Source organism: Episyrphus balteatus, chromosome 3, assembly GCF_945859705.1.
Source record: "Episyrphus balteatus chromosome 3, idEpiBalt1.1, whole genome shotgun sequence".
In the NCBI taxonomy this organism is placed as follows: domain Eukaryota; kingdom Metazoa; phylum Arthropoda; class Insecta; order Diptera; family Syrphidae; genus Episyrphus; species Episyrphus balteatus.
Window position 1 is genome coordinate 34,088,124 of NC_079136.1, and position 144,179 is coordinate 34,232,302.

At 31.5% G+C, this 144,179-nt stretch overlaps 8 protein-coding genes across 11 annotated transcripts; 4 read left to right on the top strand and 4 right to left on the bottom strand.

Annotated features, from left to right (window-relative positions):
• The first annotated feature begins 8,534 nt into the window (after positions 1-8,534).
• On the top strand, positions 8,535-26,247 carry LOC129913795 (uncharacterized). Of its 3 annotated transcripts, none has more exons than XM_055992653.1 (17): positions 8,535-8,876; positions 8,939-9,114; positions 9,202-9,360; positions 13,495-13,634; positions 13,704-13,885; positions 13,944-14,335; positions 14,397-14,701; positions 14,765-15,206; positions 15,265-15,315; positions 15,385-15,426; positions 18,109-18,153; positions 18,219-18,331; positions 18,406-18,476; positions 18,540-22,440; positions 24,475-24,749; positions 24,813-25,014; positions 25,099-26,247. In XM_055992653.1, exons 1-17 carry the CDS (start codon positions 8,679-8,681, stop codon positions 25,416-25,418), a joined length of 7,014 nt encoding a protein of 2,337 aa, XP_055848628.1. In that variant the 5' UTR covers positions 8,535-8,678; the 3' UTR covers positions 25,419-26,247. The 3 variants fall into 3 exon arrangements, with proteins under 3 accessions (XP_055848628.1, XP_055848630.1, XP_055848629.1); XM_055992655.1 differs by having other exon boundaries at positions 25,150-26,247; XM_055992654.1 differs by lacking the exon at positions 15,385-15,426.
• Positions 26,248-27,881: 1,634 nt separating this feature from the next.
• LOC129914922 (uncharacterized) lies at positions 27,882-37,979 on the bottom strand. The gene is made up of 18 exons (XM_055994373.1): positions 37,829-37,979; positions 37,655-37,749; positions 37,406-37,598; positions 37,232-37,348; positions 37,050-37,160; positions 36,829-36,987; positions 31,019-31,156; positions 30,866-30,963; positions 30,573-30,810; positions 30,234-30,521; positions 29,998-30,178; positions 29,745-29,947; positions 29,188-29,683; positions 28,810-29,129; positions 28,644-28,747; positions 28,284-28,585; positions 28,088-28,218; positions 27,882-28,028 (listed from the first exon to the last, which is right to left on the bottom strand). The coding sequence occupies exons 1-18, from the start codon at positions 37,892-37,894 to the stop codon at positions 27,930-27,932; spliced, it is 3,339 nt and encodes a 1,112-aa protein (XP_055850348.1). The 5' UTR covers positions 37,895-37,979; the 3' UTR covers positions 27,882-27,929.
• A 10,807-nt stretch (positions 37,980-48,786) lies between these two features.
• LOC129914675 (gustatory and odorant receptor 22-like) lies at positions 48,787-50,905 on the top strand. The gene is made up of 7 exons (XM_055994009.1): positions 48,787-49,156; positions 49,217-49,543; positions 49,693-49,822; positions 49,883-50,013; positions 50,158-50,285; positions 50,341-50,668; positions 50,731-50,905. The coding sequence occupies exons 1-7, from the start codon at positions 48,950-48,952 to the stop codon at positions 50,812-50,814; spliced, it is 1,335 nt and encodes a 444-aa protein (XP_055849984.1). The 5' UTR covers positions 48,787-48,949; the 3' UTR covers positions 50,815-50,905.
• Positions 50,906-54,303: 3,398 nt separating this feature from the next.
• Positions 54,304-55,608, top strand: LOC129914923 (gustatory and odorant receptor 22-like). Its single transcript, XM_055994374.1, has 5 exons — positions 54,304-54,757; positions 54,818-54,948; positions 55,019-55,146; positions 55,208-55,523; positions 55,600-55,608. The coding sequence occupies exons 1-5, from the start codon at positions 54,352-54,354 to the stop codon at positions 55,606-55,608; spliced, it is 990 nt and encodes a 329-aa protein (XP_055850349.1). The 5' UTR covers positions 54,304-54,351.
• Positions 55,609-58,862: 3,254 nt separating this feature from the next.
• Positions 58,863-60,078, top strand: LOC129914401 (putative hydroxypyruvate isomerase). Its single transcript, XM_055993629.1, has 4 exons — positions 58,863-59,218; positions 59,312-59,423; positions 59,488-59,663; positions 59,725-60,078. The coding sequence occupies exons 1-4, from the start codon at positions 59,020-59,022 to the stop codon at positions 60,030-60,032; spliced, it is 795 nt and encodes a 264-aa protein (XP_055849604.1). The 5' UTR covers positions 58,863-59,019; the 3' UTR covers positions 60,033-60,078.
• Positions 60,079-62,114: 2,036 nt separating this feature from the next.
• Positions 62,115-71,918, bottom strand: LOC129913495 (probable inactive serine/threonine-protein kinase DDB_G0278909). Of its 2 annotated transcripts, XM_055992214.1 has the most exons (3): positions 71,843-71,918; positions 64,445-64,567; positions 62,115-64,362 (listed from the first exon to the last, which is right to left on the bottom strand). In XM_055992214.1, exon 3 carries the CDS (start codon positions 64,115-64,117, stop codon positions 62,321-62,323), a length of 1,797 nt encoding a protein of 598 aa, XP_055848189.1. In that variant the 5' UTR covers positions 64,118-64,362; positions 64,445-64,567; positions 71,843-71,918; the 3' UTR covers positions 62,115-62,320. The 2 variants fall into 2 exon arrangements, with proteins under 2 accessions (XP_055848189.1, XP_055848190.1); XM_055992215.1 differs by lacking the exon at positions 71,843-71,918 and having other exon boundaries at positions 62,115-64,359; positions 64,445-64,565.
• On the bottom strand, positions 71,910-91,380 carry LOC129914924 (alpha/beta hydrolase domain-containing protein 17B). Its single transcript, XM_055994375.1, has 4 exons — positions 90,944-91,380; positions 87,212-87,391; positions 72,059-72,191; positions 71,910-71,993 (listed from the first exon to the last, which is right to left on the bottom strand). Exons 1-4 carry the CDS (start codon positions 91,378-91,380, stop codon positions 71,910-71,912), a joined length of 834 nt encoding a protein of 277 aa, XP_055850350.1.
• Positions 91,381-109,120: 17,740 nt separating this feature from the next.
• On the bottom strand, positions 109,121-110,522 carry LOC129914603 (fork head domain-containing protein FD5). Its single transcript, XM_055993933.1, has one exon. It carries the CDS (start codon positions 110,325-110,327, stop codon positions 109,260-109,262), a length of 1,068 nt encoding a protein of 355 aa, XP_055849908.1. The 5' UTR covers positions 110,328-110,522; the 3' UTR covers positions 109,121-109,259.
• Positions 110,523-144,179: the final 33,657 nt, after the last annotated feature.

Consider the following 144,179-nt stretch of genomic DNA (forward strand, 5'->3'; position numbering starts at 1 on the left):
TTTCGTAAAGAAAACCATTGTTCAGAATAAAAAATATTGAAGGACTGTGGCTGACTGATAATGATCACCAAAATTCGGCCATTAAGTTCAAAGAGGTTGCATTCAAAGAGGTTGCGTGATAGGGGCACAAGAAATATTGTTATCAAATGTTTTCACTATTACACTGGCAAAAGTTGCAAACAAATATTATGCATAGCTTGTTAGATATGTAAAAATTCATACAAGCATATTTTCAAATAAATTTGAAAAGAAACTTATAAGAAACGTAAAAGACATTTAAACTTTTTATTTGAATTAAAAAAAAAAACATCTTTTCAAGATTTTTGGTTTATAAATGTTAACATTTCTGTGTAAACATTTTTTTTTTAATCTTTGAAGCCCTTAAACTTACCAAATAATAAATATAGATATTTTTCAACAAAATAAATCTAAAATGAACTCGATGGCTGTACTCCTTATGCAAAAATTTTAAGTTCAAAGTTTTGAGTTTCTTGAAAAAATATTTTTTTATACTATGATTTTTTACAATTTGACTAAAGATAGAAACATGAAACTAACAGTGTGTTAAGTTGAAACTTTTAACTTAAAGTCCTCTAAATAAAATTGTGTTATTTTCATATCTTCTTAGTGTACCGCTTGTTTGAAAATTCGCAAAAATGCTAAAAAGCCAAAAAAACCCCTACTTAAGGCTATGATTGCACTATGTTTGACATAAGATAGAAGCATGAAATTAATAGCATATTTAGTTCGTACTCTTAGCTTAACACACTGTAAGTTTCACATTTCTTCGTTTAGTCAAATCGTATAAAATGACAGTATAAAAATTAGCTTTTTTAAAATACTCAATATTTTGAACTTAAATTTTTGCATAAGGAGTACAGCCATCGAACTCATTTAAGATGTATTTTGTTGAAAAATATCTATATTTATTATTTGGTAAGTATAAGCTTCCTACATATAATATCCAAGGTTCTGGAGCCAGTCAAAAACCATGAAAAATCAGCAAAATTACAAGTTTTTAAAAAATTATTTTTAATTCAGGGTTAATTATTACGTAATTTTTTAATATATTTTCAAAAATTACTATTCTTAAGCCTTAAAATTCCGTTTCAAACAAAAAGATATCTTTAGTAGAGGCAAAGCTATAATAAGATAAGAATGACCTTCTGAAAAAGTTTGAATGCGGGTAGCGGGGAAACCACGCAACTTAAAATTAAATCATCATGGATTTGCTTCCTTACAGTCCTAGAGAACATCCCTACAAAGTTTGAGCAAAATCTAAAATGAGACAGCAATTCCGATTGAACGCTTGCATACGGACTGACAGTAAACGGTCCATACAAATTGTTGTAATCGAGAGCGGTGAAATTTTTTTTTTAACTTTCTTATTTGACCTTTTAGTAATGCAGCCCTATACTCGTTTTTCAGATGCATCGACTTTCCCTGGATTCCGAGATTTTACAAATTTTATGTCTAATTTGACTCGACTAATATATTAGAAAAAAAAAATATTAAATGTATGTATGTATGTAAGTATTTTCAATATTTTTTTTTTTTATTATTATTTTTAAATGTAAAATATGCGAGTTCATTATTGTCTGACTAACATATTTTTGCAAATAGCTTATTTTATACTTTGAGAATAACGTTAATTTTTTTGTATTACCAACTTAAAAAAAAAATTAATTAAAAACCTTAGAGGATATAATATATGGAGTGCTTGTTCCTATACCTAATACATTGTAACGCCATATGCATGGATAGGGGTCGCTGCCTTCGTTTTTCAGTGCGAGTCCGGTTCCGCAGGTGTAAATAAACACGCTTGTTGATGATAGCCATCATAAACAAAAAATACCAAGACTGGAAACTCGGCGGTCAACTGACGTTTGCCTACAAGCTGCGTGGTGTGGTGAATGTCGTGAACCTATCGTTGTGTTCGTGTCAAATGTGTGGTGAATGTCGTGAATCTATAAATGTGTGCGTGTTAACGTCATTTACCAACGTGGTGGCTTTCACATATATTCACAGACAGCACTGTACACAAAAGGGTTTTGCGGGGAAAGACGTACGAAATTTTCCAGTCTTGGTATTTTTTGTTTATGATAGCCATCAAATGAAAATAAAATGGAGGCATGCACGCATCGAAAAACTTAAAGAAACTAGAGCCCTCTATAAAAGCTTCACGGAACTATCAGCACAAGCACTCCATACATTATATCCTCTAAGTTAAAAACTAAAATCCAAGATGGAAAAAGGTGAATTTCACAAGTGCGAAAAATCAGGGTTATCATATTCAGCCAATTCTCTATAAAACAAACTGCTGGGTCACCCATATTTATGAATATAACTTTTCCTTTTGAATTATCTCGCTCACCCAACAATACAGACATGGCTGCTTCTAATGGATTCAGGCATAACATAAATCTTTTAACCAACTTGCATTGCATATATAGGTAGATACTGCATAATCGGTATTTGAGTTCAGAAAATTATTGGGATTTACCCAACTTGATAACATGGTTGATCAAACCGAATCTCGTCATGATTTTGCATTAAATTTATAAGAACTATAACATTTTCTTAATAATTACATTTCCTAATAATAGAATTCAGTTCTATATTCGTACCTTAGTGTTTTTAGTTTTTACCTACCAATAACAACTGATTAAATGGTTTTTTTAACTATTTGTTATTTTTGATTAAAGGTACCTATACGTTCATAAACCCTGAGAAGGAGCACTTGTAGATTGACGAGTTAAACGCTTGAATCAAAGTTGTTTACAATTAAACTATGTGGCATAGCATTAAGCATTCCGTTGGCTGGACTGTGTAGGTACTAGACTACCTACATAGAACTTATGTATATTTTTAATCGGCGCAACAAATTGATGACGCACCACATATTGATAGAATTAATCGACAGATATTTTGAGTGAAAGTGTTTCCAAAATAATGTTTGCAAATTCAAATGCGATTATATTATTCACATTCGAGGTCAACCTTTTTACGCTTATGAATACAGCAATGAAATCATGAACTGATATCAGGACCATTTGGATTTCCCCGATGTTGTTGCAATCTTACCGAAACGTGTCTTCTTATTTGAGTTTGAAGATAACGACGTCGATTGCCAAAAAAAATAAAAAAAAGAAGGTGCGAGTAGTGAATCTGTAGAGAAATTGAGAGTCATATTTATTTGAATCTATAGATTCTACTTTTAATTGCGGTGATACGTATAATATGTATCTCGAGTAAACAAATCCTCAATATACCAGATAACTTTAACTTTAAATAAAATGCACGACTGGGTCACACGTACTAGTTCTTGCAGTTCAAAACACTTATTTTAGTTTACTTGTAGATTTTAAGAGCTGCAAAATTTTGTTAGATGAAATTTTTTTTCTTTATTGAGAAAAACTAAAAATGCAGTTTTATTGCAATTAGTTTGAATATTACGTCTGCAAAGTTTAATCCAAATCGCTAGAGCCGTTTTCGAGCTATTTGCTATAACTTGCAAAAATTGTATGGGAGACACGCTTTCTTAGTGAGATTAAAAAAAAAAAACTTTCAGAATTCTATAAAAATCATCTGTACCAAATTTAAAGAAAATCCGTCCACGCGTTTAGGCTGTGAAAATATGTACAAATAGAGGCACAGACGCACGGATGGAACTGCAAGACCCACTTTTTCAGAATTCTCCATCATCTAAAGTTGGTTTTGATTAAAACCTCATTTTTTTTTTTCGACACGAAACCAATACTCGCCCTAATTCTAATTTACAAAAACTTTTTGGCTTAAAATTTGGTTAAAATCTTTACAATTCAAAGGGAGTGAATGTAAACGGTGCACAGTTAGTTGATTATTTTTACAATACTTTTACAATATAGAAAAAAATGAGTCTAGACTTCTTGAGATAGACTTATTGACATATTATACCCCAGTCCTGAGAAAAGACCTATTTATTTACATATGTTTTGTCATCATTGTTAAAATAATTATACATATTACTTGAGTTACAAAAAATTTGTTTTTTCATTCAAACATCAATGCGACCAAAACAGTCGAATTAGAAAAATTGAAATTTTTAAAACATCTGGCCAAAAAACTCCTCAAGTAAGTTTAAATCCATATTTTTTCCATTTTTTATTAGTTAAAATTTTAATTTACACCTTTGTAAATTTATTTTTACCAGCCAATTAGTCAATATTTACTTAATAAATATGAGAGTGATGTTGATTATTTTTAGGAATAATAACTACATAGACAAAACATATGGGAACATCTTTGTGCCATTTGTGTTCGAAAAAAATTAAAAATTGTCTTTAAAATGAAAGTCTGAATTCTGTAGTTAGATTTTGGTTTCAAAAATAATTTTTGTAGTTTTTTTCTGAAAACAAAAGGAAATGTGCAAATAAAAAAATCGACTCGATAAAAGTCGGACTTAGGGCGGGTTTGTTCACGGTCGATTATCTTTTAATCAAGGATTTTTATATGGAATAATCCTTGATTAAATGTGCCCTTAATTATGAAAGTGGACTAAGTCACTCCTAAAAATGGCATCAAATCTAGCCTAAAAATAATTATTATTTAAGGGGTAAAGTTAATTTGAAATCGAAATTGCAGCAAATAAACTTCTTTATTGCTCCTCTAGTGATTTCATAAAAGAAATATAATTAAATCGTTATAAGAAAATTATTATGTAAGTTTTTCTTCAAACAATGCAAAAAGTGACTTAGTCCACTTTCATAATCATAGGCACAAATGATAATCGACTGTGAACAAACTGGCCATTAGAGTGTAAAGGCTGATTGCACAAATATTTAATCATTGTGGTACATCAATGGGCACGTTCAAACACCTATCGGATAGGCTATCTGGGATACCCGTATCTGGAATATCTTTTTGAACAAAGAGGTATCCAGATAGCTTGCCCAAGCAGCTACTAAAAAAATATGCAAATATTGAGAAGAGTAAACTTTTTCTTTTGAAGCAAATAACATTTTTTTTATTGTTGAATAGTACTTGCACAATCGCTTTGACTTTATTTCTTGCAATTTTTTTTTATTTTGAACCTGAATAATCGCCCGAAAAGTAATCAAAATTAAAAAAAGACAAATGTATATCAGCTGATCACTCGGATACCTGAGGTATACCAGAAATTCTGGGATACCTTCAGATTATTTTTTGACAGAAAATGGTTCGTTTCCTTGCTAATTTTTAACATTGTTTACAACAACAAAAAGCTATCCGATAGCTTTATGTTAGCTCTTTGAACGTGCCCAATAAATAAATAATTAATTAAAGTAAGCCATGCTTGTACCAAAGATGAATCACAGCTTATCCGCTGAAATTGGCAAGTTAAATTTCTAAACCAAGGCTGAATCACTTTAGTACAACTGGTCTATTTATTTCTTTGCAGCTCAATAGGAATGAAAACAGGTCGCCTTTAAGATTTTTCGGAGTCTTAAGGGAACTCTAAAGGCAACTAGAACTTTCTTCTATGGATCATTTTAAGGGGTCAGTTATAGCTATCATTGAAATGCATCAATGAAATTTTTCATTCGCAATTTTAAGCCAGAGAAGCAAACGAAAATGGTTATAAGGGGTATCAGCATGAAAATAATGAGATATAAAATATTTTTACTTAAACAAATAATTGATTTTGATTAAAACCTTTCTGAAATATCTAATAATTTTATCGTTTCACTGATTAAAATGGATTTCAATGAACAGCTGATTTTGGTTTCCAAATTTGAAACACAAATCGTTTCACTGAAGATGTTCCAATCTCTAAGTGTTCTCATCTGTCAGTTATTATTTCAATGATCAATTCTAAAGGGCCCAACCCATAGAATCCGTTGCGTCCGTTCCGTCGAAGTTTTCAACTGACAGCTCGATAAAATACACACGTTCTTATGGGAAGCGACCCATAAGCGACGGATCAGACGGAGACGGACGGATTCGACGGAAGAAGTTGCCCAACTTTCTACTTTTTCATCCGTCATATGCTTTGACATTGGTTGTCAACAATAGATCTGTTCAATTTTCTGTTTTAGAGTGCACACCGGAAATTTCAGAACTAAGAACTGTGTTCTTTTCTTCTCCGATCTTATGAATTGTGAACTTTAATTGTTTATTTGTGAAGAAAATGTAATAAAAGTAACATTTAATGATATATCTAATAAATTATATCAATTAAATACTAAAATTCTGTTGTAGAGTTCAATTTTACTATGCCAAAGTCATATCTACAAATGATAATCTGTTATTAAAAATTGTTTTTAACTGAAGAGCAAGTACCTACATGAAATCTAGTCACGCATTTTATTTCATTAAAAAAAAGAACAACAATAATAGTTAAAAATTTCTTGCATCAGAACTTCCTTAGTGCACATTCAGCGATAAAATATCGAACACACCTCGGACTTTGAAGTGAGCTGTCAAAAAGCAATCCGTCGTACGACGTATTCTATGGGTCACCCCTTTCTGTCCCAAACTTCAACTTCAACGGAGGGATTGACGGAACGGACGCAACGAATTCTATGGGTTGGGGCCTTAATGCCTCAGTTATAGCTATCAGTAAAATCCATCAGTAAAAATTGAAACATCAGGAATCTGAAATCTTTTGCTGATGAGCGTTTATAGCAATCAGTAAATTTACGTCATTAAATTAAATGTTTATTTGACATTCGCGCCTCAAGCAATTTTTTACTGTTGATTTCATCAGTAATTTTTTTAATGATGCCACCGGAACAGTAAAAAAATGGAACGCCAACAGTAAAACGAAATGGAATTTTTTCTGGCATTTGCAAGTCAGCTGTTCAGTAAAATGAAATTTCATCAGTAAAATTTATAAAATGAATTTGTGTATTAAATTTAACACAAAATGCATTGATTCTTTTTAAAAAAATTAGTCGAAATATATATATGTTTTCAATTTATTTCATCAAAATTTTCCACAAAATATAAGATTAATTACGAGATATTCAAATTAGCAAAACAAAATTTTTACTGATGGATTTTACTGATAGCTATAACTTAGCCCTTACCTCAAATGTCTACCTGAAGTCGTAAATTTCACTGACAGCGGGCTTTCCAATGATGTAAATTTTTCAATGATAGCTATATAAGCTATAACTGAAGGCTTGGCCACACCGGAGGGTACGCGGTAGCGGTAAGGGTAGCGGCAACGATATTTGTATTAAAAAAATTCCACACCCGAACGTTGATGTGTCAGTTTGGAATTTTTTCCATACCGTTACCTGTACCTCTACCGCGTACCCTCCGGTGTGGCCAAGCCTTAAGGCTTGGCCACACCGGAGGGTACGCGGTAGCGGTACGGGTAGCGGCAACGATATTTGTATTAAACAAATTCCACACCCGAACGTTGATGTGTCAGTTTGGAATTTTTTCCATACAAATACCCGTACCGTTACCTGTACCTCTACCGCGTACCCTCCGGTGTGGCCAAGCCTTTAACTTGTCAAAAACCGCTCCACTGATTTGTTTCAATGCTGAATTTCAATATTGAAATTGTTAAAATTTTTCAAACCAAATCGGTGGAATTTCGGTTTTTTTTCCAGAAAAGAAATAGGTACTCAATTTGATTCAACCTAAACAATTCCCAATTTTCATATTTTGTTTCACTTCAAAACAAACAATTACTACCCTATAAATTTTCTCCAAAATTCCATTTTGTTCCAATCTAACCCATTCAACACCAATTAAAAATATTCTTCTAACTCTGAATCCATCCATCCGCACTGTCCCATGCAGCTACAAAAAAAGAGTAGGCAGATGTAGTAGTTTCTCTTACAAATCTCAAATCAGTGGTGTATATTTCTAGGCGCAAATTCGTCTATTTTTTCAACCCTTTATTTAATACCAATATTGTGAAATAACATAAACAAATTATTATTAACTAAACAAAGATTAATAAACTCTCTATAGTCAGTGCTAAAACAAAAACACTTTCCATCAATCTAAAAAAATATCATCAAAGAAAAAAATTAAACCATTCTGACATATAAACACAAAAAAAAACTTCCCCCTCAAGAAATGGATGAAACAGGTTCATCGTAAATGTCAAAAAATTGAATGCAATTTTTTTTTGATACAAAGAAAAAAAAAAACCGAACAAAATGCTTCCAACTTCACTCTTAATAACTTTTTATTTGCTGAATGTGTCCGAATTGTTTGGATTGCGAAACGACGTTCACACATAAATTAAAAAAAAAAATTCTATCTACAAAAAAAAATAATTATAATTACGAGTGAAAGTGTTTGAAGTTACATTAATACAAACTATATTAAATAAATAATAAATTGTTTTTCTATACGTTCAAAGTGGAGTGGAATAAAACACTCGCTCTGCTCCACGACGACGTAGTGAAAACCACCAAACCACACTTCATCGTGTTGTGTGTGTCCCAGAGAAGAACACAAATTTTTTTTTTGCTCGCAAAATGGACGAAGCTAAAGCCGATACAAATTGCTCTTCTAACAGCAGCATGAGCTGTTCTTTAACAGCAGCGGCAGAAGCTACAATTGCATCAGAATCTTTAGCAAACGTTGACGTCGTCGGAGTTGAAGATGCTGCTATTTCTTCAGCATCTTCAACAACAACGACATCTTCATCCGCATCATCAGCATCTTCATCAAATGCTGATGATATTGAAATGGAAGCTGCTGCCGCCGTTGACGCCGATGGCGGCGGCAGTCCAATGAAAAAACCAACAAAATTCGGAAAGCGAATTCAGTTACCAATTCCAATTAAACAAATTGTTTCACTCGATCAATTGAGGCAGCGTTTTGCCGATACGGCAATGCCACCGAAAGAAATTGAAGTGATTGTCAATAGTCCTGATTCGAAGAGGGTTTGTTATTTTATTGTTTTGATATTAATTTTTGTTTTTAAAATGATTTAATTTTCATTTAGAAAACTATTAAAAAACTCAAACATAGTCCAAATGAGTTTTATACATTTTGCACATGCCAACAATGTTTGGAATATCGAGAAGTTATATTGCAATTGATGGATGATCAAATGAAGACGCGCAGTACGTGGGAAATATTGCAGGCAACGTTGAGGAAGGCTTATCAGCCGATACTTAAGTGGGTTTTTTGCTTAATTTGAATGCCAATGTTTTATTTGTGTTTTTTGGAATGTTTTTAATGTATCCTTGCATTTCTTTTATTTAGAAATACTTTATCACAAAAGAAATATGAAGAACTTTTGGAAAGAGATAAATCTCCTTGGCGGACAACTGGAGACATGAATCACGCCAAGGCTCAGCATTTGAATTTTATTTGTGATTTGTCGTTGACGGAGAATATGGTTTCAGTACTTTTGAGTGCGCTGTAAGTATATCTAAAAAAGCTTGGATTTAGCTTGAATTTTGTTTGTTAATATGTTTTGTTTTCTTCTTGAAGCATATTAGTCATAGGATACATGGTTTTGGATTTCTTTTGTTTATTATTTTTTTAATTAGTTCTGAAGACGAACAAAGAACATTCCAATACCTACATTATTTTTGTTTATTTTTATAAGGTTTGCGAATGTAGATTGAAAAAGGAACTTTAAAGTTTTTTTAAAACGTTTTTTCTTTTGTCTTCGATCTTCTTCGGTTTGTTGAAAATGAAAGCTTTTAATAGACCCAGGTTATTGATTACAAGGTATCTTTGGAAATATCTTACATTCCTGCAAACAATTTTCCTTAAACCTTTGAAATGCGTTATTTCTTGATCTAGGGTTGGGGTCAAAATTCTATATGTGCCAAAATTCGGACTCCAATATTCTGTATTTTAAAATTCTGTTTTGTAATTTTTTTTTTGTTTTCTTGAAGCGCATTAGTCATAGTAGAATACACGCTTTTGGATTGTTTTTATTTATTTTTTTAAATTACTTCTGAAGACGAACAAAGAACATTCCAATTCATTATTTTTTGTTTATTTTCATAACCGAAAACAGAAGCTTTAAAGCTTGTTTTAGTGTTTTCTTTTGTTTTTGATCTTCGATTTATTGCAAATGGAAGTTTATATGAAATTTTTTACATGTATTTTTCTTACATTCACTTCAAAGCTCTAAAATGGAACTTGCATTCTTTATATGAAACAAACTTCCTTAAATTTACTTTATAGGGTCCCATGAACGGGACCGCCGCACTATGGAGTAAAATGATGAAAAAGCGAGACAAAATTATTTTTTGTATTTAATGGTTAGAAATCCATCTAAAATGATGTTTAAAGCATTAAAATTGTATTTGATTATTGTTTCAAGCAAAACTATATATTAAATCACATTCTAACCTTAAACGCCATATTTTTAATTTAAATTCTTCTAGTTGACTCTCCTCACAATAAAGCCTTATCGATCAAATATTTTCTAAATAATCCAACCGAGCTTAAAATGCACTTGCTGGGCACATTTTCATAACTTCAAATAAACGTCTTTGAGACTAAATTAGGGAAACACGTTAACATCTAAACATGCAAAAATCTGCAGCCAATTTTTCTTTTAATCGAAGCTATACGAAGCTTGACGGAAAACCTAAACAAAACGATTAACGAATAATGCACGAAAAACAAATAAAAATTTGTAATCATTTTTTTTAACAAAAAAATGTATGAGTTTAAATAAACACACCTGCAACTAAAGTATTCATTTAAAAAATTTTAAATAATAATGCAATTTATAGTATTAGTAATTACTTTAAATCAAGACTGATTTTTTTATGATAAACAAAAATTAATAATCTATAACATCCTAAATCCAGTAACTGACAGAAAGACTTGGAATACGTTTTTTCTTGATCTCTTGGAGAGCATTTTATTTGTTATTTGACCTGTTTATTTGCGCAATCAGACAAGTGAAAGTACCAACTCTTAATTTTTATTTGATCATTTTAAAAGTGTTGCAATTAAGATGGCATTATATTGTTGTTGCTGTTCCTCGCTGTTAAACATTTTATGGGCTTAAGGTCAACCTCACTAACATTTAATCAAATATAAAGGTATCTTTAAGTAAATACGTCATTCTCATTACAAACTTGTTTAGTTTTGTACTAATTTCCTTCAAATAAGTCTCCTAGTTTCCAATCGGGGTGAAAGACTCAAATAGAAATCTTTAGGAACGTCCAATGGCTTTCCCGGCTTAGTAGGTAGACGGATCTTTTTTGTAAACTGATTTTGTATGGAACACCTAAAACCTTGGGTCGTATGCAATAAAAATGAGCTTAAGCTGTTATCTTACTTTTCAGTATATTTTCTTGAGATCTACATTTGTCAAGAAAATAAAATAGAAAACTGAGATAGAGCTTAAGCTCATTCTGTGCATATGACCCCTTGACTATCATGAACTTCTTTCCACTTATCTCGTTGTATGAACAACGAAAAAAACGAATAAACAACAACAAACATGTCGCCACTCTTGTTCTCAATGTGCGATGTGTCGGTTCAAGTTAAGTAGATAAATTAGGAAACTTGTTAGGTGTTAGAACTTTACAAGTGGCAGCGATGCCGTGATTCGTAGTGCGTTGGCCTTTCAATCGCTAGGTTGCTTGTTTAATCCTAGCTTGAAAATAAAGCGACATAGATGCACTAAAAAGGGTCTAATGATCAAGTTGGTCCCCTTGAATTAGATATAACTCAAATGCCCATGTTCTGTTATTTTTATCACTGTCGATACATTATTTGAATGACTTTAAAATCCATTTTATTTCATCAAAATAAAATAAATTTGAATCAAAATCATAATTATTTCTTAATTCATCAATTCTGAAATTGAAAGAAATTTTGCTTTATTTATGCAAGAAAATGGATATTAGAGACGTTGAAAAATGTTAATCGCCAGTTAACAGAACAGGGGCCCAGCCTTTAAAGTTGATAGATAAAAAAAATATAAATCGACTTAAGGTCTTTTAAATGCATCTTACATGAAATAATTATAAGAAACAAACTGAAGTTATTCCCCTGACATAGAACATATATAGATTTTCTCATAAAATCACACCCTTTATATCAGTCAAATAATGGTTGATATAGAAAAGAATATTAAATATTACGAACCAGTAAGGTAAGGTTGAAATGGAAAAGGTTCTGAAAGTTATCCTTTAAGATTTTGAATAAAACCAATTTTTGCGAAAAATTGCAATACCATGTTTTTGCTCTCTAAATATTTTGAGTAAAACCAGACCATTAAAATAAATTTGAGTGTTAAAACATCAATGTAGTCATTTTCGAGAAAGTAAGTATCATTTGAAATGATTAAAAAAAAAGTTAAAAAATTTATAAATTTTCATAAAAAATAACGTATAACAGAGCTTTTCTATGGAATTCATGCCCGGTGAATCGCCAGACCGGCCCAATACTTATATTGGTTCATACTGTTTCGACTTAAAATTTAATTTCTTAAATTCGAAGCGGGCTTAAGGTCGGTATTGAATGTTGTTAAGCACAAGCTTTATCGTACATCAGAATAAACCACCAATTCTTGTGCATCAAGTGTCTTTGGGCATTCAACGCGGGATATAAGATAATAATATTTTTTTTGCTCTTAGATAAATAGAGTGTGCATTAATTTTAGGCATGTGTGTATATGGAAATTGGTTGTTTTACTTTACAAGTTTTCACATATCGACATGTAGATGGCGCACGGGATTTGATTAAAATATTTTTTTTCTCTAGCATGTAGTTTCCTTGACATTTTGTAACCTAAATTAAAAAGCTCTAGTTGTCTTTCCTTCTCCTTACTATCAATGTACATAATTTGAAATGCCAATTTTGTGAAAATTAGGTCCAGCACAAAATGGGCCAGTTTGCTTTGCTATGTTTTTGCTTCTAATTTGGATCTTGGAGATAAAAACTTAAATTACTAAGTTTTTCCAGTTCACAATAATTAAAAAAAAAGATAGGTAGATACCAAAATAAAATTTCAGTTAAAAAATATATGTTTACAGTTTAATGACATCTATTTTCGAGAAGTTTTTCTATATTTTTTTTTGGCAACACAAAGGGACTACGGAAAAAGCTTTTTTCGGTTTCTTTTACCTCTTTCTTTCAATTTGACACCATGCGCAATGTACTTTTTTAATTCATATGATGAACTTAATAGCAGAACAAAATTTAATCAGTATACCATTATTTTAAAGAGAACTTCACTGCATTTTTGCCTGACTGAAAATTCATTCATAAAACCATTAAAATCCCTCTTACTTTTCTTCAACAAGTGTTGCTTTTGATTTCAACCGATCCAACAATTAAAAATACGCTTAAATCATTTTTCAATTTATCAGTATTAAATTTTCTCTTTCATTAAATATAACTTCTGTTCATAATGCACAAAAAACAAATGTTCAAAATACTTTTGCAACATTTTGAGAGTATTCCTAATAGCAGGTGAAATTTTGAAAATCGAGAATTAATTTTTCAAACTATTTGGAAAACATTTTACCTATCAAACTTTATCTAATTTTTTTTTCTTTTACTTTGTTTCAGTCTTCTGGTGGATGATCCTCATCAACTTTTTGAATTAATGAATTTCCAAATTGAATGCGTTGTCAAAGCTTATTGGGAAGGTTTTGCTGAAATAGCAAAAATTCAAGACAAAAAGATACCAGCCGAAGATATGCTCTCCTGTTAGTTTGTCTTTATCATCTTCATAAATGTATAATTTTTTTAATTACAATTTCTTTTTCTGTTAATAGATGTCCTTGATGGTTACGAAGAACTCTGTTCGGTTTCGGAAAGCATATCAAGGTTTCTCTTTGCCTTTGAAAATCATCATCTTAACAAGTTTTGTTTAACATGGACAATGTTAAATAAACGAATGTATCAACAGTATGTTTATTTAAATGTAACTGATACTATGTTGGCATGTATTATAACAGTAAGATCATTTCTCTTAAATATTTAAAAATTTAATTTTAATAATTGCTTAATAATAGCTTAAAGAAGATGAATTAACAAAAAAGCGTTCAACCCTAATCAAAAAGTACATTCAATTCGATGATGAAATGATTCAAATCGATCGAACTTGGAAAGAAACATGGGTAGCTTTGAATTTATATAATTTATCTGATGAAGAACGAAATCGTCGAATACGTTTGAAAACAATACACAATTTATTCGATGTAATTCGAAATGATGTCACAGGGACGTGCACTCAATGTATTGATATTTCCGAATGGGCAACGAATGAAAATCGTCAGCTAGTTTGGCAAAGTATGCTGGCATTTGTTGCGAAATCTAGCGTAGAGTCGTTTAGCGGTCATATAAACACACTGGTGTGCGATGACAAATGCAAAGAATGTAATGAAATGCTAGAATATCATATTGGGTAAGTTATCAATACTTACAAAAACAACTTGATCATGTTTAAAATCAATTTGTCTTTAAAGATCTTGCAAGTGTGTTACATGTGCAATTGCTGGAGGACCTCTACCGCCAAAGAGATCACCGAATTCAACATGCGTCAAGTGTCTTACCCTTTCGCGTGCAGAGAAGGATGGAACACTATACGAGTCGAAAATTCTAAATGTCTGTGCCAGCGACGATCTGTTCGCATACAAGACTAAAGATAAACGACGAACGAATAGCATAGAAGATTTAAGTGATGCTTCATCGCTTAAAGACGAAGTCTTCAACGAGCCTGACGAATTGTACGAGTACCACTTGTCTTGGGCGGTTTTCAAGCATCTAAGAGGTTTATAGAATGATTTTCCTTCTTTTAGATTTTATTAAAAATAATTTTTTATTTTTTTTTAAGATCGAAAACCGTTTCATTATTCAAAGATAGAGGAGAAGTACTTTTGTGTCAATTGTAAATTACCCTCGTGTCTGCTGGCCAGAAAGATATTAAATAATGAACTTGCGCTAGCATTATCCTGGCATCTAATTGATCATTATCAACCTCTTTTAATGACACACGAAGATCTTAATATTATGCTTAAAAACATTATGGTTTATAATCAAAAAGTGGTCACAGCAAAAGTTGGTTTAGATCCGAAATTGGATGACGAAGTATTTAAAATCTATTGGTCTTTTGCTGTTTCGGTTATTGCGTGCTATTTTATAGACTATGATGATGATAGTTATTTAAATTTAGATTATTTTGAGTTAGCAAATAATGATATACAATTGCTGACGTCACGTATTAAAGGTGCCGAACAAGATGGGAAATTTTTTCAGTTTCTTGATAAAATCTCTGTGTAAGATAAAAGTTTTTTTTTTTTGTTTTGAATCTTCATTTTGATTTTTTCTTTATAGATTGGCTTTAGCTGAAATGGACTTGAAGGACAGAAACAATAGAACTTTTGAGTAAGTATTGTGTGTTTCTATACATATGTAGAGTAGGTGGTTAATATTTATATGTCTTTGTTTCTATAGTTCGTCATCGGAAGCATCAAGCGTGACGGACAGTCCAGATAGGTGAGCTTTTTTCTAATGTTTAGGTTTCCTTCCTTGGCATCTTAAGTTGTTATTTTTTTTTTTTTATTTTAAATTTCAAATCATTATTTTTCAAAACTTGCGAACTCTGTGAAGTGGCTCAGAAAATGGATTTGAAGCATGTTTAAACTGGTTAACTGACTTCATATTATATACATAGGTTTCTAATTTAATACTTGAATGAAGCTCTTTTTGTAAAGGTGTTTTGGGATATGACAAAACTAACTTCCTAAAATGTTGCCACATCCCTGATTTCTTTGAGACTGCACTCAATGGCATCTCCTAGTCAATCGTTTCCTATTTATTATACCACAAGTCGTTGCAAATTACCCGCAAACCTGATCCGTGAATTCGATGTGAGATCTTTCTCTGTTTCTTGTACCCTCTGGTGTCGATTAATACACTTAGATGTTCTTGTATCTTCTCCAAAAGATATCTTGCCTATTTTGATAAAAACCGCATCTTAAACATCAAACAACTTATCGATTCTATTAACCCAGATACTGTGTCGATTTTTGGAAGTTAGTGAGTTTTGTTGGCTACCTTTTAAAAAACAATTCTGTTACAGATAAAAGATAGCATATTACTAGGCAGTTATTTTACTTAAATTCTTACATTTACAAGTGTAGGTATTGCGAATGAAAACTCCCGAGGAATTGTGTTGGAGGAAAAGCTCCCAATCAAAAAGTTTCAAACAAATTTGGTCCATTTTGGTTTTTTCATCATTATAAACGAAAAGAGAACAAAACTAGAGCAAAAATGGAACTATATTCTGAGAAGAATGTTTTCATTACTTTGAATAGAATTCCCCGAGAGTTTTCACATCGAATAGGGTTGATTATATATTTCCGCTCTCTCCAATTCTTTCCCAATTGTGTAGATTCTTTTTCGACTGTTCTGCGCAATGTGATTCTCTGCATATGTGGGTGGATACAATGCTTGGTTTTCAATATAATCGGTACCTTTTAGAAGTGTATGCAACTAACGTCTTTAGATAATAATGTCTATGGATTTCTGATACTTTTTTCAATGAAGTTCATCAATTGATTACGATTGGACCATATGCTTTTTAAACTATGAGGCCTTATAGAATGTCGATTTCAGTAGGAGGATGAATTTGCGAAGAATGCTAAACTATAGTCCAAAACTCGCATTAGTTCAGAAAGTCAAGTCCGGAAAGACCATTATCCGAATTAAAGAATAGTAGAAAAACTTGCCGTCACTAGGTGCCTCCAAGTTGATTTTTGCGAATTTATGGTGGATGTCAAAAATACAAAGTCTAACTATTTCAAAATTATATCTGGAGGGACGGTCTTGTCCCTCTTTTCTCGATGACAGTACATATACCTCGTTGTCGTCTCATTCACAATCAAACCCATTTTCGCCACTTCCCTTTAAATACCAGCAAACGCTCCACTGACAGTTCGCCTCATTCTTCCGATAATATCAATGTCATTCGCATAAGGCAGGAATTGAACGGACTTTTAAATATTGTGCTACTGGTGTTGACTCTTCATATGCGCACAATTGTTTCAATCATTTGGTTTATGTTCTGACCGGTTTTGATGGAACAGCGAGAATTCTCCATGCTTATCCTGGACAGTAAAATGAGTTTAGCAGGAATGCCGAGACGTGACAAGGTTCTTTAACGCTATCATAGGCTTCTTTAAAATCGACAAAGAGATGATGTGTATCGATTTGGTATTCATGTGTTTTTTCTAAGATCTGTGGGAGTGTGAAGGAGAACATACAATATGGCCGACAGATCATCTCCATCTGCTTTTAATAGTTCGGTCATTAAGCTATCCGCACCGACAGATTTATGCGATTTGAGTTTTCTTGTAGGTCGTTTAGAAAGATATTTTGGCTGTCATCTACCAATGAAAATGGGTTTTTCTGCCCTAAAGCGGATTTTTGGACATCTTCGCTGTTTAGCAGTTTGGAAAAGTGGTCTTTCCATATCCTCAGAACCGTCTGCGTATCTCATACTATAGTGCAGTTTTCATCATGGCAGGCTTCTATTTTGGACTGAACCAGGTGTCTCAGCACATTTTTGCGGTATTTATGATGGCTCCCTGACTGTATTTCCATTGTTCTTCTACCTTTGGTCCTGGTAGTGCGTTTTCTGAGAGATAACAAGAGACGCGATCAGCAAGAGTTCTGGTGGTATACTGCGCTTGAAATTTTTTGAGGTCAAACTTTACTCAATATTCGTTCTTGCCAAAGATATCCGTATACGAAGTTTAGCAACAACGAAATGGAGATCCGAGTCCATTTTGACTCCCCGGAACGTTCGGACTTCCAGTATAGTCTATTCTGCTGGATGAATGCCTGGCGTCATTCGCGACGTGATTAATTTGGTTGATGACTTGATGGTCATGTAAAAAATATTACCTATTTTCTACATTATCTTGTTAGTTCTTCGTGCTGGGGTCTAATTCCTCAAATGGTATTTCAACCTTATAAAAAATCGAAAGGCAGGGTTATCCTAGGTCTAATTTCTGCACTGATGGCAAGGTTACAGTTGGGCCAAGCTAGAAAAATTTCTATTTAAATTTTCGTTATACTCTATTTTGTGCAACAGTGTACACTGAATCTACTCATCGACCATAATATGCAAATTACTTATCATTTACTAATTTTAAACATTTGATTTAATTTTAGAATAAAACATAACGTAGCACAATACTTAAGAAGAGACAGTAGCAAGTAAGTACCTTAAAATTTACTTATGCCAATCGTTCCTGGAATAATATTGAGAATATTTTTTTCAGATTAGCCCATAACACCGAAGAAGTTCGAACTCCTGAATCAGAACCACCGGAACCTGTTACTCCAACTGAATCGCTTCCTCCTAAAAAATGTGGCAAAGATAAAACGAAAAAATGTAAAATATTAAAAATAATTGCTTTTGCTCTTATTCAGAATTAAAACAAGAGCTCTCCCTTCCTTTTTGTATAGGCTGCTTCGATCATGCTGACATGTCTGACCATTGCAAGGAGAATCATTCGAATAAAAAACGCATCAAAAAGGTTTGTTAACGTTGAAAAATCTCACCTCCACTTGTTTTTACTTTCTTTAATTCTTTCCAAAAGGAATGCAATCATGCCCGTATGAATGAAACTCGGGATAGACTGCGCAAAAAACTTTCTCAATTAGTAAATGCACGTAAGAATGTAAAAGCACCAATTTTAAGGCCGCCACATCAGCAGCCTCATTGCTCAAAAACACTTACCCCACCCGAACTGGAGGAACCCAGTTTAGCTGACTCCAAAATCGACGAAGACGACGATAGCTTGGAGTGTCTCAGTACTTTATGCAAGCGAATTACCCACCAACCCCATAAACAAATACCACAACAAACTGTGACGAAAAAGGTGCCCCCTACACCTCAGGTTCAATCACAATTAGCAGAAGCTCAACAATTATCTGTTGAATCACAAGCGGCACCACCGCCACCTCCACCACCGGCAGCAGTAGCTGCTGCTGCTGCTAAAAAACGATCAAGTCCATCAGCATCGGGTAGACAACGTGCAAATGATATTTTTGCTCTTCTTGAAAATCTTCCCGAAGTTAGTGTCAAAAAGTGGGTCAATGAGACACTCAGCTTCATCGAAGGCTCGAATGAAACTAAAGGTCCAGTCAATGAGAAGAAAGCTGCCAAGAAGGCAAAACAAAAACAACGCCGTGAGGAAATGAAACGCATAGCCGAATTGCAAGACCTCCGAGCTCAATTCCATAATATTTATCTAAGAGAGTTTACATCCAAGAATGAACTGCGATTCATGAAAGCATGCAAAAAGAAAGACAAAAAGAAAATCTCAGAATATGAAGCAAATGTGAAGAAACTAAACCGAGCAAAGGCAAATGTGGAAACTAACATTCTCGAGTTAATAGCCACTGTTAAGCAGACAAATTCTGAGTTTAAATTTTCCTATCTGCCAACCAAAGAGCAACAAATCGAAAAACTCCAAATGATCGCTAAGGAAATTATAACTGCCAATAATTCACCCCAGCAGAAACCATTGAATGGTGCACAGCCCACAAGCAACTCCTCTATTTCGGCATCTGGATCATTGCCACCTGCAGCACCATCAGCTGCTGCTACTGTTATATCACAGCAAGAGAATAATCTAAATGGGGGTGCCTTCTACAGTATTCCCTATGCGAATGCCAATAACTTTCCGCCCTTTGTCATGCCGAATATGGTTGCCTCACAAAATGTTCAAATGTGCTATGCCCCTAATCAGCCAACCGATATGTCAGATCCCTCCAAGCGGATCGTCACTATACGTCGGGTCAATTTGCCCAATGTACCCGAACCTCAGGTTACGGTCACAGCCAAAGGTTCCTCACCCGACAAGGACAAGTTGTTGTACACTTTTGTCAATGGACAAATTGTTCAAACTAGTCAGCAACAGCCGCAAACATCATCGTCGTCGTCAGTACCCCGAAGGGCTCCATCACCTCCAATCACTCCGGTGTCGAATGTTGAAAAAACAAAGACCCAACTTAAAAAGGAGAGAAAACGAGCGAAAAAACAAGCCGAACTAGATGAAGAACAAGCTCGTCTAGCTCGTGAAGAAGAACTGAGACGTGAAGAGGAATTGAAACGCGAAGAAGAGCTCAAACGGCAAGAGGAAGAATTAAAACGGCTCGAAGAGGAAATTAAAAAATCCTCCGAGTCTTCAAAAATGAATTTGAAAAAAGCAAACAAAAAGAAACAAAATAAAGTCGACAAAGTTGCAGCCAGCAAACCAAAGAAGACAACACCAGCTCCTTCAGTTACAACCAGCAGTAGCCAGGCAACTACTCGTGAGAATTCTGTATGCAGTCAAAAAGTTAAACCCAAGCCAATTGTTCAACTTCGTGAAAAACCACCGGAAGTTGTCGAAGTCAATTCTTCCGTCGAACGCAGGGACAAAGAAAAACGTCAAAAATTCATTGACAATGGCCAATTTGATAACAATCAATTTAAAATGTTGCATTTAGATGATTTCGTATCATCTGATTCAGCAGATTCAGATGCTGAAGTGGAGGAAGAAATTGAAGTTAAAAAAGAAACAACACCAATTCCTGTTCCAACACCACCAAAAGTTAAAACTACTTCTGAGCCAGTAACCACTGCCAATGCAACTAACATTCCAAAAAAATCAACCATTGAATCAAAGGCAAAATCTGTCAAGCAACAACAACAACAACCTGTTCCACAACAGATTGTATCAGTGGAAAAGCCAGCCAAGAATCAAAAACAAGTTTCCTCCTCATCCTCGTCCTCCAATAACAACAATAACACGAATTCAAGACGAGGTGAGAATAGGGATAGAAATAATCGCATGAATAAGTCAATTCCAGTAGCTTCCTCCTCCTCAGGGCAAGAACGCTCCTCCAATATTAACAACAACGATAGGAATCGTAACTCAAAGCCCAATAATGCTCCATTAACAGTTACATCAAATCGAAGACTGTCCACTCAATCACAACAATATTCGTCAGCTCCTCCCCAACCATCATCAACATCAGCACAACAACAACAACAAAAACCATCACAACGTGAACAAATGCCGACTACAGAAAAGCCCAAACGATCTCGAAAATCGAAAAATAAATCTCAGCCTGGTAACAACAACTATGCCTCCTCATCTGCTGTACCACAACCCCCAACATCAGTTGCTGGACATAATAACCAAGTTGGCTCATCCAAATCAAGACGAAATCAATCTGTGATACATTCTGCTGGGCCAAGTGCTGGTGGTAGAATGATGGAATCAGGCAATTCGCTCAATCAAGCAATGCAGAATCTTCGTTTGACCTCGAATAATTATCCACAATTGCCGCCACAAGAACAGCAACAACAGCAGCAGCAGCAACACCATGACAGGCAGCAGCAGCATCATTTGTTCTCACAGCAACAACTTGCCTCAAATGTCAGTATCATGGACCAATTGAATCGTGGTGTTCAAGTGGAGAATTTATCTCTGCCGCCTGGTATAACCCTTACCAAGGTTGATCCGAGTAAGAGTGAGCAGCTACGTGCCAAATCAGAGTCGATAAAGAGACTTTCAAAGCCTTTATCATCTCAAGCTCCAGTTTCCAATATGCATGCATCACAGCCTACAATTATTACTCCGGGATTCTTCCCGAATATATCGAATTTTGGAGCCTCTGATCAAAGTGGGGTTATTATGGTTGAAGCAATGGGAGCTAAGCAACAGAAGCCCCATCAACAACAGCATCAACAAGGTATGCCTCTGAATGATGCATCTAAAGTATCCAAAAATCGAAAACGTCGAAATAAGAAAAAATCATCAGACACTTTTAAAGCATCAGCCAGTGGACAACAGTCCAGAACTGATGGTTCATCATCATCATCTTCTGCTCAACCAAAAATGGTTACATTACGTAATCCTATGTTTGGCAATATGATGCCGCAGAGTAGTCCTTCAGTAATGCCGATTCCCAGCCGTGTACCAATTGCTCCATTGCCAATGGATCAACCGGCTTCCATAATCAAAAATGAAAATGGAATGTTTACGATTCGTAATCCAGCTTTGCAAGCTGCCGTTGCTAATGGCATGCCAGTGGCAAATTATCGTCAGTTTACTGGAAACTACTATACACCGCCACAGGAGAATGTAGCTCCTGCACCTCCTGCAACCAGTAGTTTAGGTAATCCGAACTTGGCAAGTTCTTTCTCGTATTTTTCGAACAATAACAATAGTAACACTACTGGTGGAAGTGTTCGATCAAGCAGTCAGCCAATTCCTGACGATCCATTTGCCATTCAAAGCAATGGATATGGATGTGATCTCAACAATGATGGGTCATTGAGAGGCAATGCTAGTGGTGGTGGTGGTGGTGGTAAGTGTATTTCGGCCATTGGCAGTGAAATAAAAACTGCCCAACAATTGAAGCAGCGATCAAAGGACTCACAGTGGCAAAATTATGCTGCTGCAGCTCAAGATAGTGCACCATCAGTTGGAAGTCAGGATAATGGTGAGTCTTAAAAAATAGATAAATTGATAGTCATACTTATATTTTGATAAGAACAAAAATTAAACTAAATTAAAAACATGGTATTAAAAAAAATTAATTAATTAATTGAAAAAGGCAAATTAATTAAAATGAGACTGCGATAAAGAATTAACTTAAACTTTTATGATGATAAAAATTACATAACTTTTTAAAGGGTTCAGAAAAATACCTCAAAAAAAAAAAAATGTTTGTAAAATAATACATTTCCTAAAACTTTCATCTCACAACTTTTATGCTTAAACTTCTAATTTTGAAGATAAGGAAAACTTATTCAGGTTTTTTTTTTTTCAAATTGATGGCGATGGTTTCACGAAAACCAGAACTTAAGCTTTTCCTACGTTCTTTTTTCAGATCTGAAAAAATCAGCCTTTCTGTATCACTTTCCACGAAAAAATCTATCTTTCCTGTTATATTTACTTAATTATAAATCCTTTGACCTATTTCGTCCGTATGTAATTCCTTAGAAGACATAGGGCCTCAACTACACCTGTGCCTTATGGGGTACATTTTCAGCTCTTCTATGACTCTCCTGTTTTCTTGTCATTTCTTGGGTGTGTCCAATTAACTGCCATATAATAAACTCAATGTATTCCTGACCGGTTCTTCTTTTGCTATTATTTTTCGCACTTCGTCAGGTATTGCTTTTTTGGAAGCTTGACGATAATTCCCTTTTTCCACTCTTCGCGGAAAGATTCCGTGACGAACTATTCTTTGAGCACCCGATATTAAAACATTTTTAACAGCACTGCAATGGTTCTCGATGCAGTCGAGCTCTAAGCTGATGAGAAAGGTGTTCCTCATTTGTTTGCGGGTAGCGAGATCCTTTAGTCTATAAGTTTTGAACGTGGGCACTTGAGTGGTTCCATTGAATTTCGAAACAGCAGCTCAGCCGTATGCAATCTTGAGGTTCCAATTCTTGTATGTTCATCCGTTTTTCAATTAACCGCAATGTCTTTATGTATGGCAACTAGCAAAAGTGAATATAAAACTTTTTGGACATCTGCAATAGAGATCATCGACAGTTTTGGGCTGTTATGGAGTTAAACATGATTTATTTAGTGGACCTTAGGACTGTCTTGGGAAGCATTCATTCTCCCGAATTGGTCTTGACCAAGGCGTCGCACACTGGGGCAGAATGCCTTAAAACTTGGTAAAAAATTAACCACTAAATCTAGAAAGTTCAAATTTTCAACGATGACTTCAAAGCCAAAGATGTTTTAAAGCTGACCCCCTTACCACGCCCACAAACAAAATAAAAATCTATTTTTTCTTAAGATACATTTTATGTCAACTGCACTTATCTTTTTCATCTTTGGAACCTTCAGTTTTAAATGCCTACAGAAATTAGTGGAATTTGCCACTTGCGCACCACTTATAAATTGAATGTGGATTGAATCAGTTATAGAAACAAAAGAATCGTCTGCTTATAGATAGTAAAAGCTTGTTTATAATGTCCCGAGCTGCCATCGAAGCCCCACTTTTATATGAAGTGTTTCAAGAACACATTCCAACATTGAAATTAGTCTTTTTGAGATTGAAAATTGACTTCTGCAAATGTGGCTGTGAACTGTGATTTTCTATGCAATTTTGTATTACAAAAATTTTTTTGGGGCACTCATTCCAATAATATAATATTTATGTCGTGATAGTTTCTCTGCAGTTAAGGCAGCCAAGGCATCTTCTCCCGTCATAAAACTTTTCTCCTGCGACTGCGAATTGGATCTTACAGTTATTTTTTTAGGAGTTTTGAAGCTTAGGTAATTAATTTCTCTAGCCTTGGGTTTTGACCTTTTTGTTCGTTCGGAAGAATTCTTAAAACTTACTTTTGGACAACCACGTTTCTTATCTGAATTGTGTGATCTATAGAACGCAACGAATGTGTTAAGGTGGTCATGGCCATTCTGCTATGATTTTTAAAGTAAATAATTGAACATTTTAGTTTTTAAAAATAGTTTCACCTACTTATTTTTTGTTTAACTCTTCTATTCTCAATAGCATGCGGATATATTGGATCTTCCCTGCAATCCAACTATTACAATGGTTACGATGTCTTCTCATCGAGTTCAGGTGGAAGCCAGCAGCTATCTAGTAGCGGAAGTTTGTTTGAAAATAGTGACTGTCCTTTGCATCATAATTGCGAGGACTCACCGCCGCCAACGATAACTGGATTTAATCACTATTTGGATGGAATTCCCAATACTGGAATCATTCGATACGATGATGCTTCATTCCTTAAGACCTTGATGCCGGGACAGAATTTAAACAATGAAGTAACTATTCTTTGTTTATTTCGTAAATTTTTGTTGGTTTTAACGTTTTTTTTTTCTTCAAAGGTTTCTATTCATAATGTGAATGATTCAAATTTCGCTAGAAACGCAACATCACCGGTAGCCCATCGCGTCGAGATAACTCCAGTCTATGGTGGCAATCGTTCGTCGTCGAATCTCTTCAATAGCAGCTGTTCAAATGCCAGCCAATACTCACCAACCAAAGGTTTTGCACCACCAACTCATCTCGGAAATGCCGAGTTTACTGGTAAGTTTGTAGTTCTTTGCTAGAGGCGAGACCTAGTGATCTCCAACAAAGGTCTCTTCTTCTCCCTCATTTTTTTTTATATAGAAAACTTGTTCACGCCAAATGCGTTGCTTAATCTAAACGACTTGGATTCAGGTGATCGTGATGTGGAGTCTTTCAAGCGTTTCAGCTATGATTTCGAGCCACCAAAAGAGAAGCAGAAAGTAAACATCAATATCAACGATCTATTCATGAAGGCCAGTCGCAGTGGCAATAGCTCACGTTCGTCGCCATACTTGGATGATCCTACATTGGCATTGGATGGTTTTGTGCAGAATTTGGCAGCTCTAAAGCTAACCGACGATCAGTGTCCATCTGTTAATGGCAACTTGAATGCTGGAACCAGCCCCAATGGTTGGTGGTAATATGGCTTGTTTTATTGTTTTTTTTTTTTCTTCTCTCTGCTACTTGACAAAAACCCTCTACTTTCCTCCTCATCCCTTCGTGGATAAACTATATTATTGGATACGAGACGAGACTTAATGGCGCTCGAATTACTACTATTATTGATTCACAGTACATATTATATAAATATTATTTGTAAAAATTCTACATCGATCTTTATCAACAACACAAAAAATTGAGAAGACAACAATTTAAGAATTGTATGAGAGGACCGCTTGAACGGGGGAACGACGATATTTTTCTCGGACTTTGATTTTGAAGCAGTTTACTTCGTTAAAAGTATTTATAAAATAAAAAAGAAAGATTAATTTCTTTTCTTTTCTATAAAATTAAAAAAAAACAAACATTAACAAAAATAATACAAACAAACAAAAAAAAAAGCGAAAAAACAAAAATGTTTCTTTTTGCAAATATTAATAAATGTGATGTAAAGTTTTAAGAGCAAATTTAAGTTTTTTTCTTTTTTTATTTAAGTTCTATTAGGGTTCGAAGTTGTTGGAGGAATTGACGAATGTTGATCAATTTAACCCATGGCATAAAATGAATGCAATGGGTTAACACATAATCATTTTTATCAAAAAAACAAAACCGACTTCCATGATTCAAAACGGGGTTTTATTTGTTTTCTAATAGTTCCTATGGCTTAAACTGAACGAAATTGAAATGGGACCACATTGCAGCCACTAGCTTTCCAATACAATTATCAAAATTGATTCACTCTGTCCAAAGTTATGCGGTAACAAACATAAAAAAAAAAAAAAAAATACAGACAAATTGAATACCTCCGAATTGAGACCTATCCTCGGATCCAGCATATAAAAGCTTGTTTTGTTTACTCCAATAAATTCTCTTGCCAAGCAAAGCTCAACCTATATTAACATTAATGCACAGTTTTGATCGAAATTTTAATTATCTCATAAAAGTATTGAATATGGTCAAGAATATCAGATATCATACTGAATAAAAAAAAAAACATGGACAAAACGGGTGAAGTATTTGCAATGTCTCAAGAAAAACAGTATCATTCCGAATAATATACATTATTTTAAAGAAGACTTATTTCCTGAACTGGTTCCCTGTACAAAAATTATACAGAATATTCAAAATGAAACAAGAACCCAATAAGTAAGTTAAAATTAATTTATTAAATATTTTCGTTTTAATTTAATTTAATTCATTTCCTTTAACAATAAGTAGAATATACCGCCATAGGAGGACCTACCCTTATCGTTATTCCAGTTGCGAGTTATATTTAAGGTAGTGTCCAAATTCTAAAGAAACAGTTAAACATGGGTTGTTTATCAAGTTCCTGTCAAGGCATACAGATACCACGTTTTAAAGTTATTTTTTTTTTTTTGAGTTTTTTTTTCGACTAAGAAAATCTAAAAAGAAAGTATTATGTCAGAGAAAATTTCCGTACTTAGCTCTTAGCTACACTTGATTTTGTCTTCTGCGTTTAATGCAAACAGGAAGCTTACATAACCAGACCAACAAATTTAAAAGATTTAAAATATTCGTTCAACCAATAATAATACTGGTCTGCAACACAAATAGAGCTTAAACTAAATCACACTTTTATTAACGATTTTCAAAATGTCAACGAAGTCAAAATTTTACTAACACGTCACGTTTTTCAAATATTTGAATAATAACAGGTTAAAAACGCGGTTTTTGATATTTTTTTTACAAAACTACTTTTGCAATATCAAAAAACCATATTTTATAGTCTAAAATATAATTATGTACCTTAATTTCTTTTCAGAATTAATTAATTTAATTTGAAATAGAAATTTATGATATTTCAAAATCTTAGTGGTTAACACATGTAACTAATGGTTTTTTTTTAAAGCTGGATCCAACTTTCTGCTTTCTGATTAGGATTAAAAAAAGCAACATATTACAGAAAAATATTTGAATCCCCGAATTTTTTTTCCGATCAATGATATAAGAACTCATGCTATGTCATTTTCATTAAGCTTGAATAAATAAATATCGCTCATTCAATTGAATACTGTCATAACTAAAAAATCATTATTTTTGAATTTTTAATGCAGAAGTAATTAGAATAAAGTAAATCTGGCAGAAAGTCTTTCACGGAGAAGGAGCTCTAGTTTTGTTTTAGAAACTAACTTTTTACATAAAAAAGTAGATCGATACTAAATTTAAAACCCGTTTCCTGAAAAATCAGTTTTTGAGTTATGACAGTTTTCAAGTAGGTATATGAGGGATACCTCAATTTCGGCGACTCTATGACTTCTTTTTGACTTAATTGATTTGGCTAGTTAGTGAATATTTTGAAAATTTGTTTCTATGTTTTTAATCATATTTTAAAATAGCTACAAAGAATTTTTAAGTTTGTAGAATTCTAACAGTCAAATCTAAAATATACAGTTTATTTAAAATGAGAACAAAAGTCAAGTTAAACAATGAATTTTTATATTTCTTGTCAATATTTTATTTTGTAGGAATGTTTATGATTCTGAAGGGTTATTAAAGTTGCCCGTCATCAAATGTTCATCATAAAATTTTGCATATTTAAGACCCGGTCTAGGCTCTCGAGGGTATGTTACCTATAAATTAAAAGTCAAACTTAAATTAACTGAGGTAAAAATTTAAAATTAATATTTACCATTATATCAAATCCTGGTACACTATTCCCAAGAATACTACGTTTCCTTCGTCTATAGAATATCACTGCTCCAATAACAAGCAATATAAGTAAAAGCCCGATAAGAGGAATAATGTAACTTAATGGTGATGCTGTGAAAATTAATTAAATAGTTGTAAATATTTCACAAAAAAAAAAAATTAACCAAAAATGTCACCTGTTACTATCCGTTCTTCTGAATCTTTGTCTTTGGTATTTAAAGGGGGCTTGCCTGGAGGAGGTTGTGCGGCCGTAGGCTGTTTAGGAGGAGGCTTTGTAGGAGGAGACTGGGATAAAGTTGTCGGATCTGCTGTTGTGGGTAAAGTTGGTGAAGGACTTGAAGGCAATATAATTTCATTGGTCGTGGGTTTATTAATTATGTTATCACTTGGTGGAGATATAGCACTTATTAGAGGATTTGTAGTTAAACTACCAATTGTCACTACATCATCTTGTATGTAATTTTGTCTCTTACCAGTTCTAAAATATTTAAATGTTTGTATTTTACTTAATTTTAATTCAAACTTCTATTTATTACTTTACAAAGCCAAAGTTCCTACATTCGCACAAAATTTGAAAATCAGTCAATTGTTTTGTTGAACAGAATTCTGGTGACCATTCTAACATTTTTCGCATTAGACACTAAAAAAAAATATTTTGATGAAAAAAGATTGTCAAATATTACAAATAACTAAGATACTAACGATATCATTTTTGTTATCAGTTCTGGACATTTTAAATCCAACCACTGTACTTTCACTTGGAGATTCGACTTCTTTTATTGGCAAAGATGTTGCCAAATCAATAATTTGAATTCGATAACTGAATTGTTTGTCACCATCAAAGTAATCTTCTGGAAACTGAATAAAAGCCACGCAATAGTACTTGACTCTAGATTTCAATTTTGGAATTTTTATTTGATAATGACCCGTTTCCTTTGCAAAATAATTAGCAATCGTAAAGGTTTTTTCTATCAAATGACTTCCGGTCATTTTTTCTACGTCGATGGCAGCTATTGATGAGTCTGAAAGCATTCATTTGAATAGTGGTCTCAAAAACAGTGGTCCCAAATCAAAACTTACAAATACTTTCTTTTGTTATCAAATCACTGTTGCACATTTTTGAAGCTAAAACTGGAATTTTCTGTGCAAGTTTTGACTTTTCTTTCTGCATATTTCCACCCGAGTATGATTGCATTATTTTTTCAATTAAATTCAAATTCATTCGAACGTATGCAGCATCAATTATTGATCTTCCTTCTAGAGGCAATACTACTGATTCCGAGTCGAGATTTCGTTTTTTTCTTCGTCGAAAATTCTCAATATTTGCATATGCACCATCATTGTTCTCCTCGGCTGCTAAATCGAGAAGATCGAGGAGTTTTTCCAAAAGACCTGGATCTTTTATATCAAGTATTTCTAAATTAACCTTGGTTTGACTTATAAAGTTGACAACATCTTCTTTGGAAATGTAGTATTTTTCTGTAGGACTTTCATATTGTTTGTCGATTTCTTTCCGAAGTAGATTTGTAGCAAATGTTTTGAATTTTTCAAAAACTTCTAGAGTATTCGGGGAGTTCTAAGAATTAAAAAAAAAAAAATAAAAAGCCTTTATTAAGCAGGGTCTTTAATAAACTTGCCTTATAAGTAAGTCCAGCCATGAGCATTAGATTTTGAGCTTCATTGAAATCAGTTCTTTCAAAAGCTTCTCTAATTCTGTTCTCTATTAGTTCGGTTTCTTCTTGTGAATATTCAATAGGGTCTACTTTAACAATTGGTCCCAAATTAATATTGCAAGCTCCTCGAATATCACAAACACGACTCATAACTTTGACGGATGGATCTTTTAAAACAAAAGTTATTAAAAGTTTGAAGTTTTGAAACATCTTTTACCTGAGTAAGGAAGCTGGGTATCCAAAGACTTAAATTCGTAAAACTTGCCCAAACTTATATTATATTGACCGACTTGTATTATAAATTCATAGCTTAAAGGTCCATCTAGAAGTAAGTCCTTAGCACTATCAGAAGAAATCTCAAACACGGTCTGAAGAGCTGAACCGTTTAATGGTTTAACCTTTAAAATAAGAAAACATTATTGACCAGTCTTCTTAAGACCTCTAATGTCTTACATGTAATTCCCCTCCAATTGGCGGAGAATTTGTATAAACTACAAACTCAAAAGAACTAACAACTTTTCTTTTAACACTTTCAACATCATTCGGATCGTATGGTCCCGGGCAAACGGTATCGAGTCGAAATTTATAATTTGCATCACCTTTAAGACCTTGCCATTTACCAGAAGCTGTTGGTATATTTAACACGATTTCCTTGTTACTCGTTGAATTACCAAAATCTGCTATTTCAGATAAGTATTCTTTTTCCAGATCTTTAATTTCGACAGTTGCGAAACCATCTCCCTAAATGTAAATACATTATAAACATTACATAGAGGCTTATTGTATTCCTACAATTTCTTCAGGTGGTATAAATACAAAGCCTTCTTCTTGTGCCGTTGACCAACCAGCTTTACAATTTGGTATTAAATCCACCATGAGTACACTAAATTGTAAAGCTTGACCAGCTGATGGAACTAAACTAGGGATATTTGAAAACTCAAAACTTAGATATACTGTTGGATCGATTGTTACTTCAGCTCTTATAGATCTAGTTAGTTCTCCTAGCTTTAAAGTAGCTGAGATTTCATAGCTATTAAAATTATAAAGAAGTTAATTTTTGAATAAAGAATTTCTGTCGTCTTTACCTTCCTTGAGTTTTAAACACGAATTCAAATTTAGTTGAATTGACGGTTTCTGTTGGTGGACATTTTCCTCCATCGTTTGCGGTGCACTCCCAAATTATCTAAAAACAACTTCCATAAAATGATCCAAATTTATAAAACTCTTTTCAATATTACATCAAGTTCTTCACAGTTGTTGTCAAATTCTTGAATAAACACTTCAAATATGGCCGGCTTGTTTAGGCCTATTTTAACTGCTGTTGGGATGATGTAGGCTTGGAATCCTCTTTTCATCACTTGAACTGTTATGAAGTCCTGAAAAAAATTTAGGTACATGTTACTTTGAAAAGTTTTTCGTATGCGAGGGGCAAAAATGGGCTTACTTCCCAGATTTTGCTGGAGAAAAAAGATGTAACATTCAAAAATTTCCCCTAAAACAACATAAAATACATTATAGGGTCTATGAAATGAAATAATTGTCCTGAACTATTCAAAGTAATATTAAAAATTTTTGTTCTTAAAAAAAAAAAGAGAAAATCGTAGTGAAGTAACATAACCTCGGACTCAGTCGACTCAGTAGCTTTGGTACCATTGTTTATATATATGACCACATTTATACACATCCTAAGTTTTTGGGCCTAAAGTTTCGAACGCAACATTGCCAAAAATGCAAAAAATACCAAAAAGTCTTTTGTGATGTTAACCCTTATATATACTATATTTTGAAATAAAAAAAAAAAAAACGATTTATCAGGAACTTAGATCTGAGCGTCAATTTTGAGATGTTGGGATGCCATCTTTAAAAGTACATTTATATGCAATAATTTTTATATCCTGCAGTACATAAAGTAAGGAGATGCATTATTTAAAGAAATCTATTGAAAAGTAAGAGAATCGAACAATAGAAGAACAATTTGCGATTTCTATTTTTTTTTTCTCTAAAACAAAAAGTTGCGCATACGCCATAGTGACTTTCTAAGAGTTGTACACAAAAAATATAATCGCTGACTATATGTTTGAAAAACAATTGTAGGTACTTCTGTTAACATTTCACTGTCTTTCAAATTGTTGCATAAAACAGAATGTTCTGTCAAAATTTTACTTGTAGAGGTCTAAGATCTCAGAGGGAGCGTAAAAAAGTCTTGTACTTTTACACAATACTTAACCCATTTTATAATAAACCATAAAAAAAATGGCGGAATGTGGCGGAACGTTTGCTTTTTATTTGTTTATGGTCAAAAATGATTAGAATGTAGTATGTTGCATAAATTTGAATAACTTTTGCATTTTTAGCACTATCACTCTAATTAATCAACTAAAAACATACACTTAATGGGCTAGAAGTGAAATTTATTGGTCCCTAATTGTAGAATCCGTGCAGTAGAAAATTAACCCATTTCATACGAATCGAAAGAAATCGTAAAATTTTCCACTCCGACGCACAGAGGAGTATTCGACACCAAAATTCGGTAATAAGTAAAAAAAAAAAAATCGTATTCGACCCGTTTTTTTTTGCTTTTCGCATTCCTTAATACCCATGCTCACTTAAACCTGTTTCAAATAATAACTGTTGACCCCCTAATCCTCAAGATCTTAGAAATCTAGTCGATTTTATGAGCTCACGCCACAAAAGCTTATTTTGTTTTCTAATCATTAACACTGCAGTCTGTTTTTTTATTGTGATTTGTGATAATTGTCAAGGTCAAGGTTTGTACTTTATGTTAATACAGAAATTTCCATACATTTTATTGAAAATATATACTATATAAAAAATTGAGATGACAAGAGTACATAGAAAAACGTGAAAATATATGTAATTTTCGGTAGAAAAAAAAGTGTTTTTTTATAGTCTCGGGTACGATCGGGCAAACATTTTTCTTTTATATTTAACTATACATCTTTGTCATCTCATGCACATAAAATAAATTTCCACATGTTTCCACCTCAAATTGCCTCTTGTTGCTTAAAAAAACTACTTATTTTCAAATTTTTGTTTTTTTGTATAACTTTTTAATGCATTATAAGTTATAAAATAATATTTTAGACCAATTCCAATAAGAAAAACATTAAAAATATTTTTGACCGGATTTTGAGGTCGAATACTCCTCTGTGTTACCTCGCGTAATATTCTCGAATAATACAAACAAAAATCGCCTAAGAAAAAATTATAAAACAAAAATAAACTTTATTGTTAAGACCACGTTTAAAAAGCTACAGTTATTGTTAAAGTAGTTTTAAAGCGTTTTATGAAAAAATGTATGGATAATTATATAATTTGATTTTTTAACCTAATTTTATAAGAAATGTTGGTATGCTAATTTTAACAAAAAATAATAATCAACAGTTCAAAAATAAGATTGAAGATAAAAATGCATCTACTGATTGATTTTTCGAAAAAACGATTTTTTTTAAGTCCAGAAATGTGGTTTTTGTAAAGTTCAGTTTCTTAAACGGTACTGTATAAAGTTTTGGTGATTGAAAAAAAAAACTGCATTGAAAAAGAAATGATTATAAATAAAATATATGTTTCTGCAAGAAAAAGTAAATTACACTAAAAATATACTATCGCAAACTTCAATGCAAGATGAGTGCATTAAATATTTTGTCCATAACTTTTAAATTTGATTATTTGGCAATTTATTTAATATGTCCTACGCATCATACAATACCTAATGCAGGGCTTGTAAAAAAAATCGACGGTGTTTATTAAAAAACTATTGCACTTGCACTGAAATTCTACTTTTAATGAACAAATTTCTGAGTGCAACATTTTTTTAGTTAAATTTTTTTAAACTTTTTTTTTCTTTCTAGCTTAAAAAAAAATTTAGATTTGCATTAAATTTGCAATTACATAAATGAAAAATATATTATCAACACCAATGCATAGCTTGCGTAACTTTTGATTGCATTCTTTTCATTTGTAAAGAAAATATTTCAATTAAAAACAAAAACAAAAAATAGGATGACTTCAGAAGGCTTTAGGCTTATAAAAAAAAATTCTCGGCATCAAATACTACAAAAGCTGAGAAATATAAAATGTGGGAAGAAATTAATTATCTTCTCCGTAGAAATGTAGAAGAAAATGTGGGTTTAATGAACTGTAAAATGAAAACTTAATAGGGGAAGTGGGGGCAAGACCGCCCACTTAGTATTTAACTGTCTTAAAAACCAATGAAAAACATCTTTTAAATAGAATAAAGTTTTTATTCATTTAGTTTAATGTTTTTTGCAGAAACTCTCATTATAATAAAAAAAATAAAAAAAATAAAAATAATATGTTTTGAAAAAACATCAAACAAAAAACCATCTTGCCCCAACATGGGGGTAATACCGCCCTATCAAATTTTGTCGATAGAAAGACCGTTTCTATTGTTTTAAATGCAGCCTATTTGTAGTAATAACACAATTATGCTATATTTTCATTAGTTCTCACTCCAGCACAAGGTTTTTGGTACCATTTGGTACACAATTTGCACTTAATCCAACAATACTTTGGATTGGATCTAGAAAACAGTTGCAAATAGAAGGTACAAATACAATCTGCAAAGTCCTCTTCATCAGAATCATCAATTACTTTATTGTTTTTCGCCTGTTGCTTAGCTTTTTGGAAGATTTAACGGTGAACTTCTTTTTTCACTTTGTTCAAGCTACCAGATCTTCCAATTTAGCTCATGGGCGGTCTTGCCCCATCATATCATATTAGATGTTCTGTATTATTTTTTTTTTTTAATTTATCTTTATGACTCCTTCTTTCGCAGAAAATACTTTTTAATATTCACTTTTAGTAGAGTAACTAAAGCAAATTATTAGGGAACCCGGCCGAACAGCTCTGATTTTGACGATTTTTTTTTTCAAACGTAGGTAATTAAAAATACTTTAAAGTCTATAGATTAAAAATTGCCGATGTTGCCGTATTGTTTTTAAAAATTAAAATTAAATTTTTTTTGAACAAAACCATTTTTTTTGCTTAAATTTCATAAAACAAATGATAGCAAAACATTCTCTAGGTAATTTAAGGAAAAAAAGTATAAAGGAGTGAGGGACAATCTTCCATCGTTTAAGCGATAAATGCAATTTTCTCACAGTCTGACTTCAAACACAAAAAAAATATTTTGAAAACAACGGCAACACCTACAATATTTTAAAATACATTTTTAAAAAGCCAGAAGCTCATTCTTATCTCTTAAATTTAAATCAACTAAATTTATTGAAGAGTTTTTGAAAAAATGGTCCTCAAACTCAGAATTAAAAAAAAAAATTTTAAATGACTTTTTTCCAAACTTTTTCTAATAAAATATGAATTTATTTTAAAAAAATTTTTGGCCATAAATATTATCAGTTGAATTCCGAAGAGGAAAAGGTAATATATATTACAGTTTAAAAAAAAAATTAAAAATTACTTCAATTTCAATGGGTTTTTTTGATAAAAACTGAATTTTTGCATTGAAATAATTGATTTTCTCAAAGACTTTGGTAAATAAGAACTTTAAATTTTTGCTATTTAGCTTTCAACAGTAAGGGTTATTAAATTAATAAAAAATAATTTTATATTTAAAAGTTGAACTTTAAAAAAAAAATAAGTTAAATTTTTTCCCAAAACTTCTATTCAAAAAAGTTCTTCGAAAATGAAAAACTTTTTAATTTTTTTCATAAACCGTAATACATATTGACATTTCCTTTTATAATTTCAAATCATAATAAATGTGGCCGAAAAAAAATTGAAAAAAAATGCATTTTATATTACGAAAAAGTTTTAAAAACCACATGTTAAGATTTTTTCAATAATTTTTTTTTTTCAAGAATCTGAGTTGAGTTACCATTCTTTCAAAATTCCTTAATTCAATTAACTTAATTTTAATTTTACAAATATGACTAAGCTTCTGGCTTTTTAAAAATGTACATTTAAATATTGTAGGTGTTGCCGTTGTGTTCAAATATTTTTATTTGTGTTTGAAGTCAATTAATAAGAAAATTGCATCTATCGCTTGAACGATGAAAGATTGTCCCTCACTCCCATATATTTTTTTTCCTTGAATTTCCTAGACAATCTTTTGGCATCAATTAATTTATGAAATTTAAGAAAAAATTTTGAAAAAAAAATTTTTTTGTTCACAAAAATCTTCAATAAAATTTAAAAAATCGAAACGGCAACACCGGCAATTTTTAATCTATAGACTTTGAAGTATTTTTAATTACCGACGTTTGAAAAAAAAGATAATCAAAATCTAAGCTGTTCGGCCGGGTTCCCTAATATTGCCAATTTTTGAGCTTTAGTTACTCCACTATTTCTATTATAAAAAAAGGAAAAGTTAAAAATGTTTATTATTTCAGTGTCAAAAACACAACTGACTTTTCACATAAACGATAACAATTTGATGAAAAATCACAATATTTACCGTAACTCTTTGGGGTCTTAACCGAAATTCCTCAAACTTACAGACGTGATCGCTCGTACCAAAGGGCACCTATTTTATATTGCAAGTGTTGCCAATTTTACTTTTTTGATTGAGTGTTTGATTTTACAAACAAAAATAAAACTCCCAAAAACCTTGTTCTTTAAAATTCAGTAGACATCGACAAAAATTTTGGAGTTAAATAACAACTAAATGGACATTTTTATTTTTAAGTTTTTAATCTATTTTCATCACAAAAGTTTGTATGCCTAAAAATATAAATTGATAAATTTTAAAACCTTATATTAGTAATTACAAAAAATAAAAGCAAGGAAGTATTTGGGACAAAAACTTTTTAATGGTTTTTAAGTGTAAACTTTTAAATGACACCGACTGTATATTGCAAGTTAATCATGATAGATACCTATAGCATAAAGTAGATCGAAATAACAGCATATCATCCAACAAAGGTTAATGTCAATATTTAATTTATCAAATAGCCAAAGCGAAAATCGATATTATACCTACTGCAATTTTAATCTACCCAAGAGCATGTTATGAACTTGTGTTTGTCTTTTGAAAGTGTGTAATTACCTGTGCTAGTTCCAACGAGTTATCTGATTGTATGACTGTCGCTTGAACTTCATATTCCTTTCCTGCAATCAATGAGTTTGGTGGAATTTTCAAAACTGTTCCAGTTGTATGAAGGACATCTTGAAATTCCTCATCCAAACCAAGCATTTTCCAACGAAGCTTTAAAAAAATGGTTATACTAGCAAATAGATATAAGCTAAATAAATATAAATGTATCTCACATAGTAATCATAACGTGGTTTACAAAAAGATACTCGGGCTGTAATTGTATATGGAATACTAGCCACAGTACTTTCAGCGCCAATCAACAAGAAATTCAATCCAGCTTTAGTCTGAAAAAATAACAACAATCCGTTTATGTCAATTTGGTAATCATGTTGTTTTATGGTTTGTCGTTAACTACTTCATTTCGTTCCAACACGCCATCGGTGTATTTCATGGTGAATAGTTGCTGTTTGCTGACCTCTCCCGCATCAGTAATACCGACTATATGAAACATGTAAATCACCCCCGGCTCAACCTGCAAAAAGTCCAATGACTTATTTCATTGATTTTACCTTTAATATCCTTTACTAACTTCGGTTTTGTTAATTGAAAACATATTTTGTTTTGAAATTTGCATGCGTTCTTTAACATTGATGCGGTTTTCTAGACTTCTTATAGCTTTCCAGACCAGCAAAGTGTTCCTCTGAGATCTAACTCGGCTCGCAGTCGATTTGAAGAAAATTCTTACTTTGTATGAGAGTTTCATTCCATCTCGAGGTTGAAGGCTTAAGAATATTTCGGTAAATTGTTGGTCACCAAGGTTATTAATTCCAAAACTTACCCCACAACAACAGCTTGGGGGTTACTCGTAAGGCTTCCATTGTTTTCATGCTTACAAATTGTTTGTGGAGCTATTATCCTGAATGAAGGCTCTGTCTATGTTTAAGGAATTCGTTTAAAGAAACTTCTTTTATTTTTTTTTTTAATTTTAACATAGGAAGTATTAATTTATTACCGAACACAATGGCCATAGGGAAATGAGAAATACCACAACAATTACTGTTTTCAAGTGCAAGGACATTGCGGTATGGCATTTTAACTTGTGGCAACAACTTTACAATACAACTTCATTGTTCGAAGGTGTTTTACTTACTAAATCGTTTGTATAGAGTAGAACTAATTTGAATCGCTTTGGGACTAGAAAAAGGATATTTTAGTTTTGCATTTCGAGGGTAATAGAACTATAACGTTGACACTGTAGTTATTTGTACTTTAAAATCATAAAATATGGATAGCGGCGACGCACGCGGTTTCATCAATAGAAATAGCTTTTGTCATGGGGTCATTATCATCATGAAATGTATTTTTGTTTACTATTGCACGGTCTTGATTACATTTTATAGGTTATTCAATATTTTTGAGAAAATGAGAAAGTTTTAACTAGTGATTTAAACATACTAGATGGTATTGTGTATTCGCAAAAAAAATTAAATAAACAATATTTGTCATAAAACACTTCAGGGATATTTTTCTTGTAATAAAAAATTTAAAACCAGAGACCCAAGCAAAACTTCAACTGCTTTGATTTTTTTAGGTAGAAATTCAGAATTAGTAAAAAAATAAACAAAAAAAAAAAATAACAAAAATGATACCCTAATCAAAATTGGTAAAAATGTTTAATTTACGATAGAAACTAAGAATCTAAGGCAGTATTCAAAAATATTTTAGGCGAAAGGGTGTAGTCTATACAAATATTTAATTATTTTCCTAAAAATCAATGGTAGACAGTGTTGTTCCTCTACACGTCGACTTTGATTGTCTACATTTTTACTCAGACAATTGTGTCGAGAATGTAGACAATGTTGACAATGTAAACAATGAAGTCGACAATGTAGAAAATGAAGACAATTCATTGCAATCTGTCACTCTTAATGATTATTTCCCGTGGTTTATTTCATTTTATGAAACGTGTGTGTTTGAATTAAGTTCAATGTAGATATGAGGCGCTAAGCTTCAAAACGGCCTAACCCACATTTTCCAAAAATAACAATTAAATAATATTTTTTATAACTTTAACAAGCCATTAAAAAAGAAACCCTGAAAATATGATTTCCTTTAAACCCGTTTTTCTCAAAACGAAATTTTTGGGGTTAGGCGCTGAGTGCCTAGTATAGTTCTTTGTTGTTTAAATATGTTTGATTGGCTCAAAAATAAATCACCATGTGCAACAATAATTTTACGTTACAGGTCAAAGTAAAAATGTAAAATTCATTTTAGTTAGTCACATATGCTTTATCATTCCATAGGAATGCCTGCAAACCATCCCACTGACCTACGTCAACTGAATCTGTGGTTGTTTAGAAGGCAAACAAAAGTTGAAAAGTTGAAGTAAAATTGATTGTTTACATTGTATACATTGTCGACATTGACATGCAGACAATGATGAATTGTCTACGTCGAATTGTCTACACGTAGACAATCGTGTAGTCAACATTTTTTGTCTACATGGAACAACACTGATGGTAGATATAAATAGTTCCCTTCCTTACACATACACTACTTACTATTGCCTATACTATACTTTAATATTGCCTTTGCTATATAAATTACTAATAAAATAGTCTGTACATTTTTTTCATGAAAAAAGGGTATTTTTTTAGGTGAATGAAAATATGGGTTTATTGATAAAATCTAAGTAATAACATCGGTACCCTATTGATATCCAGCTGTTAATTTATCTATTAGAATACTATACTATGGTTTCTAATTTTTTTTTTTAAATGATGGGTTATGAAATTAAGGTTTAAAACTAAGAATAAATGGACTTTATAAAATAACACTGGTTAACAAGGGTTCTGTTGCCGAAACAAAAATATACTTTTCTGAATTTTTTCGGTGTGCTTAACTCGCATCCGAAGTCAGAAAAAATTAATCAGCTCCCGTTTTTGAGATATTACCGTTAGAAAACGCAAAAAACGATTTTTTGACAATTTCGGACCTTATTTTTGTATAAAAGAAAATTTATTTGAACATGTTTAGCAACGGTTTCTAAAAGATCCGTTTAAATCTTTTCGATATCTTTTTTATTGCCTGAGATATCTTAAGATGAAATAAGTGGGTTTGGCTCCATACATCATAATGGAGATAATGACGTTATAATTTCTATGGTAGATATAGTATGCCAAACAACTGAAGATATCTCGGGCAATAAAAAAGATATCGAAAAGATTTAAACGGATCTTGAAAGAAGGAAAACAGTTCTTTTAGAAACATATTCAAATAAATTTTCTTTTATAAAAAAAATAAGGTCCGAAATAGTCAAAAAATAGTTTTTTTGCGTTTTCTAACGGTAATATCTCAAAAACGGGAGCTGATTAATTTTTTCTGACTTCGGATTCGAGTTTGTGTTAACGACACACCGAACCCCTTCAGAAAATTATATTTTTGTTTCGGCAACAAAAAAAAAGTTTAATTTTGTTAACCAGTGTAATTTATTGTAAATTGTTGTTTTTTCAGTAAGGAGTTAATTCTCTAATAAATTCAAAAGTCCTTCATTCTTATTGCAAAAGAAAATTCCTTGCCAAGTTTCATAAGGGTAACTATTTTACTTACTTTTTTTTAAATTAAAAAAAAAAACGAAATTTGATGAATTAAAATTGAAGAGCTTGTAAACTTCTATACACAAAAAGATCTTCATTTGATTAAAAAAGAAAAAAACAATCATTTTTAACATGGTGTGGTTTTGATAACCTCAAATATCGTTGCTGTTTAACAATACCATTTCCGATACTGATTTCCTGGAAAAGCTGTTTAAAGTTTTATTGTTTGCTAATGTTTGGTCATTTTTTTTTTTCTTTCATAAATTTAAGAAAACCAAATCAATTGGACTGAAATGTAAAGGTATAATTTTAAGATATTAATTCTTTGCCGCCGGGTACAAAGGCGTTAAGTCATAAATGATAGTTTGCCAGAAAATGCGATTGAAGCTGAATCGATGAATTTTTGAGCATTGATTCTCTTATTTTTATAGGAAAGAGTATATCTTAATTTATGTTTTTGATACAAAATAAAAGAGAAAAAAGAGCTTATTCTTATTTTATCAAAACCCGAAAAGTGCAATTTTATGACTTAACCCCTTTGTACCCGGCGGCAAAGAATTAGTTCAAGTAAGTAATTTATAAAATGGAAAAAAATGTGGAAAAGAACAATATTTTTGAAATCCTAGATCAAAAATAACATTTGTATATAATACATCCTTATCGGTTGGAATCAACAAATATAGAATTTTTCAAATAAAAAATGTTTTTTTTTTTGCGTAAATCCAGATTCTAGGGATAGTAGGTAGGGTGAACTACCCAGTGACCGATACCCTTTCCAGTTACCGACACCTGGCACAGTTTTTCCGTTTTCTTAAGGTTTTGTTAGGGTGTAGCGTACGAAAACTATTTTTAACGCGTTCAGGCTTGTATATTCCATCAGAAAACACTTTACTTCATAGTTGGTAGTGATTGGTTTTGTTGTAATAAAAGTTGCAAGTTTCGAAACTCTGTGAAGTGCATGAAACTTGAGAAATTCTTAAGAAAGACGTAAGTACAAATCATTGTTTAAACAATATATCTGTATATGGTACAAAAATTAAAATTGAATATTTTGTTAGAGAATTGCTTTGTAGATCTATTTCAATTTAAGTTATTACAAATATAATAACATAATTTAATTTTACGTGGGGTGTTCATAACTAGAATATAATGTTCAACGAAATTCAGTGACCGACACTGGTGTCCATAACTGGCGCAATTAGACACGTTTTATGATATTAGTTATGGACACCGTTCTTTTTCTGCAGAATAGCAGTATAAAAGATCTCGCCGAATAGGCCCAATTGTTTTCAAAATACTTTTTGTTTGCTCCTAAGGCCTAGTTTACAGTTCACCGTGTAAAAAAACAAAAGATTCAAAGCATCGCGTAGCGCTTTTAAATAAGTTTATAAAGTATGTTTCCTTTCGACTGTGTAAAATTACTTTAAAAAAGTGTGAAAGGAATCTGAAAACGATTCATTCCATTTTTGCAAGGTGTGTGTATTGTTTGACAATCATTTTCTACACACTCTAAAAACTTAGCCCTTGTTTGCCTATTTTTATTTCCCTTAAGTTCACACATACTAACTTTTAATTTACAAAGAAAACTTATAAATTCAAGTTTGAGGTAAAATCTTCTTTGTGTTCCTAAATCTTTCTTTTTAATTTTAAGGCATGTAACGTTTTGTCTGGGTCCTTATTCTGGTTCTGTGAAAAAATGAAATGATAAAATTTTCACCATCGGAGTTTTCATTCGAATTTTCATTTTATCATTCCATTTTTGCTTTTAAGCTACATACCTGTCCCTACATTTTTCTACTGATTAAATAAATACCGCAATAGTCAAAACGTTTAATTTTCTTGTTAAAAAAAGGATGTATTTCCTTTTTCCATCAAAATTTGTGTCTTGATATATGTATGTAGGTAGGCAGTTCAACGGTTGTTTGTATTGCTCGACTGCTAATCTTTTTATGTGGGCTCGAGCTGCTTTTTTTTTTTTGTTATCATGGCAGGTACCTACGTATTGTTCTTTTCACAGAAAATATTTCGATGAGAAAATTATTTTCATATGATAGAATTTTGACTTTAATTTCCATGTTTCCACTGAATCAGAATCGATGAAAACTATTTTCATCAAACTTTTTACAGAACCAGAATATCCCACCTAAAGTAGAACAGAGATCAGGGGTCGAATCACGGCACACGGTTGTTAACGTATGAACGCTATCTGTTCCTACCTTTTTCTTTTACCGTGATTCGACCCCAGGTATTGAAAATTAAGTTTCGTTATGCGTTGAACTGTAAGCTAGGTTTAAACAGTATTTTTAAGTACTTGAGTATTCGTCGGCGTCGACATTTCAGGCTATTGTGTAAAAAGGCCAAAACAGAAGCAAAACAAAGACGAAGATCTGCAAAGTGCATTAAATGTAGTTGAATGCTTAGCTGCATTTACACTCTCAGTTTTATCGCCGGTGTACGATGTTCCTTCTTGAACTAACACCGTAAAACGAGAGAATGTCAGTAGTAAAACCGTCTTGTTGTTCGGTTCTAATATAAAAACGGACATCTTACACACCGGCGATAAAACCAAGACTGTAAATGGAGCTTAGATATGGGTGTCCATTACTAAAAAAATCGGGTGTCCACTACTGAAAAAATGGTGTCGGTAACTAAAAAACCGGTAAGGTATTACATTTTTAATTTTGATATTTTTAAGGATTTACTAAATAATTTATGCTTTCATTATACTTAAAACCCATTTCTTATAGTTAAATTAACCATTTAAATAATTAAAATTGAAGCAGTGTAGGGAAAGTTATGAATTTTCAAACACAAATTATCCCTTAAGGGTGTCGGTCACTGGGTACGTTACCCTATAACATGCTGTTTTTCCGTTGTAAGAGTGTCCTATTTGCCAAGAAACAGTGAATTATAAAATTAACTACATAATATTTTTGAAGTGAAAACTTCTTTAGTATCGTAGTGATTTGAAACAAGATGAAATGAAAAAGCGACACGAAAAATCAATTGATCATAACTTTTTTGTTTTAATAGATAGATGAATGAAATTTATACAGTATATAGGTAATTAAATAAATATAGGTAAAAAAATAAATTAAATAATAAATTGTGCAATATTTCAATTATTTTCATATTCAAAATTCTGAGATAACGGTGAAAAGATGTTCTTTTTCTAAACACGTTATATCTTTTGATCTAGAGCACATAACAAATTTATTTAACTTTAATACGCATGCTGATAATATTACCTTTCATTTAAAATATCACACATAACGGTACGTGCTCTACAAGTTTTATAATTTTTAATTGAAAAACTTGAAAAATACCTCAAACCACCTGTGAAGATTTGTTGCCGATGACCAATGACCAGCCAGCAGTAGAGGAAGTACCGTAAACTCAGTTTGAAATTTCGACATGGTTGGCTTTAAAAAATTCTTACTTTTTTTGTAGGCATGGTAGAAATATGATTGAAGCGTCATATGAATCGGTGATTGTTAAAACAACATAAGTAACATTTTTATTTTTTTTTTCAGGAGAGACAAAAACTCTGTATTTTTGACGCCGCGGCCGCATTGACAATTTTAGCTTTAAATTCGGTTTAGAGGCCTTTTTGAGAGTTGAAATTAACTAAAAGTCTTAAAAAAATATCTTTATCAAAGAAGATATGTATAACAAAAAATAAATATTTTTTATATGTTGTTTTAACACCCAACGTTTTGTTGGGAGTCAAAACCACTTAATTACTTGTTAATAATGTTGTTTTGACACTCATTTTACATCCAAAGTATTAGCAAATTTAATGGGAATGAATAAAAGACCATTATAATTCAGCAATTTTATTAATTTATTAAAAAACAAGAACATTAAACAAAAAGGCGAAAGTGGACGTTCCTTGGCCAGCAATGAATTTGTTATTTTTTGAAGTAGTTAAGTCTTACTAATATTGTGCAAAAGTTTTATCCTTGTGACGTAGGTACTTCAAAATAGTATAAAATGCATTTTTGCATTTAACACTTTTTATTGATTGCCTCATTGATGTAATTTTAATGTTTTTTTGAAGTGAAAAATATGATGGTTTGTAATTTTCCCTGAGTTTGAACACCTTGATCTTGAATATCAAACCAATAGAACCCAAATTAGAAGGCTTTTAAGAAAACAGCTACGTGTTTTTTTTTATAGTTCGGATTTTCAATTCTTTGCTGGTTTTAATCGCTTGAAAACTCTCGAACAAAATCTCGATGTTGATTGCTTAAAAAGTTTATATTAAGAGTTCTATTGGCATGATATTCAAGATTTTACCTTCATGCTCAGGTAAAATAACAGAGAATGATACTTCATATTCAAAATAAAAATTAAATTCAATATGTCCTTCACATATTGCAAGATGCATTAACAATACTAATATTGCAATATCTTACATTATTAATGCAATGCAGTGAAAAGTTCATAGCAAAACTTTTCCTTAGTTATAGTTTTTTTCATTTGTAACTGCCGAACGTCCAACTCAGAATTTCCATATTTTAAAAACCTAGAACATTTTGAAAGATGCAATTCCACTCAAATGACCACGAACAACTGACTGACAGTAAATCATCGACAAAAACTGTAAGAAATAACAGTTTACTTACTTCGTTTTTCCAGCGTTGAATGTAAAAACAAATTAATATCAAGTACTTAACAATTTCAAAATTGTCAGAAGAGATATGTTGTTTTAGCACACAATGCGTATTTTAACCTCGAAATTTTATATGATCCAAATATCAAATCACGTTGGTTTTACTCTCAACGCTAGTTCTACCCATAAGATACAAAACAGTTATAAAAGTAGTTTCAAAAAATTTGTGACTTATGTTGTTTTAACAATCACCGATTCATATAAAAGGTGAAATAATAATGATATAAAATTTATTATAGGGTCAATGTGGGTAAATGTAAACAGGGGTAAATGAGAACATGGCTGATAACAAGCTTCAGTTATAGTACAGGAAAGATAGACTTTTTCGTGGAACGAAATACAGGACGGCTGAATTTTTCAAATCTGAAAGAAGGGTATTAAAAAAGCTTAAGTCCTGATTTTCGGGACGCCACCCCCCTGGTGAAATCCGCCATTTTGAAAAACGCGAATTGCTCTATATCTCCAAAACTATGGGTCCTATAGAAATGGTTATCAGACAAAAGTTATTGGAAATTTAATTATCTTTTTCTTTGTAGTACATTATTTTTCTGAGCGGGCAATAGTTTTGAGGTTATGTTGTTTTAATTTATTTTTTTTCGGTTTTTTTAAGATTTTATAATTCCCGGTATCAGTTACATAGTTTTTTAAACAGTAAAAGTTATAGATCATCAAATTTCCAATAATTTGGTATACTTTTGAAAGTCATGCGATGTATAAGTCGAAAGTTATTGATCTGATAACTATAATCTAAGTGCAGGAAAGTTAGTAAAAAAACAGGCATTTTGTGGAACGAAATACAGGACGGCTGAATTTTTCAAATCTGAAAGAGGGGTATTAAAAAAACTTAAGTCCTGGTTTTCGGGACGCCAACCACCTGGCGAAATCCGCCATTTTGAAGAACGTGAATTGGTCTATATCTACTACACTATTGGCTTGACGGAATAAGTTACTTAACCAAAGTTGTAGGTAATAAAAATATCTTTTCTTGTGCATGCACTATTTTTCAGCGAGGACAACACTTTTGAGGTTATGTTGTTTTATTTTTTCGGTTTTTAAAAATTTTTTTTCAGTCTCTATGATAGAAACATAAGCACCATTTAAGTTGTAGAACATCAAATTTCCATTAATTTGGTGTACCTTTGAAGATTATATGTCTTTTAAACCAAAGATACGGAACTTTAATAGCAATCTCTCTCAATATTTTCAAAAAATATACCCACTAATATGTTTTTGCATAAGGTATGAAAAAAGGCTAAATCGTGTTCGTTATGTAAAAACAAGAAAAATATGATATGAGAGGGAATTTATTAAGGTGGGTAAGGGTAAGACTTACAATATTGTGGTACACATATTTTGTTTTAAGTCAAACATCCAACTTTTATATTTCTATCATAGAGACTGAGAAAAATTAAAAAAAAAAAACGAAAAAATAAAAAAAAAAAAACAACATAACCTCAAATGTATTGTCCTCTCTGAAAAACAGTGAATGCACAAGGAAAGATATTTATATTACCTACAACTTTGGTTAAGTAACTTATTCCGTCAAGCCAATAGTGTAGTAGATATAGACCAATTCACGTTCTTCAAAATGGCGGATTTCGCCAGGTGGTTGGCGTCCCGAAAACCAGGACTTAAGTTTTTTTAATACCCCTCTTTCAGATTTGAAAAATTCAGCCGTCCTGTATTTCGTTCCACAAAATGCCTGTTTTTTTACTAACTTTCCTGCACTTAGATTATAGTTATCAGATCAATAACTTTCGACTTATACATCGCATGACTTTCAAAAGTATACCAAATTATTGGAAATTTGATGATCTATAACTTTTACTGTTTAAAAAACTATGTAACTGATACCGGGAATTATAAAATCTTAAAAAAACCGAAAAAAAATAAATTAAAACAACATAACCTCAAAACTATTGCCCGCTCAGAAAAATAATGTACTACAAAGAAAAAGATAATTAAATTTCCAATAACTTTGGTCTGATAACCATTTCTATAGGACCCATAGTTTTGGAGATATAGAGCAATTCGCGTTTTTCAAAATGGCGGATTTCGCCAGGGGGGTGGCGTCCCGAAAACCAGGACTTAAGCTTTTCTAATACCCCTCTTTCAGATTTGAAAAATTCAGCCATCCTGTATTTCGTTCCACAAAATGCCTGTTTTTTTACTAACTTTCCTGTACTATTAAGTCTCTTTGACGCATGCATAAGTACAAATCGTTATTTTCCGTGAAAGATAATTTTTTAAAGTGCCAAACAAGTCGTTAGTCTTTCAGAAATATTAAATATTCTTGCAGATTCAATTAAGTCAGTATAATTTGCAAATACTTTTTAGTTTTGAATTTTGATGTAGATTCTATGTGAAACAAACAAATTTTAAAATACAGGACATTTATGTCGATTTGCATGTGTTTACATTTACCCCAGAATATTTTTCATAATGGGTAAATGTAAACAACGTATTCTGGGGGTAAATATAAACATATATTTTTGCTGAAATTATTTGTTTTAATAAAAATATAGTATTTTTAGTCAATTACTATTGCTAAAGTGCCGTGGAGTCACATTTTAAAGTAGCCAAATCCATCATATTCAGTGGATGATGATGCAAAATCGGTCTTTGACGTAAAAACAAAAAAAATAGGACGTTCGGAGCTGCTCAGGATGCATATTGGGTACCTATATAAAGAATCAAAGGAAGAATACAAACATTTTTATTGCAATTTGAAAAAGTTTTTGTCAAATACCTTCTTGAACGTTTTTCAAGTCGTTATCCATATGATAAAGAGGAAATTCTAAATTTTAAATCAGTGTTCACATTTACCCCGAATTTGTAAAAAAACACAAACATGGTGGGGTATTTGTAAACATGCCATATTTGACAGTAATTTCAACAATTTGGGAAATATTTGTTTATATTTATAAAGAAGAATTGCCATCATTTCATATTTGCATTTGAAGATACCTGTGTAGTTGTTCCGTGAAAACATATTAAAATCTAAAGTCAAAAGAAAAAAAAGACATAAAATTGTTTACATTTACCCACATTGACCCTAGGTTGTCTTTTAAAAAATGGATTTAATGGCGTTAGAAGAGAAAAGAGATTGATTGTTTTGCTTTTTTGATGAAAAAAGTGATGGAATAAAAAAAAGTTATATTTTTTCGATTTTTTTGAAATGATTTTTAAGGTTTCACTTCAACCACGTGTGAATTGCACACATAATTTTTTTTTTAATTTATGAAAAAACGTTTGCTTTAAAATTGGCTTTAACAATTTTGGTATTTATTTTACCTAACTCATTTTAGTTGTGAATTAAAAGTCAATGGGGGTGGTTCGTATTTACTTAAACCTATTTTAAAATTTACTTTCATCATGTTGAGAACGAATTTTATATTTTGGTTACATGTTATTAAATTGTTGAATGAAAAAAATTGAAGTTATATATGGGCAAGTACGTGCAACTCACTCGAGCAATTTATTCTGTTGAAAATGTTTTTTGCCATCATAAATCTGTTGGATTTCTGACATAATTAAGACACAAATATTAAGTTCAAATTGAGTCATCATTCATAAAACTTGGTGAGTTATTAATCTGGATTAAATTTGTAGAATCCAGTCATAAAAAAATATACATACATACTACATTTTAGGAAGTTTCTTTCCTGTGAATATTTAATAACCACAAAGTTTTATATTCAAACAAAACTTTAAAATTTGTAATAACTATTTGCAGTTTTAATTAATTGATTTTTAATGGACATTGGAGAATGTCTTTGTCCTATAAAAAGGACCTTAGAAAATAAAAACGTTTTAGTTAAAATAATTCTTTACTACGCCAAAGTTCAATTTCTCAAATTAAATGATTCGAATTGAAGATGAAGAATTTGAAGAAGTTCTCAGTTATTCTTTACTACGAAATGATCTACAAACTTTGCATCGTGTCGGCAAACCAGATGCCAACAAAATGTCGACTTTAAATGATGCTGCACGAAGAAGAGAACAGAAACGCTCAGAAAGAGCCAAACTTAAATCGGCCAATGGTGACCATGTTGAGATACATGACCAAGTGAGTATGGAAAAAAAAGTAAAAAAAATACGTCCTTACTAAATAAAGATAAATTCAAAGTTTTATAGAGATCATAAGTTGTTGCTGACTCTATTTCGAGTACTAGCCGTTATGCCAGTCCTCAGATCAGAACCAGGAAGGATATCATTTTCATGGAGGTCTGGTGCCACAATGTATGCCATATTTTTTTGGTGTCTTATGACCTTGTTAGTTTTGTTTATTGGTCGAGAACGAGTTCAAATTTTGATTACAACGAAAGATTTCGATGAATATATCTACGCTATATTATTTGTTATCTATTTAATTCCACATTTTTGGATTCCATTTGTTGGCTGGGGTGTTGCTTCACAAGTTGCCAAATACAAGACATCATGGGGAACCTTTCAGGTAATTAATAAATTAACCAGTACCTATTCCAACCAACGAACAACTTTGCTTCTGTAAAGATTTTCAAGTGCTTCTTTAGCTTCTTTAAAGTTTAATAGAAACAAAATTATTATTATTTGGGTACTTTAATGAAAATTTTTATTTTACAGCTTCGTTTTTACAAAATCACTGGAACTTCATTACAGTTTCCAAATTTAAAAATTACAATCTATATCATATGTGTTGGATGTTTGTTGTGTGCAATGATGTTCTTGTGGTTGTTGAGTATATTTTTGGATGGTAACACAGAACTCTTCAACTTTTTCAAAGAATTTGAAATGATGTTTTGTCTTTAAACAGGATATCCCCTTTGGCATACATTGGCCTATTATCACATTATTATTATGCTTAACATGAATTGTGCTTTGTGGTATATTAATTCGAGAGCTATTAAGACGGCTTCACATGCCCTAGCGAAGTGCTTCAAAGAAGTAAGTAGTGGATGGGTATTTTACCGAAAATTAAAGAAACGTCACTAGGGCGTATACGTACTTTTTTATCAAATTATCTTTTTTTTTAATAAGTTTGATGTTTTATTTTATAAATTCGTTTGCATAATATTTAAATAACCGCAGGACGTCACGAGGGAATGCCATGCTTCAATTATATCTCAATATCGTTTTCTCTGGTTGAATCTGAGTGAACTTCTACAATCATTGGGAAATGCTTATGCGAGGACTTATTCTACTTATTGCATTTTCTTGTAAGATTTTCTTATATTTAAACTAAAACTTTATTAGATTTATGTATATTTCTAGATTTGTTAATATCGCCATAGCAGTGTATGCTGCTTTTGCAGAGATTATTGATAAACCTAATATCTTGAGCATTTCGTACAAAGAAATGGGTTTTATTGTTGATGCTGTTTATTGTTCAGCTCTACTTTTTATTTTCTGCGATTGCTCACACAATGCCACTCTGGTTGTGTCTAAAGGTGTTCAAGAAACTTTGCTATCAGTCGATTTGAGAAATGTCGATGCCCAAGCCCAAAAGGAAATTGATTTATTTATAATTGCCATTGAAATGAATCCGGCTATTGTGAGTTTGAAAGGTTATGTCAACGTTAACAGGGAATTATTGACATCGGTATGTTTTTTTTTTACTATTAATTGAGAATTTTAAACACAATTTTTTGTTTCTTTTTTCAGTCGATTTCAACTATAACCATCTATCTTCTTGTGTTAATTCAATTTCGATTTACATTGGATCGAGGTGGAGAAGAAAATTACTAAGATATTTTATTTATATTTATTTTTTCCTTAAAGGATGGTTAATGTTTTTGTAAACATTAACTCACGCACATAACAGTACATAGTTAGTAAATATAAGCAACACTTTAAGAAGAAATTTTTGCAGTCAAGTTTTATTCTTCTTTTGAAGGACTTCGGATTTTTTTTTAAATAATGTATCAAATAACTGAAAATGAGTTCAATGAAGCAATGAATTTTTGTATGATAAATTCTGATATGAAACAAATAATTCAATCTTCAAAACAAGAGACATTTGATAAAGTTTTATCGCCGGAGATGCTCCGGCAAAAGCGAGAAAAAGTTATACGGGATGAATTGAAATCTAGAGATGGCGAAACTGGTGAAATTCATGATCAGGTGAATTTGGTAGTATTTTTTGTTGTTGTTTTTTTTTTTTAACAAAAGTTGAAGAAAATTCTAAACGATGAAGCGATGAGAACTGGCTGGGTACAAAGGGCCATATAAGGATAAAAACGGATTTTCATATAAAAAAGATAATTAAGTGGTTTTGCTCAAAAGCTAAATGAACTAACAAGCTCTATTATTAATAAGGGTGCTCTCATTAAAATTTTTACTTCTTAAGATAAATGTTAAAAAAAGGAAATATAAAAATCTGTGAGTCTTCTTTTTGTGGATAGGCTGTTAATTGGTGTTTGTTATTATGTTATTTCATTGTATTGAAATATTGAGGAGTGAAACAAATGCAATATTTTGATCAAAGCAAATTATTCAGAAATCGCACAGCACTGTGACAAAAGTCAAACTAGGTTTGTATGAAATTTTATTTTTGAAGGGTCATTTTTTAAGGTCATCTTTTACGGAATAATTTTTAAACCAAACTTTATGAAATTATTGTAAAAAATTATAAAGCTGCATCAAAAATTTTGGTGTACTTTGAGAAAAAAAAAATAAAGCTGAAAAACAAAAATACTACACTACAAAAAAAAACTCATAACTTCAAACATTGAAAATATAAAAACATTTTATATAGGGAAATTTTGAATTTCACCTTTTTAAATAACCATTCTGCGAACACAATCAATAAACGTTTTAAGAATATATAATTTAAAAAAATAGATAAGTAAACAAAAATTAGAGAATTCCGTGATGAGGGCTAAAAATGTGCCTTCATCACGCCTAATCCAATATCCAATAATATCATTGGATTTATTTTTCCGTAATGACCGCAAAAAATCGAAAAAAATCTAATAGTAAGTATAAGGGTGGGTCAAAAAAATGGAAATTCGTTTTTTTGATTTTGTACTTAGAAAACTCGATTGCTAGACACCTCTAGAATATACTCACCAAATTTTCCACTAGAATATACTCCGCTTTGCAATTTTCCATTTTTACACTAATCTTCTATTAAAAAAAAATTATTTTTTTATGTATCGACTTTTTTTACATATTCTTGTAGGAAATTGAACGTTCTACAAAAAAGGCCTTGTACACTTTTTTCGTTTATCTAATAGTTTAAAAGATATTTGCGTTCCAAAAACTAAGAAAATCTTTAAAAATTCGTTTTTTGTTCTTAATTTTGTAAAAAATTGAAAAGTTATAATAATCAAACGGGCAGGACATATTCTTGAAGGAAAAAGATTGCTTCTTATTAACTTTTTTTTTATTAATCTTACCATTTGAAAGATATTCGAGGTCAAAGTTAAAAAAAAAAAAATATAAAAACTTTTATTACTTTTCAAAATTTTCGAATTCACTGAAAAGTCATAATTATCAAGATATATTCTTGTAGGGCCTTAAATGTTCTACAAAAAAGTTCTTGGCATAAAATTGATTGCTTTAACCGTTTAGAAGATATTCGTATCCAAAACAATGCCCACTTATTTCAATAGTTTTTTTATGACCCGTATGCATTGCGATTTGGATACGAATATCTTCTAAACGGTAAAAGCAATCAATTTAAGGGGTAATAACACCTTGTAAACCACGAAATCGAGCGTCATTTTCATTATCGTATAAAACAAAGAAGAAACATTATTTTCTTTTGAAGTTTGTTTAAGTATATCAATAGGTAACAGAATATACTAATGTTAAATTTTTTAATGATGTGAAATTTTGTAAATGGCGGCGTAGTTCAGGATGATAGTAAAATCCCGTGCTCCCATCGGGCGACCAACTAACTCCTACAGTTCTCTAGTGAAGTACGTAGGATTTTTTTGAAATATTGATTTTTAAAGAAATGGCATTAATTTGAAAAAATTATTTCATTCCAAAAACAAAATTCGATGAAAAAAAGACCATAAAATCCTTAAATTTTAATATTTCAAAAAAATACGTACTTCACTAGAGAATAGTATTGTTAAGTTCCACACAAAATTTCAGCCTAATCGGTTAAAAACTGTAGGAGTTAGTTGGTCGCCCGATGGGAGCACAGGATTTTACTACCATTCTGAACTACGACGCCATTTAAAAAATTTCACATCTTTAAAAATTTTCACATTAGTCTATTCTGTTACCTATTGATATACTTAAACAAACTTAACAAACTTCAAAAGAAAATAATGTTTCTCCATTGTTTTATACACTGATGAAAATGACACTCGATTTCGTGCCTTACAAGGTGTTATTACCCCTTAATGCCGAGGAATTTTTTGTAGAACGTTTAAGTCCCTACAAGAATACATCTTGCTAATTTGAAAATAATGAATTTTCAGTGAATTGGAAAATTTTTAAAAGTAAAAAATGTTTTTCCATTTTTTTTTTTAACTTAGACCTCGAATATCTTTAGAATGGTTAGATTAATGAAAAAAAGTTATTTTGACCTTTTTTTCGGAGCAACCTATTTTCTACAAGAATATGTCTTGCGCGTTTGATTATTATAATTTTTCAATTTGTTACAAACTAAAGAACAAAAAACGAATTTTTAAAGATTTTCTCGATTTTTGGACCTCAAATATCTATTAAACGATTAGACAAACGAAAACAGTGTACAGGGCCATTTTGTAGAGGATTCAATTTCCTACAAGAATATGTAAAGAAATTTGCTTAAAAATTAAAAAAAGAAAAAATATTTTCGGCCAATGAAATCTACGCTGACCAAGCAAATCTTATTCGTCTTTAATGTTAACTTTTAATTTTTATTAAAAATTTTACTCGGCTTGATCAGCGCACCTTTGGAATTGGTGCCCAAATAGGGCCACAACCTTAAACAACTTTGCTTAAAATTAGGACTACCAGATTTAATGCTGGTTAATGTTCAATTTTTGACTTCAACATTAGTGAGTTCTTAATTTTTTCGACCGCTATTCATAATACATGTCTAAAATGGACCCAAAATCAGTACTCAAAGTTTAATAAGACGAAATATTATTCCTTAATTTTTAAGTTGATTTAATAAATGCTTATGAACCCCAAAACACTTAAAAATCCTCTTAAATTGGAGTTAGACGGATATCATGAAAAAAATTCAAAATTCATTTTTACTAACAACTATTTATTTAAACTTTCCAGTTTTATCGCGATCACCAGTTGCTATTAAAATTATTTTTATATCTCGGTGTTATGCCGATTGTTCGTTCTGGACCTGGCATTATATCATTCAAATGGAAATCACCACAAATGGCATACGCTTTGATTCTTTATTTCTTTACTACTTCTTTAGTTCTAGCAGTCGGCTACGAGAGGCTTCGTATTTTTCAAACAACCAAAATATTTGATGACTACATTTATGCAATTATTTTTATTATATTTTTGGTACCACATTTTTGGATACCATTTGTTGGCTGGGGAGTTGCCAACGAGGTTGCAACATACAAGACAATGTGGGCTCATTTTCAAGTAAGATTTTATCGAGTTGCTGGAGAATCCTTGATGTTTCCAAGACTTCGAATTATGATTATCATATTATTTGTCGGATGTGTTTCGTTGGCTGTGGTTATTTTATACAGTCTTAGCTGTCTGCTAGATGGTAAGTATGAGTTCGAATGGGAATAAAATGCAACTATTACCTTAAGTGTATTTGACTTAGGATTCTTACTTTGGCATACGATAGCATATTTCCATATCATTACCATGATCAATATGAACGCTGCTTTATTGTATATTAACGCAAGAGCAGTTAAGGAAGCTTCTCATAGCTTATCAGCATGTTTCAAAAAGGTTAATACTTTCTCCGGATTGTAAGGATTCAAAGAAAATACGGAAAAAAAATTAACATTTTATTTTTTAGGACACAACTTTTGATTGCAATCCCAAAGTTGTTTCAGAATATCGAGTTCTTTGGCTAAATTTAAGCGAAATTCTACAAGCTTTAGGTAATGCTTATGCCCGGACTTACACAACGTTTTGTCTTTTTCTGTAAGAATTTTAACTGTCTTTAATTTTATAAATGATTCTTATTTATTTCTTTATTAAATAGATCAATCAATATAACAATCGCAGCTTTTGGAGCTTTGTCAGAAATTTTCGATAGTGGATTTTCACCCAAAGTTGTTGGAATGTTGATACTGACAATTTATTGTACAACTTTGCTTTTTATAGTGTGTGATTGTGCTGAGGCTGCTACTAATGTTGTAGCTGAAGAAATTCAACACACTTTGCTAACATTGAATCTATCGAAAATCGAAATACAAACTCGCAGGGAAATTGATCATTTTATATCAGCAATTGAAATTAATCCACCTGTTATTTGTATGAAAGGTTTTGGTCAAATTAATAGACAACTTCTCACTTCGGTAAGAATGTTATGGAATATAAATTATAAGAACTTTGTCTATAAAATATTAATTTAGTTGTTTTCAAAAATTGCAGTTTATTTAATAGTGCTGGTGCAGTTTAAACTTTCTATTGTTGAACAAAATAAGTACATATCAAATGTATTGGCAAATCATACAAGCAACAGCAACAACAAGACTTAGATAATACCGAAATGTACATAACTCAGTGCAATTTTTAAGAGAGAACACATGCGTGCGCATATGTTTGAAGTCAATTGCTTAGAATTCATAGTTAAAATTTGTTTAATGAATTATTATTTAAAGAAAAATCGAACAAAAATTATTGAAATAAACCACTGTTGAAAAAAAAAATAAGATTTTTGTTTGTAATATCACGCATGGAAAGCCCAATAAATTTCTCACAGATATTAATTTCCGCTTGTGCAGATCCATGAAAAAAAAATGTTGCGCATACGCCCCAGTGAACCAGTTTCTATCGTAATTTTTACATTGTCTATTAACATAATGATGATGCACAGTGTGTTTTAGGTGAGAGAGCATGAATTTTATTGGAAAAATGTGTGATATAAGTTCCATGTTCACAATTATAAGAAAGTGACAAAAATAGTTTTGTACGGGGTTGGGGTCGAAATTCTGTATGTTGCAAAATTCTGTATTCAAAATACTGTATGCCAAAATACTGTACGTCAAAATTCTGTATGTGCAAAATGCTGTAGGAACAAAATTCTGAAAGTCAAAATTCTGAATAGCAAAATTCTGGTTGGTCAAAATACTGTATTTCAAAATTCTGTACATCAAAATTCTGTATTCAAAATACTGTATGCCAAAATACTGTACGTCAAAATTCTGTATGTGCAAAATGCTGTAGGAACAAAATTCTGAAAGTCAAAATTCTGAATAGCAAAATTCTGGTTGGTCAAAATACTGTATTTCAAAATTCTGTACATCAAAATTCTGTAGATAAAAATTTTGTAAAAATGCTGTAAAAAAATATCGTTTTGATAATGTAAAAAAGTGCGCGCGCACTCGTAACCCGAAAAAGGCGATTTTGGACTAATGATGCAATTATAATGTTGAAAAAAATCCGCATGTAAGAGAGAAGACCCTGTTTGTCTAACACCGATATTTTCAGAGCTTCGCTTAATCAAAACCAGATCATTTGTATTGATTCTCATACATTTCATACTTAGTTTTTTGCCTCTCCTCTTCTACTTTTCTGGATTACGAGGTATTAGAACTACAGCGACGATATATTATATTTTAAACGCAATTTTTGTGTAATTTCCATTGGCTGTTGTAGCCAATTTTGCTTAAGTACATTTGCCATTTTTTGGGAAAAATACAGATTGTTTTTCGCTGTTCTAAAGGGCCCAACCCATAGAATCCGTTGCGTCCGTTGCGTCGAAGTTTTTGACTGACAGCTCGATAAAATACACACGTTCTTATGGGAAGTCCGTCTCCGTCCGATCCGTCGCTTATGGGTCGCTTCCCATAAGAACGTGTGTATTTTATTTTAAAACTTCGACGCAACGGACGCAACGGATTCTATGGGTTGGGCCCTTAAAGAGAGGACCCCAGCTAACACAACAGTTTCTGTAAATTTAAATCTCGCTGGTAATAGCTTTTATAGAGCTTGCTTGTAAAACCAATTGCTTATAGAAGTTTGAATTTGTTTAAAAACTTCTAAAAAGTTGTTTAAATAATATTAAAAAAAACTTAACCGAAGAATACTTATTTTCGGATAAGCTTCGTTAAATGAACTTAAAGAAGTTAAGGGAAATTTGATATTCGAAAAGACTTGGTTAACAATCTTCTATAACAGCTGTATTGAGTTTTGCGGCAAGACTAAAAATTTATTTTCCAGGAATTTGGTTTATTTTATTATTGTCGTTTCTATAATTTCGATAAGACTTGTGTTAAAGAGCTATACAAGTAAGACATAGGTAGATGAAAATCCAAAATCGCATGTATCCCATTTTTTCCAATGTGTTGATGCACATTTTTTTAGAGCATATAACATTGAAGAAAGAGTTTGGAAAACTTATTTGTAGTGTTTAAATATCTTAAAAAATCAAGTTAAAATATCAGGTTTACCATAATAATAGAAGCTATGATAAGTTTTTGGTTTGGACTCACATAATCAAGGGGCACGGTAGTGCCCAGCCAAGTTCTCTAGCAACTTTGGCACTACACCCTTATTTACAGGAAACAACTCAGGCCATTTTCGACCCCCCTCTAACTTCCACACCAAAGATGCTAGAAATTTCAAACTCACAACATTTGTTGAGCTGGTCAAAACCAAACACTTCGCAAAATTTCAGCCTCCTACGATGAGTAGTTTATGAGATATAGGGCTTTAAAAATCGCAAAAACCGTAACTGACTCACTGATTCACTGACAGATCATCAAAATTATGTAGAACTTCCCGATATCGTAAAAACTTGAAATTGTACACGGTGATAGGACTTGTGGTGTATACAAAGGAAAAAATCGAAAACTTAAGATTTTCAATTCAGGGGGCGTGGTATCCGCCAATTTCTGCTGAATTTTCATAAAATATTATAGATCACTTCTGATTATCGTAGAACCTTGAAATTTGGTAGAATGGTAGAGCTGATAGTTTATACAAAGGAAAAAATTTAAAATTTGAGAATTTCAGCCAGGGGGCGTGGCAACCTCCCATTTCCGCTGAATTTTCATCAAATATTATAGAGCACTTCTGATTATCGTAGAATCTTTGACAATTTTAGACAAGGGTCGTGGTAACCGCCCATTTTCTCTGAGCAATACCTTGCAAAAAGTAGTGAAATCACAACAAAAACATTACTGTTAAAAAAAATAGCCAAGTTCTCCTATGTTGATGTTATGCTAGCACAAAAAGTACTGAAATGTAAAAGTGTACCAAGTTCTAAAGCTTGGCTTTAAATTTGTATACATAAAATGTTGATTGTTTACTTGGCAATTTTTCAAATAGCTTTAAAAATCGGTAATTTAAAGAAAAATTGTCAAGAGAACAATCAACATTTTATGTATACAAATTTAAAGCCAAGCTTTAGAACTTGGTACACTTTTACATTTCAGTACTTTTTGTGCTAGCATAACTTCAACATAGGAGAACTTGGCTATTTTTTTTAACAGTAATGTTTTTGTTGTGATTATACTATCGTCAATAGGTTGTATAATACAAAATCACCACAAAAGGCAACGATTCATTTGTCTAGTTATCTAGAAATAATTTTGTTTACTGAATGCTGCCATTCAAAAAGCACTCTCAGCTGGTTTGATTGTCATAAAAGCTTTTGAGCCAAAGAAAAAAAAAAGCCAAATATTTGTTATTCTCCAGGTGTCTTATCATAATATTAAATAGTATCTCGTTCATAAGAGATAATAACAAGTGTTTTTTTTTAATTTATATAATTGAGATTAGTTGTTTGACCTTGTTCTTTATAAAAGTAAACACAGATTCATTACATTGCAGTATTCACTAATAACAATGTCCTTCAAATTGTGTGCCAATCTTAACTTCCTCTTTGTGGAAGCTAATGCCAATATATTGGAAAGAATTGCAGCAGCAGGTAAAGCCGGTTTTCGTGGCATAGAAATCGGTTATCCGAGTGAGGATTTATTGGAAAAGGTTGTTCAATCCCAAAAAAATGCTAATGTAGAGGTGGCACTTTTAAATATCTCAACAAGTGAGTAGGGTTAGGGTGGTCAATAAAAACACAAAAACACTTTTAAGCTTAAACACGGTTGGTTGATTTTGTTTTTTTTTTTTTTTTGTCTAGATGGAGGTGATAAATACAGTGCCGGCCCGACAAGCATACCCGGCGGAGAGGAACAGTTTAAAACCAATCTAAGCGACTCTATCAATTTGGCTAAAAAACTGAAGTGTAAGAAGTAAGATTCAAAATAAATTAAAAATTTAACAGACACTCGGAAACTCTACACTTTCAAATTTCAGAATACATCTTATGGCTGGCAAGCAAACTGACAAACCAGTTGGAGAGCATTATCAAACTTATGTCAGTAATTTAAAAATTGCCGCTAAAATGCTCCAACAGGAAAATCTTGTGGGAGTCATTGAACCAATCAATAAATATGCAGTTCCAGGATACTTTTTGAATTCTTATGATACTGGTAAACTTTTTAAAATGTACTTATCTTTTTTTTATTGATTAATCATTTTATTTTTATTTAGCTATTAATGTGTTAAAAGAAGTTAACAGTCCACATATAAAACTTATGGTTGATGTCTATCATCTGCAACATATTTGTGGTAATGTTAGTAATACATTCAAAGAATTACAACCATTTATTGGACACATTCAAATTGCACAAGTACCACATCGTCATGAGCCAGATGTACCTGGCGAACTTGATTATGGTTTTGTATTTGATGTAATCAAGAACTCAGGTTATGAAGATTGGATTGGTTGTGAATATAAACCGAAGGGCAACACTGTCGATGGATTGGGATGGGTGTCCAAGTATGGATTAAAATTGTAAATGAAAATATTTTCACTTGTTTTTTATAATGTCAAATATGTAAATTCTTTTAACTGTAGATTTATTAAAATAATAAAAACACAAAAAATATCCCAACATTTTTAAGTTTTATTTTTTTATTATATTTTTGCAGTGTGAATTTTGGGTCACTTGGACGTATGTGGAACTTTTTTAACTGAAAAATGTAGCGGTTAATGCAAATTGAGTCATTTAACCTATGAACTGATCTTCGTTAAACTTTTAAAATGGTTTAACAATAAAATTCATCGTGCAAAGTCTTATGTATGGGATACATGGCCAGATTAAAACTTTGAAAAATAAGTAATTTTAGTAAAGCGTTACCTGCTTAAATCTATATTTGTACTAATTTTTAATATGCAGTCAAATTATAAATTAATTTGGTTTTAAATTTCTTAAAATTCAGGCATCACGCCTCAATGCTGCCCTAACCCTAAAAAAAATCTCAAAAACAAAAAAAAAAAAATTAATAAAAATGGTCAAAACACGCTACAGTAAACGTTGAGTTTTATATTTTATTTTACCTGTAACAGTTTAGAGTTTACCGAACTAAATTCGTTCGACACATTGTATTGTAGTAGTTTTTGCTTTTGGGTTAAATTTCCACTGTGACCAAAAGGTCAATAACACAGAACCTACAAAATTAAACTATTTTTTTGGTGCCGAGACTAAACTATACTTTCAGAACTGAACTAGAATCCGAAATCAGAAATATTGTACTAAGTACCGTTTTTGAAATATTACAGTTAAAAAAATTAAAAAATACGTTTTTCGACTACTTTTGAGGTTATGCTCTAAATTGCGGAAATTTTTTAAACAAACGGTTAACGTTTAACGGTTTCTATAAGATCTGTTTCTCTTTTTTCAGAAGAATCATTCTAAAAAATTAGAATTATTCAAAAAAATTGATTTTTTGGCTGATTAAGTAAAATGAAAACTTTCCAATTCTGCTAAAATTTCAAATTTATGGATCTCGGGGATACTTACCTCACTCAATTTTGATAAAAATAAAACTCCTTTTAACGTTAGACAGTATCTCGCAGTAAATCAGTGTATTCGCAATCCCTTGTTTTTGAATTAAAAATATGTACATAATATTTGTTTGCCCCGCAGATCAATGTAATATGTATATCAATACCATACTAACTTCTTCTTCTCCATTATCGACCTCAGTCATGATATCGAATGGGATCACATTTCTCGCACTTTACTGCTATGGATCCACATGTATGGACAAACCTAAATTATATGCTATGTATGTATGCATATTTGTATATGAACGAACATTTGTATCCTTTCCAGTACTGGCATTTCGATCGCTTCTGAAGCAGCAAAATTGTTTATTCTCTAACCACAAATAAAATGTTACCGCTTTGTATGATCTTCCTTGAAATATTTTGTTCTATATTATTATTTAAATCGATTTTCAACAAAAGAAAAAAAAATGTAATATACACAAAGAAATTTGTTTTCTAAAAGAGATTTTCACGAGATAAAAAAAAAGTAGTAGTAAGTAGGTAGGTAAATTACAACAAAAACAAAACAATAATAATACGCTTATTTATCACTTAAAGATTTTTTGTATTCTCACTACAATTGAACAAAATTTTGTTGTTTTTTATTTTTTATATTTTTTGTTTTTTAATAATAATAATATTTATAATTATGTATAATATGTATATGAATAAATCAATCTTACAAGAATGTTTCTTTCAAATAAAGAAAAACAAAATTATTTTTATATATATTTATAAAAAAAAAAAATATTTTAAACTTAAAAACAAATACAAATACATATTTAGAAAAAAGTTTTATTATTTATTTTTTTTTTTATATATTTTATTTTATATTTTTTTAATTTTATATTTTAAAATGAGAAGATGATTGCTTGTTTGCTTAAATGCATACATTACCATTTATTTTTGTTTTTTTCTTTTTCTTTTTTTATGTCATTATGCCTTTTGTTGCTCTTGTTTTTATATTTTTGTTTTGTTTTTTTTTTTAGATTCTTAAAAAGCTTATTAATTAAATTAATTAATTTTAAACCTATAATTAACAGATGAATTATTTTTTTTTTAAATGTTGTTTTTATGTTTTAATGTTTTCAAGGAGAATTATTATCTTTTAAATTTGTTTACAACATTTCCATCACGATTAACACACTCATCCGGTGTGTGTCTTCGTGTGGATTATAATATATAGAGAAAAAATTATGGGATACAAAATGGGGATGAAGAGATCTGAAAGGTGCAAATTGAAGTACGTTTTTTTCAACAAGTAGTTTCCAACATTGAATCGAGATTGTTTTGTGTGACTTTTGGCGATGGATGATGGAGGGGCGGCTGTTGTGATGGTTGTTGTTGTTGTTGCTGGAATTGTGCTGCGGCGGCGGCTTTTTTCGCTTCACTGCAGCGAAATTGTCTAAGATAGTCACTGAAGTCAGCCCCAGTGGCAGTGGTGGTGATAACAGCAGCGCTGCCCGCCTGAGTTTTGCGCATTTGCTCTGATAGTCGTCGAATGTTCAGTTGCAGCTCATCATCCCGCTGCGATATTGAGGAGAAACTGTGACGCGCCTGCAGCAGATTCGGGTTGACAACATCGAGAAAACTACGTTGAGCTTGCTGAGGTTGTTGCTGTTGTTGTTGTTGTTGCTGAGTCTCAACGACAGTCGGCTTAGTGCGAGCCGGCGAGGTTACTGGAGAATTATTGCATACATAGTGCGGCGGTACCGGTGGTGGTGGAGTGGCAGTAAATGGTGGAGGCGGTGGCGAGAACTGACTCTCGGGTGCTTTTAGAAACGGCGAAGAAGGAGCCGACATTGGAGGTGGTAGGAAATCGTCTTCAATAAACAGCGGCGATTTGCAGCGCTGCAATTTGGGGCGGTGACTTTTGGTATTTTCACCACCGCCCAATTCGAATTTGGTGGCCGAGAATGACTTGGCCTGGCGGAAAACTTCTTTTTTAGGCGATTTCTTTATATTGCTTGTTGTTCTTGGCCCTCCATTGGCCGAGTCTGGTGGCTTTCGCCAAATCCATGGGTCACTAGGAAGCGGTTCTATTTTGCTTCGACTCAATGACCGTGTCTCTTTAGACATTTTCTGAAGATTTTTTGATCTTTTGTGCAGCGAATTAACTTTACACTCTTCGAGATCGGACATTTTGAGCCACGGATCTGATGGCACATAAACAAGGCATCCGGTGCTCTTGTTATTGGTTTGATTGTACGAGAATTTTGTGTCAAAGTCGGCTATATTCGGCGAGGTTTGTTCACTCTTTGATGTTTTGTGCTTTTTCTTAACTACTCCGCCTCCAGTGTTTGTGGCTCCTTTAATTTCGCCGCTCATTGCGCGGACACTTAGCTCAGCCATCCTTGTCGATAGGCCATTCTCCAGTTCGAAATCTTCATTGGGTGAAACCTTTACCGACACAATATCATTTTCGTCGGATACAATAATGGCTTGTTGGTGACGCACCGGAGGACGTGGTGATAAGCTTCTTGTGGTGCGTAATTGTTTTGTCGGCTTGGATTCACCTAAAGAATTTGACTTCTCTAGGGCCATTTTTTGGCTGTTGTTTGTGGTGGTTGTGGGTACTGCAGCAGCAGCCACTACTTCTTTTGGCTTTCTTTCGGTGAGACCAAGTTTACGCATGTCCAAATTTGGACTTGTGGCTGCATTTCGTGTGGCCACAACTCTACGCGGACTTGGAATCGAACGACCAGTGGCCAGTTTTATCAACTCGTCAGATTTCTTTCGCAGCTCATTGAGAGCTGTCATGTCGGTATCTTTTGAATGAATTCGACCAGGACTTGTGGTAGCATCGCAACTGAGTTTTTTCACCGTCGTCGATGAGGCTTTTCTCTCGAAACCACCTCCAACAATAGGTCCATTAGGTGTATTGTTTAGCTTGAGTGATTTTAAAGAGCTATAACGTGGTCCGATGCTATGGTTGCCGCCGCCGCTGCCAATGCCTCCGGAAGAATTACTGCATGAACATTTTGGAATGCATTCCATTGGCTTTTGATGGTTGTTGGTACAAGTGTTATTGTTCGTTGGTGAAGTAGTCATACTGCTACTGCTAAATCGAGCGGGATGATAAATTTTACTACTACTACTAATATGGTGTGGGGATAGGGATGATGATTCATCGAGATGATTGCTAGTGTTACTTATGGTAAGTTGCTCCGCTGAAGTTCGCTGCTTCGGATTATTATTTGTTGATGGCGATGAGGAGAATTTATTGTGCAATGGGGAAGACGCATATGATGATAAACGATGTCCTTGGCTCTCGGCCCTTTCCAATCGAGCAGCTGCTATTTTGTTGGATGGTTGGATTTTGGTATTATATAAATTATAATCATGAAGTTTAAAGTTTTTTACTTTAATAAATCTTACCATTAGAGGCGCTTTTAAGAGAAAGGTACGGTGCTGCGTTATTGGCACAAGAGCCGGACCCTTTATGCTAGAGGAATTTTTCAGCGAGAGCTTTTGTTGAAACGGAACTAGATGATGAAGCCGCTGCTTGATAATGAAAACAAAAAAGAAATTGAATATTTATATTAGTTTAAGGTTTTTGGTTTAATTTGATGAGAGCATACTAATTATTTACAGCACAATGATTGCAACGTTATGGATTAACTTATAAATTCTTATAAATGCTACATTTTCAATGAATTGAATTAGACCTTATTCGAGCATTTTTAATTTAAGTGAAACGATTTTAATGTTTCTGAAATTTCTCTCTTTTTTACAAAAAATAAAAAACTTTTGAGAGCTGTTTAGAAATTCATTTTTATCTACCCTTACAACAAAAAATTTAACAAGAAAAAATGATAAATATGATACAAGATCTCAAGATACATAGACTTCCATAAGTAATCCGCTTCAATTTGAAGTAGAAAGTAGCTCTTGAAAAATAAAACAAAAAATATTGTAAATTATTGAACAAAAATAATATTAACAAAAATTTAAACCGAAATTTGTTTAGTTAAAATTGTTATGAAATGTTTGAATGAGTGTATTAAAGATATGATGAAGGGCATTTTTAAAAGCGTCAGGGATTAAAAAGTTTGTCAAGTTTCGCGACTGTCCCCGAAGTTTCCCGAACGTGCTCATTTGTGAAATGGGGGGATTCTGTTATGTACATATATGAGGCTCAAAAAATTTTATTTTTGTATTGTTTAATCTTGGAAGTCGAGCAGTTATGCTAGGGCTCGAGGTTTGGAATTACGAGATCGCCAACTGGGACGGCCTCGATATATTCTTTATAAGCTTTAACTGATCACTATATTTCCTCGATAATGACGTAGATGCGTACATAGGACACAGTTTCTATATTAGGTTTTTAGAAAAAAAAAACACACAGTTTCTAAGCTAATAAATTTGAAATTCTTTTCAGGTCAATCAACAGCGTTTAAAACCAGATTGAACATAATATTACGGTGACCGACAATATCCTCTACTATGGATATCTGGGAGTTCCGATACCAAACGAAGGTCACTAACTAGTTGAAGCAAAGTTATGTTTGGCTTTCAAATATTCAGATCATGGCGAAAATAACGGTATATTTTATATGTTATTTAAGGGATTTCAGGTCAAATAAAACAATTATGTTTTTGTCAGAATGTTTCCTTCATGTCTATGAAAATGATCAGGTGATGGCAAAGGAATCTTTATTAACATTGATAAATTGGTTATCATTAATGATTACAATAACATAAACAGACGAACTGATATGGAGGATGTCAGCCCGAAATACAAGCTCCTATTCGAGGGGAAGGGAACAAAAAGTTCCAAGCATATGAATAATTTGTTGTAATTTTTTTAATTTCATATTTCGTTCGGCATTTTACTTGTCAATTTTAGTTTTTTTATGTAGAGCCTTGCGTTGTGCAGCTTCTTTTTTGTAATTGATTTGTTTATACTTAAAAGTACAATATACATAAGTGTTACAAGTGCAAATTTACAATTGTTTTTGATGTTGGTTAGCAAATTTGTAATTAATTTATCAATTTTAATAAAGATTATTTTGCCATCATCTACTAAAACTTCAGAATGTTAAGAAGATTCCTGGGACACAGAAAGTTTTTTATTTCAGTTCATTTAAAATTTCAAAGGCATGAGAGAATTAAAGTAATTAAGAAAGAAAATACACTTAGGAGCAAAAAAATGGAATCAGAATTTTAGTTCTGTAAAAACGATAATTGGTCAGGATGTAATTGACATACATGAATGTCAATTGTACCATTAAAAAGCTTGAAACAAAAGCTTTAAATTAATGCTAAGAATTAAAAAAGCCGTTCACTTTATAAAGATCCAATGAACATAAATGAAGTATGTAAGAAAAGAAAGACTAAAATTGAAACAGAGAGTATCTGTAAAATTCAACATTAAAAAAAAAAAAAGTGCCATTTATTGACAGACAACGTCAATAGTAACGTTAGGAAAAAAAGACTGAAATTGAACCAGCGAGTATCAAGAAAATTTAACATTTATAAAAAAAAGAAGTGCAGTTTATTGACAGATAGCGATGATACTATCGTATGCATTTTTATGTTTTTACCAACAATTCAAAGTAAAAAATTCAATCTTTTAAATGAGACCATGAGACTTGAAGAAACATTATTTTATCCATTGCAATTTTTGTTTTTAATATAAATAATTTATTTGATTCCGTTTTTTTGCTCTTAAGTGTATATTAACAACTTCACTGTCCCTATGCAAACTGGTAAAATAAAGTAGCTACGTTCATAATTTTGTGTCAGAAAGACAGGCATTTTCTTTACGTCCCATGAATAACATTTGATACATAGAAGTTTTCTGCACCGTATTTCCAGCGTCCATGAATCATATATGATCATAAATATGAAAAATATACTACGTCCCTACATAAATTGATTCAAAATGTTCTCTACGTCCAAACTTCTTTTGTGGTAGAAAGTATTGCGACTGACTCAGATATGAGGCAAAATGCTTTTTTTACCATTAATAATTTTGTTGCTTTGTTAAAAAAAAAGTTTTACTTTGTGTTTACATATGATTCATGGACGTAGTAAGTGTTCATATCATATGAACACGTCCTATGCATCAAATATGATTATTGACCAAAAACGATCGTCTATTAATCCAGTCAAATAAGGGTTTAACCTACGAATGAATACTAATAGAAATTTTTTTTGCCCAATACCTTCGTTTTGGCATTCTATGACATACCTCAAAAATCTAGAAACATCTCATGTCCGCAACTCGCGATTTTCAAGGACAAAGCGCGAAATGGCGGATGGTATTATATACACATAATGATACATGATATCAAGGTATTTTTTAATGCTGATTCTAAAAAATTTAAAATTAAGGCAATCTGATGTCTCTGAAAAAAGTTATACCTGTTTTTCATCTGTAAACCCGTATTATTATAACAGTTGCTAACTTACTACCGAAAAACCCTTAAAAGTTAGCGGAACCAAATTTAGCATGAAGGTTTTTATATCCATTATCATTAAAAATCAAAACAATGCAATGCAAAAAAACATTCATATCTATGACAAAATGGTATTTTTGAGAAAAGGGGAAATTTTGGGATATGCACCAAAAAACATCTAGGTACAATCTTGGAATTAGTGCTAATAGGCTAATTTTTGGTTTCTATCTTTGTTTGGATATTCTATAACTTATGTCGAAAATTTAAAAAATCTCATATCCGCAAGTCCTAATTTTCCTGATTTGAAGATAAGGTGCAGATTTTAAAAAATTGAAAAACTACACTTCAGATATTTGTGTCAGATCAACATGAATAGGTACATTACTTTTCAGGGATGGTCAGATTGATCATTGGAATCAGCGTTAAAAACTACCTTGAAATCATATGGGTTATGTTGGTATAGGTGTAGAAAAAGCTTTGTTTGGTTGACATATAAAAAATAAAATTTTTTGGTAGATGGTCTGCCCGACAAAAATGTTTTGAGAATTAATGTGTGGGAGAAATTTTCGTTCCTTCAGGGCCCCCTGAGAATGGGGGCCCTGGGCACGGGCCCCGTGTGCCCTTATGGTAAAGACGGTATTGCATAATTCTTAACATGCTTTAACGCCGCACACAAAAGTGCAAATAATTTTAATCCTTGTTCATTGTTATTTAATTTTTTTTATATTTTCTTGTTCGTTTTAAATTAATTTACTCATTAGAATATACAAAAAAATCTCATTGAGGAAAAATGAGTTTTCTTAAATATATTTCAATTTTTACTGCAGTCATACAGTTGTGTTCAAAATAATAGTAGTGCCTGCAACAAAATAACATTTGTTATATTTACGGTGCTTCTATGGTTAAAAATTTAATTTCTTTGATGTCAAAGTTTGTAACGGTCAATTACTAATAAATGTATCGTAATTTTAAAATGAAAAAGAAGGTGCCAAATAATTTTTCATTGATTTTTGGTTGTTCTTTCGAATTTGACCTGTTCAAAATAATAGTAGTTAAAGTTATTTTTTAAGAATTTAAGAGCGGTTTATAACTTAGAATATTTATTTTTGGTTTAAAAGTAAGTACTCATATAATTTGAATAATTTTTCAACAAAAAACGATTTGTTTCGGTTTTAATCTATTTAAAGTTCGAAGAGCAAAACACTGCAGTTCGGATAAAGGAAACTTATACGAAAGCTGCTTGAAGAAGGGAAAACCTACTTGGAAATTCAAGTTTATATTAGGATGCTCCCCTACAATGGTAGCCTATGCAATAAAGTCAACGAAAGACCCGAAACGCGCGGTAAAAAAAGAAAAAAGACCGCCGTAGATGACAGGCGTATTGTCCCGACGAGGAAAGTTGAGCCTTCTGCATCGTTGTTTCACATCCAGAAGGCTTTAAGCCTGGATTGCAGTGCAGTGCACATTCGGAGGCGAATGTTAGACACTAATTTGTACGCTTGAAGTCCACGAAAAGTTCAGCGAAACATGTTAAAAAGCGTATCCAGTTTGTAAAAGACCACATAAACTGGCCAGCAAAGTAATGGCGTAACATATTGTTTACTGATGACAGCATATTTGTCCCTTTTGGTGGTACTGGATCTCCACAATACGTCCGACGTCCACCCAATACGGATTAAGTTCCAAAGTATACGACGAAAACAGTTTAACATGGAGGGTCGAAAATTTTAGTATTTTAACATATTTCTTTGTTAAGAGCGGAACTTTTCGTGGGTTTCAAGCGTACAAATTAGTGTCTAACATTCGCCTCCGAATGTGCACTGCACTGCAATCCAGGCTTAAAGCCTTCTGGATGTGAAACAACGATGCAGAAGGCTCAACTTTCCTCGTCGGGACAATACGCCTGTCATCTACGGCGGTCTTTTTTCTTTTTTTACCGCGCGTTTCGGGTCTTTCGTTGACTTTATTGCATAGGCTACCATTGTAGGGGAGCATCCTAATATAAACTTGAATTTCCAAGTAGGTTTTCCCTTCTTCAAGCAGCTTTCGTATAAGTTTCCTTTATCCGAACTGCAGTGTTTTGCTCTTCGAACTTTAAATAGATTAAAACCGAAACAAATCGTTTTTTGTTGAAAAATTATTCAAATTATATGAGTACTTACTTTTAAACCAAAAATAAATATTCTAAGTTATAAACCGCTCTTAAATTCTTAAAAAATAACTTTAACTACTATTATTTTGAACAGGTCAAATTCGAAAGAACAACCAAAAATCAATGAAAAATTATTTGGCACCTTTTTTTCATTTTAAAATTACGATACATTTATTAGTAATTGACCGTTACAAACTTTGACATCAAAGAAATTAAATTTTTAACCATAGAAGCACCGTAAATATAAAAAATGTTATTTTGTTGCAGGCACTACTATTATTTTGAACACAGCTGTATTTAGGGACTGTATAAACCTACAAAAGGATATTAAAATTATTTATCTGATTTTTTGTATATAATATATCCGTTGTTAAAAATACATGTTCATGAATCACAATTGCTTCATGGACGCTGTAAACGCGGTACAAAAAATAGTTTATGTTCAAATGTGATTCATAGGACGTGATATTGATGTTTTTTTTTCAAGCAAGAACGTAGAGATGTTTTTTTACAAGTTTATATAGGGACGTAGAATAATATTCGTTTAGTAATAATGTTGAATCATATATGATTCATGAACGTAGGAAACATGGGAAAAATACAATTCATGAATCACAAATGATTCATTGGACAGTGAAGTTGTTAAATATAAATAATTAAATTAATTGTTGGGACCGTCTAGAAGCGTCTTCAAAAAAGATTAACGGAGGAGATGTACCAACGAACCATATTGCTGAACAAAAACAACAAAAATACCCAAAAAAAAAAAATAGGACTGAGTTAGCTTCAGTCGGCTTAGATGTTATCTGATAGTTGACAGTCAAGTTTTACTTTTTTCATACCCTACATCCTATTAAGCAACAACAAAATTGTGCAATATGACTGTCAACCCACTTAGTTGATTGAACAAAAATTATCCGGCACGAAAATTGGAAAAGATATTAACTAATTTGGTGATCGTTAATGCAAATAACTAACCTAAAACAGCATTGGTTAGAGAAACTTGTTGGCTAAGGCCCAAATCTACGAACTAAGGTATCACCATTTTAAGTAACTTTTCTATTTTTGTCTAATCCGATTAAGCTGGTCGGCAAAAAAAAAGGCGGGCTGTAGGTAACGTGATTTTAATTAACTTGAGTGTTCTGAATTCAAAACTGTTTACATATTTATTATAGCACGTCTTGTTTTTGAGCTCTACCCATCACTATTTTCGCTATAAAGTCTCAAAAACTAATTTTTTTTTTATGTTTGATCTTAAATATATATTTTCAGTAATATTTTCCTTTTTTTTTATCAAAATCAGGAGTCGAAAAATGGAATTAAAGATATCATAAATTGCTATATCAACAATTTTTTAGAAAAAAAAAAATAAATTAGAAAAAAAAATATATACTTAAGACGATAAAATATGATTTTTTGAATTTAACGGTGATGTAACTTGACGCCAAAAGTACCAAAAAACGCGTTTTCGACCTGTTAATATTCAAATATTTCAAAAACGTGAAGTGCAAGTGAAATTTGGACTTCGGATTCGGCATCAGCACACAAAAATGCTTAAGTATGGTTTGGTTCAAGCTCTATTTTCGCTACCGACCACTGTTATTACCTATTTAATTTGCATCACTTTCGCTGCTGATAAAACTAGCAAAAGATAACATGAGGTTTGCCAACCCATCAAATTTTGCTAAAATTATAACGTTATTGTTAATTCCCTTAATCACAACTCAAGCCATAAGAAGATTAACTCGTACAAACTTCATAACTGTTTAATTAAATATTTAAATTGGTAGTATTAATTAGGATATATGTATAACTTTACGTATTTATGTAGATAAAGAAGATATGTTATCAAAACTGCCAGTTTTAGCGATATCTAACGCACTGTGCGAGCATTCACGCAGTCATGAATGTAAAGAACAATACAGAGTACAAAAATCAATCGATTTGAAGGTTTTGTAAAATTTTATCCCGTTTTTTTGGACATACATATTTTGAAATATACTATATACAACACAAATCGTTGCAACAAAAAAGAAAACGGATTCACATAAAAATCTTAACTAAATCTTTTCTTAACAGAAAATAAATCTTTTAAATAAAACCCCCAAGAAAAACAATGAATAATAAAGAGATAAAGACTATTATAATAACATAAACATAACACATAATGTTGTATTTTTTTCTACACATAAGTAAATTGTTTTATATTGTTAAACTTACCATCATTTTCATCATTCTCTTCCGTTGTAACACCAGCGGTGGTGGAAGTGTTTGAGTTCTTTAATTGTCATTTAACTAGTTCTACGGTAAGAAATTTTTTAAGTCTTTCAAAATATTGCGAATGTAATTCTACATCATTATGACCAGCGCCCTATAAAATAAAAGAAAAAATAAATTTAATTTCTTTTAACAGTTAAACAAAATTCAACAATTTACCTCAACCCATAAAGGTTCAACAGCTTTTGGGCATCTTTCATAGATTCCAATACCATGTGAAAAATCGATAACTTCATCATGGGTTCCATGTATAACAAGTACAGGAGATTTCACTTTAGAGACCTTATCAATACTGAAAAGAGAAAAAAAAAAAATTGAATTGTTAGAAAATAATTTAAAAATTTTGTTAAATTGTTTTTAAATAAATAAATAAATAAACAAACAGTGCCTTGATAAGTATAACCACATCATGAAAAGTTCTATTTTAGGGAAAAAATTTAAACGGATATGAGGTCGGGTATTATTTTATTTACATTTTTTTTTAATTGAAACTTATTCTTATTATGTATCTGGAAAAATTACTACAGATACAGAACTTGTTGAATCATTTTGAATTAATTTCTGCTATACTCGTAAGAATAGAAAAATCACAAAACAACATTAGTCATTATTAGACAAAAGCCAATCAACTAAGTATTTACCTTTTATGAGGTCATTGAATTTGCTGAATACAAAAATAATGAATTTGTAATACACCTTTATCAACATAATCAGCTTAAGATTGTGTTTGGAATCAAAGTCCATTTAACCGTTTTTGTTTTTGCTAACTTATCTTAAACGGTGGTTGAATTATATTTTATTTATTTTCATTTAATTTTATTATCGTTTATCAAGATAAATGGCCAAATTTCTGCAGAGTTCAAATTGTGCGAAAGAGATCAATCAAGGTCACCCATTTTTTCAAGGTTAAGTAAATTCTCAAATTAGATTTGTTAATTTATTTAAGAAGTAAGGTGCTTATGAAATATTTAAATTTAAATATAATCTTTGTAATCTATCTTGCTCATAATATATAATCGTATGTGTGATGCATGAAGAATTTTCAGAAATCTATAGTTTATAATATGGTTCTGAGAAATAAAGAATGACGTGTTCATCAACTTACCCTGAATAGTTGTTATTGTAATGTTCATGTGATTTATTTCATATTAAAAAACTTAAATAGCGGATTTTGAGTTATCGTGAAAATGATTTAATTAAATGATTTTACTAATAAACAGTTATTAAGATTTTAAAGAAAGAGTTTCTCGTCATTGTTTTAAATACAATACAAAATAAATACATTTTAGATTCCATAGAAGTAGTGTTAAGTTAAAATTGTCACATATATCTGACAACTGTTTGAATTTCTTACAACTTTGTAAGAAATGTCATTGTAAGACCACAATCATAAAATTAAATTGTTTGGTATCTTCCAAGTTATTGATAGCTGATTGGGAAGTTGTGACATAATTTGATGTTGTTGCAAGGTCAAGACATTTTACAATTTATTGCTGACAAAACGGCAATTCCTTGAAACAATATTTTGCAGGAAATTTTTTAAACAAACAAATTATAATTCTCACTTCACAAACAACAATAATTTCGTCTGTCTATTTGGAATTATTTTTCATTTGGGACTCTAAGATTTCGAAATATTAAAAGGATTCGAAAATAATACAGACTAAAATCAAAGAAAAACTTTTTAAAAAATTTACAATTAGGGTCCACCAAAAAGAAAGGAAATTAAATCTTAACAGTGCCTGCCAACCCATCAACCATTTTTTTTTTTTAAGAAAAACATTTTTTGCATTTCATGTGAAGAGAAAGTTTTCAAACCTGACAATATTTTCTAAAATTTATTTGTTAGACAATTGTCAAGTAATGAAATTATAAGACTTTGAGGCAAAATCTACTAACCTTGCGAACAGACAATAAATCATTTTAAGATAGTTGAAAATTGTCAACTCTTTCTAGCTATTGTAGGAGCTTGGGTAGATCTGAAAATATTTTAATCCTCTGTAGTTAGCTTTACTGTGTGTGGAATTTCAGGAATTTCAATTTTTCTAAATATGTTATCTAGACCCAATATTTATTAGATCATATTCATAACTTTTGTTTGCCAAAAATGGGTTTTCAATAAAAATTCCTAACTTGAGTTGGTTAAATTTGGGACACATCATACAGTTAACTAATCCTAGGTACAATTGATCGTCAAGACTTACAATTTCGTTAGATCTGAAGGTGAAAATGTATCCAAAATATCTTAGCTTCAGCCTCAACTTGAAATAAAATATTGCAAGATACATATATGTGCAATGTAGGTAGTCAATATTTCTTGTGGAGTACCCCCATATTACTATATTTTTATATTGTATTCGTAGAAAAAACAAAATTGAGTAGGTAGTTAATTGTTTTTTGTTGGCTTCCCAACTTCACTGGCAAAGTTCGCCAAAGCTCCAAAAAATTGTTTTTTAGAATTTCAAGGCGTCTTGCAGGTTTCATGCGGCGAATGAAACGTTTTAGACTGATTTTTGTATTTTTGTACTCAAGTGGTTACACCTCCGACTTCAAAAATTATTTTTTGACCATTTCGGGAACGTCTGGCAAGGACGATTCCGAGTCTTGTAACGTCTAGGACCTATTTTTTTTTAGATCATGGCATCATCTAGTCTTAAAGTGGCTATAACCTCTACACAAAAATTTAAAAAAGGATTTTTTAACTCCTCTACATTCATAGAGTGCAATTAAACTGCCTGACTTTTAAGTGGTATACCAGGACGCAAAACCCAAACACTTACATTCAACCCGGTTTTGGTTATGCCTCCACTCCCAAAATCTACTGCAGGCTTTTAAATTATAAAAGTTTCAGCTACGGCGATTTGTGAAAAAGGATAATCACCATTGTCTTTTTGGCATAAAAAAAGTACAATTTGACTGTCAACGCAATCACCTAGTAAGTCGATTCCACCCCTGGGGACCTAAAACTTTAATATCGATGCAGACTAACTTTTCATCGATTTCAAAGTTTAAAAAATTAGGCTAACCGTATCATGTTCGGTTTTGGTACTCTTATCAAACTGAAATGTGGCTATACGACCGAAACAACGGTAGCGAATGTAGCATTTCTTCTTTTCTGACTTTCGAAACAATCATATGCCTAGGACGCAATAATGCAGCTGTATTTTTTTTGGCTGACAAGATGGTGTGCAGCACCTAGTTAACTCTTTTTCTGATGACATCGAGTTTATTGAAATGACTAAGCAAGTGTGTAACTAGGGGCTTTCATTCACAAATTCAGAGGGGAGTAAATAATAATAACAAAGACAACTTGCATCAGCGACTTTGTCAGAAACTGGTGATTAGTAAGAAACCGTATTTTATCAATGTATAAAACTCAAGAAAAACTTAAAATGAAAAAACCTAACTTAATCAATCAAGCGCAATATACAAAAGATTATATACATATTATTGATAAATAAATCAAGTATATTTTTTTTTTACTATAATCCGAGTTCATCTACCTCAAGTCTTGAATAAAATGCAAAAAATGCAATGCAATTCATCAAATAATTTACAACTTGATATTAATTAAGCTTTACGAGTATGTATTTGTATATATGGGGCTATAAATAGATACAATTAATCTTTAAGAATGCACTGAAAGAGTACACTTGAACCCCCAAAGAAATATTCATTCATAAATTGTAATTAAAAAAATGAAAGTGTATTTTTTTTTTTATATATTATGAAACATAAAAATCGTGTATTGTTTATATTCTTTTCTACTAAAAAAAATATTTGTAGATACTTTTGTTTTTTTTATTTCGATTAAAACTTGTTGATGAAACAGACAAACGACAGAGAGCAACGTTATCAGTATTCGTGTTTCTTATAATGTGTTTACAAATACATAAAAAAACGTGCACTTTATATTATTCTATGGTGAAAAAGAATCATGTTATATGAATGGACACATCAGTGACAAGCACAAACCCACTTTTAACAAGTTTTCTTTGTTTTTTTTTCTGTTTGTTTTGTTTTAGATTTTTATTTTATATCTGTGTCATTGTATTTTCCCTTTTTTAAAACATCACATCATAACCATGCAGGCGGAAATATACATATAAACAAACATACATATTTGTTTCGATAAGAGGCAATCGATTTTGCTTTTTTATATGCCGGCTATACAAGCTATTCCAGGTCAATCAACCAAAAACCTCAATTCCACATTCAATCAAATAAATTTTTCAATCAGATTAAAGTGATTTAATCAAAAACAGAAAAACATGTGAGAGATAGTTCAATAAACTTAACAGATACAAAAACGAAACTTTCATCTAAACACGAATAGCTTATGAAATAGGTAAAGTTTGTCTTTCACCTTCTATTACCTCGTTTCATCAAATCAATTTTGCTTCCCTTTTTACATAAAAAAAAAATGACAAAACAAAGAAAAGAAAAAGAAAATAATGTCAATCCAACATGATGGGAATTTGTTACATTAATCCAAGTCTATTTTCTTTAAACAACAACAACAATAAGAAGAATAAATAAAAATCGCCCAACAAGAGCACACTCTCTAGCTCGCCCTATTATAGTATAGTACTTAGCACAATCACAGTCTGAGTCTGATGACTTTTTTTTTTATATTACTTGAATAAATATTAAGGCCTCCAATAAGGCATAAGTGAGTGCCAATTGCAAAACAAACTGGCCCTGGAGTTCTATTTTAATTCACACAAAACTAGATACACAGAAAGAGCGCTGGAGAAAGACGAAAAAATCGATTTTGAATGTGACAAAACTTTTATACTCTTAAAATAAAAGCCAAGAGGGTTGATTGTTTGGTGTAATGTGGATAAACTAGCTAGGCATCTGTGGAATGACTTTAATTACTTCATTAGGACGAATGATGAAAGAAAAGACACTGCAGCAGTGTCATCATCATCATCAAAATATTTAAAGAAGAACGTAGAACAAATAGACATGGAGTTGTTCTTGTTGTATGTTATTTCTTTTTTTAGTTTTACTTGAGTTCAGCTTTTGACAACAAGAAGAATGACGATAGTGATACTCAGTCGGACAAAAGGGTAAAAGAAGTATACTATTTTTTTTTTTTTTTTTTTTTTTTTGACAAATTCCCTTGACCTACAATCAAAGAAGAGTTTGAAAGGTGAACTGACATAAATAATTGCTCCAGAGACGACAAGGCTTTTGGTTACCTTTATGTGCTCTCATATGTATGTATGTCAATTTTAAAGAATAGCAAAATATGTACCTTCCAACAGGGTTACCACCAAGTATTTTAAAATTGAAATCTCAAACTATTGTTATGAACTTTAAAAATTAAAAAAATGAAAATCGATGTTTAAGAAATAATTTATCGACAATCATCGTGAATATTATTTTAAGTTCATTCGATGCAAAAATTAAGGTTTTTCATTAGGTTTCGTCTTTAAATCAAAATTTCGAAAATTAAATGGGCCCCTTAAGACTGGGTTCCCTTTTTCAGCAAAGTCAAATCTCATGTAAAAGCATTTGTGTGTATTAGTGAATGTGTTTCGCTCTCTCGCCATCGAATTCTCTGGTTTTTTACTCTCAGGATGTTGGTTATGGTTTTCATTCATTGTCTCTTTGTGAGATCGCCATCGCACTCACGCGTGCGGGGTGACATGCAAATGGATGTAGGTATAGGTATACTACATAGATCTTTATATGGATATGGTGTTTGTGGACGAAAACTGGTTTGAAATTCAATATTTTCATGAAAGATTTCTGGAGTGTATACCTATTTATTTTTGAAATGAAAAAGAAACTTGTTTCCATGTTGCTGTTGTGGATGGCATTTGAGTTTTTTGTGTATCAGAGAAATTTTTTGCATTATAATAATAATTATAGTTGTTCAACGGAGAAGCAGGTAGAGGATGTGTTATATGGGTGCATTGATATAATATACTTGACAGTATCCTGTGTGTAGTTTGTATAAAAATATGAGTAGATGCGCAGAAGGATTGATTTTCAGGTTCTTGCTCACTTTTGAGTTGTTCTTCGTTGAGAAATTTTTTGTCTCGCACACGCGCGGGCCGGCTGACATGGAAATGTATTTACTTACAATATATAGAATGTTTAGGTTCTTATGTGTATGTTGTTTGAGGATAGCTCGATATCAATCCAATTTACTTTCAACACCTTTTTAATAAAGATTTTTTTAGAGTCACCAATACGATGAACTCAGTTCGTAACTGAATCGATTTTGTTTTTTATTTACCTATACCAACATTATTATTAAACAAAAATAAGGCAGCATTAATAACTTATAAGTTACTTTTTTTTAAACCTTGAAATTAATTTTTCAATTATGTAATCAAAGTTTAGGAAAGTTTTCAAAAATAATTTTCAAGCTCACCACTTTGAAAAAAAAATGATCTATTTTTTCAAACTGATATTTTATTTATAAATTCAGATAGGCATTAGCTACTTTTTTGCTTGTTTCCTCAGTAGGTGTAATTTTAAAAACTTTTTTTTTGCTAAGGAAACATACTGAGCATCTTCACCTATTCAAAACTATTTCTATAAATACCATCAAGTGCATTCTAACCACAAATACACTTATATAACCCTTTACCCATTCCCCCGCGAAAATATAACTATTATACCTACAAACCTACAAAAAAAAAACCGAATCCGCAACATATAAACAAAGACAATGAAAAACAAAACGACATATTTATATTATATAACCCCGCACGCACGCGCGAGTGTAGTATAATAAACAATACAACCCAGAAATCAACCTAAATATGGAAATCAATCATTGTGCACAAGCACATGTCAAATGTCAATACACATTTTTACACACAAACAAATGCATACCACTTATCTAATCCTTTACCTATATCCCCGCACGAGCAATGTGAATATTACACAATGCAAAGAATTTCGCTGACACCAAAAAAAAAACCCAAAAGTGTCAACTCGCAACCGCGGGTGCGATATTATAAACACGAAATGAATTGTTAGAAAAAACCCAAGAGTCAACAAGAACAAAACAACCCTTTTTGAAAACAAAAGATAATGATCTTGCAAAAAATATCTACTATCTACCTACTCTCTGCAGCATCTTCATAATTTCATGAATGATTTCTGCCTGCCTGAGTGAGGAAATAGGAAACAAAAAAAAAAAGGATTATGTAAACACAAAAAAACAAAAACAAAATATAACGAGAAAATGAGAGCGCAAGAGCAAGTTTTTTTTTCAATAAATAGAAAAGAACAGAAAAAAAGAGTTCATCAGCGCCAGCTTATGCGTGGCATTCTTTTGAACTAAATTTGCATGTGTGCGTGATCAATGGAATTTTCAAAGTAAAAAAAGCTAAAATAGACACTTTTTCAACAATTTATATTAAAAATACTGTGAACAAAAGTATATATTTTTTTTTTGAAACTGATTTGAAATATAATGAAAAAATATAATAAAAATAAATTGTGGATGCTTTGACTGCCTTTTCCTCAAAAACAGAATGCAAATATTGGTTTATTAAAATCAAATTTTTAGTGTGTAAATAAAAAAAATATTTTTTTTTGGCAAACGGGTTGCATGAACAACTTTATTAACTTCTCATTAAAAAATACAAAAACATTTTAAAAAATAATCACGCTTTGCCCCACGACTAAAATGCTAAAAAAGTGCATTTTGACACCTTTCCTTCAAATTAACCGTTCAAACTAACTTCAAATTAAATTTTAGAAATATTATTGGATTCTCCTAATTTCCCTTTATTGTTTTCTTTTTGTTTCATCTAAAAACACTAATAAACGGTAAAGTTATTCTAAGAAGAGTGAGTAAAAAAACATGAAATTACAACAAATTAACGAAGTTTTTTTCTAATAAAGAAAAAAAAAAAAGAAAATCTGTTTCGCGTACTGCATGAAAACACATTTGATCATTATAAAACAAAAAAAAAATAAATAAAAAGTTTATAAACAACGGTGCCCCAACCAAAATTCTGATTCAATCTAAATTTGCAGGAAAAAAAACATTTACGACCCTTATAAAAATCGCACAAGAAATGTTTCTAAAATTTAAATGATGCAAAAATATTCGTACGTTTATTACCTTTTCAAAAAAGTAAGTTTCATAAGATTATCTTATAAACTGCAAAAGTAATACAACAATTAGTCAACCATCTTCCATTAAAATGCTATGGAAACCCCCCCTTAATTCCGTTCTATGATCTTAAAAAATATAATTGTTTGCAAAATTGTATTCATTCCATCCGCCACTGGCGAATTCATTTCTGAAAATTTATGTTTTGAAAAATATTGCGGCGCACCTTTATTGTCTTATGCGCTGAATTAAGTTGTTTTTTAACATATGCATCATTCGATTTCGACAACTCTAGGAATTGCCGCTCAACTTTTTGAGCATTTTTAATGGTCAATGTTGTTTTGGTGAACAAAAATTTTGTAAAAAGTGTTTAAAGCCATACGATAGAATAAACAAGCATGATTTTGGAATGGAAAACTAATGCCTCATTCACAGTATTGAGAGAAAATTTTACAAACATTGAAATTGTATGAAACAATACACAAAACAGCGATTCTAGTTGCGTGAGTTTTCGAAGCAAATTACATATATCTCAATTTTAAAAGTCGAGTTACTGCTAAGAAGAATCTTCTTCTTTATTATGGACGAAAATCAACCCGAGGTTAGCCAGCTGTATTCCTCCTCTTAAATATTTCAACCATAATACTCGCGCTTCTAGGAATGGCCATGTTCAGTTAAGTATAGACATTCGTTCTTCAGCCGCACAACAAGAATGTAGAACGCTTTTTCCAGCTCTGTTTTATCCTCTCATTGTGGTGTTCAGAAGTTTGAAACTAATGTGCACGAGTTAGTGTTGTGTCGTAAAAAACTCAGAATGTATTGTGTAGCTTTTTCTTTCTTGAATTTTTTCATCGCCACACTAACATCTTGGAGGTCGGGTACTTTTTCAAAACTAGGTTCGGCTGTTGAGCCTGGAAAACTGCCCTTTTAAAACTCCGTCACAATACTGTCGCTATGTGTGAAGAATTTTGTCGTCATCCACAAGACGGCGTCGAGCAATTTTGAAGATAGCTGCAGTTTTTTTTTTTTTTGCTTTTTTTTTTTTGCTAAATTTGTAGTGTGTTTTTCATCTCTATTATTAAAGAGATATTTTAATTTTTGAATTGATTCAACTGTGACTCTCTATTTTATTCTGTAGGGTAACCCTACTATCAAGCAAGATGTATGATGAAGATGATGTTATAGAGAGTGTTTTTGTATTGAAGAAACTTTTTGTACAACAATCTTCATACATTGCAAAAATCATTGAAAAAATCATTGTATATCAACAATTCTGCCAAATTGTGTTTTATCATACCAATTCATTCTAGAAATGAAAAAAATTAATTGGGTAGGTCAATGTTTCTCAAAAATATTGCGTAACTAAAAAAAGCAAGCAAGGCGTTCCAGAACCAAAGAGGTCAACAATTTTTGTAACACAACTTGACAAAGTTATAATAACAAAAATTAAGATATAACAAATACTCAATGCTCAAAACAATACTCAGTTAAATTCAGATAGGGTAGACGAGGCCAACACAAAGAGTAGAGAGAAAAAATATCAACAAATTAAAGATATATTTTGAAATCTTAAATAAGTTCTCCTGACGAAAGGCCATCGTTTTTTTGGGAAGTATTTTTCGCATTTTTTTCACATGAATTTTGAAAAAACTAGCGGAAATAGGATACCTGAGAAATTATTTTTTACGATATGTATAGGAATGATTGTGCGATGCACGTTAATTTGAAAAAATTGTCTTATGATTTTAAAAGTATAGGATTTGATCTAAAATTACTCTTTGCTCCAATACTTAAATTTTGAACAAAGATACTGCCATTTGAATAATCGTAAAAAAATGAGAATTTGTTCCCTTAACCCTCTACTGCATGAATTAATATTAGCGGACGAAAAAATTAAAAAATGCTTTACATGGGTTCTTTGGGTTGTTTCAAAACGGTTTTCATTGAAAAAATTTTTTTTAATTAATTTGTTTAAAAAATTTGTTTATAAGCCAAATTTGGCTTCGTATGCATTAAGGGGTAAGAAATTTTACTAATTTTATTTATTCAGATTATGTAAAGAATACAATTAAATATCAAAAGATAAATATTTATCATTTAAAAACAAAATAATGTAAAATAAATACATTGCATTACAAAAAGTTAAGAATTAATTCAAATTTGGCTCATTTTAAGCCATGGAACCGAGAAAAGCAATTTGTTTTTTCCGTTAAATATATTTTTTTCTGGTTCACATTCTTTCCACTGTCGAAGTAAGTCTTGCTCCAACATTTTCACCCACTCCCAGATCTTACAAAAGTTAAGCTAATTATTGAAAAATATTATAGGTGAGCCCCCCTTTCCCTGAAATTTGTATGGTTACGCCGCCGGAAATGGGGTTAACATGTGAAAAATGTCTCTAAAAGCGAAGGGACTCCATTTCTGAATAAAACATAGCTTCCAAGCAAAATAACAATGTAAAGGAACAAAATTTTCCAACAAAAAAGTTTTACATATTGTGTAGATTTACAACCCCTGAATGCATACGAAGCCAAATATGGCTTCCCTACTTTTTGCCCTCCCAAGACCAGGCCAATAACTTTTTTTCAATAAAAATTGGTTCATAGAATACACAATTAGACAATCGATCCTAAATAAATTTTTAATTCCACTTTACTTTCCAAAGAAACGCAGTAATTAACACTTAAAGTATGAATATATTCTACACTTTCGATTTCAATGCACACGACTGATCGACTCACCTGTGATCATAAAATACACCTATATTTTGTGTCGGACACACGAAAAAACTATCTCTATGGGTTCTCAGAAACACAAAGAAGAGGATTGTATTGAATCTTTACCATTTTTTTGTGACAGAGAAGAGAAAAGTGCTTTCAAACTGACAAAACCATATTTGGCAGTAGAGGGTTAAGGTTGTCTTATGATGTCTGCCATATTTAATGATGTTTTACAGAAATTGTGTTTTCTTTAAGGCTCTATATTTCCTCTAATACTAATAGACCAGTGCCAATAATTTTTGAAAAATTAGGGATAAATGGTATATGAAAGGGGAAAAATAAATTGCCCACAAACAAATTGGGGGAAAGGGGCTATTATTAGAGCTGTTCTAATGCTAGATTCAAATTAAGAAGGCCAAAGGCCATTAGAAAAATATAATTTGGTTTCTATGGAAAATTATTTTCCATAATAATCTTAAAAAATAGGTTTTTATCTAAATAATTGCATTCCAAACTTTTCAAAAATCAAAAATTTTCTCGGTTACTTTTTGTTAAAAAAAAAAACATTTGAAATAAATAGAAAATATAACAAAGTAATTTTTAACCAAGTTTTGTTAACATCCAACCATTTTTGTAAAAGATAAAAATAAAAAATCGTATTTCTTTTAATTTATTTATTTTTCCCATATTGTTGAGGTTATATAAAAAAATGGTTTGAGTAAAAGTTCTAGACACTTTTACTATCTACAACTTTTGCATTTTACTCTTTTTGATAGGAATTCTTTTGACAGAAATCGTGAAAAACCACGATTTTGACACTCATCCCATTTTTTCGCCCACCCACCCCCTTTCCCTCAATTTGTTTGTGGGCAATTTATTTTTACTCCTTCATATACCATTTATCCTAAATTTTCCCACCACCCTTATGTTGCTAATAATTTTTTCAACTTTTGTCCACTGAAAACTGGATTGGCACTGGTCTGGTTCTGGATTTTGGGTCTAAAAACTCAAATGAGAGATTAGAAAATATTGAATCCGATTTGATTGCATCTTTTTTCTCCATCAAGTCAAGAATATTTTTGGTCATGTCATAAAAAAAAAACTCCATTCAATTTTGTTATGAATAGATTAAAAGTAGTATGTTAGAGTATTTAAGAAAACAACTATTAACCCAAGAATAATCAGCCCCATTCGGAATGAAAGCTCTCGAGGAAATGTTTTTTGGAGAAGTCTCATAGAAAATTTTCAATTTTACCTATACCCAACAAAAAAAAACTAAATAAACCTATATCCCATACCAAAAGATAGCAAGTAAATTGAAAAACAAAACAAAAATAGTAATAGTAATAAATGAATAATATATATTTGAAAGCGTTGACACAACTGTTATCCATTGCAAACAGTCAATAATAATCTAATTTATACCTTTCACACTCTCGATAGCAAAAATATTCCCAAATTCCAATATAAACAAAAAACTTATCGATTAATTTTTTGTGTGAAAAAAAAAAGAATACTAGTCTGCAAAAGCAAACACGTAAACCCACCTTCAAAGAAAGCCAAAGACAAATAAAATTATAAACATTTTGGGGGAGAGACAAAATGTATTAGTCACGGAACGGTGGCATTTTTTTGTTGTTTTTTTTTTTTTATGAATACCGTTAAACTGTGTTGTAAAGGGCAAAAGTCAAATAACGTAATCCAGAGGTATCATGTGTGTGTATGACGATGATGACGATGTGGTACATTGTTACACATAAATTTGTGGGAATAGATTTTGGCGAGAGAGATAGGGAGTAGAATTAATATTATTGATCACGAGATATGTGACAATGATTGCGAGTGTGAGCGCTTCAACTAATGTTCATTGAACTTCTGCCTTGGTGCTTTAGATGTACTACTAAAGTGTGTAACTTTGAACTGAAAATTTTCAAATGCATTAAGCTTTGTGAAAATTATGTAATGAGGTTCAGTGTAGTTAGTAAATTTATCAATTAATTTATATTGATGGAACAGCTCTTTTGGATAGAATATCTTACTAATTAGCCACTTCAATGAGGATGTTAGCTAAGAATTTCTGCTTTGGTATTAAAAGCAATACATAGTGTTTGCAAAATTGAGGCACGAATTGAATCTTGTGTGTATTATTAGAAATAATTGTTAACACTTAACTTAAGTTTAATGAATATATTTATTTCAATTATTTTACTAAGATATAACATTTGTTTTAACAAAAGTACAACTTTTTTTGATTTTATTAATCTATTAACTAAACAAAAAGGAACAGAATTAAAACACTAAATTATTGGTTCTTCTTGATGATCACATTTTCCGTACAAAGGCTCAATGGTGTTTTAGGCAATTGAAATCTACATTTTCACCAAAAAAAAATCGTAACATTAATTGAATCGTCAGTTGTAAGAACGGAATAAGTCAACTTTTTTCCGAAATTGACTTTTTGATGCCTATCAAGGAGAATCGCTAAGTGATGCAATACGTTTGAATAATTTTATGTCGTCAGCATAAATTATAGTATTACAGTCCAGAAACTTGGCTTCATCATTGATTGTTAAAATGGACAGCATATGACTGAAAGGAGGTGATTCAGAGGATCTGAAGCGGACAATATAGAACGGAAACCGAGTAATTTCAATTTGTCAGTTATTATATTATGGAAAATGTTTTGAAATGCTTTGCTTCAATATTAACTTCATCACCTTTATCCAAAAAACATAACCCAGAAGTAACAACACTCCCAAAAGATTACTTGTTATTGACCTGTCTGCTAAAAAAAAAACCGTGTTGAGACTAAATAGACTTGCAGTGAAAGGAGAATGACAGCTTAGCTACTGGGTGGTAATTGGAAACATTATTTTTATCAGCTTTCTTTGTGGATAGGACAAACATATCAAAACAGCAGAAATGTTTGCGATAGAAAAATATTAATTTCTCATCAATCGGATTTTGGGAAACATTTAAATCGGTTGGCTCAAAAGGATGTTAGTGAAAGATAAAACCATTTTATGGTAGATACTATTTTACAGTAAAATGCATGAAAGAAAACCTATAGCCAGGTTTTCTCTCTCATTCCAGATTTATATAAGTAGGATTGAAGTAAGTTTAATCATCAGATGGAAGCCATTGGAATTTGGGAACATTTAAACCCTTGCATAAAAAATCATCATCAGTTCATCTATATTGGAGTAAATATCAGCTCTTTGCAGACATTCAACGAAGAAGATTTGTTGAAGCGAAACATAGTTTCTTCAATTTGGCAAAATAAATCGAATTGAAACTGCTTCATCTGAAAAGAACTTGTATTACTGGATATCAAGTCCTTGCTACAGGGACGTAACTGGAGGGAATGATACTTTAGTGAACTCCGTAATCTGTACAAATATGGAGAAGTTTCCTAAGTTATTGAACGAAAACTTTATTTCTCAGATACCATCTGTGTTGACCATTTTGCTGAAAATATCTTGTATTCTTGGCTGTCACTTCATTTTGTTGAAAATCGTATAACCATTGGTAAGTAACATGATCACAGCTTGAAGATCTTTCTTTCCGTCAGAAAAATCAAATATTGAATATTCATAATGAATATAAACAGTGACGTCATCGCTTTTAAGATAACTTGTTCATTGATAAATCTATTGTGACAAAAATACCAAAAAGAAAAACAAACAAATCCATTTCCTCACCAATTACCTTACTTATTTTCTCAACAAACATCAAGTGCATTGCCTTTATTTCTTCAGTTTTACATGCAACATAACTGATAAGGAGTAAATTTCATCAAATTTCAACAAACAACTTAAACGCCGATTCTCCTTTGATTTCTTTCTTGGTTGTGTATAACAACATCAAAAATATGGAAACAAAATTTCTTATCAAAATATTAAATCCCCCTCTTTCTTAAGAGGCCACTCATTACAACAATTGACTTTGCCACCATCCACCATCAATTTGTATGCAAATTTAAAAAAGTAAATTTTTTTTAAGGCGCACACACTTCTATACGCTCCCGACTCCACATGTTGTACAAAGAATATTGTTGCATAAAAATAAATTCATATTCACACTCATAAAAATGTAACAGACAACATCCGCAACAGTCGTGCTTTTAATGCCCCTGCCCCAATCGCAACGCTACTACTTCTGCAGAAATGCAAACGCAATATCAACAAAAGAAACAAAAAAAAAAAAAACGCAATCATTTTGATTTTATTAAATTGTTGAACAAACGCGTATTTACTCTCCCGCCGCTTCTGCTACTACCGCCACCGTCATAACCGCCAACAACAACAATAAATTAATAAAAAAAAAAAAAAAAAAAAAAAAGAAATTATGAGTAATGCTATTGAACGATTGCGGAAGCAAGTGTATTTTTGTGTTGTTGTTTGTTTGTTTATTTTGTATGAAACAACAGAACCGGGGGAATCGGGGAGAACTCTCTAAACTAACCAAACCCTTAAAAAATAGACTCCCTGTGAAACTTACCTGGGAAATGCATCAAAAAACCATGTCCTCTTGGTATTCCGAAACACAACTCTCATACCGGACATTAATGGTGAATGAAGGATCACCGCTCCCACTTCATGACGTGTCGCCAAATCAACTGTGGGCACTGTTCCAATACTCTGGCCATAAAGAATAATACTTTCTGGACTAATGTTGAATCTGAAATGAAAATTGTGGAGAGTGGTGAATGGTGAATGGAAGCAATAAATAGAAATAGAAAGAAAATTTTCCCAAATGAATCATCATCATTACTAGTGCATTTATAATAACCCATCAGTTTGTACCACCCCCTGCTCATTCGATAGAGTATTGGGTGAATATCATAAACCCTGATTTTTCACACTAGAGAAATTCAACTTTTGGCCGCCATTTTGGATTTTAGTTTTTATTAAATATCTCGACTTCTGTTCATTCTAGGTAAAAGTTGGTTATACAAAAAACGTAGAAATTTTAATTTCGCATCTTTTATTTTAAGAACATTTTTTTCGATAATCTGAATATTAAGAAAATTACAAGCTTAGAAAGAAGTTTTGAGCACTTTTTATCAAAATATTGAAAAAAAAAAATGTTTGAGAAAAGAATATTCACCTTAAAATTCTGAACAACTCTGCTATACAATTTTTTCTGTACAAAAGTTATTAATACTTTTTTGTTAAAAAATACTCTTTTTTGTCTATGCTTTTATCTTAACTTTTTTCTTAAATTTTTCTTCAACCAAATCTTGAATTAGGGAGTATTTTATAGCCTTGTGTTACAAGAGACAGTTCAAGAAATTGATTTCTTATTTTTCAAAAAAAGTAATAACAACTTTTGTATTTTTAGCAAGAGAATGTTTTAGTGTTGTAGAGAATTTTGTAAACTGTAAACAATCTTTTCTCGCACATTTTTTTTTTTCATAATTTTGATAAAAAGTGCTCAAAACTTCAAAATTTTCTTTTTTTTTTCTTCTTATTTTTACTTTTTTGACTTGTAACTTTCAGAATATCAAAAAAATGTTCTAAACAAAAAAGACGTTTTTTGTATTCCCAACTCAGGTGAATTTTACGAGTGCGAAAAACAATGTTATGATAGGTATCACTGATCTGCAAAATGTATCTTTTTTTCTTCTTCAATTTTATTTTTAATAATGAAAGATTTGACTGTCCTGAATCTAAATCAGTTTCAGAAAAATTCTAGCACGTACCATTTTTTTAAAATGATTTTTGAAAAATGTGAGTAGTTTCTAGAAAATAACCCTTTTAGATTCGGTTATTTCTGATAAACCATTCGATACACTGCCTTGTAAAGCTTCAGATTGGTTTCTCCTAAGAACAAAAATTTATACTTTTCTTACGGTTTTTGATGTGCTGAGTTCGAATCCAAAGTCAAAAAAATTCTAGCACGTCAGAATCTTGAGATATACTGGTTGAACAGAATGAAAATTCGCTTGTAGCAAAGAAAAACGTCGTGGTACAAGATGTCAAATAAATTCGCTCAAAATGTAGAAAAGATGAACAGAATTATGTGGCGTACAAAAATGTCAATTGCCTTGAAAAAAAAATAATTTTAACTGAGTAACCACATTAGAAACGTCAAAAGTCATTATGCTTGTAGCTTGAAGTAAAAGTCGACTCGACTTGTACCACAGCGAATTTCCTTGCCACAGCCACAGCTACGTATTCTGGCACCAATATACTAATTTCATACTTTTTAACTTTGACAGCGACACAAGACACAAGCCACAGCTACATCATTCTGGTCTACCAGTTACGCTTTAGAAAATCACAAAATAGTTTTTTTTTTTTAGAAAATTTGAAAAAAAAAACTATTTATCTCAAAAACGAGAGCTGACCGAAATTTTTGAATTCAGGAGTCGAATTATGGCATACGATTTTGATCATACGTTAATGTATGGACGCTATATGTACTTCTCTATCTTTTCTACTTATTAAATAGAGACAGCAGTAGTCAAAACGTTAACGTATGATCGAAATCGTATGCCATAATTCGACCCCTGAATTCAAAATCAGCATACTAAAATCTATTAGAAAAGTATACTTTTCTTCTTGGGAGAAAGAAATATTGATGATCAGTTTCTTTATGGTAATATATGCCAAACCTACTTGACTTACTTAAGGGGGGAAATCCCTCTGGAATTTTTTATTTTTGCATTATTTTTTTTTGCGTAATAAATTTATTTATCAACCGAAGAAACTATTTTCAGTGGTCTTAGCCTTAAATGAAGCATCAAAAGTGCTTAGATAGTCCCGAAACCAATGCGCTCCGAACCTTCCATAGTACGAAAACGAAAACTTTAAACGCATTTTTTTCGAAACTAGTTTTTTTCAGCGCCGTGCAATGTAACTCAAAAACTAATGAAGCTATCGACTTGAAATTTGAAGCAAATTACTCCTTAACTTATTGGCCACAACATGAACCTAAAAGTTGAATAAAATTTGTACAGTAAATATTTTTTTTTAACTACTTCTTTGTAAAAAAAACATGGTTTTTTTTCGTTTTTTTGATTTCTAAATTTTATTTTTCATTTAAAAAAAATAAATTTAGGTTCATGCAATGCGTACCAATATCATCTAACGGAAAAAAATTTCCTTTTTGATTTAAATGATTTCCTGGGCCTGTGCATTGGACGGCGTAAACTAGAGGCGTCAACTTTGAAAGGCTCCAGAGCGGCCATTTTGCTATTTTTTCATTTCAAAAAATATTTTTCAATACTTAATAATGTCAGTAATATCTTGTCTTTTTCCAAATTTCAATAAGTGCTTTCAGTTTTTCATAAAAAAATATTGAAAAAGGTGTCGTCCAGAGGGATTTCCCCCTTAAATTAAGATACTTGGAGAAGAAAAAGAGATATTGAGAAGATTGAAACTGAATTTGAAATTAATTAAGTTCTTTTATAAACCGTGACAAATTTAGTTAAAAAACATTATATTACCCCAAAATATTGCTTCGAAAACAGGAAAAAATTGGTTTTCGAGATTTTCTAACAGGATTTTGACTTTGAATTCGGAATCAGCAAGCAAAAATCCTTTATTAAAAGGAGGATTTCCGAACAGACCAGTGTATTCAGGCAATACTCTATCGTATGAGCAAAAAAAAGTTTTTGGGGTAATACCTACAAACTGCTGGGTCACCCATATTGTGAACATCATAAATGGGTCATTCCATTATAAAGTATATTTAGCTGAAGAAGCAATCTTTTTTCTTAAAATTTGGTGTATCTCAAAGGCTTATGATAAAGTTAATGTTCCAAAAGTTTTACAAAGAACTAATTAGCTTAGTTATTCATAGAAAAAGAAGGTAACGGACAAGACGAGTAAGCGTCCTCTTCGTTACCATCTTTGCCTACGTTTTATTAGTTTTTCATGAAACTTTTAGAACATCAATTTCCTTCAAGTTTCAAAAAAAAGATAGCTTCTTCAACGAGATATACTGGAAACAAGAGTCAGTGGGTCATATGCAATAAAAATGACCTTAAGCTCTTATCTCACTTTTCAGTACATTTTCTTGAGATCAATCTCATTTTCTTGATATAGTCCTCTAGAAAATGTACCAAAAAGTGAGATAGAGCTTAAGCTCATCCTTTTTGCATATGAGCCAAGTTGTCCTTTCCATTACTTTTGGAATGGCCCAAATGCACTGTAACTAAAATAGAGAAAAAAGAAAACTTTTTCCAAATGAATCATAATCATCATTACATTATCAACTACTTACCTACTCCTCATCGCCTGCCAAGCAGCTTCAATATCCGCATATAAATTCTTTTCCGATGGCTTCCCACCACTCATTCCATACCCAGAATAATCATATCCAAAGATATTACAATTTAACCGTGATCCCAATGAAATATAAAAACTACTCATCTGACCAAGATCAACAGCATTGCCATGTGAAAAGAGCAACGTATACTTGGCATTCTTACTGCATTTCACATAAATGCAAGTAATTAAATTTCCACGCGATGTGCGCGTAAAAAAGGCCTCAACTTTGGACTTGTCGCGTTCCGAATATTGCCATTCCGCTCGATCGAATAGATGCAAATTATATTTGATATTTGTATCATCAGCGGCTGTTAATTTGTATGTTGGTTCGGGTGGTTGGAATGCCAATTTAGCTGCTATCGGTCCCGGACATGGAGGACAGCAAAACATGCAGCATAATTCACTTAAACTGAACATGATTTTGTTCTTTTGTTATTTTGGAGACTTTTCAGTTTTTTTTGGGGGGGGATTATTTTGGAACAAACAGGTACAAAGGAGGAAGATGTTGTGTGAGGGAGAAGGAGGATCTTCTAGCTAAGGACAAGGAAGAGGTTTTGACAGAGGCAAAGTCAGTAGAAATGGATTCAAAGCAAAAAAGGGACAACATGGAAGAAAAATTGTGTTCCTAGATTTTTTGTTATTTTTTTTTGTATGGAATCGAATTGAAAAATGGAAGAATTCAGAGACAATTTTAGGTGTTCTTCGGTCTTTGGTGGCTCTCTAACCTTCTTCAGGTTCTTTTGTGTTTGGAAGGTTTTTTTTTTGTCTTTTCTTCCAAAAACTTTTGATGGTTTTTTTTTTGTGGGTTAAAATTAAGTGAAGATGTGTGATTCTGGTTTTGGTGATGGAGAGACTTTGGAGATGGAAAAGTGTGCTTCACAAATTTTCTTTTTGTCTATTTCTTTTACCTTATACCATTCATATTTTTTGTTGTAATTCGTCTTTTCTTTCTTCGACGAGTTCTTTTGTTGGTTGGGTTTGATGATGGTGGACAGGAATATATCTCGACGAGGGGGAGAGAGAGAGAAGAAACGACAAAGGCGAAGAGAAGAAAAATCTCTCCTACTTTTTCGGTGTTGGTTTTTTTTTTTTTTGTTGGTTTGAGGGGAGACACACAAAACGTCGACGACGACGACGTGTTTTTTTTTTTTCTTCTTTTTTTTTGAAGAAATTCTATTTAATCGTATTTTATTTAAGAAACATTTTAGTACTTTTTTTTATATATATTTCTATTCACAAATCATGTTTTTTTTCTCTTCTTTGTTATAAAAAAAAAATGAAGAAGTAATTGTTTGATTTTGAACTTTTTTCTTTTTATGAGTAGGAAGAAAATATAATTATAAAAAAAAAAGATAGTTTATTTTTTGTTCTTTTATATTATTAATCACCCGTATCACAGATTCTTTTTTTTTTTTAATTTAAACACACAAGAGAAACAAGCCACAATGAAAAAATGAAATGGATGGAAATGGTCGTCTCCCGTTTTGATTCATTTTTTTTTTTTTTTTTTTTTATATCGGTTCTGTCAGTTTTTTTCTTCGGAAGGCATTGCCATGCGCAATGGAGATTTATTGTAGTTTCAAAGTTCGAATTTCGAAGATAGTAGATTTATTGTAGTAGATTTTTTAGGTTTGTTTGTCTGCTTTTACATGAAGACGCAAGGCGAAGAAATTATCTTCGAATTTCCTTTTGATTTTCCCTTCGGTGCGTCGCGCGCTTCTACACGTAGTAATTTTTATAAGACGCAAATTTGACAGCTATTTTTTTTATTTTATCTTGTTCTTATTTTCGTATCTATTTTTATTTAAAAAAAAGCACCAAAATATACAAAAAACAACATCAGGGGGCTCTATGTGCAACGAAAACATTTAAATAAATTAACAAAAGTTAGTATACACCCATAGCCGTATTTAGGGGGGGGGGTTTTGGGGGTTTAACCTACCCCGAAATTTTTTTCAGACAATCAAAAGATATATTATAAACAAAACTAATATGTGCAGCACTAAATGTTTTGTTTTTGTATTTTAGTGATTTGATTACCTATCTGGAAATCTCCCTTAATGTCTCTACCAATTTTGTATCGTTAAAGAAGCTGTCGATGAAGTTTTTATAAGGGAAAACAAAATTTTTGTTGGACCATTACAACGTTTGGTAAGGGATTTTTCGAACCATTTCCATTTCCTTAAGCATTTCCTTAAGCACCATGTTAACATCTTAAAATGCTCTTTATACTCTTTAAATACCACAAGTATTTATGCAAGGTTTTTGGTGCCGAGACTAAACTATACTTTTTCAAAGGGTTTCGGTGTGTCGAACTCGAATCCAAAGACAGACATATTCGATCACATCTCGTTTTTCAAATATTACCGTTAAATCTATTTAAATCTTTCCGAAATCTTTTCTACTGTCCGAGATATTTCTCGCTTGTTACGCACTTTTGTGCTATGATAAGCTTAAATCCAGTATAAGAGCGAAAATAAATGCATCCATTTATTCAGAGAGTGTATTACCTATGAACAACATTTAATAACGAAAAAAAAAAAACAAAAATAATAAAAAAATTATTAAAATTATTTTTATTTTAAGTGGGCGAAACGCTTTATAAATTTATAGTTGAGGTCACTTGAACTTTAAAATTGTATGTACAACATTTCGTTATTTTTTTGTTTCAAATTATAAAATTAAACAATTTCAGTTTATTGTTAATTTTCAAAGTGAAGTATAATTAGCTCATGGCAAACAACTTGGATTATTTAAAGTTTTTGTTTTTAAGTAGTGCCAATTTAATTTAGAACTCAATAGATAAAATGTATCTATTAATTTTCTGTCCATTTTTTTCGAGGTTAATCGAGGTTTTAAACATTACGATAATGGAGAAGATTAAAAAAGTGGTTTTCGTCATGCTGTCCGTCGGTCCGTGCGTCTGTGCGTCCATCTGTACATCGAGCTAGGGTCTAAACGGATGGATGGATTTGCTTGAAACTTGGTACAGATGATTTTTACGTAATTCCCTAGACCAGTTTTTTTAATTTTTTTAATATCTCCCTTTAAACGCATATCTCTCATACAACGTTTTCGAGGTATTGCAATTTTCTCGAAAACGGCTCTAACGATTTTGATTAAATTTGGTGTACTTCATACTCTTATTGATTCTAACAAAACTGCGTTTTTAGGTTTTCTCAAAAAATTCGGAGAACGGAAATATGGCGTTGCCGTTTTCAAAAATTGACATATTTTTTAAGTTCATATATTTCCTCAACGAATAAGTCAATTTTATTCAAAACTTATAGACATAATTTGGAACAGTCGAATGTAAAAAAAAAAAAAAAAATAAAAAAGTTTTTGAAAAAAAAATTTAAAGAGTTTTTGAAAAAAAAAATTTAAATTTAAATTTTTAAATTTTATTTTTGAGTTTTTTTTTCTCGACACTAAACAAAAACTTAAATTCCAAATAGATATTTAAGATAACGATACTTTGAACTACAATGGCAAGTACGTGCGACTCAGTCGTGCATTTTATTTATATATAAAATTGTGCGAAATAATTTTTTGTATAAAGCCTAAGAATGGTTAAAATTTGTTTCTCAACAAAAATTTTCTTGCTCGCAAACGCTCGCAATTTATATCAACCAACTTATTTGCTCTTTGTACCAAATTAAACTAGACATGCCGCTGAATATTCGGCCATTTTTCAATTCGTTTACGGTAAGCAGAACTATTTTAAACTTATAATTACGAATACTTAAAAAGGATATTGACAAGTTTTTCGCTTCGACACACTTCTAATGACCATTTGCTTTAGCACTATTATGAATCGACTGCAGTTACATATAGTTGATACAAAGTATTGTGATTCTTAAAAAAATTTTTTTGGTCTGAGCTAACCCCCCCCGAAATGAAATCCTAGCTACGGCTATGTATACACCCAAATAATATACATCCGACGAAGCGAACTCTGCCACTGACGAAATCAATTAAAGCAAAACAGCAAAAAAAAAGAACAAGATCAAAGAGAGACGTCAAAATGAGTCTCAAAATTTTCGACCGGGGACCCACAGGGTAAAAAATCTTCCATCCCTCTTTTTCGAACTTTCTTTCTCCTTTACTCTTCATTGAATCTTGACTCTTGCGTCTTCATGTAAAAGCAGACTAAGGACTCAAATTTGACATATTTTTTTTGATTTAAAATCAGTTGTTGTATTGCACCAAGAAGGAGAAGCAAAAATAAATGAAAGGGAATGTTGAAAAAAGAAAAAGTGGAAAAAGAAACGTCAAAAAAAAGTGTCTGAGAATTTCGACCCACGACTGCGGTCGGATAATTTTTTTCTTTCATCTTTTTTACTTGCGATATAGGTACTATTCGGAATTTCGCTCATCTGTCAGTACCATAAGAACAAAAGAAAATAGAAAAAAATATCTCCTAAACTGGGTGAAGATCAAAACAAACCAAATTTTTCAAGGACGCGCGCAATTTTAAAGAACTGTTGTTTGTAAAAAAAAACTCATACAAATCGATTTCAAGTGTTTTTTTAGTAGTAACGTTCTACTATAACTTAATTTAGTGTCTAAAAATCGAAAAAATTACGGAATTTAAAATATATTTCTATGCTGTATTTTTTGCTTTTTTGTTTTGTTAGTTTGTTTTTGCTGGTTTGTTTTGATTTTCGCCGAGTTTAAAACGTCAAAATGGTAACTGTAAATAGAAAGAGAAGACAAGGACAAATGTTCGAACTTCCCTATAGGGCAAGTTTAGGATTCGTAAAAAAAATCGTCTGTCTGTCTGTCTGTCTGTCTGTCTGTCTCTATCTGGAGCTGCAGCCTAAACGAGTGAAGTGATTTTCTTCAAACTTGGTAGTTAGCAGTTTTTTGTGATTCCCTAGAGGGGAAATTAAAATTTTTTTTTTATGACCAAAACTAACGGTACCTGTCATATAACGGAAATAGAAAAGTTAATTTTTTTCAAAAACGGCTCTAACGATTTTGATTAAAATTTTTGTGTGTAGTACTACACATAAGAGCCAACTTTTGAAATAAAAAAAATATTTTTTGTACCGTTATTAACGGTACCTGTCATAGAACGGTTTTTTTCGTTTCTGAATATCTCGTACAACATTAACCCGATTTAAATGAAAATTTTTATACAAAAGTGTGTAAGTAAATATAATAATAAAATTTTAGAAAATTTTCAAAAAACGAATTTTTGGTTTTTTAAAAAATATTTCAAAATTTTTTTTTGAAAAATCAATTTTTTGAAAACGGATCAATGAAAAATTTTGAAATTTAGTTTTTATGTGTAAATTAATTATTTCTTCAAAATGGCATACCAACTTTTTTTTTTTTAAATGTTAAAAAATTTTCATATATAAAAAATTATTTTTTTTTAAAACGGCTCCTACAATTTTCGAAATTTTTTTTCTAAAAATACGTTTTTATACAAGAAATAAAATGGCATAATTTTTTTTTTTAAAGATAATTTAAAACGGAGTTTAATTAATTATAAAAACAGATTTAATTTTTTTATACTACTTATGAAATTTTAAATTTCTTGAATGAAAAGCTTTAACATTATTGTTACTTTAAGCATAAGAGCAAGTACGTGCGACCCCAGTCGTGCAATTTATTTTCTTTTGCACTCATTATAGCCCTGTTCCATTGGGAGGTGGCAAAGTACTCCTAGTATAGTTTACTAACGATTTTCAATGGAACGCACTTTCAACGAATTCAATGTAAATCGTATCTACTCGGAAAGAAGAGTATGGCGCATGAGTAAATGATAGTACTAGATTAACCAAAATATCTACTAGTAGTAAACTACCACCTCCAATGGAACAGGGCTTATGTTTAAAAAGAGGCGCGCCTTTTGAGGCTTCGTGTAATAGCTGACTTAAGAGAATATTTTTATTGTTTTGTAAAGTTTTATTCCGGGTTCACAATAAAACTTATTTCGTTTATTTTAACTTCCACTTATCTTTCCGTTCAAATAAGAACACACTTTATTTCAAATCAATTTACTTTTATTATTCGCTCAAACAAACACACTTTTCAATCACTTTATTTACTACTAACAATTTCCAACACTTTATTTCACTTTGTACTGTACTCTTTCACATTCAAGATTAAACTGTATCCGGTCGGTGTCCACGCTGCCCTTTTATACCTGAAATTCGGAATTCGAGAATGTCTTCGAAGGTTCTCGTCTTTGCTTCTCGAAGCTTCCTTTCCAAGAGGGGGCGCTTCATACTTCCAGTCCAGTGGGATATTTTGGGATATTCAGCAGTCGAGGGAATTTCTTTGGATGCGTTCAGAGGGTAGTTTCTTAATTACTAAAGGTCCGTTCACATTTCTACCTTTACTGTAGCAGGTAGTGTGTTCAGACTTTTATCTTAAAAGTAGTTCGGTAATTCATCGTTACATTGCCCCCCTCTTAGGATTGTTCGTCCCGAACAACTCCATTGCTACTTTCACCATTATAACGATGTAAACGGTCACAATGAACTACCTTTAATTTGCCTCTTACCCCTCTCTGTATACGGTAAACCACGTCGTTGATTCTGGTTATTACTGTGTAAGGGCCTTCCCAGTTTTGTTGTAGCTTCGGTGATAGTCCCTTTTGTCGGTGGGGATTGTAAAACCACACAAGTTCTCCTTCTTGAAACCCTGTTGCTGTCGCTCGCGCGTCATATCTTGTTTTCATCCTGTCACTAGACGCTTTTATATTTGTCCTTGTCCGTTGGTGAATGTCAGCCAGTGTTTCTTTCAGGTTATCAACATACTCATCTATTTCCTGTGGCTCATTTGGAACACATCCGAATTTTATCTCACTTGGCAGCCGTATTGTAGAACCAAAAAGGACTTCCGATGGTGTATGTCCAGTGGAACTATGTGTTGCACTTCTATAAGCCATCAAGAATAATGGAATATGTCGATCCCAGTCTCGTTGATTATCGTTGACTACTTTTGACAGGTGTTCTTTAAGTGTCCTGTTAAATCGCTCAACCATCCCATCAGATTGTGGATGAAGCGGTGTTGTTCGCGTCTTCTTGATGCCAAGGAGTGAGCAAACCTCTTGAAAAATCTTAGATTCGAAGTTCCTTCCTTGGTCGGAATGAAGTTCCATGGGTACTCCGAACCTGCTCACCCAATGAAAGACAATCTTATCCACAACTGTTTTGGTTTCCTGGTTTGGGATGGCAAATGCCTCAGGCCACTTGCTGAAGTAATCCATCACTACGAGGATATACCGGTTTCCTTTGTTGGTTTCGGGAAAAGGACCTGCCACGTCTATTGCAATCCTCTCAAAAGGTGTGCCCACATTGTACTGATGCATCTTGCTTTGCATTTTTCTAGCTGGTCCTTTGCTAGCGGCACAAGTATCACATTTTCGGCACCACTTTTCAACGTCTTCTCTCATACGTAACCAGTAGAATTGCTGGCGTACCTTTTCCAGCGTCTTGTTGATGCCTAAATGGCCTCCAGAAGTTCCCTCGTGCATCTCTCGGAGAACATCATTAACCTTTGACTGAGGTACGATTAGTTGCATTACATAAGATTTACCATCTGCGGATTCCCACTTACGCCTGAGTAACCCTTCTTGCACATGAAGTGAGTCCCATTGTGCCCAATATGCTTTGAGATTGGGGCTTCGGTCGGAGATGTCGGCCCATTCTGGTTTCTCTTCATGTTCCTTCCATGCAAGGATGGGTTCGATGTCCGAATCTTCCTGTTGGGCCATCCTGAGTTCTTCATTACTCCAGCCGCAAATGGGATCAGCTCTCGTTCTTCTTACAGCGACAACTTCCTTTTCCTCTAGCCGTGTGCAATGCTTGCAGTCTTGCTTGCACGGGCGCCGAGATAATGCGTCTGCATTTGAATGTAGCTTTCCTCTTCGATGTTGAATCTGACATTGATACGTCTGGAGTATCTCGATCCATCTTGCTACTTGACCCTCTGGATTTTTGAAGTTCAAAAGCCAATTTAGTGCACCATGATCTGTGCGAAGAAGGAACTTCTGTCCATAGATGTACTTATGGAAGTGCTTTGTTGCCAATACCAGAGCTAGAAGTTCCCTTCTGGTCACGCAATAGTTTCTTTCTTGTTTCGAGAGTACCTTGCTGAAATAGGCAACGACCTTTTCTTCTCCGTCATGAACTTGCGATAAAACAGCACCAACTCCAACATTACTTGCATCTGCGTCAATGATGAATTGTTTGCCTGGAGTCGGATAGGCCAACACAGGAGCTTCACATAACCGTAGCTTCAGTTCCTGAAAGCTTTTCTCACACTCACCTGACCATTTAAAGGGTTTACCCTTCTCCGTAAGCTGGTGCAAGCTTTTGGCGATTCTCGCAAAATCCTTCACGAACCGTCGATAGTACGTTGCCAGACCGAGGAAACTCCGAAGTTGATGCTTGTCCTGAGGGGTTGGCCAATTCTTCACAGTGTCAACTTTTTCTGGATCAGTCATTACTCCTTGGGATGAGATGATATGCCCCAAATATTTAACCTCGGTCTTGAAAAGTGCACATTTCTTTGGATTTAACTTAAGATGTGCTTCTCGTAGCCTCTGGAATACAGCCTTTAGGTTTTCACAATGGTCATCAAATGTTTTCCCGTAAACGATGACATCATCCAAATAGACTAGGCAAGATTTCCAGGTTAATCCATTTAAAACGCACTCCATTAAGCGCTCAAAAGTAGCTGGGGCATTACATAGCCCAAACGGCATGACATTGAACTGCCACAGACCATTTCCTGTGGAGAAAGCCGTCTTTTCTCGATCTTCTGGATGGATTTCTACCTGCCAGTAGCCACTCTTCAAATCCAAAGTCGAAAACCATTGTGCTCCTTCCATTGCATCTAGAGTATCGCTGATTCTTGGCAGTGGGTAGCTGTCTTTCTTCGTCACATCATTCAGCCTGCGGTAGTCGACACAAAATCGAGTGCTTCCATCCTTCTTTTTGACGAGAACTACCGGTGATGCCCAAGGGCTTTTGGAATTTTCGATCAGCCCGTCTTTCTTCATTGTCGATATCATTTCTTCAACTTCACTTTGTTTGGCCAAGGGGAGACGTCTTGCTGGTTGACGAATCGGCCTAGCGTCTCCTGTATCGATTCGATGCTGCACCAGTTGTGTTCGGCCGTATTGCCCGCTGGGTGAAGAGAAGATATCAGCATATTCATGAAGAAGCCTTCCAGCAACATTAAGCTGATGTTGACTCAAGTTGTCTGATTTGAGAATTTGAGTCTTTAGTTTCTCAGAGTTCATAGTCATCTGTGTGTCCATCTCGTTGATCTTAGTTATTGCGGACACAGATTCACATTGCCCAACAACTTCTCCTTTCTTAAGCTTGATTGGGTACGGTTTGATGTTAAGTATCCGTACAGGTACCATGTTGTTCTTTGGTGCCACAAGAGTCTTCCCGATGATGATGTTTTCGGAACTTTGCTCAACTTCTGGTTCGACCATGAGGTATCGATGGTTTCCACAGTTCCCCTTTAACTTCGTCCACACAAAAACTTCTGAAGAAGGAGGCAGGCACATGTCTTCTTTGATGACAGTTCTAATTGTTGTTGAGTTTTCGCTGCCATAGACCATTGGAATCTCTACATTTCTGTATTTCAGGACTTGATTACCGATATCCAAAATGATTCCATGCTCCTTCATAAAGTCGATTCCAATGATGCACTCGTCACATATATCTGCCACCAAAAACACATGTAAAAACTTTAGTTCTGCTATACGGATCTCAAGACGAACTTCTCCGTACACTCTTGCTGCTTCTCCTGTGGCGGTCTTCAGACGATAGCTGTTGATGTTATGTAGCCACGTCATCTTTACCAAGTCTCTTCGTACAATAGAGGCGGTGGCACCGGTGTCAATTGTAGCCACGTGTTGGTTATTGTTTATGGTTGCCTCTACTGTCAGACTTTTGTTGTCTCGTTTAGTTTGTGAGACTTGAATTGTGGTTCTGGGGCCATCGATACCAGAAACCAGCTTCTGCCCCTCGAAGTTGGTTCTTACTCGTTTCCCGAATGGGAATCAAGTTGAGGATGAGTGTTGGTTGTATCGCTTACCTGTTGTTGGGCAATATTCCTGTTTCCACAGTGCTGGCAAGCACTTCTTCTTGGTGGCAATCTGCACTGCCGCTGGAGATGTCCTGTCTTGTTACAGTTCCAGCATCGAGCAGCTCCGTCTCGCTGGTTTCTTTCAAATGCGAGTTTTTGACAAGAGCATTCCTCCACTGTAACTTCTCTTACCCGATGAACGCCTTGAGAAGCCTGTTCTGCTGCTTCCATAGTGAGTGCAAACGCTAATGCTTCAGGAAGGGAACGTTTTCCAGCTGTTCGAATTGCTCGCTGAAGATTTATATCAGATACAGCACGTACAAAGGCTTCTGTCGCAAACTGATTGATAATGTCGTCTCCTGCTGTCGGATATGCCAGATGAGCTAACCTTTCAATATCTGCTTGGAGTTGTTGCAGAGTTTCTCCTCTTTTCTGGACTCTTGTATTGAGTTGGACGCGGAAGACTTCCTGCATATGGCCATCTCCAAAGCGTTTTTCAATGACCTGGACAAGAGCGTTAAAGTTACCATTCTTTTCTGGTGGTAAAGTTTGTAACAACTCAGCAGCAGGACCTCTAAGAGCAAGAGTCAGCGCTATACATTTGTCTTCGTCATCCCAGCCATTTGTTGTGGCAGCTGCCTCAAACTGTTTCTTGTAGATCGACCAAGAACTTTGTCCATCAAAGGTTGGTGGATGCATTTCCTTCTTCTTTGAATACTCACCAGAACTTTCTCGGGCCTTAATTTTTCGAACCTTGTCCAACTCTTTAGTAATGTCTTGGAATTTCTCTTCGAACTTTGTGTGCATTGCCAACAGCTTTTCTTTGTTTTCTTCAACACGCTCGTCAAGAGCAGTGAACTTCTTCTCGAAATCACCAAGCTTTCCCTCTAAAAGATTTTTCTGTTCTTCTAGAAGATTCTTTTGCTCATCGCGATGTTCTTCTAGATGTTTCTCCATTTTTTCGAGAAGATTCTGTTGTTCACTCTTTTGCTCGGTACGTTGTTTCTCAATTTTTTCGAGAAGATTCTGTTGTTCACTCTTTTGCTCTGTTCGTTGTTGTTCCATTTGTTCTCTTTGTTCATTGCGTTGTGTCTCAATTTGTTCAAGAAGATTTTTCTGTTCATCCTTTTGTTCTTTACGTTGCTGTTCCATTTGATCTTTCTGTTCTTCAAATTTTGCAAGGAGAACAGCCATCATGGATGACATATCGGAACTAGTACTTACTCGTTCTTCTACCATTTCAACTTCGAATTGAAATGTATCCAAATCTTCGTTTTTCTGGGTTAAATAATCCTGCAGGCGAATAATGAGGTCATTTTTCGATCCAGCAGTAGGAAGACCTCGTTTAGTTAATTCCGCCTTCAGCTCAGTCAAACTTAACTGATTCAATGTCTTACCCATTTTAACTTTTCAAAACGCGAGCACTTTTACTTATTTCAAAATGTTTTACACTTTGTTTATTGTTAAAACACACGCGCACTTTTTATTTTATTCGCGAAATTATCTGATTCGCACAAATAAATAAGTTTTATTCCACTTTTCTGACACCAATGTAAAGTTTTATTCCGGGTTCACAATAAAACTTATTTCGTTTATTTTAACTTCCACTTATCTTTCCGTTCAAATAAGAACACACTTTATTTCAAATCAATTTACTTTTATTATTCGCTCAAACAAACACACTTTTCAATCACTTTATTTACTACTAACAATTTCCAACACTTTATTTCACTTTGTACTGTACTCTTTCACATTCAAGATTAAACTGTATCCGGTCGGTGTCCACGCTGCCCTTTTATACCTGAAATTCGGAATTCGAGAATGTCTTCGAAGGTTCTCGTCTTTGCTTCTCGAAGCTTCCTTTCCAAGAGGGGGCGCTTCATACTTCCAGTCCAGTGGGATATTTTGGGATATTCAGCAGTCGAGGGAATTTCTTTGGATGCGTTCAGAGGGTAGTTTCTTAATTACTAAAGGTCCGTTCACATTTCTACCTTTACTGTAGCAGGTAGTGTGTTCAGACTTTTATCTTAAAAGTAGTTCGGTAATTCATCGTTACAGTTTATTTGTATTTCATAATAGCCCTGGAGGTGGCAAGTAGGTTCTACTAGTAGTTTACTAACAATTTTCAATGGAACGCACTTTTAAAGAAATCAAAAAACAATTCCCATCATACTCGGGTCAAAGGGCAAACAGCAGTTCTAGTAGTAATTGTACTAGATCATCTACGCGAGACGCACATAAGTGCAAGAGAAAACGAAAATCGGAAAATATGAAAAGGAAGATTTTCTAGCCTGTGAACTGTGAGTCTCGGGTAGAACATTTTGAGACTCATTTTTATGTTTATCTTCTCTTGTTCATTTAATCGCTGTTTTACATTAGCCCTGTTAATTTGGGAGGTGACAAAGTACTACTAGTAGTTTACTATAGCGATTTTCAATGGAACGCACTTTTAACAACTTCAATACAAATCGTATCTACTCGGGAAGAAGAGCATGAGTAGATGATAGTACTAGATTACCCAAAACATCTACTAGTAGTAAACTACCACCTCCAAAGGAACAGCCCAACTAGCACAACAGCTTCTATAAATTGAGATCTCACAGGTACTACTTTTTATATAGCTTGTATTGAGCTTGCTTCAGAATTTAATTGCTTATAGAAGTTCGAACTTGTTTAACAACTTCTAATAAGTTGTTTAAATACTGTTAAATAAACTTAAACGAAAAAAAGATTCTTTTCGGAAAAGCCTGCTTAATGAATTTATAGAAGCTTTACAGAAATTACCAAGCTTAGTATTTGATTTTTGGTTTTGATATTGAATAATCTAGCTCGGACACTTTTGGATTTTTGTTTGACATTTCTGCTATTTGAACTGATTAAGTTTTTGATTTCATTAATGAATATACTAGGTGGATAAGGTGGCGGACTGGCACCAAGTAGGTGTGGTAAAAAAGTATGTACTTTTAAAATTATTATCAATAGATATACTAAAAACTAATGGAATAATATAATATAATTTCAGGTCAAAAGATAAAATTCATGATTTAAAATCAAATAAAAACAGTTAAAAAAGAATTCTTTTTTGTTTTTGTAGTTGTTTTTTTAATTTCGATAAGACATGTTTTAAAGAGCTATACAAGCTCTTTCGAAGCTATCTGTCAAATCTCAAAGCTTCGCTATTATTTGATTTCTTTTTTTTATGCATTAGAAACGTTGCATACTTACATGAAACCTTTAAGAACATCATTTTTATTTCAAAATCATTGCATACGTATAAGATCAACATAGTTAAAGTGAATTTGCAATGAAATTAATTCAAAATATCTATTAACTAAGAAATTATTTATAATTAAGCCTTAACTACATTCACGGCACGAGTACGATAACTTAGGCGACAAGAATTGATAACGGTATTTTGTAGAGGAGTTCAATGCAATCATTTTTTACTATGGGAGGGGGGTCTATCTCCCCCCCTTTAGGCGAGAGGGGCAATTTTCTAAAATATCAAGTAAAATACAAACAAAAATTATTAACAAACAACGGCAACACTTACAGTTATGAATGATACCTTTTTCAAAAGCCAGAATTGTACACTTAATTATGGTTTTTAAATCAAATTATTTCAATTAATTTTTCTCGAAATAATCAACTTCAAACTCAAAATTTGGGAAAAAAAATTAAAAAAAAAAAACACATTATACTATTTTTACCAAGACTGTAAATTTAAATATGAAATTAATCAATGAAATAAACTGCCTCAATCAATTTGTTACCAAATACTGAAAACCATATAAAATATATAGTAGAGTATAACTAAAGCAAATTATTAGGGAGCCCGGCCGAACAGCTCTAATTTTGACGATTTTTTTTTTCCAACGTAGGTAATTAAAAGTACTTTAAAGTCCATGGATCAAAAATTGCCGATGTTGCCGTATTGTTTTTTAAAATTAAAATTAAATTTTTTTTGAACAAAACCATTTTTTTTGCTTAAATTTCATAAAACAAATGATAGCAAAAGATTCTCTAGGTAATTTAATTAAAAAAAATATAAGAGAGTAAGGGACAATCTTCCATAGTTTAAGCGATAAATGCAATTTTCTCACAATCTGACTTCAAACACAAAAAACATATTTGAAAACAACGGCAACACCTACAATATTTTAAAATACATTTTTAAAAAGCCAGAAGCTTATTCTTATCTCTTAAATTTAAATCCATTAAATTTAATTAAGGGTTTTTGAAAAAATGGTCCTCAAAAACATAATCATAACATAATAATAACACTGGTCAACAAAATTAAACTTTTTTTTTGTTACAGAAACCAAGGTATACTTTTCTATAGGATTTTGGTGTGCTTAGCTCAAATCCGAAGTCAAAAAAATTCTATCACATCACGTTTTTGAGATAATCCTGTTAAAAAATCGAAAATGCTGCTTTTTACCAGTTTTCGAGATTATTTCTTAGCTTTTGGTTATTTGTTTTAAATAAACTAGCCGACCCCGCACTCAAAATTCGAGTGCCAACTGTAACTTTTATTTATGCTCAAATAAGCACACTATATAAATCACTTTATTTACTACTAAGAATATGCAACACTTAATTTTTTTCGAAATTCGAGAATGTTTTCGAAGGTTCTCGTCTTTGCTTTTAGAAGTTTCCACTTCCAGAAGGGAGAGGGCGTGGTTCAGCACATTTGTTTTTGTTTTTTTCCTCAATTTTAATTTATTGTTTTTAGCTATTTCGGTAAAAAAAAAAATAAATAAAGTATATATTCTGCACATCTAGATAAAATTTCCTATCGTTCCGTATATAATTTATGCCCCTTCGGTTTTTGTGGGCCACGTATTTTGTACCACAAAATAAGTGTTTGCCGTTTTATTATATGATGATGATTTGTAACGGTTTCTAATAGAACTAAATTTTGTCTTTCTAAATCCGTTTAAATCTTTTAAAAATCTCTTATCTTCTTTGAGAAATCTGAAATTGAAATCAACGTGTTTGGTATATCTCATGTTTATTTACTTTTAATAGCGAATCTCGAAAAGTTCTTTGCCAATCGCTTTCGAATTTTGACACAACGTTCCATTTAGAATCTTGCAAGTTTTTATGTTTGCGAAGGTGGTGAATCGCAGTGAGATACATCAAAGCGTGACCGTGTCAGATTAGACTGATTCAAAAAAAAATTTTTTTTCTTTTGTTCAAAGCATTGTTGAAAATATTGTTGGAAATGACGACAAAAAAATACTGTAAAAGTTTCAGCCCTTAATGTTAACATTTAGTACCGCCGCATCGCAATTTTCTATTTCCCATACGATTTGTATGGGAAAGATTGTGTATTTGTGTTTAGAATTTTGTATCTTTTTAATGGTTCATAAAAAGTAATTTTTTCTCATTTTTTCTGATTTTTTGACGAAATTGTTATGTTTTTTCAAAAAATTTGGCAAAATTTTCGAATATTTGTATTCTATGTTGTGTTTTGGTTTCACAGATCCTTTTATATAACTCTCAAACCCCTAAAACTATCATATTAGATTTCTTCAATAAATTCGAATTATTCATTTTTTCAACTAAAAATTATTTTAATTAATTTTTCGCGTCCGTTTTTTTTAAATTTCATAAATGCAATCTTGTAGAGCGTTCAATTTTATACAAGAAAATGATTAAATTTAGCCTTTTTGATGAACCATTAAAAAGATACAAAATTCTAAACACAAATACACAATCTTTCCCATACAAATCGTATGGGAAATAGAAAATTGCGATGCGGCGGTACTAAATGTTAACATTAAGGGCTGAAACTTTTACAGTATTTTTTTGTCGTCATTTCCAACAATATTTTCAACAATGCATTGAACAAAATAAAAAAAATTTTTTTTGAATCAGTCTAGTGTCAGATACTTATACTAAATAATTACTAGTGAGAAAAATATAATTTTTTTTCTTGTTAAAAACAAGATAAGAACTTACTGGAATGTAAATGAAACGTTGTGTCAAAATTTGAAAGCGATTGGCAAAGAACATTTCGAGATTTACTATTAAAAGCAAATAAATATGAGATATACCAAACACTTTGATTTCAATTTCAGATTTCTCAAAGATGATAAGAGATTTTTAAAAGATTTAAACGGATTTCGAAAGACAAGATTTAGTTCTATTAGAAACCGTTACAAATTTATTTAAAACAAACAACCAAAAGCTAAGAAATAATCTCGAAAACTGGTAAAAAAGCGGCATTTTCGATTTTCTAAAGGGATTATCTCAAAAACGTGATGTGGTAGAATTGTTCTGACTTCGGATTAGAGCTCAGCACATAAAAACCCTATAGAAAAGTATATCTTGGTGTCTGTAACAAAAACCTTGTTGACCAGTGTAATTAGTACTCCGAATAAATTCCAGATATTTAGAGGAAGATTTTTTACATGGAAAAATGACACACACAAAATTTCAAAATATGTACACATAAATAATTTTTTAATCACTTTTACTGTTGAAAAAAATGTACGATTTTTCAAAGAAAACAATGTATGTTTTGATATTGGTGATCTTTTTGGATATAAGCTATAGCTAAATGGGTTTCAAGAAGTCAATGGAAATGAAAGTTTGAACACTCTTCTTCTGTCAAAGCTGATACAACAGAGCTTTCAATGCTTTAATTATTTTTTCTGTGGAGTTTAAGATTATGTATGTGTTAAATGAAAATGAAGAGGTTCAAAATTTTGACATGGAAATTATATTTTGTTTTTTTTTTTTTTTTTTTTTTTTATTAAAGAGTGCTTTTCACTGATTTCTTGTTAATATAATTCTTCTAGAATTCTAGATGTATTGTTATACATTTTTAATGAAGTTTGGTTTCAGTCCAAGCTGCATCAGTCATATTTATTCCTGATACTGTTGTAGAAAGCCATTTTGTTATATTTTGTGACCAAAGTGGTGAATGTTGGGTGAATTTGACTATTCAACTTTAAAGCTTATAAAAACTATGTATTTTCAAAGAAATATGCAAAAATATGCAAAAAGTTTTCCTGAAACATTTTTGTGCAAGCCTCATGGATATTATATTGTCACTGAAAAAAGTCTGGGATTCTCTAGTTATTGTATTTTTATATGTTCCTTAATTATTTTGTCTTTGATTGGATTTTCATTTTATACCCCTAAATTGAGGGTTGCAAGCAACTTATATGTTTTCATGTACCTTTCCATCACCGAGTAAACTTAAACTACTATTAAGATGTATGTATTGGAGAAGCTTATACAATTTGTAATCATATTTGATTTCTACTCTTCTTAATATTTCAAACAAAATATATTTTTTCATTTTAGCTTTTTTTCACTGACTCTCTATTAGAAGATTGAAAAATCGGCTCTTAGTGTTATAAATCTATTTGATGAAATAAATAAATAAATATTTTTAAAAGGAGAATTACAAAAATAAAGTTCGCTGCTCAGCTCTTTTGTTTCAACGAGCTCCGAATTATGCTTGGTAGAAAACACTTACCGTTCAATCACAAAAATCATTCAAATATAATTAATCATTTCGAAAATAAGCAACTGTCTATTTTCCAACATAAATATAAATAAATGGGATATTTATGCATATAGTAAAAATTGAGAAACTTAATAAAAAATAAACGATGTTAACTCATGTTATGATTCCACATCGATATCATGGGTAACAGTGCTGGATAATAGAAAGAAGAAGACCGAAATCCGAAAACATTTTGTTTTGGTTTTTTTTCAAATCAACAACCCCAACTGTATTAGCGAATAAAAAATAACAATACCATTTGAATTTAAATTTTTAAATATCTTTGTATTTAATTGTTTGTATTTTTTTCTTTTCTTAATATTGCTCTATAAGTATTATTTTTTATCATCTACTTGTCTTATTTTCTATATTTACATTTTTTTTTTGCAAAAAACACAATGAACATTCACATGAATTGATCATTCAAATAAATTAATTATAATTAATATTTTGTCTAAAAATCTATTTACATACACTTGATTGGCAAGATGGAGTTTTTTTTTTCATTTAAATAAAAACAAAATTTTAACAGGAACCGTTTCAGAGAAACAACAAAAAAATAAAGAGAACTGGTATTAGATAAATGGAATGACAATAATTATAGATGGGTTCGGTTGAAGTTATGTAACATATCACAAAAAATATAATCCTTTTTAGGGGATTTTCCAGGAGAGTCCTCTTAGAATACCGGAAGTGGTGGTAAGTATCCTCGATACACAGCTTGTGGATCGGCAGTAAAGAGTGCCGCCGCCGCTGCTGCTGCTGCAGCCGCTGCTTGCTGTTGTTGTTGTTGCTGGTGATGGTGATGATGTTGTTGCTGCTGCTGAATTTGGTATTGATGGTGCGGGTTCATGAACGGATGCATTTGATGTTGCGCTGGACCAAACATTGAACTGGATCCCAACATTGGGTGTTGTTGGCTGGGATGCATCACAAAGTTCGCCGAATAGATGGGAAATGATTGCTGATGATGAGCTGTCTCCATCATTGGTGGAGTTGGAGCCGTCGGCAATGCAGGTGATATTCTCAAATCCGTCGGTTCAGAATTGAAAAGTCTGCTTTCGCTACTCGATGATGGTTCTGCATCGGGCGCAATGAGGCTTTCAATGTCGAAGGATCGCTTTGGTCGGGTAATTGGTGGCGATGATAAGGTGGATCCCATCATTGGTTGAGGTTCCGGTGATGGCGTCACTAAATCCAGTTCCGGTGATGGGGATTGAGGTGGCATGTGACACAATGGTGGACTATGCATTTGATGGTACATCGATGGATGTGGATGTCCCGCCGCTGCCAAGTGTGAGTATTCCCAGTTTTGTGCTTGTTGTCTTTGTTGTTGTTGCTGGGCAATGAAGAAGCGGTTGAAACTTGCTAAAGCGGCTAATTCTCCATTAAGCATGTCCTTTTCAAGTTTTTGCACACGGAAGCGTTTCCTGCGACGGAGTAGACTTCCGTTCTCGAACATATCGAATGCTTTTGGGTGCAGAGTCCAGTAGGAGCCTTTGCCGGCTTTGTTGGTATTCCTGGGAATTTTGATGAAACAATCGTTGAAGCTCAAATTATGGCGGAGGGAGTTTTGCCATTTTTGTGTGTTTTTACGGTAATATGGGAATTTATCCATTATGAATTTGTAGATGTCGCTTAAAGGCAACATCTTTTGTGGGGAACTCCAGATGGCCATGGCCGTGAGGGATATATAGGAGAATGGTGGCTTTTGGTCGCCATATGTTTCTTTAAGTGGTCTAGGCATTTTGTTTTGTATATTTTCTCACTTTGAACACTTATCACAATCACTTTTGTTTTTTTCGTTCAAATTTTATAGTTCACAGTTTCTTAGTTTTTTCTATATTTTTTTCTTTTTTAACATAAACAAATATTATCTTTTTTTTTAGTTCTTTTTTTAATTCAATCTCAAAAATAATTGTTGTGAGAGACTTGTTTTCACGACGAGATCAAGTTGCTGACTGATGTGATACTCGTTGGGAAGATGTAGGTATATACGGCGGTGGATGGTGGTGGCAGAGAGGTAGAATATGGCTGCTTAAACACACACACAAGTAAACATTTACCTGTCAGCATTTAACAGTACATATATTTTTTTGTGCGCAGGTATAGAGGAGTTTTCAATTCTACAATCTGATATCGAAATGAGTATTGAGAAAGGAGGAGCTATTTAATGGTTTTCCCCGTTCTTTTATTGGATTGGTTAATGGTTTGCGCGTGTGTGTAAAATTATTTTTTTGTTCAATGCTTTTTTTTTTAAGAAAATAAAATTATAAAAAAAAAATAATAAAAAATAAGGAAGCTGATTAAGGAAAATAAACGAAGAGAAATTCAATATTTGAAGCTGATATAGCTGACATAAAGAAAATTTTTGGTCCTCGTTAGAGAGGAAAATATGGTCAGCAAATGATTGTTTAAATAAAAAATTGTATTAATATTGGTATAGTGGGAGACTTGTGCCTACCTACGAATAAAACTATTTGCAAAAAAATGCACTTTTGTGTAAATGAATTGTTTCAATTAAAGAAATTCAGCTAATTGGATTTTTAGTTCAAACATCTTTCAGTTATAAGTGGATTTTCGTATTTATGCCCAAAAAAAGTATATACGCACATTTTTTGATTGTTAGGATATTTTCCGAAAATGTTACACACTTTTATTCCTCAATTACCTTTCTAACACTAAAATATGTGTTCATTTCGCAATTTCAATTTTGCGAATTTATTTTTCGCACTTGATTAAACTGAAGCGTTCTATCTCATTTTTATTTGAGTAATAATTTCAAATATTATTATTAATACGTTCCCGTTTTATAACTTTGTCATTCAAATTAATCAAATTTAAAAAAATTAATAAGTGAAAAGATTAAATATGACTTATACCTTTACTACGGTGAATTTTGATAAAAAGAATAGGAACGTAATCCTATTTGATAATAGTAATAAGAAACACAAGCTGTTTGCATAATTAAACAAATTATGTTACGCAATTTGTTGAAAAACAGATTTACCCCTTTTATGTGCGCCAGTAAATCCATAACGCTAATCCCTTCCAGTAAGCTCTTTTGGCAGGTTATTTTTTTATAAGCTTTAATCCTGTAGAGATTTCTTTGAAAATCATTTCATTCACAAAATTTCAAGCAATATCAAGCTCATTTTTTAAACAGTTATAAATGTACTATACATTACCCTAATCTCTAAAACTCAATAGGTATATTTCGGGACACTCATTTAAGCAGAACCCACTTAGCCAAGAAATACTACATTTATATTTTTTATAAATTATTTCTATTTTTAATAAGGAAGGGAATTTGTCTGTGGTCACTAAATAGACAATAAAATGCTTACGAAAACAAGGAAATACTAAGTAAGAATCTGTCAATATCCAATCAAAAATTAAACCAATTTTTAAATCAAAGACAAAATTACAAAGAATTCTTTTCGATAAAACAAATTGTATCAAACGATAATACCCTTTAATCCTTTCTTCTTAAATTTAAAAACCTTGTTTTAGAAATCTTCATTTTTGTCGAAAAGTCTTTAAGAGTTAAAATAACCAAAAACGAGGAAACCAGGCTATTGGCAACACTTTCGATTCGAAATCTGATGTCCTGCGAGATAAGTCATTGATCAGAATCGATTTTTTTTAAATTCATATTTATCTGTTTCATTTTTCTTATTTTTTAATACACTTTTGTTCAAATTTAAAACTAGACTCCGGTTTCTTATTTTAAATGGCTCTATTTCGTATTCCATGAGTGTTTGTTTGATTAATAGCAAGTCGAAAAATTGCTATCAACAAAAAAAAAGAAGTATTAAAAACTTTTAAGAAATTGTTTCCCTAAAAAATGTTGAAAAGTATAATTTTCTCAAAAACGCTTTCTACGATTTTTATTAAAAAAAGAAGTTTTTTTTTAACAGAAATCGTTACTAACAGTTACATAATTTATTTTAATTTTAATGAAAAAAAAATTTTTATTCAAGAAAATTTGCGTTAAAAATTAAAGGAGATGGCACATTTTTGGGCCCAGTGTGTTCACGTACGAAATGGGTATCAAATGAAAGGTGACGGTAAGCACATTACGTGGGTAAAATATTTTCAAATTCGTTAGTGGGGTTTTGGAGATATTTGAGTTTGAAGTTTCGGATTTCAAAATCCAGATTTCAGCTATTTTTGCGATCAATTAATCGTAGAATGCGTAGAAAGGATTTTTTAGATTGGAAATTAGTTAATCTTTCTTTTTCTAGTACATCATTTTTCTCTAGGAGTTATACTTTCAGAGTAACAGAACCGCAAAGTATCTCAATCTCAGTAATTCCGCACTTAACTCTAAGATTTGTTTAAAATAACGAAGAAAAAAATAACAAAAATAATAAAAATTATTTAAATTATTTCTATTTTAAGTGGAGCGATTGAATATAATTCAATTTTAAAGTAAGGGTACGACAGATCTAACTGATGAGCCCACTGTCGTACCTGGGCGAAACGCTTTATAAATTTGGAGTTGAGGTCACTTGAACTTTAAAATTGAATTTGTTTAAAATATTTAAAATATCAAAAAACACACAATTTTCGGTAGTGTAACTCTGAAATTATAACTCCTAGAGAAAAATGATGTACTAGAAAAAGAAAGATTAACTAATTTCCAATTTAAAAAGTCCTCTCTAGTTTTCTGTCCGACCAGTCGTTCTCGAGATATTGAGACAAATGCGTTTTTCAAAATGGCGGTCACCCCACAAGACCAAACAATACGCAATCTGAGATTTGTACTTGGGATAAACCCCTCTTCAATACTGCATTCAAACTTAGCTCACGTCATAGCTTTTTCCAGATTTTTCCCCATTGACTGAACTACAGTTTCTATTCTTATTATTTAATAGGCATATTTCAGCGCGTTTTTGTGTATTTTGCTTATTATAAGGTTTTTGTATGTTTTATAGAACTATTTTATATATAGAATTAAAGGTAACACATTAACCTATCGAAAAATTGCAAAAAAAAAGTTCATGTCACCACTGAATATTTTGATATTTCGATGTGCCAAATGCCTCGCTTAAAAAAATCACCTTTTGAGAAGTAAATACCTAATATGTATTATTTTTTTTTAACAAAGAAAAAAACTTTTGATACAGATTTATAGACAAGAGAAATACCTTTTATTTGATACCAATATTATTTCTGTACACCCATTACTACGCATTCTACGATTAATTGTTCGAAAAATTAGCTGAAATCTTGATTGTGAAATCCGAAACTTCAAACTTAAATATCTCCAAAACCCCACTAACGAATTTGAAAATACCCACGTAATGTGCTTACCGTCACCTTTCATTTGATACCAATTTCGTTAGTGAACACACTGGGCCCAAGCTCCATAGAAAAATGTGCCATCTCCTTTAAATTTAAATGTTTTTATTTATTTTGAAACGGCATACCAATATTTTTTTTTTAAATTTTTTTTTTATTGATTGAACTTATTGACAGAACTTAGTAAAGAAAAAATATTTTTTTGAAAACGAATCAAACGATTTTGAATTTTGTTCCTTATTAAAGAAATCATATGAAGTAGCATAAGATTTAATCATTAAAGAACTTTTTTTTTTAATTTCAACGAACTAATGAAAAAAAAAAATTTTGTTAGCCAATGCAAATTTTGTGCAACTCGAACAGCCATTCATATCATCAGTACAAAAATGTGCTTAAATATTTTTTTTATATTGAAGAAGAAGCTTTACAGCCCTATTCTATACTTTTTGATTCACGAACACGTACAAGCCTCAAATAAGAGGCTTTTTAATGGTGGTAGAAACAAAGTCCGAACAAATATTGTTAAAATTGAATATTGCCATGGAAAGATAAAAGTTTTTCAAAGCCAATTTGACGTGAATAATTAAGGGATTCCTTCGATTTGCTGAAATTGAATAGGGATGTTATTTTAAGCCTTGAAGAAGGTGAATCAAATAAAAGTTGGGAACCAATTTTTTGTTTTGTTTCGGTCAGATTATGAAAAACTTTAAAAAAAATATAATCGAAATTAAAAATACACCTCAAGCTTGATATATTTTCTAAATAATTTTCAATTCGTTTGCTTTGGTCATTTTAGATCCCTACTTTTCGTCGAGAATTTTGTTAAGCTGAATTCGAATATGATTCCAGAATGATTCTGTTAAATAAAATTTTCGAAATATTGTATAGGTCGTTTCAAATCAAAAGTCCTGACTCTGAGTTTATTTTCTCCCTTCCAATAATATTGAGAACAAATAAACAAAAAACTCAATTTTAATGGCTCATTGCGACAAATCAACTCAAAAATAACAACAAATCATGCTTGTTTGAATGAAAGAAATGCTAGAGAAAAAAATAAACAAACGAAAAATCTGAATTTGTTTATTAATGATTTCTATAGTGACGACTCCAAAATAATAATATCTTCGGCAAAGTTATCCCAACTGCCTTCAAATGATAAATAATGAAATAATTGTATGTTTTTTTGTATTGCCCGCGGATATGGAGTGATGCAAGCCCGGGAGACTTGCATCAGCTTTCTGAGGCTTACCCAGTGAATCTCACAGACGAATCAATTAATTAAAATAGGGATATCAAGAACTGTTCTTCGTTATTTTATCGTAATTTTAGAAAAAGTTCAGCTGCCTCATAAATGCTTCCTTCCAGTAAGCAAATGAGTTTTTTTTATTTTTGCTCAATTTTCCATGGGACTTTTGATTTTAAACGACCTATAAAACTATTTATTTTGAAATTTAAAATAAGAACATCAATTTTAAAAAATTTCTGAATCTTGGGTATGATTGCTACTTGAAAACTTGAAGCTATTGTTTGTTTTTCAGTTAAAATTTCAAACTTTATAGACATTTAACAAACGCTATTGTGAAATTTTACACCTGTATCGCATATTATTTACACGCTCTAATTTGTAATCCTTTGTTCAGTCTAGATTAATGACATACACACTTCTCATCTCTAGGACCACCTATGGGGAGTTAAGTTAAATACCCTGAGAATTTTGCCACTGAACCAATTAAATCCCATTATTCATTGTTGGCACTTATCTAAAGTAACTATTCTCATTTGTTTCAAAATATCAAACTATACTTTGAAAATGTCCAAAAATGGACCATTTCAATACCACAAAACAAAAGACCATCACTACGGGGAATGTGTACTTATTCACTTTCTAATGTCCAGAACATATTTTTTGCTATACAAAACCCATGGTTAACCTATTTTCTCTCATCATTAGCATGCCGACCCTTATCTATCTACCCAAAATCTACCTGTAAACAAAAAAACACCAATTAAAAATTCTACCTTTTTGCAAAATAGTATTCGCATCAGCACCATAAAAAAGGACCCTTAATGTCAGCTTTTATGATTGATGTAAGCAAAACGCCTACTTTCCAAATATTCGAAATAACTATTTTGTAGGAGGTAGGTATACACACAGATTCTTTGAAGAATGAAATTTTTTTTATTGTTTTATGATTCATGTTCGTTTGTTGCATTATTTGAATATTTGGCTAATATTATGGATTATCCTGAGAAATTTGCAAAACGTTACGCCTTATGTTTATTTTGAGTTTTATTGCATAATAACTTTGCCATTATTTTTATGTATTTAATTTTTATAAATCTTACGAGTAGGTATTTTGAAAATATTGGTCCTTTTTTTATTGTCTCAGTCTTAAAACATTGACATTGTTTAAATTTCGCGCCATTCTTAATGTCCTGTATTCCTTTTTTTTTCCAAAACTTGTCTGTATCTCTAAGTGCTTATAATTTTGCAACAATATTCTCTCACAAAAATATATCCTTGAATGTAGGCATGTACACAGTGCATGTTCACATCATCTGTTAATACCACCACCATCAGGATATTTTTAACAGAAAAGAATTAAAAATTAATCCTGGGGAAACCTGTTAAGATCCTTTAGTCAATCGGTGGAGCGTAAAAATCAAAACACACTTTGATTTTCCGCCTGATCAAAGGCAACCGCCTTTATATTGAGCAAATATCGGTAACACCATCCATGGGAGCTATATGAAAAAATCCATCAAGAACATAGTGCGCCTGTTGTCGGTGTGATTTTGTAGCCACAAAGGCACCGAATAACATAGCCTCCGTATGGGCTTTTATTCTCCTTTTCTATGTGATGATCACAATTTTTTCCTTTAGCCTATTTTCTTAAGCCATTGTATTACAATAGACAAGGGACTCTTTCCCATTCATTGTGTTGTTTTGTGTGGTGTTTGTGATGGTAAACAAGGAAAACAATGAGTTACCTGACCACAATCTAAAAATAAATCATTGGCACATCTATGGCCAATAGAGTACCTATACCACATCAAAAAGGATTCCCGATCGAAGAGTGCATCAAAATATAACATCGTTGTCAGAAAATTAGCTGTCTGTTCTTAACATGGATTTTTTTATGTTTTTTTTTTCCTTTCAACTACTGGCATGGGAGGAAGATTGAAGGAACATTATTATGAAACTGAGGTGATCATGTGTAAGGTGTGTCATTGAATGATGTCACAACCAGGGGCGGACTTGGATCATTTGAGGGATGCAGAATGGGCCGATAATACAGGATTGGTTCTAATCCTCGCGAATTCATTAAAAATCTAGACATTAGAAACTGTCTTTTTTTTTCTATTTTAACTAAAGCTGTAGAAGGGCCCCTTAAGGAAGACTTCCTGTCAGGTGTTTGATGAAGTTTGACAGTTAATCCTGATTCACTCGTTTCTATTACAACAAGACAAATTTCTAATATCAAGTTCCAACCATTAATTTATGAGGACAAGTAGGCCCTGAAATTTCTTGAACTTAAATCAAATCCGGCCCTGTAAAGAAAGTTATATTTTACACTTTGCTTACACCTCAGTGAACATGATCACTTTTTGCCTAAAAAAAAAAGAAAATAAACAATTACATAATAAAGCTAAAAACAGGTCCATATACAATGAATTGAATGAACGAATTAAGAGTAGAACACACGAGGATAATGCCATCGATCTCATTTTTTTTCGGTTTTTCTTACCAAATGTTTTCACATATTCGACTTATACACAATAAGGTGATGTACAATAGAAATAATAGAAGAAAAAACAACAAGATGGAAAATCGGAAAATTAGATGAAAGATAAATAACATTTAGGCTTATTGTTGTGGCCAATATGCCGACAAAAGTGATATGATTTCGGCTAAGCATATGGGATTATATAGGTCGGTGTTTTTACTTTGTAGGTTTGAGAGAAAATTGCTATTAGTGTTATTAGATAATCGTTATGATTTTGGACAATGAGAATTGAGAATAGAACTAAAAATATCAGGGACTTAAATAAAATAGAACCCCGACTTATGCTATAACATTTATACGCTGATGATACTGAGTGAAAGAAAGGATTCTAAAACTAATTCAATTGAAAATGGGTACATTCCTTTACACAGTTTAAAGAATACTGGTTGAGTAGTATACTGCCCATAATCTCGTAAAGGCCCTAACTACACTTTTCTTACTTCTGAGTTATAGAGCGAAACACTAAATCTAATATCGCAATTTGCATATAAAAATTAAAAAAATACATTACATTTTGAATTTTCTGACATATTTGAAGACCTAGGCTAAAAAAATAAATGAGAATAAATCAGAGACAATGCCCTAACTCCAAATATGCAAAAAAATCAAAATCGAAAATTTTGTAGTTAGGGCCTTTACGAGATTATGGGCAGTATACTGGAGCATCATTAAATTGGCCTCAGAAATAGAACAAATCAAACAAGGTACATTGAACCAAATCCTTACGTAAATACAACGAAAAAATTCGTTGAGCCAACGAAAATTTAATTAATTTTCAGCCGATGAAAAATTTAATTGGCTCAACGAAATGGCTTTCATACGTTAATAAAGAACTTCATCAATTAACGAAAACTGTCGTATTTTAATGAAATTTTTCATAAAAATTTTTGATCGAGAATCAATGAATTTTTACATAACTTTACAAAATTTTTTCATCGATTAACGTAAAATTTAATTGACCACGGTGATATTTTTCGTTAGACAATGTATTTCTTGATTAGTTTATGCAAGGAACTTTCGTAAGCTAACGAATTTTTTCGTAAATTTTATGAAAATTTTAATTAAATTACGAAAAAATATTCGTTAGCTAACGAAACTTTTCGTTGTATTAATTATTTTTTTTATTAGATTATACTTACATTCTTTTCGTTGACTTACGAATTTTTTCGTTAGCCTACGAAATTTTTCATTCATTTTTCTTCCCTTAATTTTGGAATAAAAACCTGAAATTCAGAAAAAGTTGAGAGGAGCGAAAATTTTTGAACATTCAAAAAAACATAAGTATTTTGAATTTTAATTTTTGAAATTTTAATCATGGGAATACAAAAATCAAATTGAATACATGGAAATTTTGGAATAATATATATCTACTCCTACTCCATTGAAGTATTTAAGGCATTTCTTCAGGTATTTAATGTCATCTCCTATTCTGGATGCTCGGCTTTTGAGGTATTCCAGGCGGTTAACACGTGTAAGTAAGCTTCCTGAGAGTCTTTGATAGTGTCCTTTTTAGATTTTTTTTCCGTTACAGTCCTTTTGAACTGTTTTTTTGCGTCGGAATCAGGATGACATCTTTGGAATCTCAAAGAAAATAGATATTAAGAAAAAAGTTAGTATATTTTAAGAGACACGAATATTTTTTTTTTTTAATATAGGAAGAAATAATAGAATGGTACTGAACGATGAAATAGTTCATCCAATCTTTCAGGACTTATGTTTGGAAATTTGGTAATTGGTACGTTCTATTGATCGTGGTCGGACTCTGAATATCTAGAATGAAAAGATGTAATTGAATCAAAATCATTGGGAGTCAGTTTGCAATTTATCTTACCTATAAAATGCTCGAGTAAATGACCCAAGTTGCTTATTGTTGGCCCAAAATATTCTTTTTATTTATTCCGCGTAATAAGTCTTCACACTTTTGGTTTTGAATTTAAACTGTTACAGAAATGCACCCAGATCTACGTTTTTTTTTTTTTTTTTTGTAAGGCAACGATTTTTTTTTTCGTTAACTGATGTATTTTTTCATATGCCGACGTAATATTTAATTAGCATATGATGAATTTTCATAAGACAATTATTTATTTTCATAAACTTATAAAGATTTTCGTTAGTTAATGTTGAATTTCATAAGTTAATGAATTTTTTCGTTATTTAAGAATCTCTAAATTTTGTTTTAACTAAACTAAAAGTCCTATTAACTATTAAAAAAAAAAAATAATGTTTATAAAAAGTAATCTCATGATGCGTAAAAATTATCTATAAATTTTGTTTTAACTAAACTAAAAGTCCTATCTATCTATCTTATTTAATTAAAACTTTGATTCAGTAAGGAAAAAATTCTTATTTTTATTCTTTAAAATGAGTATGAAATTTTTCGTTAAGTGATGAATCTTTTCATTAAATTGGATTTTTTGGCACAAAAAAAGTGAGAAAAAGTGTATGAAACGTTTTCATTAATTGATGAAGGTTTTCATATTACGAAGAATTACATTTTTTCGTTGAACTAACGAAAGTTTCGTTGGGCCAACGAAAATGTAGTGTATGAAAAGATTTTCGTAATTTATTATCAGTGTAGATTTGCCGCCGATTCTTAAGAAGGACGAACCCCAAAGGCGGGTCACTAGTGTGAATGAGAGTTATGATCCCCTCAACGCGACATTGAGATAATAACATCGCTGAATAAAGGAAGAAAAAGTTCTTAGGGGACTTTTTGTTACTTTCACATCGCAACCCAAAACTCTCAAGCATCAAGTTTTCATCATATCATTCAATAATGTAAGAAATGCGTGTTCCATTTTCTGGGAGTTTGTCCAATTCTTAAAGAATTCCGCAAGAGATACTTTGGAGTTGATATGCTCAGTTTAGAAGAAACCATAAAACTGGAGAACGCGTTTGGATTCTTTTATACCAATATTGTATAAATGCTTTGCGATACAGAACCATGTATATTATAATTAATTAAATAACTGTAAAATTAAAATTAAAAGCATTATTTTAGTTTTTTTCTTTAGTACCTAAGATTTTTTCTGTAAAAATTAAAATGTAAATTTTAGTCTGGTAGACGGCCATCGGCCAAACAATTTAAAACTTAAGATAGACTTAAAAAATGAAATTGTAAATAGAATCATTAATATTTTGAAGTCAATAAAACTAAAAAACCAACTAAAATGTAAGAAATGCTACTTTCAGAAGAAAAATGTCCTATTTCGTCCTATATTACTTCGACTTTACAAGAAGAATGTAAATAAAAGCTTAAGGACAAATTTAATAGTCATGCGTTTCAGAAGGGAAGTAAAAACCGCGAGTTTCACAATTATTCAAAAAAGGCTAAATTATCATATTTAGTAAAGGCTGATCTGTTACTTCGTCTAACTCCCAAGATTAAATCCTGACAACACAATTAGATAGTGCTGAAAATAAAGTTGCGCATTTAGATTATAGTTATATCTTAACTCCCAAAACTTTATTGTGCGGTCTTAGTCGACATCATTCTGAGAATAGTCAAATGGTAAAACAATGGCAATGGTAACTGAACATACTCTCTCAAGAAAGATTTTTTCTTGTAATGTCACCCTACTAACTTCACTTACTTGTTTTATAACATAACTTTCATATAATAAAATAAGTGAGATGGACCGTCACGCCAGAGTTTTTAAGTTCAAATCCAGTGCAGGAACCGAGTAATAGTTCAGAAAAACGAAAATCAAAACTGTTTCTCAAATTAACAAATTGATTCATTATGGGAAGATATGTAAAATATAAAAATAAAAGAAAATTATTTTAAGCTAATTGTATAATCTTTTATTTTTTTTTTTTAATTTTCTGGTTCTTGCCACTTTTTTTTTATAAAAAAGTCGAGTTTTTTGGTTTTTGCACTCAGTGCTTCAATTTCATCAAAAATAAATGTTTGTAGTTGTACTACCCCTGATATTGAAAAAATTCCTAAAATGAAAGCACTTGAAAAAAGTTCTGGGTTGCTCCTTTTATACAAATCTACACTCCTAGATAAAATAAAAGGAATAGACAAAAATTGATCGTATAAAAGATATCTAGAAAATACATATAAAGTTTGTACGTGAGGATCTTTTAAAAGCAATTTTGTTTACCGGTTACCCAGTGCAAATGCATCGTTATCTTTAAATGCAAAATAAAACTTATTTTCGCAGTGTAAAAATTTGTTTTCTACTGTCTTCAAGAGACCCAATTTACAATCCTTTGCTTACTAATGTGGTTTTTTCTCGTGTAACACGTAAATTTTCTACCAGATTAGGGTTGGGTGAAGATTGGAGTAAAAAAGTCCATCCCGACAACTATGGGTAAATATTAAAGTGCATGTAGTAAGTATACAGTATGCCAATGTCCTTTCTTGTAATAGTTGGAGAGAACACTTTAATCTTTAAGGCCCGATTCATTCACCCTCCATTAAATTTTAAAATTTGTATGCGGTTTCATAGATTTTTAATGGCGACTTTAAATATAATGGATAGTGAATAAATTCTGCCTAAGTCATCAACCGAAAATTTCACATCCTGCAGGAAAATCCTAGATCTATAAAAATAGTTAACTGTCGACCTCGAACTTCCTTATCTTTTTTCAGCTCTTTATGCAGTCGACACCTTTTGTTTTATGTGATTTTTTTGCTAGCAACTTTATTTTTACAAAGCAACTGCTTCATATTTTTGTATCCTATCGTTTTTTTTCCATTTTGAAAATTTTAGACTTTTAATTTTTTCATTTGATATTCTATTAAAAATACGATTTCAAAATCAATTCTGAGCTTAATAAAAGAGGGTCGGTATTCTTTATCTGTATATATAGTTGCAAGGCCACATAGATTCAATAACAAACATGAAAAAACATCTGAACACAATCCGTAAAACTGACAAAGCCTGGTTGTGTTTCACACAAATTAATAAAGAATATAGTCTTAAAAATATTAATTTGTTATTTTAAGAAAAGAGCTCTTGGAATAAAATTAAAATAAAATGAGTTTGTATACCTTAAAAAATTAATAGCCCTGTTTTTCAAAAAAAAAAAAAAAACAACTTCTATTCAAATCTTCCTGGTAAGTACGTGTATCTTTCCGTTGTTGACATAATCTCGAATTATTGTATACTTTGACCAAAAAATTCTGCACGCTATTTCCATGCGGGATATTAATGACCCAACATTTAGCAAAAAAATTCTGCGAAACCATCATAAAAGTATTACAAAATTAAAGGTATTAAAAAAAGAGAATCTTAAACAAACTCAACATCAGAATATAAAAACTCAAAACAATAAACCCAAAAATCAAACATTTGCTAATCCTCAAAAAAATATAAAAAAAAAAACACAAAAATGAAAACCGGCAATAAAAAATAAAGTCACTTAACTTCACGTCGTCGTTGAATCTTTTAAACATAAAAGTCGGCAAAAATCTAAGCTAACCTTTGAAGTATTTCAAAACAATGCAAATTATCTATATAGCGAAAAAGAAGGTTGACATGCAAAACTATCACGTTTTACTTGTCCCGTCGTCGGTCTTTCGTCATCATCGTCCTTTTTCAAAGAAAAATGAATTATAGGTACCTATATTTTGCTAGAAAAATTGTCACATGACATCGTATCCATAGATTTCTTCTGCTTCCGCTGTAAAACATTCGTTGTTGCAGTTAATAATTATTTTTCTCAACATGACAAAAAAATATGACATTATTTTTGTCAAAATTACTTAGAATTTTGAAAATGCGAAAAAAGGTCCTTGTGATGCAATAAATATCGTCTGTCGTTTATTTGCAAATGTCTTAATTATACCTTTCGGTTGATATGAACTAGATTTTTTAATTTTCCACGAATCTACCTGCGAGTGTGTACCTGCAATATAATGGTCATAAAGGTTTATGATCTAAGTTGAATGTTTTGAAAGTGGGCGTTGTGTTGACGATTGCAATCATCTTTATGGTGGATGGGGGTAATAAAAGTGTTAACAATTAAAAAATAAAAACATTTATAACTGTTTAATACATAACATCTAAATACCTTACTATTTTGAATGTGTGACCAAGGATACATTTCCAAGTACTGGTATTTTTTTAAAATTATTATGCAAGAGCATATGACATTAAATATTTTTTCAAATACTCGTATACACAAAAAATAAATATGTACCTACCCATACCTGCTTTTATTAAAATAAATTTAGTTTGTTTTTAAAAACTATAACTTAATATTCAAGAATTCAAAAATTTATTCAGGTTAAAATACATTTTTTCTTTATTTATTCTATGTATACTACATATCCTGAAAGAATCTTTCATATCCTAATGCTCTTTCTAACAAAGGTACAAGGTACTTACAAATTTTTTGTTTTTAAATTTATAATTTTGAATACTTCGTAAATACTTATATTTAGATGTAAAAATTAAGTTTTTAATTTTTTTGATATAAATTAATAAAAAAACAGTTTGTGTGAAATCCCCATCTATTAATCTGAAATTGATAGACCCGTCTTTAAAATGCAATATCTTGGAAATGAATAGGAAATATTTTGTATTTTTCTTTCTTCAGCAAAAATTGATGCCAGAAAACCTTTATTATATAAGAAAAGTCCGATTTTTTCACATTTTGAATCGGTGATTGTTTAAACAAATGTTTGGTCAAATTTTCAACACTTTCACAACTAACCTCAATTGACATTCCAAGATTTAATATTAATTTTATAAAATACAAATCCATAGTCTATTTAAAATTATAGCGGCTTTGGTCTCAGGTTAGAAAAAAATAAAAAAAATCACCTATGTTGTTTTAAAAATCATCGATTCATTTTACATTTTATTCAAATAGATTTTTAGCCTGTTGCAAATTTTGTCTAGGGAAAAAACCTGTTTTGACTGGACTATTTTTTCCTACTTTTTTTAAATTAAATCTTATACATTTTTAAAACGAAATAACAAGAATATTTGTGATACAATATACCTATCTAGTATAATGTACCTATGTTAAATCGACATTTTGTTTGAATAGTAGGAAGCAAGTTATAAATATCGTGAGCTATGAAAAATTTCATAAACATGTAGAAATTTAGAAGACATTTTTATGAAGAAAACATTGTTTTAAAAAAAAATGTTTTAAGCAATTCAAAGATCCAATCACTGCTTCAATACAGCCAAAGAACAATTAAAGAGTTACAAATTATAACTCTTCAATTCAAATTATAGATCAATGCTTATATTGAGACTTCATTTACACCCGGCAGAATGACGCCCGAATTTTTTTTTTTCTAAGAGTATAGAATAAAATGCGAAGAACTTTTTAAAGTCCAAAGGAATAACGGTATTTGTTACATCTCTATTTTGCATTTAACAGTATTTTATGTTATTATCAATGATACAAATTTGGATAAGTATGAACAAGCATTTTTTAGCAAGCACAAATTTGATTTATTTAAACAAAAGAGCTGAGGTACGAACTTTATTTTGACAACTTATTTTTGAAGAATTATCAAACATTACTAGTAGCTCTATTGCATGTATCAATCTTAAAAATTTGTTATGGTTCTTAAAAAGACAACATACATATATTAGGGGTATTCTTGCAACGGTGTAAATTTCGGGTAAACCTGGTAAAATTGTAAATGTGGTAAACGAACTGTCTAACCCATAAAAAATTCTGAAGCATTTACTACGTTTATTACCCAGAGTTTACACCGTTTCATTTAAAAAAAATTTAAATGAATTGGCAGATTCTTATTTTCTCTCTACCGATGCACGTATTTAATCCACCTACTGATCAAAAAATATTAATTAATTTTCGGATTTATGAAAATGATGCCGATAGAAAGCACATCAGGAGGTTTAAATAAATTTAAAAATATTTGAACTTTTTATTTCATTTGCTATTTTGACATCTTGTTTCTGACTCTATGCATTTTAAGCGGTCCACTCATTTTTTCTCATCAAAATTTGAAAGACTAGTAAGTGTAAGCTAGCACCCCCTTAAAAAGTTTCACGTTTCACGTTTCACTCTTCGGAAAAATAAATGTAGTTTTGGGAGATGTTTGTTTATTTTCCAACTCATATGTTTCACCTCTGAATTTTCTCTTATAAGGCAAGTCGAAGACGGATCCGGTCTTCTAATTTTTCAGCACGAAAAAAGAAAATCTCGCACTCAAATACTGAAATTGGGAATCTTTGATAGATTGGCGATTGGCCTTCTTTCATTAAAAATCTGTTCTTTAATTTTCAAATGACAAACAAATCTGTGGCACGAAGATCCCATGAAGAATCAACGCTACAAATCTTAACTAGATTTGTACACAGAACCTCTGTTGTAACAGCCCAATAAACTAACCCTTCCGCCACGGGATACTACAAATGATGGCTACATAAAACACTGAAATGGTCATAATTCATAAATAATTTTATTAGATTAAATATTAAAAATTTTCTTTAAACATCAATTACATATAGAAACTTGAGTTAATAATAAATAATAACTGGATGGGATGACTACTATTTTAAATACATACCTACATACATAAATAATATGAAGACTTTACTTTGAAGTGCTATTGAAATCTTCAAAATAGTCCGTTTGTTGAATGAAATTTCAACGTACTTTAGTCAGAGATCCTTGTAACATACACTGAACCAAAAAGGTACATAAAATTAATTAATTTTTTTTTTCTTCTAAAATTTAAGAACAAAGTTTAAGAAAAGTTTCTAACATTTTAAGATTATTTCTTAAATTTTATGATTTTTTTCATAAATTCCGTAAAAAAAATGAATGAAATTTTGCTTAAATTTTATGAAAAAAAAAATCATAAAAACTATGAATTTTTCTTAAAGTTTTATGATTGTTTTCATAAAATGTAATACACTTTTCTTTAAAATTTATGCATTTATTTATATACCTAGATGCATATAATATACAATACCATTCCAAGCATTTAATTTGTTCATAAAAAATGTGTATTCCAATAAAACAAACAGCAAAAGAAAACAACCCAAAATGTAAAACAAAGAAATGAAATAGTTTTTAAAAATGAAAGAAATGATAGAGTTTAAACGTTATAAAAATGTTTTATTGTTCACTATCACTATAAATTTATTTTTTAATTTAATTTTTCTTTTTTAATTGATGCATCATCTCGAAAGATAGAAAAAAGTTTGTATTACTAAAATGACTGTGTATACTATTTGGTTCAAAAAATCGAAATAGAAGGTAGAATTATCTTTGAAAGAAAAAACAATACAAAATTGAATAAGTTGGGGAAAAATCACAATTTTAAAAAATTTAGGTAGTTACAGCATTATATAGAATAATTTGAGAAAGGAATTAAATAACATGCAACACTTACTAAATTCTATGTTTTCCAAACATGATGTGTTTGCTTTACTTTGCAATGACAACTTCGGGTCATTGGTCATTCGATCTGTTGCAAATATCCTTTAAGATGGTTTTTACGGTGCAGTATTAAGTGCCCTTTTGCCGGTTCTATTATATTTCTTTTTTGCGAAAATAATATGGTCTAAAATTGAAGATTACGTGTCTACTCATTTCACAGAAGTATCTAAATTATGTACCTATAAAAACATATTTAACCATGTGTAGGCACACCTCTTTTTTGTGAATTTAGTTTATACTTTTTCATGTCGCTAGAACTTTTTTCGATCTCACTATTTTATAGAGAATCATATATGAAATTGATGTAGAATATTCCGAGGAATTCGAATATTGTATTCACAATTCAAAAAAATGTATTTTCACCCTTATAAAGACACTTTTTTGTGACCACTTTTAATTTTTGTCCTGCCAAATTTGCACCCGTGTGCCGACAGAGGGTTAATATATAAAAGAAAGAAATGTTTAACATATCGTCGGTCTCATAAGAAAACCTCGTCAATCCACCTTTTTTCGAAAATGACTTTTGAATGCCAATTTTTTTTAGAAAATATGTCAGCGTAGCAACCCAGAAAATTTGAAGTCATTCCGAAAACTCTAAATAGACTTAAATTCAAATTTTGCACAGCACGTTACTCCCCAACGATTCTGTAGTTTCTCTACTCTTTCGTCTCTCCTGTAAAATTTTGATTTTGGGAATTACGAGGTTTCCTTATCTGAGTATATGGGAAAGAGGCAACGTGAACCAACAATAATTTACACTGTTGAAATGTCTTATACTCTTTAAAATTGTTTACGTGGTTTAAAATCCTTAACACGGTTTATAATAAATATTGTTTTTTATTCACAAACTTGTTTCGGCAACGACAGTCCACTTTGAATATTTTAAACTAAATCCGCAGAGAAATCTTTCTATGTCATAGATTCAAAACCAGAGGCGTATACAGGTTTGCTTCTTGGGGGGGGGGTCATGCCAAATTTTTTTTTTTTTCAAAAGTTTTGATAGCAGGCATAAACCTGAAAATGGGCTTTTTGAATTATTTAACATTAAAATTTGTGCGTCTTGCATTTCGAATCGAAAAGTTCCGAATGTAGTTCTAAAAATAACCAAACAAAAACGGTATGAGATTCGTTTAAGTTTAGCGTTAAGCCTTAAAGCCTAGAACGCTGCTGATGTGAAACGAAATTTTTCGTCGGTCTCCACGAGGACAACGAAATGCTTGCGAAATCTGGACCGAAAAATACTCAAAAATTGCAAAACATAAATGAAAAAAAAGCAAATACGCATCGCAGAAAGACATGCAATGACAAAATGAACAACAAAAACAAACAAAAAATCTCAAAATGTCATTTTTAAACACACAATGAATGCCCCCGGCAATTGTTTGTGTGCGAAAAAGAAGTTTAGACTTTCAATTTCGTTGTGCCGAACAGCGTACTACAAAACGAAAAGTTGAACGAAATTTTTGGTTTACCATTTCGTTGTTTCATTTTTGTATTTGATTTTTCGTTTCTTATCAGCAGCGTACTAGGCTTTAATTTTGACAAATTGAGGCTATCCTCTCCTTAAAATAAAATGTACTGTACGAGTACTTCGATTGAATAATTTGCCTTAAAACAACTGTTCATTGTTTTCCGCTAGCCCAGAAAGTTAAAATAAAAATCGCTTTTACTTAATAACAGTTTTAACTTTTGAATTAAAAGTCTTCCTAACCTCAGGCAAACAAATCGCAAAGTTTTGTAAAAAAAATTGCATTGAAAATATATTTTTTTTTTAAATTTTGTTTAAAAATTGTATGGGAATTTAAAATACCTCTATTAAAATAGTAAAGACAAAAAAAATAATTTTGGCGATATTTTGGAATTCGTCCGTTTTCAGGTATTAATCAGCGGTTTACAATATAAAAAACATTCAGTTGTATTTATTAGATTAAGCCCTGCTTTTTCAATCGTCAGATAGACTATCAGAAGAATAAATGTCACTATAAAAAAAAACTTTTATTTCTAGGAATAAGCTATAACTTGGGTTTATCTAACTATTGAAAAAATTAGCCCTAAGTTATATTTAATAATAATATTTAAATTGCCTTAGATAAGGTTGCTTACATTGCTTCTATAATTGGCTGGCCATTGATGATTAACAAATCGATAGTTGTTCCAAAAAATGCAACAGATCTAGCAAATTTAGTATGTACAAAATACTGTTATATTCTGTAAGCAAACAAAATTCACCAAATTTTATCAGACGAATGTATTGAACTGGAACATTGCAAAAAACTAAAAAGATTTGAGAAATGATATCCTTCTTTAACATTTTGCCGATGACGAATTTTATCAACAGAATTGACCTCCACACAGCAAGGCCACGCTTCCCTATTTAAAACATATTTTATTCACTTCATCATATAAAAAATAGAAGATATGGCTGCTTCTTTTATTTGCTGGTAAGCAGATATTATTTTTGTGTACCTACCCGATTCAATTTCTTTTACAAAGCTTTGAATATAATACTTATCCGGATTTTGTTTCCATACAAAACTCTACAGCACAGCTCAACTAATATTATAGAACGAATCAAAATAATCCTAATCCAGCATAGCGTTCGCTAAAAATATGACCACATCCCCAAAATATGGTACAATAGTTTGTTTGAATACCAAAAATTTTGTTTACTTTTAATTTTCGTTCATGTTCTAAAACTTCAACATTTTGAAAATAATCTTACTCAAGAGATTTCAGTATCACATAACAAATTCTTTTTTAAGTTCTGAGTTCTTGGGGGGGGGGGGGGGGGTCATGACCCCGTGACCCCCCCCTTGTATACGCCGTTGTTCAAAACAACAGTAATTATTTTCTAGATTAAAGAAAAAATACATAGACTTTAAGAAAATATACTTAAACACTCAAAATGTAAGAATTTTTTCATAAATTATAAGAATACTTTCAATGTATTAATTTCTTAACTTTGGAAAAATATGAATTTCGAACTTAAAAAGTATGAACAGATTCTTAGATTTTAAGAATAAGTTCTTAATACCGAATACAGGATAACCGTAAAATATTCGTTATTTTTTGATTAATGAAAAAAATACATTCTTTTCAAGAAAAAATACTTAAAAACACAAAATTTATGAACTTCTTACAAATGTAATTTTGAAAATAGATATTTTCAATTTTAGAAAAAAGTCAATTATAAAAATTATTTCAACTCATAATACAAATGAATGCAAAATTAAATTGAATTTCGTTCATAAAGGTATGTACAGATTCTAAGATTTAGCAAAATATTCTTTCAAATTGGATCTAGAAGTTTATGAATTTATTCATAATGTGCTTAAATTTAATTAATTTTTCTTAAAAATGTATGAATTTTGGTTTATGAACGAGATTCATAGTTTTTAAGAATAATAATTTTTTTAGTGTATAAGCAACGTTTACTTTGCAGATCATAACTTTTTTTGTATAAAATAAAAAGTTCATAAGCATCATTTGATCAAGAAACCCAAAATTGTCTTAATATTCATACTAATTCTTAATTTTTAACTTTAAAACTTCACAAATATAATGGAATGTACATTGTACACTGTACAGTTTTACCTTCCTTGTTTGTATGTTAGTGTTAGTACATATTTGAACCAAATATGAATCTACCTATAGTTTTAAACTAATTTGAAGATTCAAGCCCATCCTTAACTGTCAGATTAGTTCTGCATAGATACAAATTTTATAAAAAATCTCATCTCTTTAAAGCTGTCCACAAATTAGTTTTTATTTTTTGTATTCTCCAACAACAACTGTTAACCTATAATCTCTCATCAAGCTAAAATGTGTTAATATGCATTCTTCGTTTTGTCTACTTCAATTTTCAAAACTTTCTATATTTACAAAGAACAATCATCCTCCAAAAACCCGAAAAAAAATAAATCTGACTTAAGAAAAACCATACAATTGGTAATCTAACATTTATTCATGTCATCACACTATACGCTTTACAAATGATAATCCGTTTCAAAAAACCTAAACTCTTTACGATCATAAATTAAATAGTTCAACAAAATATCAAAACATTTATTAAACATTTTTAACCGTGACACACTCACTTCAGCCACCCATATTATTTACTCGTATTCGAAACACAAACTGTCTCCTAGTCAAAAGAATAAGCCGACAGGCTAGGCAATTTTATCAAATTATCTCTGATTATAATCACAATCAAATAATCATAAACACCAATGCGTGCATTTTCACGCTTCGTGCCAACGAATCAAATAAAATCCCCCCGCATATATTATTATTAATTGAAAAACAGTGAAATCTATCTAATATGCTATCATACTAGAAGATTGTAGTAGAATAAATGATATTCTAACTCTATGATGAAAATCAGACAGTTAAATTTGAATTGCAAATGTCATCGTCATCGTTACATCGTTGCACCACAAAAAGGGGAGGGCGTTATAATTTATCTCTGCGTAGGACAAGTAAACTTGGTAGGTATCCAAAAAGGGACTTGACAAAGAGTTCTCCATTGTTGTGCATATTGTGGGTTCGTCTTCAACTCCATCGTCATTTAAAAACCTGTCTGTTTTCTTGTCATTTTTTTGTTGGAAGACCCTCAAATGTCATTTATTACACTGACATTAGGAGACTATGGGCTGTCAGTTTGTGTGTCCCCAATCTATTGTGAACCATTTTACGTGCGATTTACATACAAATCTTTTTGAATACTTGTCACAACAAATTGTCAACGTTTTGTCAACGTCTATTAGTGGAGAGTTCGAGTTCTCCACTGTGTATGTCGGCATATGCAATATCATTCTGACGTTTGAGGTGCACAGAACTGGCACATTCAGTGTGCTACTGCACAGTGTGGTGCATGGCATTGTTATTGAATAAGAAATGTCATTGTCTTCTGAAACGTCAACTATTAGAAGGTTTTTTAGTTTAGTTTCATGTTCCGACTTTGATTTTACCTACCGTTGATGATGGTTAACTTGTGAAAGAAAAGAAAACGCACCTTCTTCTTCCATTATGAATTGTATTTTCAGGTTCTTTCAGATTCTTTCGTTTTGTGTGTGTAAAAACGGCTTCTGTCATTTTGTCGTGACAGTTTTGGACCATGGCAAATTAGCTTTTGATATTTCTTGTTTTTTTTTTTCGTTTTCGTCCTCCTTCTATATGTACGCTCATGCTTGTTAGGCATGAGGTTAGGGTTCAATTGATAATGAGAGAAGACAAGTCAAGGTGGCTCATTGAATATGATCGTGTCGAATTATTGTTGGACAAATAGTCGGCATAAAGTTAAAGCATGTAGACAATAGTGAGCGGTATGGCCTTTATTGCTTTTCAGTAGTATAGTGTGTAGTTGATGGAAGAATTGTAGAGAGACAGTTTACCAACTTTTGGCAAGACAATGAGCAAAGTGTCAGTTTCTGTTGTCTTTTAAAAAAACAGTAGCTGATGGCTTAGCCGACTCTTACTACTTTCAGACATGACATTCAACAAAGAATCAAAGGCTCTACGTGTTGTTTACATTCCATTATGAACCTAGATAAATGCTTATAAATCGGACTGAAGCCGACAAAGAGTTTTTTACTTTAAAATAAATCTTCCTTACATTTATTGGTAAACTAACTTGTTCGAGTTTTTTTTTTTTCAAAATGGTGGTGATTTGAAATTGGAACGAAACAGAAGTTAAAATTGTTTATTTGTTCAAAAATACAAATCGATATTGCAGATCGGCGAGCGAACTGCTCTTAATGTAACGTATTGATTTGGTTGAAGTCTTCTTCAAATTACAGGCCCCATTGACGTTTAAGCTGAGGATTTATGAGTTGGCTGCATCTATGTTGTTCATGTGCAAAGAATTGCTGAACTACATTTTATACTATAGCTACTGTGAATGTGAAGACAAATATCTCAACGATCTAGCTTCTCTTAATAAATGTTCGCACTCCACAAAATATCCCTGGAAATGGGTTGAATACCTCAAAATATCCCTCCGGGAAATGTGCTAAATAACGCCATCTACCTGCTGGCATAGGAACTACAAGAAGCAAAGACGAGAACCATTTCGCATATTCTCGAATTTCGGTATACAATATTTTTTATCATTGAAGTTATTATAGAGACTTTTCATTTTATCACTTCTTTAAAATTATTATTATAAATGACTGTCAAATTTTGTACTTAAAAGTACTAAATGATAATGATAAGTTTTGGCACTTCTACTTTACTTTTTTGTGAATAGAAAAAAGCCAAAATGAGGCCAAATTTAACAGAATTTTTTTTTTTTTTGAGCTTGGGAGGGCTAATATAATGACTGGTAATACAGGCTCAAAATTTCCATTACCGACAGATTGAGGTTAAACTTACTTGTTAGACATTAAGGTGGGTCGTTTTTGGTTTTTTTTTTCGAATTTCAAATCGTAATAGCGCGGAAAAGTTGTGAATGGTGAAGAATAAGAAGGTGTTAAATTATAATCAAAATCAGTAAATATCTTCAATCCTCGCATCGGCTCTAAAGCTTGAAAAAAATATTAAATAAATGGTATTTTTACAACAAAAAAAAAATTGAAACACCCTAACATCTTTTTTTTTTTAATAAAATAGCTTCGCACAACCTTTATATTAGCTAAAGATTAAGTAGAAAAAAAAAATTGTTCAAATTGGGTTAGGACTTCCGGTCGCACATGCGTTTTGAAATTTGTCGAAATATGGCAAAATTCCTATTTTTACCAATTTTTTTTAATAGTTTAGACTATTTGGTAAATTATTATTTTTACCAAATTTGAAGTAAAAATGAAGTTGACACAATCAGTAAATGGTATGAAATTGTTAAAGATTTCAAAATCTGTCGGTCAAGAGGGATTTGACTATGTATCAATTTCCTCGTCGCACAGTGGTGCTTTAGGAGTCAAAAATCATTTACACGGCCATTTCTAGACGAAAAGTAATGAAATTTGGGACACTAAATAATATTGGTATGAGAAATACGAAAAATCTTCCAACTTTTATTTTTTCAAAATGGTGGTTCCAAAATGGCGGACAGAATAAGCGTTTATAGAATTTTCTAAGCTAGAAATTTAGCTTAATTGATATTAAAAAGATGTTCGCTCTTGGATTTGCTTAGAACTGTTCATATTTAATGAAAAACAAAATTAAAAAAATTTAAAGCAAAGACCAAAACATACCAAAGTAGTAAAAAACAATTTTATACCCTTTTTATTCTATTTCTTGGATTTTTTGATTAAATTAGTACATTTTTTACATATTTCCTATTTATTTTCATGAAAACATAGTTGCCAAATATATAACTTAAATCAAGGTGTAGACAAGAAGAATCAACAAAAGCGTTCTTTTTTATATCTTCGGCAACGACTATAATTTTCTTCCATACCAGGGCTGTAAAAAATCATTTTCTTTTTGATGCATTTGCTTTCCATTAAAAATTAAAAAAATGTATTGCAACCAAAAATATTTTGCATTACAAATCAATTGAATTCAAAAAATAAAAATATTTGGAATTAAAAAAAATTCAATGCAAAAAATATTTTTTACTCGTAGAATTTCTTTTACAATTTTGACTTTTTGGCATTACATTAGCTTTAATTTTATAGGTTGAAATAGCTAATGCATTCAATTTTTTGTTCAATATTGTATCTGCAATATTATTTATTTAAATGCCAAATACTTTTTATTTGCAATACAAATTTAATTATCAATGCAAAATTTTTCATTTGCATAACATTTTATTTTTAATATAAAATATTTTTGTTGCAATATAATATTTTTTTAATGCAATTTTTTTTTATTTGCAATAATGTGAAAGTCATCTTAGCAAAAAACCATGCAGAAATCCTCTTAATTCTATGTGGTCTGTTTTCTCCGTGCAAAAATATTTACCTCTATCGTATTAAAAAATATTCTCTCATTAGTGAATAAATTTGGTATCTTTTCACCTCATCAGAAGTTAAAAAAAAAACAAAAATATGTAAGAAAAAAATCTTTAAACATCTGCTAAATGCTCTGTCCCTGACGGCGATGCATATCTCTCTGGACTTTTGTGTTGATCCCTGCTAAGCAGTTAATTGGCATTAAATGGCCTTGTTAAAGTGTGAAAATATATTCCTCGCAATCAATTACCAGACATAAAAGTGACGTTTAACAAAATGAAACAAACAGTTATGTTGTCAAACAATTAAACCAACCATTAGACAAGTCACAATTTTCGCCAAGAGATAAAAAGTCCACAGGCGGTAGTAGTCTCATTCTCGTTTATGATTGTAATGATTTTTTTTTTTTTTTCAATTTCAGGGGATGTTCCATTCGAGTTGCAAGATGGTTGTTTCGCATATAAATAAATGTTTGTTAACCAGTTCCGGTTTTATTGTACAGACAAAAAATGTGCAAATAAATAACATAAATATTTTGATATGCTTCCGAACGAATTTAAATGGAAATGCATGCCTTTTTGCGAGGAATAGATATTTTGTTGTGAAAAAATTGAATTGGGTTGGAATTTTGTGTTAATTGTGGCTGAAAATTAGCGGAACCATCAGATCAGCTGTCTTATTTATCAATGTGTAATGTGTGGATTCAACATGCAACCAGAAAAGGAACCATTTTTTGGCACTCGTTAATCTATTTTATTATCCTTATGTAGCTACTTTCTGTAGGTATTCATTTTAAGTCCAAACTTAAAAGCACATCAAAATAAAAACTAAAAACGGTAAACCTTAACAATCTCTCAAAAATCAATGAAGTTCATTATTATCTTTACAATTTTTTAATGCTTCACTTTTTTAATTAAATTTCTGCTCTTAATCGTTTTTTGCATTCTCAAGTACTTAAAAAAAAAAAAACTGCAGCTACAGCAGCAGCATTTCTAAAGTGATTCGTTTTATTCCTCCTACCTTTCAACTAAAGCTACACTACTAACACAAAGTGACCATTAAATAAGGGAAAATCAATCAGGAGCCATAATGAATTACATTGCTTATTGAAAATTCATTCCCATAGAAGTGTGGAAACCTGGAACCGAAGACAAAACTGAAACAACAGAGAGCACATCACCAATAATGACGCGACGAAAACAAGCCACGTTGGGATACTTTTCAGCGTGATTCTTTCTTTTCATCGTGTCTGTGTTTTAACGCGGTTAAAATTAGTGTTTATTTTTTTTTTTTTTGTTAAGGTGATCCTCAACTTTGCAGACTTTAAGTCTCTTTGTTTTTTGTTTGTATGGATTTTGTTAGCAGGAGTGCACAGTGGATCGAAAGAAGCAAGTTTTGAAAAAAATTATGACGAAATTGAACAGAAGAAAATAAAAAAAAATTTCTTACAAATTTAAATAACCTTTCGGTTTCTACAGTAGTATTAAATAATGTGTTTGAAATTCATTTATTTATTTTCGTCATTATTTCTCAAAAATTTTCAACAAGAAGAAATACCTTCAACGATATTTTAAAACAAACTTAAAATTGATGTTCACCAATTTACCTCAGATATTCCATTATTTAATTTCTTATTGTTTATAATTCGTGTAGCGACTTTCCAATTATTTTGCAAATGCATACCCTTCGGTTGACTTCAACTTACATTAATTAATAAATCAAACCTAAAAACATTTGTTTCCACTGTAATACCATCACATCGCATTGCATCACGAAATGAGTAACTAATATGAAGCGCAACTATATACATATGTGTGTATGTGTTTGAGTGTCCAAATGGTCAATAACTCTGGTTTGTTATGGCTGATTTTTTGGTTGCATGGTTCCTTTTTGTCTGGCTTGTATTTTGGTCGTTAAAATCGTCTATATTTGAAGTGGTAATAAAACGGTTTATCTTTTCTTTTTGTAATAATGGTCGGAGCTATAATGGAAATGACTTTAATCCTATCAATAAAGCAAAAAAAAAGAAATTATTTTTTTAAAGAATAAGTTCGGAAACTTCAATAGTTTTATCTAACAGAAGCAAAGTTAAAACAAAATAACAAATATGCAAAAACAAAAGAAGTTAATTCCACTAAACGAAAGAGTTGAGGTTAAAACTCGTTATTTATTCTGTTAAAAAGCGTATTATACTTTTAATTATTAAAGTTGAGATTTATTGGATCACAACAGATGACTGAGTGGCATATTTCCCCATCCCACTCAGTCATCGGTTGACAAAAAGGCATTTTGTGAAAGAACAGGGTTCTTAACAATTCCTGGCAAACGTAGACCCATTATAGTTTAATTTTAATTAAATTTAAATTACATTTTTGTAAAAGATTTCATTTTGTAAGAAGCGAAATAGTACTTCGTTTGTCAGTGGCGCAGCTGGCCCTGTGGGGGCCCTGTATCCAAATTATTTTGGGGGCCTCTCCCATCTTTATATAATTTGAAAAAAAAGTTGGAAGCTAGAATTTTTTAGCAAGTGTTGATCAACATCTAAAAAAAAATAAATATCCCATTTTAAAAAATTTCATAGTTCAAAATTTGTTTTTTAATTCCAAAATTTAATTTTTTCAGAATTTTATTTTAAATTTATATTTAAAGCTATATAGCAAATGCTTTTGTAATAAATACTTAATTGAAATTGAATTAGTGGCTTGTAGACCAGTGAAAATAAATCTTGAAAAAAAAATTGTTAGCAGCATATGGGTGGTTAGAAAATTCGATATCTAAAAAACTTAGCACGTTAGAGGCATTCTAGTGCTAGATTCAAATTCAGAATGTCAAAGTTTCTGTGGAAATATTTTTCTCCCCAATATAACTGTCATTTATGGAAAAATCGATCTTAAAAATCGTAATTTTGTTTTTTTTTCAGTTTTTCTCAATATTTTCTGAAATAAAAGTGTAATTTGTAAAAAAATGTTTTAATCTAAATAACAGAATTCAAAACATTTCAAAAATTTTTATTGAAAAGTAATATTTTTATAAAACAACATTTAAAATAGGTAAAAAATATAAAGTAATTTTTAGTCACATTTTTTTAAAATCAAACCATTTTTGTAAAAGACACAAATCAAAAACTAATAAATCTGATTTTTCTCAATATTTCTGAGGTTAATTAAAAAAAGGTATTTTTCCCCATCATATACTATTTATCCAAAATTTTTCCACAAATTTCTTTCCCAAAAAATGGCTTACTTTTCAAAGAAAAAAAGTTGAAGATGGCGTATAGAAAGAATTTGCTTCTAATGAGAAAAAAAGTACTATCAACAAACGGAAACAACCAATTAAAAAAAAAAAACAAATAAACAAAATTAAAGCTCAATTAAAACATAAAAACTGGAAACATGAAAAAAATTATCAAATTTTTGTTAAATATTCATTTTTAAAAAGTCATCGTTTTTACAAAATTTCAAACACCTTTCTAGAAGTGTTCAGATTCTAAGTTTTCTATGCATTTTGTGTTTTTTTACGTTGAAATAATATAATTATAAAAAAAATTGACCCAATAACCATACATTTTTGCATTGTACCTACACGTGTAGAAATATAAAACTTAAATTTTATCAGAAACAATCGACTTCTGTACACAATACAGACACAGAATTGGATCATATCATTCTTAAATTGGACTTAAATCTGAACAAACAGACGTTAAAAATATTCCTTATATTTATTAATCAAAAGCCTTATGTTACATATAATAATACTGTAAAACGCAACCTCAAAACCATCAAACAAAATTACGTTTTTCAAAACAACCGAAATATCCTTTTTACCAACTTTAATTAGCTTATTATGGGTTCAATTATGAATCCATCTCAGATCCAACCCGCACACAATCGTTATTCATTCTTCGTTTTGACTGTTTACATAAACTTTAAAAACCCTCACCATAATAATTATTTGATGTTTCACATGGCATCTCTAGCCAAACAAAAAAAAAAAAAGGATTTTTAATCCTGGGGCTGTAACAAAATTCATATATAAAATCTCATCTCGAGACTGTGTATTTAAAAACACACTCTATTCCGGTTTAGCCGCACCTCAATCAAATCGTGAAAAATGTGCCTAATGAAGGGGTAAACTGTAATTATTTCCAAAAACCAAACAAACCCAATTTCCCTTTTCTCGAGTCGATGTATTTTAGTTGGTTTTGGTTTTGATTTTTAGTTTTTTTGTTGCTTCTTTTGGGTTATAAGAGTGATTACGTCCAAACCACGCATATCCTTCACGATCATATAAAAGAACCCTTCATCAATGAGTCTCTGGAAAAAAAAAAAATCATTTCAAATTTTAAACGATCCGAAAAGGAGTTCTGAACCCGGTTCGGTTGAAGTGATGGTTCTTAGACTGCAACAGCAGCAGCGGCTTTTCCAAAATTTATTGCACCTGAGGCTAATTAGGAGTGGAGCAGCAAACTCCACATTGAAATTGGGGTGTTGATATCCCGCGCAGGATCATGTTTGTTGCAAAAGATATGTGGAGTTTTAAAGCGGCATGGAAGTTGGGAAGACATTCATCTTCGGCTCGGCGTATGGTAGGTGTGATTTTTGAAATTTTGTTTGTTGTGCCGCAAACACCTTTTGGTCTTTAATAACCCTCCTAAGTTGAACTCAATAAAATTGGCAAAAATTGTGTGTTGGTGGAGATTTAAGTATAGAGGTATGTTTCGTATGATGGAGAAAGAAGAAGAACAAAGAACAAAGAGAAATGTAGTAATTCGGGAATGTTTCAAATTGATTGGGACTGTATCCTGATTAATCTTAACTGTGAGGATGTCTTATACGTTTAATTAATTTTCAGATAATTAAAGTTAACAAACCTACCTTGCATTTGTGAAGAAAAGGTAAAGAACAAGCATTTCAATCACGATGTACAATTTTCTGCATTGAAACGAAAGAGTTGAGGTTAAAACTCGATTTAAAATTTGCTTATGATTTTTTCAATGTCTTTATTTTGTACTAGTTTTTAGCAATTAAAAGTCATGTGATGCATGTGAGTGAATGTAAGTCGCTATATTCTAGCTAACTAGAATGACCTAATACAAAATTTAACTACTCCCAAAAATTAATATTCAAATTATTGGTTAACGTTATTTTTAAATACCATTTTGAGTAGCTTATACAAAACTAAACAACAAACGAAAAGAAAACAACCTCATTTCCTCCTCCTCAAATCTAAATCATTTTTTTAACATCCTCCAAATCTTTTTAACAACAAAACATAGAAAAAAAAAACTAAATATATAAAAAGAAAACATCAATTTTATGTTCACAGTTTATAGGTATATGGGGCTTTCGGTATTCAACCGAAGAAGAAGTATCTTCAACACAAACCAGCAAGGAAATGAAAGATGAGTAGAATATGAGAGTATAATAACGTAATAAAGAAGAATCATTTCACCGCGGGCATCAATCGCGGTATCTTTTGATTCGTGTTCCAAAGTGCGAGTTGGGAGCGTTCTTTCTGGAATTCCATCGAAAATCATGAAGAGACCTTCTGTCTCGTATGGTAAGCGAGCGCATTATTTTTTTTTCTTTCAATCTTTTTTTTATAGGTTCGTTCAATCAAAAATGCAGTTTTCATATAAAAAAAAAACGAAAAAAAAAACCATCAACGATCTTTGCTTTTGTATGCAACATTTTAAGATTGATACCCTCACTGTTTATTTATTTTCTTTTTAACTTCTTTCCATTCATCGCCGCCAAGTGTCGTCTTTTGTATGCAAATTCATAATCGCACATAAAACAAACATTTTGATGTTATTTTTTTTTGTGTGTAAATTGTGTTCACTCTTTGGGGTTTGGGTGGGCCCACAAGCCCTTTTGACACCCTGCGGCGATCTAAATACAAAATTCAAAAAAGAAATCATAATTTTTATTACCTTATGAAAAACACATCATCTAGAGTCTTGGAATCTGATATTCAAAGTGTAAAGTTATAGAGCAGCCAGCTTATATGAATATGAAAATGTCGATCCCATGTTCTTTGTGTTATTATTATTCTTTTTTTGTTATTGAAAAAAAGGGAGACATATAGTGTAAATCCAGCAATAATGAAGCCATTGTTATAGATTTTAATGGGTTATTCGTAATCAAAAATTCATATAAAATGCAAATTGAAAAAAAAAGAGATAAACCTACATATGGAGCAATGGATATTTATAAACCTTCACGGCTTCACGACCACAAGAGCTTATTTACATTTGCGTAGTTAACTTGTTAAGCTGAACAAAAATTATAAAAGAATTGCAAAGCGACTACTTATCTTTTTAAAATAAAAAGAATATTTACTTTAAATATTTATAATTCTCGTAAAAACGCGTAAAAATATATTTTACATATTTTGATAGTGTGAAATCGCTAAAACGTGTTGGCATTTTCAATTTTAAGTTTAAATATTTTATGAATTTTTCGATTAAATTGGTAATCCGATTAAGATTTCAATGCCTTATTTGTTTGGTTACTCGCCAATAGATACACTTAAAGAAAATAAATATTAGTTCAATGCAAAATTGATTTATAAACTGATAAAATTATACCTACCTTACATATATACAAAATAAAATTAAAGGAAGAAAAACCCGACTAACAATTTTGCTTCTGTAAAGCTTAATACATGCTTCTTTTGTTTCTATAAAGCTCTACAGAAGCAAAATTGTTAGTTGGGAAGTGAGGGGACGAGCTGTTAATACAAATTTGATTGATCCAAATATTGAAATGTCAAGTTTTGAGTTAAAATTTTTCTTCAAATCCAAAGTTACTCGTAGTAGGTACTCGAAAGATACAATGTAAAAAACAAAAAATTTAAAGCAATAGGTACAGTAAAGTTTTGCTGGAGTTTGATAACATGTTTGTTTTTTGTAGCACGATTAATTTCTTATGAAGGACATAGAAGTAGACACGAGTTAGGTAGATGTGAATTGCAGTACAATCCTCCATCAGATTTCAGAGTTGATGTCTTGAAATTTCCAAAACTACTTAAAGGTTTATTCAATTTCATTGTACTTAACTTCAAATAATCATTTTTATAAATAAAAAACAAAACCGGAAAATGGAACCACACTGCAGGCACCAGATTTCTAATACAAAAAGAATTATCAAAATTGGTTTACTCAGTCCAAAGTTATGAGGTAACAAACATTAAAAAAAAAATACAGACGAATTGAATACCTCCTCCTTTTTGGTAATCGGTAAAAAAAAAGAATCAATTATAAACAGGGTAAGTAAAAGTAAAGTAAGTAGAAATTTCCCAAGTACCTACACGGCGAAAAAAATGTCACCTTAAAATAAGATGATGCGCACATTAAATTTCACCACCTTAAAATAAGGTGATATCCGCTTAAAATAAGGTGATTCTACTTAAACTCAGTTGAATTTAATGTGAACTTCACCTTATTTTAATGTGAATGTTCATCTCAAAAAAACCGATCAAAAATAAAAATTTGTAAATTATAGTCACACTTTAGTTTAAGTTGCAGCTTATCCTGCTTATTTCCAACAGTGAGATATCTCATTTTTTAATTTTAATCGTGAAATAAAAACAAACAAAATACCTAATCACAATACTTACTTATAAATACAAATACTCATGCAATATAAGAAAAAAAAAAAAATACTTACAAATACTAATTTGTTTTGCGTTTTTAACTCCTGATTTTTCAATCGTCAGTTATAAAAACTTTTATTCCTAGGAATAAGCTCTAAATGAGGTTTATCTGACTATTGAAAAATTGGTCCTAAATGAAAAAAAAAAAAACATTGTTGTAGAAAAACCCATCTAGTATAAACAGTACGAAATTTGAAGCTCAATTGGACTCATCAGTTGACTAATGGCGAGGAACCTTGTCAATAAGCAAATTTAGTTGAGGTTCACTGCACTTTAAAATCCTATTTAAAAGGATTTGATTTTTTTCTTAAAATGCATTTTTACGGTCATTGTCAGTTTTAGATTAAAACGACACATTTTGCACCTTTTAATCCGAGCCTGGTTGTATTGATAAAATAAAATGCACGACTGGGGTCACACGTACTTGCTCTTGCAGCTCAAAGCACTTTTATGTTAGTCTACTTGTAGATTTTAAAAGCTGGATCTAAATTTAAAAAAAAAATTGATATTGGGGAAGAGCCGACATTTAGGGCAAAATTATGTTAAATGAAAAAAAATTTTTTTTGTTATTTGACTTTTTTGAGAAAAAATAAAAATGCAGTTTTATTGCCACTGCTTTAAATGTTACGTATACAAAGTTAAATCAAAATCGTTAGAGCCGTTTTCGAGAAATTCATAATATCGTATTTTTTTGTATGGGAGGTATACGTTCTAAACGAGATATAAAAAAACAAAAAAAAAACAACTTTCAGAATTCCATAAAAATCATCTGTACAAAATTTGAAGAAAATCCAACCACCCGTTTGGGCTGTGGAAATGTGTACAGATGGACGCACAACCGCACAGACGCACAGGCGTACAGACGCACAGACGGAATTGCGAGACCCACTTTTTTGGAATTCTCCATCATCGTAATGTTGGTTTTGATTAAAACCTCAATTTTTTTTTTTCGACACGAAACCAATACTTGCCCTATAGAGTAAAAAAGTATAGTAGTAAAAATAAATACCATATTCAAAAAGCCTGAAGTAAATTTTCCATGTTAATAATCATCAATTATATCATCTCAAAAACCTTAATGTTATCATAACAAACTTAAAATAAGATACAGAACGAAAAAAAACGTCCTTGAAATCCCAGTTTACACACAAAGCAAACGACCACATTACCCAATCTGCTTAAAATAGCAAAAAAAAAAATTACAAAATCACAAATCAAGAGCCAAAGAAATTGGTTCCACTTTGGCAGCAATTACCAAAGAAGCACATCAAATCATCTCACTTCACTTCACTCAGTGTGTATATGTTGAAACATTGGCTAAAATTAAATCAAACTCCATAGCCAGGTCTTGCTGACAATGAGATCGGCAGTCGTGCACACTAACTACACAATTATGTTCTGTGGTTGTTCCGTCGATGATGGTTACGGATGTGCAATGGATGGATGGATGCATTGCATAGCGACAAGATGCAGTTTCTAAGAACTTCAACACTCTTTTTCCATGCCATTGTACAGATATGTAGGTATAGTATATACCTGCTTAAAAATTATCCAGAGGGCGCGATA

What these genes read in the sequence shown, in the direction of transcription:
- LOC129913795 (XM_055992653.1), top strand. Translation starts at nt 8,679, where the DNA reads ATGGAAGCTGCTGCCGCCGTTGACGCCGATGGCGGCGGCAGTCCAATG. An exon ending in TTAAGAAGAGACAGTAGCAA is followed by an intron (nt 18,154 to 18,218) that starts GTAAGTACCTTA and finishes TATTTTTTTCAG; the next exon opens with ATTAGCCCATAACACCGAAG. An exon ending in CAAAGATAAAACGAAAAAAT is followed by an intron (nt 18,332 to 18,405) that starts GTAAAATATTAA and finishes CTTTTTGTATAG; the next exon opens with GCTGCTTCGATCATGCTGAC.
- LOC129914922 (XM_055994373.1), bottom strand. Translation starts at nt 37,894, where the DNA reads ATGTCCTTGCACTTGAAAACAGTAATTGTTGTGGTATTTCTCATTTCC. An exon ending in CAATTGGAGGGGAATTACAT is followed by an intron (nt 30,179 to 30,233) that starts GTAAGACATTAG and finishes CTTATTTTAAAG; the next exon opens with GTTAAACCATTAAACGGTTC. An exon ending in GATAACAAAAGAAAGTATTT is followed by an intron (nt 29,130 to 29,187) that starts GTAAGTTTTGAT and finishes GAATGCTTTCAG; the next exon opens with ACTCATCAATAGCTGCCATC.
- LOC129914675 (XM_055994009.1), top strand. Translation starts at nt 48,950, where the DNA reads ATGATTCGAATTGAAGATGAAGAATTTGAAGAAGTTCTCAGTTATTCT. An exon ending in CATCATGGGGAACCTTTCAG is followed by an intron (nt 49,544 to 49,692) that starts GTAATTAATAAA and finishes TTTATTTTACAG; the next exon opens with CTTCGTTTTTACAAAATCAC. An exon ending in ACAGGGAATTATTGACATCG is followed by an intron (nt 50,669 to 50,730) that starts GTATGTTTTTTT and finishes TTCTTTTTTCAG; the next exon opens with TCGATTTCAACTATAACCAT.
- LOC129914923 (XM_055994374.1), top strand. Translation starts at nt 54,352, where the DNA reads ATGCCGATTGTTCGTTCTGGACCTGGCATTATATCATTCAAATGGAAA. An exon ending in TATCAGCATGTTTCAAAAAG is followed by an intron (nt 54,949 to 55,018) that starts GTTAATACTTTC and finishes TTTATTTTTTAG; the next exon opens with GACACAACTTTTGATTGCAA. An exon ending in ACAACGTTTTGTCTTTTTCT is followed by an intron (nt 55,147 to 55,207) that starts GTAAGAATTTTA and finishes TTTATTAAATAG; the next exon opens with ATCAATCAATATAACAATCG.
- LOC129914401 (XM_055993629.1), top strand. Translation starts at nt 59,020, where the DNA reads ATGTCCTTCAAATTGTGTGCCAATCTTAACTTCCTCTTTGTGGAAGCT. An exon ending in AAAAAACTGAAGTGTAAGAA is followed by an intron (nt 59,424 to 59,487) that starts GTAAGATTCAAA and finishes TTCAAATTTCAG; the next exon opens with AATACATCTTATGGCTGGCA. An exon ending in TTTGAATTCTTATGATACTG is followed by an intron (nt 59,664 to 59,724) that starts GTAAACTTTTTA and finishes ATTTTTATTTAG; the next exon opens with CTATTAATGTGTTAAAAGAA.
- LOC129913495 (XM_055992214.1), bottom strand. Translation starts at nt 64,117, where the DNA reads ATGACTACTTCACCAACGAACAATAACACTTGTACCAACAACCATCAA.
- LOC129914924 (XM_055994375.1), bottom strand. Translation starts at nt 91,380, where the DNA reads ATGTTTTGCTGTCCTCCATGTCCGGGACCGATAGCAGCTAAATTGGCA. An exon ending in TGGCAGGCGATGAGGAGTAG is followed by an intron (nt 87,392 to 90,943) that starts GTAAGTAGTTGA and finishes TTTTCATTTCAG; the next exon opens with ATTCAACATTAGTCCAGAAA. An exon ending in TTGAACCTTTATGGGTTGAG is followed by an intron (nt 71,994 to 72,058) that starts GTAAATTGTTGA and finishes TTTATTTTATAG; the next exon opens with GGCGCTGGTCATAATGATGT.
- LOC129914603 (XM_055993933.1), bottom strand. Translation starts at nt 110,327, where the DNA reads ATGCCTAGACCACTTAAAGAAACATATGGCGACCAAAAGCCACCATTC.